This window comes from Sceloporus occidentalis, unplaced genomic scaffold (genome assembly GCF_023333645.1).
Source record: "Sceloporus occidentalis isolate IW3139 unplaced genomic scaffold, rSceOcc1.0.p SCAF_123, whole genome shotgun sequence".
Taxonomy (NCBI): Eukaryota; Metazoa; Chordata; class Lepidosauria; order Squamata; family Phrynosomatidae; genus Sceloporus; species Sceloporus occidentalis.
Window position 1 is genome coordinate 1,370,257 of NW_028317103.1, and position 144,179 is coordinate 1,514,435.

The 144,179-nt window shown below is 38.4% G+C and overlaps 1 protein-coding gene across 1 annotated transcript; it reads right to left on the reverse strand.

The window, feature by feature from the left end:
• Nucleotides 1-6,528: 6,528 nt before the first annotated feature.
• On the reverse strand, nt 6,529-68,910 carry LOC149282091 (KH domain-containing RNA-binding protein qki.L-like). Its single transcript, XM_089498632.1, has 7 exons — nt 68,769-68,910; nt 51,069-51,211; nt 33,042-33,158; nt 20,469-20,612; nt 11,807-11,894; nt 9,002-9,301; nt 6,529-6,554 (listed from the first exon to the last, which is right to left on the reverse strand). Exons 1-7 carry the CDS (start codon nt 68,908-68,910, stop codon nt 6,529-6,531), a joined length of 960 nt encoding a protein of 319 aa, XP_089354758.1.
• Nucleotides 68,911-144,179: the final 75,269 nt, after the last annotated feature.

The window sequence follows — 144,179 nt, forward strand, 5'->3', positions numbered from 1 at the left end:
GTTATGATACATACAGCATGAAACTACTAAGATTATAAAGAATAGACAAATGCAAATCATAATGGTTACATGTCAGCAACACTCCCATCTACCCAATCAAAAAACAAAAAACAAACATAATACTGTCAAAAGAAAAAAGTCTTAAAAAGACATTTAGTTGTAAAGAGTAACACTGAAAACCAAGGCATTCAAAAAATATTTCCCCCTTTTGTTTGAATGCTGACCCTTTTGTTTCTACTTTTGCAGGTTTGATGATATCAAATATAAATCTAGTGATTTTGTATTAACACAAAAGCTTAACATCTAAAATGTCCAGGCTCACACAGTCAACATGAAACTGGATCAAATACTGCCATTTATATATATATTTATTTTTCTTCTGTAAATGATAAAGTGTCATGATATTTGATCAAACTGCTTCCTTTAATAGGAGTAAAATCCTTGCATAAATAAAAAAAAAAAAAAAAAACAAGAACATAAGGACAAAATATATCAGGAAGACAAAGCTGGTGGCTGGGTGAAATTAAAGCTACCACTCTTAATACAAGGATGATAGTGTGTTGCATAGTAAATTTGTATCAATAAAAGGGATATCAATTGAGATCAACTGAGTGGTGCTTGAAAATGATCTGGACTTACTGTTGACCTTTAATAGGGAAGCCTTCAGACAGTACAGGGACTTAATTGTGGAAGAATGTGAAGTAGTTTAAATCACCAAACCTTTGCGAAGTTTATAAATCTAATAAGAATCTAATAAGATAAGATAAAGTGTTCTGGGCTCAGAAATATATATACATACACACACACACAATATATTTCTATATTATTTTGCTTATCTGTAGGGTTTTTAATCGCTGTAAATAAGGGGACTAGTGGGAATTTCCAAGGCTGTATTTGTCAGGAACATAAATGGCAGAGATCTGGTAACTTAAAGGTCAACTCATTATACATACTGTACTGGCCGACTGTATGCAATGACTTCATTGAACAGCTTGAAAACAAAATAGCTCATTCTAGAAAATGGCTTGGCAACATAATGCAGGCCTCCATTACTTATTACATTGCTAACCTAGCTATTAACAATAAGGCACTTTTTTCATTAGACTCTGTCCAATACTTAAACCAGGAAAATAAACACATTGACAAAAAGGCTGTTTTGGTCTTGACTACCACCAGAAAAGAAATCATTGAAATAAAGGGTTTGGGTTTCTTTGCTTGCTTTTTTTTTTTCTTTTAACACTTGGAAGTATAAAATGCTACATTTCCAAAAATATATTTTTTCTACACCAGCACCCTTGTATTGTAAAAGTATCTACTTTTTGTTCATTTTGCTCAATGCACTACACTTATCTACAACGTCATTACAATTATACAGCAAATAGGCAAGCATGGCTTTTACATCCTTAATGTAGTTTTCTATACAGGGAGGTCTACAAAACAAATATTTGAACAGTTTGCTCAGTAATGTGATACATAATGCATGTACCTTTTTCCAAAATACTCCTAAGAATCTGAGTATAATAGTTTAACCGCATTGCAACATATTCTTTTAATTGAGATTGCAACACTGAAATCCACCCAAAATACTTGCTATGTGGTTAATCAGTTAATCATGGCACCCTTTACCAATATAACAAAATTTGGCAGGCAATATCACAAGGAAAACAAGATTGCAACTTTAACCCTATGAGGGCACTGTAGTGACTTAATATGCATTTTCTTTTTTTCTTTCTTTTTTTTTGTTTTTAATAATCACTTCACCAGTGAAATCCCTGACCAGACAGGTTCATGCATGATGCATCACCACAACACAGTACATTCAGAGATAGCGTTTAACTTCACTATATGAAAAAAGTTTCTTAGGAGTCTCTCACAGTAACTGCCCCTGTCATCGGTAGTTGGCGATCAGCTTTTTTTCATGGGTACTGAAGGTGAGGCCTTTATACCGTTCGCTTGGTTGGGACAGTAAAAGATGATCCGTGCGGGAAAATCTTGACCTTATTGCTTTGCTATAATTCAGTGCAGGTACTAGAATCATTTTTACCCACCCATAGGGAATAAAATAAAGCTGAGTTGGAAGAATTTATTCTGTGTTAGATGGTAAGACGAACGGACAAGTGCCTCAGCTCGCTGCACTGAAGACAGACAAGCAGAGGTGATTACCAGTTAACTGATCAGCAGGCAGGCATGGTCAGGTCATCATTGGGTGAAGAGTTCAGAGGTCAGAAGGTCATAGGTTAGTTGCCGGTGGCGGCTGGGTGGTTAGAAACAAAACATTGAGAGAAAAAAAAAAAAAAGAAAGAAAAGATAGAGAAGATATTAGTTTCAGCTAGTGACTGCTTAATGACAACATGAAAAACTAATCACAGCTAATTAAAAAAAAAAAAAAAAAAAAAGCATGTTTAATACTGACATACTGATTGACATCATCTACACAATGCAACAAAATCATGACACAAAGTATCATGATTTGAATGTGTGAAAAGGGAGACCACACCCATAAAACTGGTTAACGAAGAAAAATGGAAAAACAAAACTAAGTGCTAATGGTTAGTAGCAGTCGGAAATTGTAGACAAGTTTCAGCTTGGATTTAAAAGAATTTCGAGACAGCCAGTGCACATAATCAGTATCTGACTGCTATTAAGCATTAGTACTCCTGAATGGTGCAAGCACTGAAGCATTTATTATTAATGATGTGATTATTATTAACTTGTTATTACAGGTAATGGATCTAAATATTTGAATATAAAAAAAAAAAGACTAAATATACACTGTGGGCCAAACAAGTTTCTTTTAAATGTTTTTATTGCTCATTTTCTATATACAAATACAATATCTTGGCCTTATAACACAAGGCAACACTAAATGCTGGTCTAGCACAGTAGGCATTATCATGTGAACCAGGAATGGCTAAAACATTTCTGCTACTGACAGCATTTCCACTTGAAAATACTAATTTGTACATGTATAGGACACTTATAAAATGCAGTTGTATGTAAACACTGTAAAAGTCCTGTATTTCATTTTAAAACTCTAGAAGTACATCAAAAAAGGACACACACTAATAAACTAATAAAAGTTTTTATAACTACACACAGGTCTCCTAGTTTCAATTCTAATACTCTGCAAATACAATAAAATCTGAAATTTCATATACATTCCTGCTTTATATTTATATTTCTTATGTTGTTTGTAAATACTATTTTCTCTCTCTCAAAAAAAAAAAGTTCTCAAGTGGAAAGTTAACATTTCCAGTGTTCATAAGTTTTTCCTTCCTCAATCACTTTTCTCCTTCACTAATCTTGGTCCACTTAACAGTAGTATGTAAGACTCAACAGTAATAATCTGAGGTTTGATTTTCTTTAATTTGTACTGTTGCCATTGTGACTAAAGCAGAGGAGATGAAAGTGAGAAGTATTCAGTGCAAATTCAGATTTGTGGCATTTTGTAAAATAAAATCCAGTAGCTTCACTGGTAATTTAGTCTAAAAAGACCAAAATATCTATAGCTTTGGTCAACTTCACACAGGGAAGGCCTATATAGTGGACTCATGCAAACTACCACTTTAACTCTTCCAATATATTAAAAATTACTATGGAACCTTGAATTACAAGTTATGTTCCCTAAAGTTCTTATTAAGAACCAGGAACTAAATAAATATGCACATGGTTCACAGTTCTGCTATTATATTTTACAGTCATAAGATATGCATGAATAAACCATAAGTAGTATGATTATATAATTATGCATACATCATAGTAGTATCTAACTGGATTAAACAATTATATCCAAGTGACTTTGTTAAATGTTTAACAAATTTAGTTGATGAGCATCAAGTGCCAAGCCATCGACTGTATTAACATACATGTGGTAATCCTCTGCAAAGTCTGTGGCTGAGACACAATTTAAAGTTCGTAAGAACAATTTCAGTCTTTTGTACAAACCAAATTGAATATTGGCTACAGATTAGATATATAGTAGATCTATATTTTATAGGTTCAATAGCAAATATGTTATGAAGAACAGGACTAATATATACACACACACACAGAGACATGTGTGTAAAATACTTCTATACCTTGTAGTGTAGAATTGATTTAACATGTACGTAATTTTGAAAAACACCCGATCATTTATAGCCCTAAAATATAAAAAAGTCTGTGAAGAGTTATACCATTAAAAAGTACTGGTGGCCCTTGTAGGCTGGGACCAGGGGCTGGAGGCCGGGACTGAGGGGATTCATTAATCTATAGTTTTAGGCTTTTTTGCCTCGCCCTCTCTTCCCTCTTTGTTCCTTTTCTTTCTTTCACTACCATGATTTTCATTGCTTGAGTTATCAGTTATAGAGCATTTTGCTAGCAGCTGTATACTGCCAGGCTTTCCGAGGACCAAATTTGCATTACCACGTGCACAGAATGATTGCATGGATCTCATTACATGATCCCACTTTCTTTCATGTTATTGTTGTATACTTGTGCAAGGTAGTCTCTCGAGTCGTATGCATTTTGCCAGCTGCAATATACGTGTTTCCGTATATGCTTGGAAATCATTTTATACACTAATAAAATACTACTTTAAAAAAAGTACTGGTGGCCCTAAACCATTTGTAACGTGTGGTGTTTTTTTGTTTGTTTTTTATAAATTGCAATGCTTATCTGATTAGTTACATACATGCAGATAGATTTAAAAGCTTGGATATAAGTTGAAATCTACAGGTTTGCTTCAGCCAAAACAGAGGCTGTTCTTTGAATCTTCCATTTTAAGCATTCATCTGTCTTTAGGAACACAACAGTAAGTTACATGCCAAAAAATAACAGCATCGGGTATCTCTAATCATACAGAGGTTGTATGGCAGATGCGGATAACTAATTTCTCAAGAGCTTCTATCATTGCTAGATTTGAATGACTTGGTGAACAAGCAATTAAATGGGAAGTTTCATTTTACTGATAACATGTTCTGTTTACGCATCTGTTCACTGCTTTGTGTGTATTTCTCTCTCATATATCTATATATAATTGCATTGTGCATTCTGTATTCTGTATTTAACATACAATTTTATAGTGAAACAAACCTACAGTGTTACTCTTTCAGTAGTATTTACTTTCACGAGGGCTGCTTCCTGACAATCAGAAATCACTGCTGGCTCTCAGCAGTCTCTAGAGGTGCTCATTTAGATGCTTCTGATGCACTCTCCTCTATTAGATGGATTAAAAATTGAACCAACGGCAACGCATCTGTGCCACTGCAATGCTAGCTTGCTAGACAGGCCAATACATCGGAAACAGATAGTGTTGGTAATCAAAATGGCCAGACGTATAAATGAAAATGATTTGCAAAAATAAACAAATTGTTTCCACTGCTTACAGACTGCTTTATACAGAACCTTTGGGGGGGAAAGAAAATTGCAGAATGAAACTTCTCCATTTATAGTTATTTGCTTTGTGGTGTATGATGCTTTAAACTAGCCTTCCAGCAGCTCATGAGAATACAAGTTACACCCACCTACTATATGGACATTGAAGACAAAGTACTCGACTGACTTTACTGCCGTATCACTAGAGCTACAAGTAATTAGCAAAATATTTCAGTGCCTTGACATTCATCATTTATCAATCTGCCCTGTACAATTTGGTGTAAGGTGTTGTAAAGTTATTTTACAGACAAAGAAATTCTTAAAACAAAACAAAAAAGACACATAACTAAACTAACCTCTGTCTGAGGTCACAATCCTTTGGTAAGGATGGACCCGCATATCATGCCTTCGAACTTTTGTAGCCACCGCACCTAGTTAAATTGCAATTACCAAGACAAAGTTAGAAAAAAAAAAATTACAGAACAAAAAAAAAAAATCAAAACACAAACTGACAACATATTAGATTTTCATAAAAAAATAGATATTACATGATGGTCTACTACAAAAGAAACATTTAAGAAAGCAACAAATTAAGGCACAGTAGTTTGCATCTTTGTTACATGAAATATGAATATGTGCAGGTATTCTATTAAACCTGGCATCAGCCTGTTTAACGCTGTCTACGTGGCACCTGCAATTTACTATACAGTCACTTAACAATGCAAAGGGATTTGTTTGAATGGCAAAATTTTTTGAAATATGTTAGACCCAAGCAAAGTTATGCTCTACTAGTTACATTCATTGGAGTAATTTTTTTAGCGGCAGTGGATCTGATTAATTTTCCCATTTTGTTACTATCTATATCTGTTACTTTTAAAGTCCAGTTTGCAATGTTCAATTGCTATTAAAAAAAAAATTATCCTTAAGTCAGAACAGAACCACATGAAGTGATTAGTAAAGCGTACACAAAACTTAGCAGTCAGTATTATACTACACACCCGCTCATAACTGCTACTGGTACACATTAGATCAAAGTGATCAACAAACTTGATTTTTTTTTAATGTGCAAATAAACATAAGTGCAAGTAAGCCACTGACTGCTAGGCAAATTTCTTTTGAAAAAGTTTTAAAACTCGGATCTGGTGAATGTTCAATTAAGACTTTCTTGAATTCTTAGCCTTTCGTAGGGAAAGCCATACCTAAAGACAGAAGGAAGGGAATTAAACATCGATTAGCTGATATTACTGCATCATTTAAAGTATAATAAGACCCAACACAATGTCACATACTGGTTTTATCTGTAATAATTTGAAAAGTGCATTCAGTCAAGATCAAATGACGGCCCGAATGCCCACTGTTGGGAAATGCCTCGTTCAAAGGTTATTAATACTGAATATAAATTGGTCCTTTAAGCTGTGGATGTAAATTTTATCCCTAATTGTACTGTTTACTTTGTTAAAGTATGCTTTAGTTTAAGAGCACTTTTGTCATGTAAACTAAGGATAAAAAAACCCTACCATAATTTGTGTAAATACCCGACGCACTTCTTCAGTTTCTCAAGAAACACGCATTTGAATCATCTATGATGCTGCATCACATGGATTCATACAAAGCCCAAGGTACATGTTTTACTACACATCTCTAGCTCCAATAACATTTGAACGAGTCATAAGATATCCACACACATCCATACATCCACGCATATCTATCGATATAAACACATGCACACAAATGATCAAAAAATTTTAATGTTGCTTGCAAAATTACTCAGCCACTGAGCTCCGAAAGCTCCTGGTTTTAAAGATTAAATATACTGACCAACCAAGGACATAGTTACTGAACCATTAGCCTCCACCTGTGAACCATTAAATTTGTTTTGAAAATGTTGGAAGATGTTTTGTGGATCAGATGGGATTTTTGCCCAACCTCTAAGAACCTTATTTATAACACCACCTGACTGAAGTATTATGAATATAAGGTACAAAACACAGCAAATTCAACTTTCGGCAGAATAAACATGCCAAATACAAGGCCAAAGTGAGTGTGACTTGAGAACAACGTTTCTAGAGTGGCCAACTCCATTTCCTGATCTTAACTCCTTAAAAATTAGGTGGTACTTTAAAATTGTGGAAAATTCCAACTAATATGAACATGGAAAAAATCTGCCAAGAATAGACTAAAATCACTAATGGAAAGTCAGATACATACTTACCAGAAAAAAATAAACAAACAGAAAAATGAGTGCAGAGGGGTTCAATAATTATGCAAGCAACTTAAGACTTCTTTCACAGCTAACAATGTTATCTTTCACAAATAAAATTTCAATGTTTTAAAATACTGTACGGCATAAAATGTAAATATATAAAATAATTTAAAGTGGTAATATGACAAAACTGTAATGGGCTTGAATGTTTTTTTTTTTTTGAATAGTTAAAAAAAATAAAATAAATAAAAATCAAGAACAGGTACAACTGCTAGCATGATATATACACATGCACTTTTATATGCGAGTGTATATATATATAAAAAATGCCATTGGGTATTATGTATAATACCCATCTTGTAAAGAATTGTAGAGATCATCCTGGTATTTTCTAAATTTGTATATAACATATAACTCCCAAAAAACACTGATATTAGCAAATAACACTTACACAATATAGCTCCACTCGGATGTGAACAAAGTCAGTGTGTCAAGGTGAAACAAGTTGGTGTACTGAGCTACAACAAAGTTTTTCCACATATAATATTGAGTGGAGCATGCCTTCTATTGGTATCAAGCAAACCCTTTCCATTTTTAATTCTGGATGGTTCATAGTGGCCATCTTGCCGATACATTTCATAAATTTTTTTTACATCTAATTCTGAACCAAGCTTCTTGGACTTAACACACTGACTTAGTTCAGTGCAAGAGTTATAAATGTGCATTAAACGCGTCATAATCAGCAACGCCATGTTTAAATCAGCGCATTTAAGACAGCTTCAGTGTTCATAGTGCATTACATGATATATGCACTACCATATTGAGTATGCCTTAGTAGAGTGCCAGATACTGGTCTTCCTTTACACTATATTGCTTTGTGGTATATAAGCAGTGGGACATTCTACCAAGAAAACGTTTTCAATGATTGCTATGCTATCACGTTTAGTTTGCAGATAAAGCCTTGATGCTGAAGCATTTGCCTGATGTTTACAACCAGTTGTCACATGCTGGAATGAAGACCATTGAGGACAATGTTGAACATGGAGTAGATCTGAAAAGGCAGAGTTTTGCTAGCAAATCATAAAAACCTTGGGTCTCATTAAATTTACAATAAGGAAATATATAATGGATGTTAAGGCACAAAGATTTTAGATTAAGTTTGAAATAAGTTTGGCAATTAAATGAATAAAGCAAGCCAATAATGTGTTTTGAAGGATTCACAAAATAAACCAAAGAATCCTCTAGGAAATCCATAAATTATGGTTTACTAGTACAGACTAAGACTACCTGATAAGCCTTCAAGCGTTAAGATATGTCACAAATTCATTTAACAAAAAAGGTAATAAATGTAGTTGTGAATTTCATTTGCATTTCTGGCTAACTAAACTTTGGAATTTAGGTTTTAAGGCACTGGAATTAGAAAGCTAATGAACGGAGTCTTACCTAACACCCCGCTTGTTTCAATGGGGTATTCAAGGATTGATGTAGCTGGGGCCAGTGTGTAAGGATATTCATAGGGTGTGTAGATCAAGCCTGCTTCAGGACCTTGAGAAACTAACGTAGCAGTTGGATGTGGAGATCCATTTGGCATGACAGCGGCTGTCTGTATTTGTCTGATCAAAGGCATTAAGGTAGGTCCAGCTGGCGTAGGTGTACGCAGGGCAGCTGGTGGCAATACAGGTGCAGGCCCAGTCATTATCCTTGGAGCCTGAGCTGTTGCTGCAAGAGAAAAGGCAAGGGCTGCTAGAGTAAGCAAAGAAAAATTAGGAGGAGGTGAAGAGGTATCAGTATGGAAGGAGGGAAGAGAGGAATGGATAGTGGAAAAGAAGTAGAAATAAGCAGAAAAGAAGGGGAAATAATTAGTTCATGCACAGTTAACACAGTGCCAAAGAACACCACCGAAATGTAAATTAGCAATTCCCAATAACCTGTGTGATTTTGTACAAACATGCATATAATCATACAACAGCCTGCAATAAGCCATCTCAAAAACTGCATTTGATTAAAATAGAAAAAGTGTTTGTTTTGTTATTAAAGTGTAAAAAAAAACAATAAATAAAAGCGGAAATTATAATAGCAAGAAGAAATGTTAAATTAGCCAGTGGCTGAGACAAAGGAAATCCAGATGGCCAGAAAAAAAGCATATATTGTGATAATCATAAAAGAATGTCATTACAAAAAATTAAGAAAAACATGCAATACTGTTACATGTAAAAATATAATAGATTAAACATACCCAAAAAGCATCATACATTAAACAAATAGTTTAATACAAAAGAATGTATTAATGGAGCTGTAATAACTAGACAAGCCCATATAGCACCAGATTGAATACAATACATTCTTTTCTAAAGCAAAAATAATTTAAGCCAGTAAACGCTAAACGCTCTTATGGCACAAAACAAACTATTAAGTTGAGAGATGAAACAACAAGGAGAACAAAACATGTATGTTTTATACAGGTGCAAGAACAATAACCTTGTAATGTGAGTGTGAATGCCCACCTTTAAGGCTACAAGGAATGCTAGCCAAAATGCACTGATTTGAGGTTTATTCACTAAACACAAGTTTGCATGTGAGCTTCAGGTTCAACAACTGACTTTTGCATTATGAAAGGCTAATCCTTCCATATTTGCCTGCAAAAACTGCTGAGTTGATCCTGCATATTACATAAAGGGACAGTTTACTGTTCCAAACAGCCCCACTATGTATATTAAAGTTCTTTGGGTACTGAAAATGTTTGCCCTTACACAATGTAGAAACTTCTGGTACCCTCCTATGTAGTGTGCCAATTAATGCAGGAAGACAATCCACTGAAATGTATGGGTACGCTTTCCGTGCATGGCAACAGACCCACCCACAACATTAACCAATACAGCGCTGGAGCAGACTGGCAGTAAGTATATTACATACTTTTCACCCCATCCTCCAGCTCGCCTCACCGACTGTCTTTCAGGAATTGCATCACGGATGGCGTCCCATTACCTAAAGCTCAACGTCTACAAGTTTGAGCTTATGGTAATCCTGCCATGCGCTCTGTCCACAATTCTTGACATATCTTACTGTTAACAACTCCACCATCCAACCAACAGGCCGACCAAGTCTCTCTGCCTTGGTGTCACACTTGACTCCGGTCTCTCACTTACCCATCACACCCAGTGCCTCATCAAACCCTACTGCATTAACCAGTAAAAACATCTCCCGAATTCCTCATAAAAAGTCTTCATAAAAAGTTAATTAACCCACCCCCTTGTGATATACTGTCTGGACTATTGCAACTTCCTAAATAACCAATATCCCCTTCTCCCGCCTTTCACTGCTCCAATCTATCCTCAACACTGCAGCTAGTGTCACTGTTTCTCATCTGCTGCTGTGTGGTGCCCATACCTTTCAGAACCAAATTCACAAAAAAAAAAAATAAAAAAAAAAATCACAAAACTTGTGACCCTGACCTACATGGCCCTCAACTACTCTGCACTCCCCTATCTCTACACCACTATACAAATAGTGGCCCTTAACCACCCTCTTTGTTCCTCTTATGGCTGGTGTCTCTTCTACAGTCATTACCTTTTCTCACTTTTGTATCAACTCAACTCATCCCCACCTGAGCAATCCTCTCCTAATGCTTCACCACCAACTAGATTGTAAACTTGCAAGAGCAGGGGCCTCTTCTCCTTTTGTACCAGCTTGTTACTGTGCGTGACTTCAAATTATCCCACGGACTGTACCAGCCCTACGGAAGCTGCTGGAGCTATAAAAACGTAGTGCAGGGAGATCCGTATCACAGAACACATTTTTCTGCACCGAAAATATCTTGGGGTGGACAAGCAGACAAATCCATGCGTCAGACTTCTGCAGAATCTGCCATGCATTTGACAGGAGGACAACAAATTTGGAGACCATAGCTATCATACGCATCTGAATTAATCTGAATCATCTTGATTAAATCATTCATAAATACGCAGGGCCAACTCAATTGAGTTGGCAAAAAAAAGCTACATAGTGCAGTGTTAAACTGCAAAACGTGCAAATTTCTGCTGTAGTGAATAAACCCTGTCATATGACACTAGACAGTCATGCATGTGACCATTGTAACATTCATTTTGCAACTGTGCTTTAGAATAAACCACAAACCGATATTTACATTTTAGGCATTTAGAGATTTTCTTAAAGTTAGTTAACGCAAGGAAACCGTACATTTGCTGCATGGAAATACCGGTACATCAGAAATTTGAACATTTTCCTTACGTGATTTTAAATTGGCATCCCTGTAGGTACCGTTAAGGATGGCCAGTTCCATCAGCTGCATTTTTTTTAAACTGTCTTCTCCTTCTGCCTGCAATTGGAAAAACATCTTAAAGTTACCATAAATATCATATTAAAACTCATTTAAGGCGTCATACACAATTTACACAGATTTGCATATATACATGTACACATCTGTTGTATACATTTACGCCAGTGATTAATTACTAAATTGATGCCTATTTTGAAAACACTGAAAGTTCGGCAACTGTGTCCGCGTGGGAGGAAGGCAGGAAGGCAATGCGTTTAATTTTATTTATGTTTAAACAAATGTTAGGTACTGTAAACCAGTGGTGTACCCCATCCATGTGTACCCCATCCATGTGGACCGGTTTGATTTTAAACCTCGTAAGCCCTTTGAAGTGTACATTATACATGGGTGTCACAAAAATCTGGAGACAAGGATAAGCAAACCAAGAGAACTACCCTGCTTCCATGCAGGTCATTTAAAAAGTTTACAAATACTAGCTGAAAATGCAAACCATTTCCTAATGATAACATTGTCAGTTTTTTATCTTGGCAAGTGATCAATATTATCTATTAAAGAAACAAAACATCAGTGGGTCCCTCTGGAGACAGACACTCTATTATTGTTTACCACAAGGCAGTATAAGGTTTTTCTAGAAGAATGGACCAATGTACAAAAATAAAAAATTACAAAAAGCTATTCCAAAAGTAGTTTGCACACATGGCATTTCTAAAATATGGTAATTTAGAAAGCAATACTAGTATCGGTATAAAAAAAAGGGATGAGTCTTTTAGAAATACAACTTTTCATTTTCACAGTAATATAAAGTGATGTATGGTAATTGTGTTTGCCATTGAAGACAATGTAATAAAAACTCAACTATGTATTCACCAAGCATGCAATTTTAAAAACATCTCCCTATCATAAAGTCAGCTTTGGCCACAGTGTGTGGGAGCAGAAGAGATTACCCGAGGACAATGAAATTGGCTTATACTGCCCTAGAACACGCACAGCCAGGCCTTGTAATTTTGTAGTTATAAAGAATTAATTTATGTAAACAAAAGCTGTGAAGTGGTACGAAAGGATAATGCAACACAGCAAAATACTTAGTGAAGCACAGATCAGTATATCGCCCTTGTGTACAACCAAGCTGTGCAGAAAGTTAACAAGTTTGATTTACAGATTTGATTTTGCTTTTAACCAGAAGATGGCACTATTGGTTCATTTTTATTTAAAGCAGACTGCATGCGTGCTGTGATGAATAATTCTAATTTTACTGGTGTCCAATTGGTCTATTTCAGAAGCACCAAGAGAAATGTTTTTCCAACACATTGGGGGCTGTATTAGTGCTCTATTTTTTCAATACAAAATTGGGCATTGCCTGTTGACTTGCCCTCTCTACAACAAATAGCTGATAAATTAGCCACACATATGCACCTTATCTATTCTAGCTTCATGCATTTTTGAAGGCACTTCAGGACGAAGCGAGAGGTTTGGCAAAGGAAGCAAAGTTGACGTCTTACAGTATTTATTACTACCTGTTTATTCTTTACAACAAAGCTCAGCCATTTGTATTAGAAGGAAGCTTCTTTAAGCAAACATCAATAAGGCCACTTAAAGTTGGATTTGCATTTCTTAGGATTAAGTTCAGGCAATTGACTCAAACCTTTTATCCTCTTACTTCAATGTTCCTCTTGTATTCCACACATAGAACATAAAAACATGTTTAAATGGCATATTTTAGGCTAGAACCTGTTCATATTTGTTGCCTGACTGATGCAATAGCATGACCAGGATGATGGGATTTGGGGAGGGTGGTCTTTTCTTCTGAAGAAAATCAGAATTCATAGTAGGGTGCAGAATGTCTTCCGCTCTTTATCGAGTACAGTTGTTGGACAATTGGGGAGACAGTCCTTTTAGCACCTGGAGAGATGTTATTCTATATATATTCACTTTTTTTTTTTCTAAAAAAATTGTAAATGCTAACCATCATAGGAGAATTTTGCCGACGTTGTCATCTGTACCAGTCAGATATAATGGCCCTGAGGGATCTGCACAAGTTACACATACCGGTTTCTTCTTACTCCCAACTAGGCCTCCTAAAAGATTGTCATGCATGGTAACAGCTGCAAAACCCCGGCCCAACCCTGTGAAATGCCTTTCCGACAGCACATGTTGTGGAATGCTTTTATCTAGCTGACAAAGAGAACCTTCAACTGCAATTCATTGCTCCCAAACATACCATGGGCCAGTTAAGTATGCTTTGCACATGAATGTTCCCTTTCACCTAAGAAAAAAAAAATCAATTCGTACTTTATAAAGAAGAAAAAAAACCCCAAAAAAACAGTATACCACAGATTCCTAGACACGTCTGTACCGAGTCAAATATGCAACTTCTGATATTGAATTGAACTTAACTTTCACAGATCTGCAATGTTTGGGTTTTTTTAGCCAATTTGTTCGCAGAATTCTGAGAGACTGTTTTGATTGTGAGATTACAATGATTTTTTTGTAACCTAGCATATACCCCGAAAACTGGCACGACTGTCAGGCAAGACGCTTTCCGTGGAAATACGAAACACTTTATACTGTGTTCAAACCCAGAAGGCATACCGAATAGGGAAACAGGATGTAGCCTGCCTAAGACTGTTCTTCCTGAGGCTTTTTATAGAAATTCAGAAGCTTACTAAACATCTATAAAACATCTACAAAAGACTTCTAGCAAATTACTAAAGGCACGATACTAGACGTAACTCGTTTCACTATCATATCCATCAGGAATGTTTACTGAAATATGTTAAAGATACAGCAACGCTAAAAACAAGCCATTGCACGAAAGCCGTAGCCTAAAGGGAGAAACCCCCAGTGCCATGGTTTTGTATGTCAACACATTTCACTTCTAGATCTGGTTTATATAGTTGAAGAATACGTCCACTTAAAAGGAAAATGTCACCCACCGTGCACTTTAAAGCTGAAAATGATCTATAATAATGTATTACTTTTTCTTTTTTGCCTGAGGGATTTATTGTAAATACAGCAATACACTAATGTGCAGCCACCTATAAGGGAGTTTAAACCAAGTGAAAGGGTGACAATGACTAGATCTTTAGAGGCACATTAAGACACACGCGATTTAATGTGGCATATTGTCCATTACTAGCAGTAGGCAGGGTGTAAGGCATGGTCAATCTTCTAGGACTGTTGCTTCCACACAGTCTAAAATTGCAGGGAAATCACTGCAGATTACTATTTTTTTTACAGGCCTTATGAGGAAAAAAACAAACAGTGAAGCACTGTTTTCTCAGTATCCTTTTTTAATGCCTTACCATGCTTTTTGCTTGCTTGCTAGCTGGACAGGCAAAGATAAATTAGTATCATTATTTCTCTGGAGCAACATAGCCTCCTTATCTTCTTCAGAGAACAGACTAGGTTCAAATGATATGCAAAGATGACTTCACTGTTTCACTTGACAAATTGGTGGGTCATAATGTTAAAGATACACTAGGGAAACATCTCCACATTATCTTTTTACATTGCCCATCACCTTATCTGACATTAACCTATTTAATCACAATTCAGTTTAACTGGCTTTTTTTCCCTTTTCAGAGGTTTTTACATTTTCTGCAAGAGAACAACAAATAAAAATGGAAACTATTTACCTTCTTAAGATTACGGCCTATAACATACAAAGCAACCAGGCAAATTGCTTTCAAATGGCGTATTTTACATAGACACACGCGCACATCTATGAATATTCATATTATGGAGAGCATGTTCACTAGGCCAAAGACTGACTGGCACAAAGTGGTGTTTATTTTAAAAACAATTGAATACCGTTACATTTTATTAACTAGTGGAGTTGACTAATCACCAGAGCGGGAAGCTCCCCCTCTTCTGACTTTGGACCTTGAGTGGCGCCTAGGATAAAGCTATTTAAAGTAGGGAAGACCTTAAACAACTTTGTTAATTGTATGTGGCTGTGTTGGAAATTGGCTTTCAGGTGGATTTATTGTTTGCTTTTGTTTTTCTTTTCTTCTTTCCAGTGTTGCCACAGCAATGGGTGTTTACCTCAAGATTTGGGGAGTCAGGATAGGTATGACAGGATATCGGAGGCTGGGGGTGAAACAAGGTACACATATATGTCAAGCCCTAGTAACCCTAAATCCAGCCCAATAATTTGCACGTTTCTCACACATCTACGATTACATAAATGTTTTACTACTTGTTAGTAAGGGTTGTTATTTTTCAGGTAAACATACATTTCATGTCAATGACAGCAATGTAAAGTGCAACCCAGAATTTTACGGGATGCATATGCTCAATGAAGAAAATACTCTACGCCTTGAACGGTACAGCAATGACGTGGTTAATCTATGTGCATCCCCCATACTGTGCTTAGCACATCACATCTACTGGTCAGGAACATGGTGTTGCTTAGCACAAAAACACCAGTTCTTTAGGCCATAACTGATTTTATGAAGATTAACCAAGCTTAAGTGATGTTCATCACTTAAGGCAATTTTATAAAGCACAGAGTCCATTTTCTCACATTGCAAGCTGCAGTTTAGCCAATGGACAAGTCGTCAGGTGAAGGTTTAGATTCCCTGAGAGTCAGCAACAGCATTGACTGGAAAACTGAATGCAAGACCTAACCATGCTTACTTGAGAGACATCTCAAATTATTTTACTTTTATTTACTTTGGGTTAAAATGCAGTGCAGTCCCATTGATTCAGCTTCATGGTAAGCAATATAAGCCAAGATAGATATTAGACAGAACTGGACAAACCTGGGGTACTTTTATTTAGCAGCCGGCTAAGCAATATACAGGCATGTAATGCAACTGAATCCCCACTATTGTTTAATGAATGGTATTCACGGGACATGCGCAAACATTCTTGCTTTGTTTTGTGTTGTTTTTAACAAAGCAGGTTTTAATATATTGATCTTTGAAGCATTCACATGCACAGCACTGTGGGGGGGGGGAGAAAATAGCATAATGTATTAAAACAAACAATGGAAGATATTGATGTTTAGCAAGTCTTACCTAGAAAAAGGCATATGCATCCTCTTCTTGTACACATTTCATTTTCTTTCACTTTTGGGGGATTTCATGCAAAGTCTTATTAAATGTACTTACTGTATTTGGATTAACCTAACAGCTTATTTGATTAAAAAAAATCTTGCTCTGCTTATAGTTCAGAAAAACATTTTAAAGATTTAATCAGACTTGCAAAATTGTTTCAAGGGAACACCTCTTGCTTTTAAAAAGTTCAGTCATTTGTGCGTAGCAGGCAGGCAGGCAGTTACAACACTATCAACGCAGTTCCACTCCAGCCAGGAGAGAATGCCAATCACTATATTCTTGGTCCTCAGATTGTGTATGACTAAAAGCAAGCCCGTTCTGATTCTTCATACTGCTGCTTGTACTGATGGGACGGGATACAATTAAAATAGTGAAAAGGAGTTTTGGAAGTTGTAAGCAATCTTAACGCACATCCTATCCACTAGATTGTAAGCTCATAAGCAGAGCCCTCTTCACTGGTTTCTGTAAATCAGATTGTTGTTATATATATCACCTGTTATGTCCCGTTTAACTATGCTGCGCAATGTGATGGCACTATATAAAATAAATATCACACAACCACACTCTGCAAAACCTTACCTAGCCATTAGCACCCCTGCAAATTATTCATAGCTCAAAAAAACCCAATATCTTCTTGGTATGGTATGATTCAAGTATGAACAGTCTCATGTGCTACATAAACATATGTGTAATCATGCTTTTCATGACAGTTTGTTGTTCGGATGATTAATAATCCACGTTACACTCATTTTAAATGCTTTATCACTTGTTCGCACACACATGTGCATGTGGGTCTATGACGAACAGTACAAAAACAATGTGGAAAACCCTTTTCTGTGTTATGTAAAAAAACATTTAAAAATATTTGACGCCTGGATGTTAGCATGGCTGAGAATATTGTTACTGTATGCTTGTCAGCTGATTTAACAATATATTAGCTGCCAGCATACAGAATAGAATTGAATCAGCTTTCTCGATGTAATACAGCGGTCCTTTAAGAACAAACATGTATACATGATTACATAAGGTCAGTGGATGTGCTGTATTGATATTGCCTCTGCTGCACACCTCATGGTATACAATGACAATTTTGTTTCCACCTAAACATACTTGTGGAAACATTGTACAACCTATGGTTGTATATTAAACCAAATATTATTCTAAATATGATAGGACGACAATGTAGTGTCAAAAAACTAAATCTATAAATCTAATTTTCATGGTTAGTTTCTGCTGATTTCCTAGATTTTTGCAGCAGAGCGCAAGACAGGGTTGCCACACATACTGCAGACCGGCAAATGAAAGTTATTATGTCAGCAATCAGTCTTGCAAGTAGCGTTGGGACACAAACAAATTAAGGTTTTCAAAAAGAATTGATGCATTTAATTTTATATATATATATATATATATATATATATATATATATATATATATATATATATATATACACATATATATATATATATATATATACACACACACACACATATACACACACACACACACACACATATATATATACACATTCAGCAACATTAAACTATACAATATATTTAGCTTTTTGCTAAATTGGGGTTTTACCATCATTACATGTTTTTAAAACCTTAGTGATGGAAGCCAGTAACATTTTGGGTTTGTAGGGTGAAGAGGTTTGGTTTAAGGTGTAGTCGATTTGGCACCTGAAGGCAATACAAAGAGTGAGCCTGTAGGCTAGTTTTTCTGTTAACCCTTTCACAGAATAATCAGCTTGTGCTTGGGGTATGCTTGAAAGTATGCTGCGGTGTTTTACGACCCAACTCTGTGTGGTAAAGAACCTGAGCTACAGACTTCCCTTCCCATGTGACACCAAATGTACGGTCTCCTAGATACAAAGGTGATTCCTATAAAAATAGCAATCTGAGAGAGACTGAATTTCCTAGACTTTCATTTTTTTTTATTTTTATTTTTTTATAAAGGGATTTTTAACATCTGGTGACTTTCACCGATTTTACTTTTTGTAGAGTGTTTATTTTTATATGTCCTTTACCATTATTTTGCATAAGCACTGTGACCATATTACTGTTACAGTTTTTTTCCCCCAATTCTGACATTACGTTAGCTAAATCGATTTTTTTCCCCCTCCAATTAGAGTAAGCCCAGGGGGTACCAAAGCCTCCTTAGGTATTTTTAAAAACCTTACAAAGAAGATGGTAGTGGCAGCAGCAAGTAAAGTTTAGGGGTTTACTTGTTTTATGACGTGTCAAGGGTATATACTGCTGTAAACCTATTATATACACACACATATATAATTGTATCCTGTGTTATAGTGGAATATATGTATTTTTTTAACAAATGTCCTATTACTTGAACTGGTCTACATTTTCAACAGGAAATCAAGAGAAAGCCAGCATTCACAAGATCTTAGAAAGTGACTAGGCTATTTAATTTGGTAAACAATTATATATAATTCAGTATGCAAACTAAAATATCCAAGTTGTTTATTTCCTGTGGAAAACCGATGCCGACGCATCCTGTTATATATTATAACCAGACAACCCAATCCTCTTCCCACACGCTTCCTCTTTGGGAGGACTTAAAACTGTGTCCTTAGTAAGAATAGCATTTGTATTGAAAGTTTTTCACCAGCAGCCAAATACTGTTTGTATGCAAAAAAAACAAAAAAAAACAAACCCCTAAAAAACTACTACACCACTAATGTAATGCTGTGCATTAGATGGGTCTAAAAACACTGGGCAAAAAATGCAACCTACCAGATGCTGTTAAACCATCACAAAGCTCAGTCAATATGTTAAATTTATATACGTCTCTGTCTATTTATATATACACACACTGTCTTCAGATGTGGAAAAAAGTTAGTCCGCTCAGAGAAAGTTTATAGATTTCTAGAAAGAGAGTCAAGAACAGTTAACTAAATTGTTATATATGCATTAAAAATACTATGCCATTAACCTAGATATTTTTGTAGCCCAAATCTTTTCAAATGCTCCTTCAGCCTAGTAACAATGCAGTTCAATCTTACAGTGTTGATACATTATTCTGAAGGTGTGTGAGCACTAATTTAACACTTCTACTATCTGAAATACCACAGCCTATATTGCTAGGATAGGAAAAATATATTTCCTCTTTTCCAATGCCCTGAAAAAGTTACGAAAAATGGTTAGCATATGTCACAGTCATATCAAATATGTATATCTGAATCCAATGTATGGTGTAGAATGTCTACATTTTAATATATGTGTGTGTGTTTTCAGGTAATTATGTATTAGCCATTTGCAGAGTTCCCCTTTAAACATTTTATTAAAAGCCAACTTGAACACAAATCCTAACTGCAACAGTCCCATGCAATTCAACGAGTATGATTATGTGCTTCCTGTCTGAAGGTTACATTTCATCTGCAATTGTTGTTAAAATGACGGTTTTACTAAGGCACCAAAGGAACCATTGCTGCTACTTTCCTATAATTCTGGAACTCAAGCTCCTAATACCTGGGGAGATGAGAAAGGTTTGATCCTAATGTTAATTATAACATCTATATAGAAAATTGTTCACTTACTGCTGGAACAAGTAATTTTTTTACTTCTTCCACTGCTCTCTTCAGCTTTACTTCTGCTCTGTTCTGTGCATCTTCTACAGTTATCAATACATGTAGGTCTTCATTAAGGTGCTCCCAGTTTGGCTTTCCTCTGTTTTGTTCCTCCTAGGCAAGAGAAAGTAATTATGAGTGCATTGCATTTTTTGTTCCAGAACGACTGGTTTAAAAAGGAACATTCCAAACAATTCAGAATAATTTCAAAATGTTAGCCTCGCAATAGGTAATGCCTATTAGATGCACTACCATTAAACAGCAGCAAGAATAAGGCATACAAGACATAGAAACACATGTCTGATAGCAGATAAGATGCAAAAGAAGATAACCATTCGTCCATCTAGTCTGCCCTTTTTTCCTAATATAAGGCCTCAAACCTTAATTTGTTCTTGATTGTGTTAGATTCAAGACATATTTCACTTTACAATAAGAATATCTCTGTTTCTAGAGAGAAGCTCCCATAGATTCATACGTGATTATGGCAATGTGCGCTATAGGATATGCGATTTGTATTGATTATTGATGTATTGATTATTGTGTAATTTAAGAATACTGTGTGCATTCAGCTCCTGTTTGGCAATTATTTCTGAAGTGAAGGCTCAAAGCAAACACCGCTTGGTCTTCTATTCAGGATAATCATATAGCTACCCCAAGCTTGGTTAAATTCCCCCAACTTTTAAATTTTAATCCACTATAAAACCACCATGAAAAACATTTGCTGCTTTTGTATGCTACCCTGTATTGTCAGAGGTTTGATATAATTACAAATTCAAGGTGAAGTTTGTGTCAAAATCTATACAATAAGTAGCAAAACCAGTTGCTACAATCCACCCCGGCTCTGCATGTACAATAACAATAAATGCTATATGTACGCCTGTAAATAAAATGACTACTCAAGTTTGCTAAAATGGTTAAATCAAAATTCCATGAACTTGTAATGCAACACACATGACTATCTAGAGGATCAACTCAAACCTTAGCCTTTTAAGCGCAATTGGTTTAATGTATTTAAATTTTCAAAAGTAACACCTCAGGTAATGGAACCAATAAAGAGGCGGTTCTTACCAAAATAAAAAAGTAGCAAGTATTCGCATGTTTCAAAGCTCATGTTATATTAAAACAAACACAGATAATCTGTTTAACCGAGCATTTTAGAGCCAAGGTTTCAAAGCAGGAGCTTGCATGAGACAATCAGAAGCGTACAATTCACAATACATTTAATGACAATTGCAAATAAGATTCAGTTGCACATAGGTAAATAAGTCATCCACATTCCCCTGATTAACAAGAGACAAGGAAGCAGCAGTGCTGCCTGAATGAACATATCCTGCACAAGGGACAGTAAATCAAGTAGCAAGGAAAGTAAAATTGAAAGTGTTTTTTTTATTTAGAGGTTGTTAGCCATTTTTAACAACCAGACATCTTAAGATCCTATGTAATATGTGTATATTATATACACACACACACACATATATATATATATATATATATAATATAAATATATATATAATATAAATATATATATACACACACACACATACATACACACACACTGCTATATTGGCTCATCATTTAAACATGTTGACAAGCTTGACACGTGTGTATATAAATATATATAGATTCCAAAACTAGTTACCGGCATTCTTTAAATAATTCCACGAAACGCCGTTTTTCTGGTCAACGTTTCAGTCTTTTTATTTATACACTTTCATGAGGACATGATATATAATATATATATAGGGGTAGTAAAAGTATTAAACACTCATCTACAGACACCAGACAAGCCAGCCAGCTTGTTTTTACCTCAGAAATCTCATGGTGCTGCCACAACCACAAGGCATTCTGGGTAGGCGCATGCAAATAACGTCAACAATTATCAAATTTGCCTCAATATCCACTTTTATACATGGATCCGTTGAAGGTAATTGCCTGCTGTACAAGACAGCCTTTAGACAAAACTTGGGAAGAGATATAGATATATATCTATATATAGATATAGATAGATATATATATATATATATATATATATATATATAATCTGATCATTGGAAAGATTCAGAAGTGCAGTACATTTCGTATGATGTTGAAGGGACTTTATACACAGATAACATATACTGAAACTTTGCTGCACACGGGGCAGAAGATAAAGTTGGACCTTGTAATATTTTACTAGCCTTAAATAAACCTTTCATATTTATGTGCTTAAAAGTAAAGGTTTAGCGAATCAGCATTATCCCTCAATTCCAATACCATTTATTGCCCAATAGTGAAGTGCATCATAAGATTGTATTAACAGGGAGATATTCAATTATTTATTACACATTTAGAACAAGATACAAGTTTAGAAAAAAATACAAGTAATTGCACAATAAAAGTGGATGAGTCGAAATGATGTGAAGTCTTGTCTGATTGCTGCTGTTCAAATACAAAAAGGTAACTGGTTTTCCCGCACAAACACTTGGCATCACAGCAGATTGCCCTAACCCCCTGCTGATCCAAGGCTTTAACTGTGCATTTATAGGTAGGGAAATTAGCAAAGACTTTTTGCGCCTACTGTGTGTCTAATGGCAAGAGTTCACACATACACTGTGTAGCTAAGAATGCTCACAATATATAAAAAAAAAAGGGCACATTTTAAAACAGTTTCCTGTTAATATGACATAAGGGCTTAAGTGCACCCCGAGGCACAATAATAAAAAAAATATATATATACATATATATCATATACACACACACACTTGTCCTTTATTTCTCTGTTTTACTATCTTTAAGTAGTCTAGCCAATTAGTTTCCGTGTTAAAAAAAAAAAACTCAATCATAGCAACTCTTATAAACTATTATCCAGCAGGATGCATCATCCCTCATGAGACTACATCAATTATGAAGTGTACTCTAGCATTGTTAAGACTGATACATGAAGATCCCTCGGAGATGTACTTAACCTACATCATCATACAGAAGGAGTTTTCAAAAGATAAAGAGGTTTGTGAAAGGCTACCTGCTGAAATATAGCAATTCTGTGCTCTGAATTGCCGCTAGTGAATTGTCTGTATGTGAAATCACTTGGTGATTAAATTACTTAGTATATTTAATATCTAGTAAGAAACAGCTCATATTTCCCAAATTACACTACATTATTAATTGGGGAACTTCACAGAAAATGCACATTGCATAAAATTGCATCTTCCAGCATTTAATATATTTTGGCATAAAAACTAGGAGGGGATGTAGTAAAAAGGCTTTAGGTAAATAAGCAAAAAAATAATTAAATCAAAAAGATGCATTACCGGAAGTAAAAGCATGTAGCAGAAGAACCATGATAAAATGTTCCTTTCCAAGAAGCCTATTTTAGGAAGACTTTTGTATTAATTACTGGAGTGACCTCACACACAAATATTTTAACGTGTAAAGTTTCTATGGGCAGCTGAAGCCACAAGCACTTAAGGCAGATGGTTCAACGGCAAGATGGCACCTACCGTACCAAACAGCTCCAGAACATGTCCCTTAAATGCACTTAATGGCAGACAGACTTTACCCTGAAATACAATATTACAGATACTTCAGAATTGGATGCGATAGTAAGGCCTGGAAGGGGGTTTAGGGGATGCTATTGGAGAGGAGGTGGTTTGGCAGGCTGGCACCTCAGTGTTCCTCTGTGCCACTTATTACTGTACAAGTGTGGCTGCCCATGGCTAAGTGTATTGCAAGCCCTTCTCTCTGTTCTTAAGTGCCATAAACACTAAGCTCGTGTCACATGAAACTCTTAATCTCGCTCTAGCAAAACATATCTGTACATGTGCTTGCCATTAATGCAATTTATTTTGCTTATAGAAGCCACTGCCAACCATATGCTGCCAAAACCAGGTTCCTTCAATTGGGAACAGTAACAAAGAGGAACCGTTAGTTTTCTTCAAATCTAAATTACTTTTTTATACTACCTATAGCAAATGCTTTGAAAGATAGTCAGTGCACCTGTTTTGAAGATATTTAAAAAAAAAAAATAAAACTAGTAGTCTTTTAAATATGGCACATTTATTATCTAATCTATGAGCTATCCTTAGGTTATCTCCCTTGTCACTCTACCATTCAAGGGGTTCCCTGAACTAACAGCAACAATGAACATTGACAAGGGGGGGGGGGGGCGATAAAACAGTTTTATCCTGTCTGAAAGCATGCTTTTTGATGAGAAAACTTTTTCCATGCTAAAAATTGTTACATCCCTATGAAGAAAAAGTGCAGACGGCTATCTTTAGAGGTACTTGGGGTAACTTAGTTCATATCTCAGTGAGACCATATATTTCTCAGAGTACATATGAAAGGAATCACATGTAAATAATCTGTGTAAAGCTCTTCTCCAGAAATGATCTAAATATCTACGTTTCCGCAATTCCAGAGTTAAATAATTTCCAAGATACGAATTGCAACTAAATCTTTAAGCTTGTATGAAAAACAGTGTACCGGCTACATTCCACATCAAAACAAAGTAGCTAATTAACAGCTATTCTAGCACCAGCCATTATCACTGAAACACACAATGCGGCTAAGTTCTCTCAGTGCCAGAGCACAGGAACAACAAAGGCTGGCTTATGTTTCAGGGTCACATTCATAAATTCAGTGCCTCAGCCAGCCATCTATAATTAAACACAAAGAAAATGCAGATTTAGTATACGCTTATGTGAACGCAGCTTCCTTTTTGTATAGATGATTGCTGTTCATTTTATGTTTTCAAGTAGCTGCAGTTTAGTTTTTTTTTTTGATTGAATAGCAATTAAACATGGTAACTGTCCAGATAAAAAACAATACTTGAGAACTTGAAATTGCAAGCAATCACAGCTACTTCATTTTGAATATACAAGCAGCTTATTATCAACCATTGTCTTTTACTTTGGTTCCAACAATTTCTGTGTCTACATTTAACCAGTGGTAGTGGAAGCAACGTAAATATTTCAGCCATTTTATGCGCTATGGTATGTGAATGTGTGTGGAAAGGGAGGGGGGGGGGCTTTTCTCCCCTTTTTTCCACCCATTCAAATGCATGGGAGATTCTTCAAAATCATATTTGAAGAGATGCGTTCCTAACAACTCCTGCTTAGAAATGCATACACACATAGTGCCTCCAGCCAGCTCCAGTACTGGGTATTGCAAAATATCCAGGGAGTCTAATGAGAGCCCCCAAGCAGTGCACATTTGGTGTACTAATTGATTTTAATAGGGACACATTCCAGCCAGTGATTGTAGGAACCCTGCAAAAAAACATATCAAAAGACTAATGCATTAACTTCCAATTTATCATAAAAATATATTTTTTTTAAAGTACATTTAAAAGTGCTGCATGGATCCCAAGAGTGTGGAAAGATGAAACTGAACAAGGAATAAAGTCCGGTAGGGATTTTTTTTTTTCTTTCAAGAAGCTTCTCTATCGTCCACTGAAGAAAGAAAGGAAAAAAAAAAAAAAAAAAAAAAAAAAAGTGGTGCAGAGGCAAGGCCACAGACAACAGAGTCCCTCATCTTCTGGGACAGTACTCCCCACAAGGGGAACATATTGTGCCTTTCTTCCCAAGCCAAAACAAGAGAGGGACTGATCTCCTACAGCTCTCCTAGAAAGGAGAACACACTGACGTAAGGGTAGTGGCCAAAAGGCACAACACTTGCTCCCATGAGTTCTTGGGAGCCCAGTTCCACACAAAAAAAAGAAAAAGCCCACAATCCCCCACCCCCCACAATATCAGATGCAAAATTTATCAGTTACACACATGCACAAAAGGTGCTCTGTCTGTTACACGTGTGAGTGCCGTTACTGAGGGCTGGTATTTGTGTGTGTATATATATATATATATATATATATATATATATATATATATATATATATATATATATATATATATATATATATATACACACACACATATACATATTAAAAAAAAAAAATCAATGTGCAGCGGCATATTGTGGTTAAGGTAAGGTACAATTGCGCCCCCCCCCCCCAATAAATCCCACTTGTTAGATGCATAAAAGCCTTAATTTACATGATAGTGAATATGTCCAAAAAATGCTCTGCGCATATACATACTGAATTGTATGTTTGATATTGATGCTGGCACTAAAGCAACTTAGTATTTCCAAAGAAACATCGCAGAAAGGAAATCTGTCTAAAATACATAAACCTGCCAGGCATGGAAACTTTTCTGTTAAAAAGCAGAGCAGATTGTTCTTACGGTTCTCATCTGCTGAGATACTATGCTGCTATGTAACTTCCTTTTCAGTTATTTTTGCATGTATTAACCATTTGTATGTATTTAAAAAAATTTCATTAATAATGCTTTTGCATATTTAATAAGCCATTCATTAAGGCAACGCAGAATGAGATATTTAGGTGAATTTCAAGGTAATGTGCAATGAACGAACACCTTGAAGTTCAACATCTAGGTCATATAAACAATGACAAAAACCTAAAAAAAAATTACCAATTCTGGTTCAATTAATTTATTAATCTTAAATAGGAAGATGTATGAAACTGAATATTGCTTTACAAAATTAGCAGATAAATACATGACAAATTTAGGTGTTTAACCTGCAGTTATTTTTTTCCATGACTATAAATATATTTAGAATCTAAACAGGAGATTTCAGTTTACAGTCTGTTGATGGCTAGGAAATGCCCACTGGTAATACACCCCACAACATGGTAGCCTGTTATGATGATGATCACTATGGAAGGGGGAGCTCAATAGCTGATGGAGGACCAACTGAATGCAATTAATCAACTATCCACAGACAAAATGATGGGTATAATTGCTGTGCTGTCCTACTGTGAGACAGTAAATGCTTCTAAATATGCCTAAAATGGCAATACAGGCACATGCATTCATTGAAATAAATACAATTTAAGCTGCCCTTTACGAATGCAAACATCTGTTGCCATCTTGGAGATGGTCAAAGGGCCTTCAAATAGGAGATTAAACAATTTAACAAATGTGCACCAAAATCCCCCCACCAAAATTATCCTCATGTATAAAAATCACTTTCTATTCACAACTGCAATCACAGCTTCTTTTATGCTATACAAAGACATCTGTGTAACATTTGAAACAATATAGCAGCTGCAAAAGCCTGCCACTGAGTTAAATATCTAACAAGTCAGCATTTTCACTTCCTCACTGAGGCATCTGCACACATTGTTACACAATATTAACACTTTTCTGAAATATTAACAAGTCGCAGACATCTTAACTGTGTAGTAAAAAGGGAGGAAAGTACAGACACCTACATACAGTAGTTGACAGACATTTTGATAAGGGTAAAATCGGTACGGCTACAGCCTGCTCCAAGGATTTCAAAGCGAAAGCATGAAAACTGATGTATAAGTTGAATGTACTTGAAAATCACATCCTTGGTTGTAAAAGTGTAGAAAGAAAATTGTGGTAGTATAAGCAAATGCACAATTCCTCTCTCCAATGTCAAAAGCAACTTGTGCAATAACAGTACCCAACTTGTGGGCCGGGGAACCCAGCTATACATCATATGGCAGCAAGAACCAAAATTGTTAACGACTTCTTGAACTTTAACGACAACACAAAAACTGTGGTTGTACAAAACAAAAAAGAAAAAAGGCAAAAACGCTCACTGAAACCTAATCAAGACTGCTTTTAAATAGTCTAATTAACAGCATCCAAGGATAAAATGGACTTTCCTCCGTTGTGGGCACGCAAAATTTATTTAATTAGACACAGGTAATTAAATGATTCAAAAAGATCTCCATTGTAATTGATTTTACAGGCCCACAGGTTAGCCAAGATAAGTTCATTGAACGTAAACAAAAAAACATCTATGTATTTTTGGGCCAAACTGTTTTCTCAGCAAAAAAACTAAAAAGCCCAATGATTTACACTTTAACAGTTAAAAACAGCCTGCTAAACAAAGTTCATGAGCAAAAGATGGAAGATATGTGGCGCTGCAATGTTTAAATAAAAAAAGGGGGAGACTTTATAATATAGAACCTTAATGGTTCTCTCATTTCTGTGGGGAAATTGGCATCCGGTTTTAAGTAAATCACTGTCAACACATGCAATATAATCAATATACTATAATACAGTAGCAGTTATGAGATCCAGTTAAAAGGCGTTCTGTAAAAGACGGGCATGAATGGACAGGGGGGAAAAAAAAATCATATCAAAGACCCCCCCACCTATACAACCAAGTGATTATTCTGGAAGGAAAACTATCCTGCTAGATAGTCTTGACCAATTGCAACCACCTAATTCATCAAAATGCAAACTATGCTTACCATATTTAATATAACCTCATATCTGTTAATTCAAGCTTGCAAATATTCACTTTTTTTGTACGAAGTGCTGTGGTACTTTATATCACCTTCTGATGGATATGTCAATCTAACACACATATCGGGGCCCAAGATTCTCTCAACTTGCTTTACATTGAGGAAGAAAAAAAATTCTCATCATTACCAATGAGCTTCATGTACCACTCAAAACATTTTACTCTGCATACATATGTTAGCAGCTACTGGAATCCATGTTTTCCTTTCCACATATCCCTATACATAGAAATAAAACACTAACATTGATATATACTAATTTCACAGCATTATAACGGTGACCACAATCTTTACAGTAAATATTCAATGGACATTTATCACAGAGTGCCAGAGGAAAGAGTGATACGCAGAACACCACTACCCATAAAACACCACAAAGGTTAATTCAAAGTCATGGCGTCAATATTTGAAGCTTTGTGAAATGTTTTTAATTATATTTCAGAAAACAGTGTTTCTGAAACTGGGTAGAAGCTGTAGCACTTTGAAGAAAAAAAGCCCCCCCCCCCAAAGAAAAAATGGCTAAATTGTCACAGTTGTTTCCTCGCACATCTGACATTTAAATGTCAGAAAAAAGCAAGATTACTTTGTGGAGTGCAGAAGATATTTGAGCCAGTAAGCAAGAGCTGAAATAGATGCTGTTCTGAGGGCATCCACAGCTGAACCACACACTGAGTACTGGCATTTTTGTTGACTTAAGGCTATGCACGCAGTCAGAGAATTAAGACGCTCCTCGTCTGTTTTTTAGGCCTTAAGATAAAATCACAACTTCAACAAGCAGCTTCAAACCAAATCACTTTCCTTTCTGCCGCTTCAAAACTGCTTCATAAGCTTGTATTACTTCTACTCCAACCTCCCTTTGATTGCCATTTGACTTACAGAATCCAGTATCCCATAACAGTAATATTTTACATAATACTAATTTATTAGTGAGGCTGAATAACTCACACTTAATATGTTTTGGGGTGCAAAACAAAACTAAAATGTATGCATACCAACTGCCTGGGAATGGAACTAATCATACAACTTTGCAACAAACTTAATTTTCACCCGGAAAAGGAGGCAAAAAATCTGGTTTGGGTTAAGATTTAAATAGAAAAAATAAAAAAAGTTTGTCATGTATTTCTAGCCCCTACTCCAAACAACTGTCCTGCGGGGGGCCGCTATGTATTCTACGTGTCAGTGTACAAGTAACAGAGGAGTTTAAACCCTGAATTAAGTCTCCAGTGATAATCTATTAATCGTTCTAATCAAACAAATAGAGAAAAAAAAACTGGCAATAAAAAAAATATATAAAATTTAAGTTAACCAAAGTTGCTGCAGTAAAAAATTTTTTTAAATGAAGAGTAGCGTGGCTTCAGATATTTCCATTTAATGGAGTGCCTTTTAATCACGATTAATTGAGAAATGTGCAAGTGCACAAGGTCACAAATGTTACCTGTGGACACGAAATTTTCTAAGCCTATAATTTAAATGAAAATGTCTAACATCCCTGATTGCCATTACACATGTACCACATGTAACTTATAACAAACAATATTCAGTACATAAAATGACAATTCATGACCTGCAAATTTGGTAAAGATGATTCCTTTATAGGCTAACTGAATCTAAGTCTCTTCTTAAGGCATATTATACCTAAACAAATACATGTTAAATACATTTTCATAAGCACAATCGATCCTAGAAAACACAATGTATGCATATAAATTGATAATGAAATTACATTTTGTTTTACCGAAATGACATAAAAATGCTTTTTTCCTTCAGTGTAGCACTAGGAGGAGAACATCCAGAACACTTACCTTGTTTAGAGCCAACATACTGCATTCCAGTATATTGGTAACAGCCTGAATGAAGCATGTCAAAACAGTAAAAATTGCTGCAATTAGTGCGACGTACTTAGCAACAGTACACCTCAAACATATCTAAATTATTTAAAAAAGTAGAGACATTACAGAATCAGGGCTCATCTTAAAACCAAGACACACATTTATACAGACATAGTCCAGCAGTAGAGTGCACAAATAATGTCTATATTACATTTTCCTAGCCCCTAAAACAATAGTATACTAATGTGGCTACTCTGTCCCCAACAGTGGCACTTTTATCTCGTGTAATACACCCTAATTCCCTCTAAATTGGAAGCTCGTTTGAGAAGAGTCCTCCTTCCAAGGGTCCAAAGGGTCCAGTTTCTGTAGGTCAAATTGTTATGCTATATACTACTTATCTCCCATCTACCAATTGTACAGTGCTAGGGAATATGACGGTGCTATTTAAGAACAATACTAACTGAGAACGCCAGGTAACAATCTGAGAGACTAGGGAAAAAATGCGCAGGTAACTGCTAAAACAGCATTCATAACCCACTAAGGGCAGAGCCGTTTTCATATTTTTTTGTACCATTCATGACAATGCAGTGTGTGTTTAGCTGTAATTTTCTTCTAATTTACTGATAAATTTACAAGATAAATGATATTTTTTCAGGATAGGAAATGTGTTTAAATACCATTATTTTGATTTCATCTAATTTACTAAAAATCTGGTCACATCGCACCCGTGTATGGGTTTGTCGGGTTGTTTGGGAGCTAGAAGGCCGCATTTGGGGCGTGTGCAATTCTGATTTTCAATTTGGCAATTTGACACCTAGTCATAAGCAACCCCCATATGTCGTATTTGGGACATCAATTTATCCCATCAAACCATATATTTATAGACAATGCTAGAGACCCTCTATGAATTATTTTGAATACCTTGTTAAAGGCAGCATGTCTCTTTCAAGTGGCGTTTTGAAACGGACTCAAACGGGACTTATTGTTTTATATAGCGCCATCATGTTCTTCAACGCTGTACAATGGGTAGACAGGACATAAGTAGTATATAACATAATAATTCAACTTACAGAAACAAAGGGTAAGGAGGGCCCTACTCAACTGAGCTTACAATTTAGAGGGAGTTTGGGTGTATTACACAAGAGGTAAAGGTGCCACTGCTAGGGACAAGTAATATTAGCATAAGTATTGCCTGACGGCAGGAGAGTACTAGGAATAGTGGGCCAAGTAAGGCAAGATGAAGGGCATCAACACGTAAGTTTGTAGACATCCCTAAAAAAAGTGGGCCTTGATGGGTTTTTCGGAGGCTTGAAGGCAAGGGGAAAAACAAATAGGCTGGAGGGGAGGAAATTCCAGAGCATAGGGCAGCCCTTGAAAAACCATGCAAGTCTGCATGTTAAAGCATCTTGCATTGAGAAAATATTTGTTTCTTTGGCCACATCCTGCAATAAAAGGTTATCTGTAACCTGGCCAGAACTGACCATAAACTTAGGGAAGCAGGAAGAGCACCCAAACAGGGCATCTTCAAAGAATGCTAGGAATCCTGTCCTGGGTGCCATAAAATCCTACAGGGGGCAGGCTCTAGGGCCAAATAGAGGGTGCATCATCTAACATTTGAGAAATATGGTTAACTTTCCATAACAGAACAGGGTGGGAGTGTATTTAGAGATAAAGGAGATTTAAGCAGGGGAACCACTATGAAGCGCTTCAACAGTAAGAGTCAAGATTTTGAAATTAAGCAGACAGGCAGTAAGGGGTAAGAAAACCGGTGGATGAGGAACATTTGTCTGGCAGCAGCATTAATGGTAGATTGTAGAGAGGTGAGAAGGGTCTGAGAGAGAGCAACTGTGATTTAGAGTTTTATGCAATACAAAATATCCATCTGCTGTTGCATGCTTTAACTAATTATCTTGAATTACGATCTCAATATTGATTCATAATGTAATATAAATACAAAAAAACAAGGATAGTGTAGCACACCAAGTTTAACATATGGAATCACAATGTGTCATACCAAAATACTCTAACAGGTGGTTTGTTCTATTGTATCAATGTAAGCTATCGTGGTTAATTATTGTAAAAATGTTTTGAATGTTAGTGTTACTGAACAAAAGCTCTAAATTACTGCAAAGATGCAGTAAATTAACAGAAAAAAAAAAAAAAATACCTAAATAGCTAACAAACCGATGGAAAAAAAAAAGTTGACAAAATGGTTTTAGAAAGAAAAAAAACAAACCCTCAAGATTAATTATTCCTGTAAGGGAAGAAAGCAAGTAACTTGCTGGTTATCTAAACCACCTACAAACAAAATAGTTGAAATAAGACCGGCATCATGAAAATCATAAAGAACATAAGTTATGTCACTTGGTAACATACCTTTTTTTTATCTCTCATTGAACCTTTCCCTCGGACCATAATCTTACACCCTGTCTCAGCTTCTAGCTGTTTCGCGGTTAGTCCTCTAGGCCCCAAAATGCGACCAACAAAGTTGAACTGCAAAAGAAAAGTTGAAATTCACATTAACACAATCCGCTAATTAAAAACCTTTCATATCAGGATAGAGAAAATATATAATGTGGAAACAGCGCCAATATGCAAAATAAAAACTAAAGCACCATATAATAATTACCTATATCTGTCATGAAAAACTTTACATGAGAGGATACATCTTATTGCACATGTTAAAGTGCGTAGCACTCAAGTTTTGCTTTAAATCAGGAAAATCTACACTTACAAAAGAGCAACTTGAAGTTCACCGTGTGGTCTTGCAAGTCAATTCCCATGGTAATCAACAAGCTCAATTTGCAATTGTTTAATTAAATTAGTAACTCTCTGAGTTGAAAATATTAGAGTTATAACAAAGAAAATATTAAGCAAAAGCAGCATAAATGTGTGTTCCGCAATATACATTGGATCTTGTATTAAGTTTGCTGGATATACAAATTTGATTACAGAAAGGTTGTGATTAAAATGAACTTGATATATACAAGATATTGCCTAATAAACTGCCTATTAAAGTTGTGAAAAGTGAAAAGGCACAAACTGTTATACATTATAATTTACTGTTAATTTATATGTGGAAACAGATTACTATGCATATTTCACTAATATAGCCAGGTGTTTGTTTATATAGCACCAACTTAATGCCTGTCATACGAAAGGCTTATGTTTAACAAGGTATCTCATGAATAAGAGAAAATGTAACTTCAATGAAAACACGAAGAGCACCCAAGCTGGGCATCTTGAGAGGATGTCAGATAGCCTGTCCTGGGTGCCATACAATCTTACAGGGGCCAAGCATTGGGGTCACAGAGTCTAGCATCTTTACAGTTATGTTCTCTTAAATATGGTTAGGTTTTCACAGTGGAATCATGACAATGGGGCATCTTGGTACCCGGTTGGTACCCGTGCGTTAACACATATATATACACACACACAATTATAATTGTTCAACCTACAAAGATTATTTCCTTTCCAAAGTATGCAAATTGAACTGTCACATAATACAATACACATAAAACCACACAAGAAAAGCAAGGATTATAGCAATGTCAGGGAGGCAGTGGCATATAGGGGTTAAAATGAATATCTGAGGCAGACTGGTATATAGGGGTGTAATAAGGCATATCTGGGGGGCAGGTTGGCATATAGGAGGGTATAAGGCATATGTGGGGGAACTGGGGGCAGGTTGGCAAGTAAAAGGAGATAGGAAATGCATTTCTCTCGATCATAGTTTTTATTAAATATGAAAAAATAGTTTACACGTGAATATTTATATAAGAAACTTTTTTCTTATAGGGTAGTCTTATATTCAGGCTCTCTTTTCCTAAATATTGAAATGTTGGGGGGGGGGGGGTTTGTCTAATAATCGAATATATATATATATATATATATATATATATATATTTCACACACACAATATATGAATGCATACAGTATATTACACAAAGGAAATAATCCCAGCAGGCTATTCCCTTCTGGCACAGGCAGGAAATGTCTGATTGCTGAAGAGCCAAAGTGTAAATCAACATTGAACAGAGTCAATCAAGCTGAGGTGAACACACAGATGTAGTTTTAAATTCCTAGTCACTCACAATGTCATGTCAAATCCCCAGTGTAACACAGGCTCTTGTGATCCACAGTTGACCTACACAACATACACTAAATAAGTAGATGCTACCACAGAATAATGAATTGGAAACATGCATAGGTAACCCGTATATCATTTTTCCTTTAGAGAGAAATAAAATCATTTTTGTCAGATACTTCGTTTCTAGATAAATTCTGAGGTAGTGCTTTTTACGGAATTTTTTTTTTAGGGATTTCAGAGACATTTGTGGCAAAATCTGGGTCAGGGAAAAAGCACACCGATAATGTTGGATAGTAATCTAAGGTAGCTTTAAAGTGAGAAACAAAAATGGGGGGGGGGATAGTGCCAAAGTGGGCAATAAGTTACAAATTTTCATTAAAATGGTCATTAAAACTAAAAAATAAGACACGCGGAGGCTTGAAAATTCTGGTAAATGTAAGTATTATATCTACAATCTACCGACTATAAATCAGAAGCAATATTACTATTTGTTACCCGGCTTTATAAAATAAATGTCAAAAAGGTACTACTTTAGTGTATCAAACGTTTTTTACGTCACAAGTAGAATAGCATACAGATAGGGTGACTGCGTTAAAGGCATTTTCAAGATTCTTTTTTAAAAATTGCATTTCTTTTTTTGGTTAATGCACACAGCAGTCAGCTGCAGAAGTAAACATAAGCCTTTGTATTAGGATCCATTGCATTTGCACAGCAATTGCAAATCTTAATCTGTATTGAATAATGTCTAAAACCGTTTCAGTCCTTCTGTTAGATGTGAATAATGTCGATTTAAAAAGGATTTAAAATGTTAACTAATCCCGGCATTATTTCAAATACGTTTTTATTTTTGGTTTCAAAGCCCCTGTGCACCTGTTCCCTGGAATCTGCATGTTATCAAGATCACAAGCATTCATCTGTTTTGGCTAGATTAGTCTTGTGTTGATAAGACAATCATTCAGAGCCTTTTGAACAGTCTGGAGTGACCTTTCGATTGCAGTGCCACATACATGAAACAGTTTTGTTTTTTTTAATCTTTTGGGGATTCGGCAATTATGTGCACCACAAATTATATACACATATGAAAAATATATTATATTTTGTGTATATAGCTATATTAGTTTGCTCTAGAGAATACAGAGTACATTTTCTCGACATTAAATTGGTCTATTGGAAAAGAGAATGCCAAACAATGTCACAGCACTCACAAAATTGTTTTTCTGCCCTACTGGTTTGAGAAGCAAAAGCAAGGTTCAACAACAGACTGCCAGCAACCATGACCTTTCTAATCAGAGTAAATTGAACTCATTATGGACTCCCAGACTAGTGACAAATGCCTCCGACTTCCACTTTCAACTTTTCCTTGAGAAGACTTCTAACACATGAGGAAATAAAAGGCTCTGTTATCTGCAGGCATTTAAATGTTAAAGAACGAAAACTACATTCATTTGCCTGACTTTGCTGGCAGGATCAAACAGTGCAGCATTGTCCAAAATATATGATTGATATTGAGTAGTGTGACCCAGGACAGTGGAGTTTTATGAGTACATGCATGCTCACAGATCTACAATTTTACATTGAACAAGGAGTTTATTCACACAAGGGAGATTTCTCAGAGTGTGTGTAAGAGATTCAGACTTTAAGCTTTCTGTTCACTCTTTCTTATGAAAGGCCATCATTGGCCTGTCTAACTATAAATTGAAAAAATCTGTTCTTGCTGCAGTATTCCACTGGGGTTGGACTTCCAAAATAACGATAAAAAAAAAATTTCAATAAGCAAATTTATGGTACTATCGTAGGACTACACCCACAGTATTAATATAAAGAGATACCCTATACTTTATATCCGATCCTCAGTCCTTGCTGATCACACCAAAATGTATAATTCAAGACAAGATATTAACTATAATTTGTGAATAAAAAAAAAATCTGTATATGATCAGTGTGCAGTACAATATATAAACCGGAGAATTATAGGAAATTTATCATGGCAGAATACAGTATTGATCAATTATCAGGGATTATTTACTGGCTTGTGGATTTAACACACACTATGATGCAAAAAGTGAAACATAGCACATTGTATTAATATCCTATATTCATCGAAATTGTAAAATGGATAGACAGAACATAAATCAAACATAACAGATGTGGGGGCCCTGCTCAAACGAGCTTAAAAACCAATGTGATTCTTAACATATTAAATAACGCTATTTTTTTCTTCTAACAGTGAATGTACAACAGAATTACAGAATTGAAACCTTATGCAATATTTCTATATTTTGCAGTCAATTATCCCTGCATACCTGGAGGCACTGCTGAGATTAACAATTTGTACTCCTCAAATTCCTCCTGACTGGAGTAGCTGGGCCATACGTTTAATTAGGACATACTTGAGGAGGCATCTGTTTTCACCAGGAGCTTCTTTGTTCTCAGCATAAAGAAAGCAAGATGGCTCTGACTGCATTTTGATTTTGAGTGCCATATACTAAGCTAAGATACAATACATATTTTTCATCCTAACATACCAAACAATATGTAATGAAGTCAAAGTACAACAGTGAAACAGTGCTCTCCCTTCCCTCTATTCACAAAAGGGACAGTTGACAGGACAGTCATGGTTGAGCTACTTCACTCACTAACCATGACCTTCTGCTGCAGGAAGAGCTTGGTTGGCCCTATATAATATACAGTGAAATTTCTTTAAAGGTTTCCTATTTTGTGATCTACGCATTAAACAGCCCTTCATGCTGGAGAAACCTGACAGTGTTGGCCATTTGTTAATGAATAAAATAAGATTTGTAGGGTCACAGATGAGTTTATTTATGCTTACTTTCCAGGGTGTTTACCATGGGGTCATTTTATTTGCATACACTCACTAAAATGGGGACGGGGTGGGGAGGCAGAAAAACAAGGAAAGGAAAACAACATCAAGGCTTCAGGTGCCTAGGCAGGAGAACTGACAGAGCAACGCTTACCACCTCTCCATTTCTTTACATAGGCTTTTTACTATGATAAAAACCAAATATTAGGAGCCCACTTACATCACCATTGCGTCACTGGCAGAAAATATGAGAGGTCCACAAAGGGATCGAGGCATACTGCACTGGGAAACGTTCAAACATTAAGCTAAAAATATTTTAGTGTAACTTTTTTGCAACCATCACCAATAGTTTTATGCATTTATTTTGTAATAGCATACAATAAATAAATGGTTTCTCTTTAATTCCGTACCCTGACTATGCTAATAAAAGCATTGTCTTTCTGAGCTAACTGTTGTCCTTTCAAACATCTGACCTTAACTGTCAGTAGGCTGAGCGATAAGCCCACCAGCTGCTGCTTTTCTCCCCAGAGCTACAATGCATTCTCTTCCTTTTTTAGGGCAGTGTACCCCAGCAACAAACAGCAGGGCTTATGGCAGCTGCTAGAATGTCACTGACCTATATATTTAGCTCTGAGCTCATGTATTGCCAGGCTTGGACTATGCCTGCTAATAATTCTTGTTTGCTCTACTCTGTCAACATGTCTGACTAAACTGATATAAATGAATGAGAATACAGAAAGAAAAAGAAGTCATCAATAAAGAAAAACAAACATTAACCACCCAATTCTCACGTGTGAAGCAGAAAAAGTTGTGTCCTCATTTGTTTATGTGTGCAGAGGGTTTAGCTATGTTTGCAAGCCCATGTGTCTATGTGCCTTACTCGCGGAGTGAGTATTGTTTCACTGATTTACAATACATCATTTAGGAAAATAACTTGTGTGCATGTTGCCATACTCTGAGCTTTAGTAAGAAAGACACTGTCCTCTGGCATCTAAGCCTAAAATGCAATACAATGTCAAACAGCACGCATCGCTTTTTCAGTGTGACTTTTGCAATTTTTTAACAAAGCACAAAATTAAGAAAACATTTTAGTCACTGTGGCATGCTTAAAGCATGATATATGACGCATAGAAGGACCACAAAGGCTAACTATTACACAACCCTTGTTTCTAGCGCAAAGGAGGTAGAAGAGATCATGCTCCCACGGACCATGTAACAGAACTCCTAAAGCACAGATCTTGCCCATTACATTATACACTGGGAACAATGTCACTTTCAATGTCCAGACTATTGCATACAGATTTGTGGAGAAAGAAGGGTGCCATTTTGGTATGTGTTCTGGCTCTGTTCTCATTGCCCAGTCTACTAGACAAACGCACCAACTCCTTATAATGTCTGTGGGAAACTGTAGAATGGCTAAGCGCAACACTCTCACCCAATGAATTCTGTTTCTCCATAGAGTTTCATTACCATTCTCACAAAAAAAATCAATAGAGTGGTGTCATGAGAGAGGGCTATATGCCTGGCTGAGATAATGGAGAGATTGGGAGTGTAAGTGTTAATGACACCAAATCCTTGGTTACCTGTTAATATGGTGGCAGAGGTTAACCCAAACAAAAGAATTGCAATATTATACACAAACCTTCATAATTAGACCCATACGATTAGGACTGAAACAACGAATCGATAAAATCGATAATCGATTATGAAAATCATTGTCAACGATTTTCATAATCAATTAGTTGAATCGATTTTTATCGATTTATAAAATTGTTTTTCAGAGCAAATGCTCTGAAAAACTCCCGTCCTTCTATAATCCGATCTCAAATAGAGATTGGATTATAACAGTAGAATTCAGACCCCCTGCAAAGCTGCAGGAGACCTGGATCCTCTCTGCCACCCGGTGAGGGTCTGTGCAAAACGCGCAGACATCCTCCGCTTCTCCACTCCTTCTCCCCTCCACTTCCGCCGGGGCTTCTATTACTGAACCCGGCGTCATGTGACCTTCCTGTGCGGCTTCCATCATGGAAGCCCCAACGGAAGCGGAAGGGAGAAGTGGCTGTCTGCTCGATGTGCGCAACCTCCCTACTTCCCTTCACTTCTACCTTCCCCACCAGGGGTGAATATAGCAGTAGAAGAAAAACGGAGCAAGTAAGCACCCCTGGGTAAGGTAAGCATGGAGTATTATCTTTTTTTTTTTGCTTATTTGCCCTGTATTTTTTGTTGATATATTAACCCCTGGTGGGGCAGGTAGAATTTTTTCGGGATCTATTATGTCTTTGCATTCTTTGTGTTTTTTATTTTTTGATTGCTGTAATATATGATTTATTGTTTGTATTGTCCATATATTTATATATATTTATATTGTATTGTGTATCTTTTTTTCTATATTCATTAAAGCATATATTTTATGTCTATTTTAGCGCTGTCAGTTTTTTTTATATCAGTGGGCACAGTGGCATAGAGGGGCTATGAGGCATATCAGGGGGCACAGTGGGGATATAGGAGGTGTAAGGCATATCAGGGGGCACAGTGGCATATAGGGGGGGTATAAGGCATATCTGGGCACAGTGGCATATTGAGGTAAAGGGCATATCAGTGACATTGGGTATAAGGCATATAGGGGGCTATAAGGCATATCGGGGCACAGTGGCATATAGGGGGGTATAAGGCATATCGGGGCACAGTGGCATATCGGGGGTGTAAGGCATATCAGGGGGCATGGTGGCATATAGGGGGTATAAGGCATATTGGGGCACAGTGGCATATCAGGAGGGCACAGTGGCATATAGAGGGCTATAAGGCATATCGGGGCACAGTGGCATATCAGGGGACAGAGTGGCATGTCAGTGGCATATAGGAGGTATAAGGAATATTGAGGGGCACAGTGGCATCTCTGGTACATAGGAGGTATAAGGCATATATGGGGCAGAGTTGCAAGCTTGGGGTGAGATGTGCATAACTGGGGGGGCAGGTTGGCAAATAAAAGAAAATATGAACAAGAGCCATTTTTCTCATAGTTTTTATTAAATAGGATAAAATATACTTTACATGAATATTTACTAGTAAAACTTTTTTGGTATTAAAACTTAGAGAAATAGTTGTTTGGGTTCCTTTAAAATATAGCTTTATTATTATGTCCCTTACAAAACAATTACCTTGTTGGGAGATTCAGATGGTAAAGTTCTCTATGAAGTTGTTAAATAGAAAATCTCTATCATTATACAAAACCCATATTCTATAGATAGACCACAGAGGCCAGACCCCTGTGTGTTACCTGGGATAATCAGGTACATACAGAAAGGTTTGGCCTGACAGTTTATGGTCCACTCAGCACACCTCCATTTTGTTCTTATCACATTCTTCATATTTATGTGAATATCTGGACGGCAAATAGGAGACACAAGAAGGTCTACCCATCATAACAGCAACACCCCTCCTTGGGCACGTTTGGTATCCACCAAAAGGATCAAACCTCGGTATTCTGAATATGTATTTATAGTGGACCTTCTAACAAGATACATATTCCATAATTGATTTTATGTTACTGTCCTCTGGATAACCCACCTCAGAGCAGATGTCCCAGTGCATTTTTGACACCCTCACTGGCAATATCTGCTCATTTAATTTATGGCCATGCTTGGTATTAACACTTTGCTAAGGACTGATTAAAGAATATCCCATATGCCTATGGATCAAAAACTACAAAATATATACACAGCGAGCTTAATGCTTAACAAGCGGTGTTCGGAAAGTCAATATCAAGACTGACAATGGAAGCCTCAAGGTCTGTAGAGGAAGGAAGTTTACTAAAACAAAATATAATCAGGTTTTTTTTTCCCCCAATACTAACCTGCATCACTGTATACAGCACTGCATGTAAGGCTTAATGAAAATTTCCCCCCATGGGACACTCCCTTTAAAAACCAGACATTTTCTATATGAAATGCACCAGAAATGAAGACATCTGCAGAGAATTGTCCTTGCTTTTGAAATTTTGAAAAGAAAGCACATAGGCAGCCGGTGAAGAGACTGACAGAGGGGAGAGGTGTTAGAAAAGTGATGAGAGAGGAAGATAAGTCTGGCAGCCGCATTCATGGTGGATTGCAGAGGGACAAGATGGGTATGAGGGAGACCAGCTAAGACATGGTTACAGTAATCGAGGCTGGAGATGAGGGCATGGACAAGAGCCTTAGTGGCATTATGTGTTAAGGTCAAGGCGGCGGGTTTTTTTTGTTTGTTTTTTTTAGACTGATTGAACATGGGGAGTGAACGACAGTCTAGGAAGACAGCAGTTGAATAAAAAAAAGTCAATTTATATGTGACCTCAGTATTCTACATTCGCTTACAAGGTCCATAAATTAAATGGCCTACACAGCAGGTAAACAGTTTCTGTGATTAAATATGCACACCCAAGTCATTTGCACATGATGTCTGTGTTAAGCACTGAACCCGTCATTGAATTCCTTTGGATTTTCCCATTAATTTGCAGCTGCAAGAAGCAAAAACCGTTGCAATTTTAACCAAACAAGATGTAGTGTTTGCTTCTTAGAGACAAGGCATTTGCTTTTTTCTCAAATATATTTATGTACCTATAGCATGAAACACCAGCGCCACAACAAATGACCTAAAGATTTTTGCCAGGTATGGTTTGATGAAGATTTAATATGAAACAGTAGATTGAAGACAAAGTCCAAAGAGAAAACAAGGAAACATTTGCAGCAGGAAATGACAAAAATTAGTGATAAGCACGTAAGTGGACACAAAATTAAAGCGGCCATCATTCTCAACTCAAGATCTGGTGCTGAGCTTTGCAACACCTAGCATCGGCAGAGTTATGATATGAGAAACATGGTTAAATTCCCATAACAGAAGATGTCTGCTGACAGTGTGACCCCCAGAAGGATACGAGACATGACTGGAGGGATTTAAACAGGGCCTAAGAAATAACAATGGGTAACATAGTTATCATGTAGATATGGGGTGTTTGGTACCTGTACAGTTGCAACAAGCATAGAGGAAGTGATCACCCCACTGTTCTAATACAAGGTACCATAACAAAATGTGTTAAAATGTCACAAGAGCTCATTAACACTGCCCAGACAGAGCTACACACTAGCATTTCCCATGCAACACCAAATGGCTGGACTTCAGAGACAAAAAGGAAGGAGAATTCCTATAAGAATTTCAACTATCGAACATCTTTCACAAGGGACTTGTAACATCTGGAGATTCCAACAGATTATTTTACTTTAGTTTTATGCGAGATGTGTGTCTTTTCCATCTGTTTATTGTTACTGTTTTCTATTGTACGTCGTCTTACCATTTCATTAACCGTTACCATTCTGTTACCATTTTAAACAGATTAATTTTATATTGAATCAGTTCTATCTTTGATCTCTAAATGTGAACGTATAGCTTTCAAAGATAGCCAGAGAGTTATCAAGTTTTCTAATTTGGGAAGTTTTACCTTTTTTGACTAACTTGGATTTTATATGGGTTTAAGCAGCTCAGGGGGTTACCAAAGCCTCAAGTACTTTTAAAGATTTTAAACAGAACTTGGTTGCAGAGAATAACGTGTTGGGGTTGTGGGGTGAACAGTTTTGGGGGTAAGGTATAGTTGCTTTGGGCCCTGTGCGAAGAGCTGCTAGTTTTACCATTAACCCTTTTATACCCATCCTTAAAATCAGGTGCAAGACAGCGGGTGGTTCCTGTTGCTGTTGTGTTTAAGGAGCTTGCGTAACATCTCTCTGAACTCAACTTCTGGCACTGAACTGCAGGATACACTGAATTCAGCATTTTTTTGCCACACAGATGACCACTTATACCAAGCCATATCAGAAAGTAAACAAGGAAAAAATTCAACATACCTAATACAACGATACCATGAGACTATTTGCTCAAGTATAAATATGCTTTATTGCATAATTCCAGGCAGTGACAGGAAACTGAACGGTCCGATTCTTTTTCTTTGTACCCTTTGTGACCAAGGCAGTTTTAACACTTAGCTACAATCTTAATTTCTTTCATTTAGTGAACCCACACAAGCTGTACACTCACTGGCAATTGAACAGATGTACCTAATATCTAATCAGCCAATGACATGGCAACAACTCAATTCATTTAGGCATGTAGACGTGGTCAAGACAACTTGCTGAAGATCAAAATTTGATTATTTTACTAATCACATTGTTCTCATGAGGCTCTGGACATTTTTTGTTTATTTTTTTTTTTAAGGCCACGTATAAACTAGGTTGTGTATAAACCATCAAGACTGGAATAAACTAAGAAGTTGAAATAAAATACCTTAACTTCAAATGCTTCAAAAAGAATCACAAACCTGCTTTAATCACAGGAAGTGTATGCAGTTTTACAAGTGTGCTTAGAATGTGAATTCTTAACTGATGGCTACAAAATATAAAGGCAAAGAAAACCAAATTTACATTGTGGTCATGTTATTTACACACAGGAATAAATGCAGTGGTTATGCATTTTCTGGACACCGACATAACTATTGCTTGTCTACAAGCCCTGAACATCTGAAGGTCTTCCACCTGTGCCATCCTATCACAAAACGTGTGTCCACTCCAGCCATCATATACACTTTAATCCATATGAAATAGAGTAGTCCCGTTATATTTTCATTTTGCAAATGCTTGCAGTATCCTACTATATGCTGCAGCATCCTATTTGCCTCTTTCCCTGCCTCCGCAGCTGTTTGGCTTGAAGGAGATGCATACATTGGGGGAGGGTCTAGGGAGACCCCCCTATGCACAGAAGACACTTGTTGATTTTTAATGGAAGTGCTTTCCTGCAACTAATTAAGCATTAATGTTGGCATGTCAGAGTGAGTGTTGTGCTACAGCTGTGGAGCTACACTTCCAAATACCGTAGTTGCTCGATTATAAGACGACCCCCCAAAATCAAAATATTAATTTAGGAAAAAAACAAAAAGCCTGAATATAAGACTACCCTATAGGAAAAACGTTTTACTAGTAAATATTAATGTAAACTATTTTTTCGTATTTAATAAAAGCTATGATTGAGAAAAACATTTTTTATTTCCTTTTATTTGCCAACCTGCCCCCCCCCAGTTATGCACATCTGCCCCCAGAAATGTCTTTTACCCTCCTATATGCCCCTCTGCCCCATGATATGCCTTTTAACCCCTATATGCCCCTCTGCCCCATGATATGCCTTATACCCCTATATGCCACTCTGGCATATAGGGGGTTAAAAGGCATATCATGGGGCTGAGTGGCATATAGGGGTTAAAAGGCATATCATGGGGCTGAGTGGCATATAGGGGGTTAAAATGCATTTCTGGAGATATATATATATATAAAACTGCTAACAGCAATCACACTCCTATCAAGCCAAGGCAGCCAGTACATGCTGGAACCTGGGGATGATAGTAGTGTGATTACAGCCTCCCTATGCCATGCTACCATCACCATCCCCCTTACACATCCATGCTATCACACACACTCATTCAAACATTTAAATACTCATTCATTCCATTAATCACACATACTTCACACATTAATCACAAAAACCCTCCCCCACCCCCTTACCTGAACTGCAGATCTCCCACTCGCAGACTTCTGCAGGGGCCCAGCAGTGCGAGCAACTTCTCTGGCCCTGCCCCCAGAGGAAGGAGGGGGGAGGCAGAGTTATGTGAGGACTGTGCTAACTTCCTGTTCTCCTGCAGCTAGTAGGAGCGATGCTGCTCGCGACCAAAGCCCGGTAAGCAGCCTGGCCACAGCAGAATGAGGTCTGATTAGTTGCACTTGCTCTGGAAAAAACCTTGTCTTATAATCGAGCAAATACGGTATATATTGATAAATGAAAGTACTTTAACCCCTTAACGACCAGTGACAGGCCAGGCATCACTTTCTTCGCTTAAACTGATTTGCTGTAAATGTTGTAACATTTTTTAAAAAAGTATCCAGTGATGTCACCATCAAGGGAACCATCCAGTTCCAGCAAAATATAAAAAGTCCAAAAATAATAAATATAAAAAGGTTTATTACTCGACTTGGGAAGAGTTAAAATACTAGCATTTGAAATACCCAAGTGGTGTCTACTTTAAAAATAAAAAAATGAATGTTTTGATGGCACAGACTGACCAAAATGGGGAAAAGAGCACTCTTCCCAAATGTGGCCTTTTAGCCCCCAAACCCATGCATGGGTGGCATCACTGTACTCGGGAGATGTTGCTCAACACATATCGGAATGTCGTTTGACAGTGACATATACCAGGAGTGGTAAATTTCTACCTGAAGTACAACATGTGTGAAGAAAATAAGAGTATTTGAAATACCAAAATGTATGGTTTGATGAGGTAAATTAAGTTGGCCGGCTTTAAAGATACCTTAAATAGCACATGCAGCAGAATTAGCAAAATGCTACTTGTACTTTATTTAGCAGGTTTTTTCTTTAGCTTAAGGAGCGTTAAAGATTTTTAAAATAAAAGTGAGAAAAGGTGGATTTTTTTCAATTTTGCATCTTTTTTTTTTTTTAGAAAATTAGATATGATCAAAGTAGTATATGAAGAAAGCTGCTCTTATCCTGAAAAAAACCCAATATATAACTTGTGTAGGTACATTAAATGGGAGAGAAGAAAATTACAGCTAAACACGAGCACTGCAAAAGTGTTAAAACAGCCTTGGACACAAAGGGTACAAAAAAAACAACAGCCTGGTCCTTAAAGGGTTAATAAAGATTAATAAAGAGGCAGAATAGGACACAGGCACAAATAAATACATTAAAACTTTTCTAGTTAAGACAAAAAAGGTTTTATAACAAATGTATTTAAAAATAGTTTATCATCCTTGGTGTTTACGGCTTTGCTTTTGTTTTGGTCGATTTGCATCGAGAGAATAAAGATAAGAAAAACGGCAAGAGGAGATTAAATGAGGCCTAAGCAATAATACAATATTTGGTACGTTAGCATACCTAGGAACTTCCAGTCTCTGGCTACCTGGAGCCCTTCTGTCTCTGGTGGGCCGATATCATCTGTAAGCAGGGCCCATTGTCAATGGTGAGTGGGGCTAACATTGTCATTGGCGAAGTAGACAACATTGTGTGTGTGTGGGGGGGGTGTCTAAACAACTCGTGCTACACATTTCTACCCGTGGACCAGAGAATGCCTATATGTATGCTTATATGTTGGTAATGACAAACAGCAAGTTACATTCTTAAATTTCAGGCCAGAGTCTGCGGTCAAGTTTTACGACTTGACTCATTAAGAGAAGTAGAACGTGTCTGGTATACATGCGCCACACGAGATGCGACACAAAATGGTGAGCTCCTAGAGACAAACAAAAGTGAATGTTCTTCTTGTTACTTGTATATTTTTAGAAGCACTGAGACCAACCATTTTGCACGGATGGCTTTTAGGGAAAGTATGTTTTTATAAAATCATGGTTTCATTTTTTCCAATTTAGACATTAAAAAACCTTTTAGTAAAAAAATATGTATATTCTATAATTTGAGTGGTTTAGAACTTACCAAACCTTCCTTAGGTATATTTAAAACCTTAAATAGAACATGGGGCCTACAGCCTGTCTGGTTTTCCCATTCATTTATGTTCTACCTAAGCATTCTTCAGACGATTAATTGAACATTTAGTTTTGAAAAAAATATATCACAGTGCTGGGTACAAAAATACAGGAATTAATGACATACAGAAAATAAAGGTTACAAATCTGTAAAACCGTCCACAAAACAAAACAGGAGAACACACAAAACTCTTACATACAATTACTGATATACGCATTTTTGTGGGAGATTCAGTTGTTCTCCATGAAGTTGTTAAATAGAAAATCTCTCATTATACAAAACCCATATTGTATAGATCGACCATAGAGGCCAGACCCCCTGGGTGTTACCTGGGAGAATCACAGATTTGGCCAGACAGTTTATGGCCCACTCAAATTAGACCACTTCAATATATGCACTTCATAGCACACCTCCATATTTTTATCATAGTCATATTTTTCAGATTATCTGGGGATAATCCTGCCTGCAATCCCCATAACTCATAGCAGAGCACATCTCTTTGGGCATGTTTGTAATCTACAAAACGGATGAAACCTGGATATTCTAAATATGTATTTATACTAGACCTTCTAACAATACATACACATTCTTCATATTTGATATGTTGCTGTCACCATGGCATGAAACCATACAAAAAAAAAACTATTGGCTTATGTACTACACGCTGCTATGAACACCAGGCAGGAAACATCGGCGTTTATTCGCTTAAGAGTTGATCAGAGAGCCGCAGTTTCAACAAACTGCAATGAGCTACTGCAGAAAGAAGAGCTTGCTAGCATTGGCACTCTTCAAATCACAGCTCTACTTTAGGTGAATAAACTCCATTAAGTGCTATTCCATAGTCCAATAACTTTAATCAATGCAATATATTTATGTAACAGTGAGAGCCTCAGTCCAAACATGTATTCACAGCATACCACGCATCAAAAAAAATAGGCATTAATGGTTAAATACAACTAATTTTCTTGTGTCTAACCACCCGGTGTTGCTTCTAACACCTGGAAATGAAAAAAACTTCTGTAACTTACTATAAGATCTTTTGAATGTTTGCATGTTAAAAAGCTTTCAGAAGGACAATTAAGCTTCACTTTTGTTGAACTAAACTTTAAAAAAAAAAAATAACGGGTAAACCGTATGTGCAGGCTGATCGCTAATGCCCTTTAAGATAGCCAGATAGCCCAAGGTATTAGATGTCATAATTAGCGAGTTCCTGAATTTGACTTGTTGCTTTACAACCATAGTTACACATTAATCCATGATCCAGGTCATTATATTGTTACACACACACGATATATGTGTGCATAAAACGTGGAAATGCGTCATCCATGTCAACATACTTAGGCATGGGTGAAATTTCCACATTTAACACACACAGCGTATTGTATTGTATGCAATATGCACACACAGCGTATTGTATGTATGCAATATGCATTCACACCATTGTTTAATCAGACAGAAAGACCAAGAAAAAAAAATATGGAAAAAAGTTCGATTATCCGCCCCCCCCCCCGGTATCCATGCTACAGTGGGATGTAGTAAAAGAAAAGCCACCATCTGGCTGCTGCTATCGAATTTAATTTGTACCTCAAATATCTTAAAGATGCATGCACCGACTTACACGAAGTCCATACTAAACAAGCTCATTTAAGCTTCTCGGCAACTATTCTAAACCCTCTCTAAATTAGTTTACCTCTAGCTAGAGGGTTAAGAACCGATCCAAGCTAAAAGCCATCACTCACACCAAGATGGAGGTTATAAAGGTGAATTGGGTGGGTCTATGCGCTACACTCAGCATCTCTATACCATCCATCATTTGGTATAGCCGGAGAGGGACACCTTTGTATAAAGAGTACAGTCAACAGATGGGGCTTTTACAAGGTTTCAAGTAACTTTGTGATGATAGCTATTGATTTAAACAAGTAAAGCACTTGAATAGTGAATTTGATTTGCACAATTTAGAGATAGTCTGCTTATCCATATTTAATATTTTAGGACTGTAACACATACAATCATAGCCAAACATTTTGAGCTCCAAGTGGGAAGATGGGAGGGATTGTGCCAGCCTACCATATCAAGGTGGCAGGAATCAGACCCAGAAACACTCTGAAGGGCAGCTGGGAAGAGGGGTTCAAGGAGGGTCCACTTAGTAACCAGGGCCGGCCCGACAATGGAGCCGAGTGGGACAACCGCTCCAGGCGGCACTTTGCCGCCCCAAGCCTTTTTTTTTTTTTTTTTAAAGCGAAAAGAGAGAGAAAGGGGCGCCGAGTGGTTTTCGCTTACCAAGCTGTCAGTACCCGCTCGGCGGCCCTCTCTCTCTCCTCTGCGGCGAGTCTTCCTGTTCGGTCTCGGTGCCGGCTTGTAATGCTGAGTGCCGGAAGATTTCCGGCGCTCAGCATTACAAGCCGGCACCGAGACCGAACAGGGAGACTCGCCGCAGGACAGCTGAAAGGTAAGTACAAGGGGGGGCGGCGGCAGGGACGGAGGGAGAGGAAGGGTAGATAATGGGGGGGGCGGCATTTTAAAATTCGCCCCAGGCGGCATTGTCTTGGGCCGGCCCTGTTAGTAACAATAAAGGAGTTGTGAATAAAACACTCCAGCCACCGTATGCAATACATAGAATAGACAAGTCATACCTTTCATTTTACTTTTTATGCAACAATGCATGTAAGGAATCATTAGTTTGTACTACACCCCCCAGCTCCTTGCTCTATTATAAGACCCTCCACATTTTGCATGGGTGTTCCTTAGATTTCACAGTGGAATGTTCATGCAGTACATACATTGTTCACTATAGCTGCATGTTGCCTTTGCTAGCAGTACATAAAAAACATCTTATGTGAAGTTAGAGTATTGTTGCAGTTGCTTGCATTAAGTTGTTTGATACTGATTGCAGCATATGCATTTACACGATTAAGTCACTCCTGCTTAGCATGTGATGCCATTGAAGCTTCCAGGTTGAAATCAACAGAGAAGCCATCAAATAGCATTCACAGCATTCTAGAATTCAAGATTAGCCCGTCTCGCGCAGTATTGATTCCTATAAGCAGAAATAATGATTTAAATGGAAAGTACAGAAATGTATTAAAATAAAAAATGTAAAAAAGGACCCATTGAGGGCCCTTTTTTCCTCTTGCATTTTGTTTATAACCAATACGCCAAACGACACATACACACAATGTTAAGACTCCAGAGCTGAACTATTACATTAGAGTCTAAAAATGGAAACGGCACAGGAGAAACTTATTTCATGCTTGGAAAATCCAATCCCAAATCTACTTCGGTGACTAGGGTTTAAATGGACATATCGCAAGGATGCAGTTTTGCTGCCTCTAATATAATAATATTTGTCACTGTCAAGAGCAGCCTGTAACCTTTAGCTGTTGGGTTTAGAGATTGCTGTCCTGTGTCTGTCTTTTACCTTTCCTCATTTACGAATCTTTACTGCCGCCGATAAGAAACTTCATTCAAAACGTGCATTTGTTCCAGCAACTACTGCTACGATGTCTGTGTAACACTCAAATCATTCAGCAAGCAGGTTTAGTGAGTGGCAATCTCAATAATTATAAGCAATAAAGTTGTGCCTGTTTATGGACTGCAATGTAAAAGTTACTTTCACGTCTGCTTAGGGATTTACAGTGGTAATAACAGGTTACCAACATAATTGATTTAAACTTTCTTTTGGGAGACTTTTGGAATATTGAAAAATAATGCATGATGGCACTATGTATACATAGTTCTTATAGGAAGGGGGGAATTGAAATAATGTAATAAGTGCAATGTACCCGCAGCTTGACTGAATACATGCAAACCATTTGCTATCGTAGAAGCACAGTTAAAAATCAAAAGGCATATCTGCAAGTATAATCAGACAATACATATGTAATTTTATCAAATAATCAAATAAAAGCTGTATGCATAAAAGACTTACGTCTGGGTATTCTTTTACAGGCACATAAAGTTTTTCTTGCAATTGTACAATAGGTCCAATTCCATCAGGAAGTTCAGCACTTCTTTTTTCATTGCTACCATTCATCGTGTCATTGTACATGTCTTTTCGTACTCTGCTTATTTCTGTTGGAAAAAAGAAGTGTATAAGTTGGTTGCCTACCACGCTGCCTGAGAATTATTACTGTTACAAAGAAAGCAAAATATGAGTGCCAAGTAAAATTGAGGGAGATTGTCGGGGGTAAATTGGACTGCTTCAAAGATGTCCCAAATGGCACATGGGGACAGAATGACCAGTTTTGGGGAAAAAGTGGTTTTGAAATAATATGCTACTTGTACTTATTGCCAACTAACTTGCAAAATCAAAACATGAAAACATTGGGTATTTCCAGGAAAAATAGGACAGCCTATTTAGCGTTTTGTAGAGGAGCAAAAGATTTTTCCGATAAAAGAAAGGTGTTTTTCTCCAAATTTTCACCACAGTAAATTAGTTGATCTGCTCAAAATAATGATTTAAAGAAAGCCCTACTTGTCATGAAAAAATATATAACTTGTGTGGATACACGAGAGAGAAGAAAATTACGGCGAAATACGAAGGGGTAAAAGCTCAGACTAGAAGGGCCTGTTCTTATCTGCTGTTTATATATATATTTTATTTTTTTTTCCGTGGTGTTGCTGGATTCCTCGATGTCAAGGCACGGCAGCAACACCAGCTGAGCGAAGAAAGAAATTGTTGATTGCTTTCTACGCTCTCCTAACCCCATGACGTGCCAGGCACGTCAACTGTCATTAAGGCGGTGTGCATTTATATTACACAAAAATGTGCAGGATAAATGATTACATACTTGCAGATATATGCAAAAATATGTCAAAGTTGCCTTTAAAGTTACTACCCTTAACACAGTTCTATTTCTTCTCACATACAGGACCAAAGATGAGGAAAAGTGCTGCTGCAAGCAAAGAACCTAGGACATAGGCTTGAGTTTTCTGCCCTAGACTCTAGTTTTACATAATCAGCTGGTTGATTTAAAAAATGATATCCAAATCCCTAGCAATGAGGAGATTACTCTGGATTAAAGTTTTGTGCACCCTTGCGATTATAAGAGCCTTAACATTACTACAGCTCTTCTGCATCCGCAAGATTATAATCAGTCTACATGCGAAGACTACAGTAGCCTCGGTAATGCCTTTATTCATTTTGCATTGTGCGAATAGTGGAAACAAACTAAATCCTCAGGAAATAGATATTTGTGTATTATAAGTGGCACCATAAAGCACTCATGGGGGGTGCCACATAGGATAGGGCTGCCCCCGGGGCTGTCCAAAATTGTTCAGAAATAATTAGTTAGACCTGAATTGGATATTTTTCACTAAATTCTTGTATATATTGAGTACATCTGTTAGTTACCAAAGGTGTTTTTAAAATGTTAAAAACTTGTTGGTGGCAGCAAGTTTAGGGTTTGTGAGGTGACCAGGTCTGCGCTGAGGGGTATCTTATTTGGGCTCTGCGAGGGAAGCCCTGCAGGTTCACTATGGTGGTACAAGCTCTATGGGCCTGGAGGAATCCATACCGAAGTAAAACAATATGCATGGATGGTTATAAATGGTTATCTCAAAAAAGAAAAATCTTATTTTTACCCACATACAAAAACAAAACTTTTGTAAATGTAAAGCAAGTATTTGCCATTCTGTTTAACTTAACAGTCCTTAACAGGTATAAAAGGAGAAAAAAAAAAATATTAACAGTGGACTTAAATTTGTAATTTCATTTTCTTAAGTTTAATCAAACTGTACTATAAGTCTGCATACTAGATGTAAATGTGTTTGAAAGGCTGGGTAAAAGTGTGCAGTGAAGCTATGACCAACCAGTCATTTACATAATACATTATATGTATGTTTGAAATATATGTATAAACACATTTTTAGGAGGTGTGGTTAGATGTATTGTAGTATGACTCATGATCTGCTGATGGCTATTTATGTAACCAAGAGCTTTTATAATAATAACATTTAACAAGGTTACATTGTGGCTTTTAGGGAAACGAAGCCCTATGATGCACTTATACCCACAGTTAACAGCTAAAAGAAGAAAATCCGCAATGGAGATCAAATGAGTTACACTGCCCTAATGTACTCTCAAGTGAGATTTTGTCGACACATGACCAGGTCAACAGTTTTGCTGCTCCAAATCCCAGTATATTATACACACACACATATACATATACACATACATATATACACACACTGATCTCTGCAATATATAAAACATATATTGTGGTCAACAGTTGACAAGCTTAAAATGATACAGATAGGGCAAACAAATTACAGCAGACCAATTTTTTATAGTACTATTCTTTAGACCTTTGTAAGAGTGGTTTAAAGAGAAGGGTAAGCGTTTGTTAGTGTTGTCGGTAATTTAGTTTCACCTTTGAGTATTTATAAAACATATGGCTCTGAAATTAGAATGTAGTTTATTTGATAATGTAATAAACAAATTATACAAAGTCTCAAAACAGTCTGCTATTCCTTGCCATGGCTTTTCAACTTTTCTATTTCCCTCCCCCCAATCGACACAGTAAAAAGAATGACCTTGAAAACGGGAGGCCTTATATCAGCAGATAAAAAGGTATATTACATTGCACCATTCAGCAAGGCTTGCCCATGTTTTGAAAACGGTTAATGGGGTTCCAGAATTAAGTAAATAAGTTAAAACTGGGAGCTATATGAAGCAAGTGTGGTGCTTTACCAAAATGCACTATTAAATTAGAAACAAATAACATTTTACAAGAATGCAGTCAAGTATACATTTAAATTAGCAATGGAGTAAATGAACAGAGTATAAGTGAATCTCCTGCAAGCCAAGGAGCTGGCATTGGGAAACTGTGCAAATGAATAAAGATAAAAAAATTAAGGCATCCTTCATTTTTTTTCTCTACATTTCAAGATTTTTCCCAGATAATATAGCTTAAACAACGCCTGTTAAGCTTATACTTTGGGTATGCACTGTTGAAGAGTTAAGTAGTCACAAACCAAATGGCAATAGCAAATGCCATAATGCAAAAAAAAAAAAAAAAAAAAAAAAAAGACCCCCCAAATAACCACATACTGTCAACTTAAAAAGTGGCAGACTTTGTTTATTCCATGTCTGACAGAGCCATTTTAATTCAGAAGCAACTAAAATATTTGGTGCATTCTTACAAACTCAAATTTACATTCAACATTTGTTGAGATCTATGAATGCAAATTTATTAGAATCATTATGATCGCTCAACTTGCTCTGCTGATGCCACAGATATGCAAAGCTGAATTTCAGTGTCCATCTGTTTTCACTTTGTGCATCACTAGTCATCTAAATCCACAGTCAAGATCAGTCACACACACGAGCACACACAAATATAACAATTATGCTACAACTGCAGCACATCAAAAGGAGGAAGGAGGGAGGGGGAAGGAAGAAAAGCAGGTTGCTGTTGTGTGACTCATTGGTTCAGATTGAAAATATGTGCACATCTTCAATTAATTTAATCTGCCAGAACAACAAGATAATAAAGCCAATTCAATATTTATGAAAACATGCATGTCTCTTTCTGTACATGCGGCACGGTTTCACAGGGGAGGCAAAGCTGACTGAACTCATCATTTCCTACACAGACTAATCTGTAGAAACAGAATCTGCTAACTCTACAGAACTCCAATCCATTTAATAAATTGACAACACATGAAATGACAGTGGCCTGGTCTTACTCAAATCCTCCGATGTTAACAAAAAAACCCCCAAACCTCTATTGGTTACAGTGTATATTAATTCAATATGTCGTTCAAGGAAAAGAAAACATGCAACATATGAAAAGCCCTGCATCCTGTTACAAGTTGCTAATGTCCCCAACACCCAGGCTACCGAAAAATGCATAATAAAAGATTTTAATTGACACTGAAGAGACTGCTCTCCTCCTCTATAGTCTGTCTATTCTTGCCACTGATTGGCTATTTGAAGCAATCAGTAGCAGAACAGAGATCCCCTGAAATCAACTGAAGACTTCATCCATGCACATGCTGACTGGAGTAGAACATCTCATATGAAGAGTGATCTCATGGAGGGCATTTATATATTCTGCTAATTACACATTTAAAATGGAATTCAATAGTTTTGATGTCTTAACATATAATAAAGCAGGCATATACCAGCTACATGTTGACAGACATTATGCTGTTGTACAGCATAGACTTTGACTCTTCGAAGACACATTGTGTGCATGACAGTACTGTTAAAAAACCAGAGGCAGTACCATCGCTGGGGGAAGGATATGGAAAACTAAAGCAAACACATAACTACCTTTAGCTAAATCCATTGGCCACTCAATGTCCAACAGACCGCCATTGACTTAAATTCCGTTACTTAAAAAAAACCAGGTGTTAAAATACCATCACTTTCGCTTTCAAGTATTAGAGTTTCAACCTATTTAATTTGCCTACATTTATGCCAAACTACCTTGTGCAACTAAATAGAAAGACTGTATTAAAATCATCAAGAAAGGCATCCTAAAGTTAATGGGGGAAAGGACTTTATTAGCGCAGCAATAGGGTAACAGCTGTTTTGAACAAGAAAAGTCCCCCAAATATTACAAGGTTTATATACTTAATCACAGACTGGTTAGATATTTTAAAAGTAATAGAACCGCATCTAACTACAGAGGAACAACTCAGGGTCGTGCTGAGGCAGGTGCTTAAGTATGACTGGCCCGGTTGACGAAATGTTAGTGTATGGTGTTAGAGTGAGTAGGTGTAAGCAAGTTATTTAGGGAAGGGCGTATTTAGATATCTATTTAGGACTGTGTGTGCCGACTATATACATACACACACACACACACACACACACAGAGTACTGTAAAATTATAATGCCTTCAAAAATAGACATGTTGGTTAATTTTTATCATTTAACAGAATGCAAAATGAGCAAACAGAACAAATGAATTGATGCTATTTTGAAGGAAAGGGTGGTCACACCAAATATTGACTTGATTTAGTTTTATTTTTCTTCTTTTCGCTCACTTTGCATTTTGTTAACATGTCTGTTTTAAAGTATTCTTACTTTACAGAGTTTTTTTTACACCTGTCAAAAAAAAAACCAAACAAAAAAAACCCTGGGAGTTCACTGGACAGCGGGTCACCATCCCCTTGAGATCATTACGTCGGAGACAGCATTTTGTAAGGGAGCTTAAATTAAAATGTGGAAAATAGCCAAAGAAAACAGTTAAAGGCTAAAAACTTAATTTGCCACAGTAAATGCATTCCTCCATGTACATTCATTAGTCTTCTCACATCCATCATACTGTTGCAATACTTAACAGCTGGCTGATGTTAATTTTAATGCATTCCTCCCAGACAGGTAAATTAAAGACTAGAGGTTTCCTTCCCCTCCATACATATAATCAAATGCAATTACTACAGCTTTAACAATTCTTTCTTCACTCACATTCTACCGCTAAGCATAATGATGAAAATATAAACAAATAAGTATGCACAGCAGGCTGATCGACACATCAACATTAATTAACAAATGTATTAATGTAGACTGACACTCACAGGTGTGTACAAAGAACTCATTTTACTGAAGATGCTGTGGATGTCAAAAGCTATAGCTGGTATTTTATACTAAAAGCGCATGATGTACAAGTTACATGTTTTAGGCTTACATCGTTAACATGACCCTAGAATCACAATTTTTATAATTACACATACATATATATATACCCCCACATACACATACAGATCACCTTATGTGCTACAGAATTTTTTCTAGAGTTTCGAGTTTTATATTATAATAGATATATAAAAATAGCTGGGGCTGGAAATAATTAATGGAAGTAATGGAAATAATATTACTATATAACAATCCAAAGTGACCCCAATTCTAATGTACCACACAGCAGATTGTGGCGAGTCCAAGGGTCAACTTTAGATTGTACGCTCTTTTGAGCACCTGTTTCTGTGAGTCAAATTGTTCTGGATGAGCGTGTGATAAATAAAAAGTTACCCCAATCAGCATGAACAAATTCAAAACTAACTAATACACGTCATCTACCATGGGCATACGCGTACCTGGTTCTTCCAAAGCTCTTGTACTCATTATATTGGATGGTACATTGGTAGAAAATTGCATCGGGCACCCAAATGTGAAACTATATGCATTTGCATATTATCAGACTTTCTATGATACTGCACAGCATTATATAAACAAACATATCATATGTGTTATGTATCGACTAACACCTTATGTAAAGCACCTTTTATAAGGATGCCTAATTACATATAACACCCAATCTCAAGATATAAATCTATATTTGTGCAAACATTAAACTTCAGTATGAACAGATGAAACACTAACACCTGTTTAATACTCATGGGTGCCCAGAGTCTGTTACTTCCTTTTTGGCAGGTTGATGTTGAAGCTTCTGGGCAGCTGATGCATAATGCTGTATTGTTAAACAAGCTAAAAATAACAATGAAACACAATGGATCAATCACTGCCCCTGGGGGACTTCCTCCTCTTATGTTTCATTGTGTGAATAGATGCATCCCGACAACTGCATCATTTGGAGACCAGCCCTGTTATATATGTATGTATGTATATGTTAAATATGTATGCATCTATAGCTATATCTATATATCAACAGAAAGATGCCACATGTGCAGAATCGGGTTTCTCCAACATATACAATTGTTAAGGTTTTGTCTGGTATGAGTGATAGGCCTCCTGCATCAAGTTGGAGTAGCTAATATCTGAATGAATGTGGTGTCTGCCGGAGAATGATGCTGCAGTTAGCAGTGAAAAATGTCTTCCTTACAATGCTTGTGCAGCAGGCCATGGAGTGAAGCACATTTTTATAATAAAGGTGATGAATTTAATCGCAAACTGGCAGCCAAATGGAAATTGCAGACCTTGATACTGGAAGAAAATTGCCTATAAAGCAACTCTTGAGAGAGCAGGCTTTAAATTTATCCACCCATTTCGACATTGAGGAGAACAAAGAAACTGTAGGATATTTTGGTCTACTTAGTTCAGATGAATGGCCTTTTACTGTTTTTTTTTCTTCTCCGATTCAAAGTATCAGTATAGAATCTAGGTACGTCATTGAGGTTAATTATTCACTAACCACTAGTCATTCTTTTAAAAAGTGAAATTCTTCTGCAAACATGTTAAAAATATTTGCATTATTTCTCAAAAGTGTAACCATACTATAGTTTTCCCCATAAAGAGCAAAATGCAGGTTTATTATTAGAAAACATTTTATATTTTGGCAATTAAGGTAAACCACTAAGCCTGGTTATAGTTTCCTATTATTGAATGCTATCTCGAAGGAGCGTGTTGTGGCGAAAAAAATAGAATGCAGAGACCTTAAGCGTCAAAAAAAAAAGTGCATATAATATTAATTTAATAGTCAGGTTGTGCTGTATATCTAAATAAATTGGTGGAAGGGCCTATTGGTAAAACAAGCCTAACAAGAAGGTGTAGCACATCAATCCTCAATGGCAATAAAGCTTTTATTTAACACAAGAAATCTGATCAATCACTACCCATCTGCATAACCAAGGAGTAACTACAAAGATCAAAACAGTAAACTAATGAAGAATAGTATCTGGAATTAATTCAGGAACATATTACACAGAAGAACAAACATGCCCCATGATTTCCACAAAACCTGTATTGGCCAGAAGATAGAGTGTGGCGTATAATCGGGGTTCAGCGCAATTCGTATTGCCGGCACCGAGCAGGTTCTTTTTTATTTTTATTTATTTTTTTTTTTATTTACCCCTGCTGCAGAGGACCTGGATCCTCCTCTCTGGCACCCGGTGGACGTCTGCGCAATGCTCGTAGACAACAACCGCTGCCAGCACTTCCACCAGGGCTTCTATAACTGACATAACCTTCCGGTGCTCTACCATAGAAGCCCCAGCGGAAGTACCAGCAGTGGCAGAGGTTGTCTACCCGCTAGACACCAGGGAGTCTGGGGATGCATTGGTAAGTCTGGGGGGGGGGGCACAGAGTGGCACTGTTTTACCATTCCACTAATGTGAATTTTTTCTTTAACAATTCATTTTCCTTCAAAATAGCACCAAACTTTAAAGGGTGCGGCCTGTAATCAAGCTAATACGGTATATTTTAGCTGATCAGCGCATTTACACATTGTGCATTTCTGCAATACATAACAATTCTTTAGAGATAAGCATGTACAATGCTTAAAAAAAAATAAAAAAAAAAATAAAAAAATAACTTACTCAATTCAGATATGCAATTTCTCTCACTTTGAACCAGTTCATTTATGATTGCCAACTCCTTTTATAAGAAATACTACATTTCCAACAGGCACTCAATATATCATTTGAGAGACTATTACTGTTTAGTCGTGGGCACACAGTAAAATCTACAGTTTGGCAGTAGATAAAGAACCTATTCAAAGAGTAAACCGGTAAAAAGAGTGTTATCCTTCCTAATGCATATGCACACCCAAAATGTATCAACAGGCAATATACTGAAATCTGGATTGCACCCATCCCCCAAAAAAGTCACACAAGCAAAAAAATTGCAAGCAATCAAGAGCCTTGCTGTACCTTACATAACTACCTGTGCCAGGGAAAAATAAAGGCTTACTGCCACACAAAAAAATGTTTTAATTTGTGTCAGTCAATATAATTACCGGTAATACCCGTTTCAATTTGGCAGAACTCCAGAGATTTAGACTATAGAAGTTTTCAGATTTGCTGGTAAATAAAAATAAAAAAACACTTCCTAGCAGCTGCAGGTAAGCAAGACAATGCCAAAAGCCAAAATGTAAACATGTAGACAATTTTTCTTTTTTTTTTCTTTTTACACACTACACAGAAGCACTTGCTTCAGACTGCCACTTATCACTGATTAGGGAACAGATAAAACAGAGCCAGGCATTTATGAGTAAACTAAATTTTGATACCTTGCAAAGAAAAGTGGACTAGCAAACTAATATCATCAAAGTATAAAATGTCATTTAATTGTTTGCACAGCGAACAGCAGCAGTAAAGATTAGATAATATTTTACCAGTGTTAATTCTTATTGCCGGGAAATGATATAACTGGGATAGTGTGTCAAAAATAAGGCACAGACATACCCTGTGCTTGCGTGAGCAAAATGAATATATATATATATATATATATATATATATATGCAACATTAGGAAACAAGGAATGTTGTCAGTGCCCCTATGGATCCATATGCAGTGACCAATTTCAGAGACCATCAACGGTGCTATTTTCCCCTTGAAGGTTATGAAAGTGGGGAACAAAATGAAGTGTAACCTTGAATTGCAGTATTCTGTTCCAAACCGCCAACAAAATATAAACCGTTAACAGGCATTTTATATATTTATATTGCATCTATTTACATAGCACTTCACATATTCACTGGGATATAAAATGCTGAAATTAAGACAAACCAGTAATGTAAAGAGGACCTATGCTTACAATCTAGTACAGTGATTGCAAACTTTTTTGGGTGTGGGTGCCAAAAAAACCAAGCTGCAGATGTCAAAGTGCCAACACTCCATGTGGGTGCCTACCCCTGTTGTAGTGCAATGTTTTCACCTTGCATACACACAGCTTTGCAGATATCTTTCCAAAATAAACTCTGATTCTGTTGAGGGATAATTGCAGTTTGAATGTTCTGCATTATGTTTAACGCTTTGCTTATTTCTTAAAGAAAAGGGCAGTGGCAGCAGCACATGGGTTCAACCTGAGAAGCCACCAACCTGTACCTTTCCATCCTGTTTATATATGTATATACTTTTTGATTAAACATGGTGTACAAGGTGTTTGGCAGTTTCTCAGATGGAACTCATGACTTGCTGATGCCACTATCCCTTTTCTCCCCATCTCTCATTATCTCATCCATCTGTCCACCCCCCCCTCTCATTACCTCTCCATTATAGCTTCATGTACATATCATCTATCCTCTTTTTCCCCATTGCTTATCTTTCTTAACAGGGTCCTACAGACCTCTATTTCAGTGTCCCAACACAGCACACATGGCTCAGCGCTGGCATTTGACATATGCCGACACTCGGTATAAATGGCCAGCACATTTATTGAAGGAGCAGCAAAACAGGTCTGTATAAGCAGGCCTTGTGCTCCCTTTATTTTGGGTAAAAATAAATAAATAAATATTTGGTTAGCCGGCATCCTGGCCACATTCCACAACGGAGCCATGCATGTGCCAACACACATGCCATAGGTTCACCACTATTTGTCTAGACGGAGTGGGGCACAGGAGAAACATAAGGCAAGATATAGTATATATATATATATATATATATATATATATATATATATATATATATATATATATATATATATATATATATATATTATTTTTTTTTATTTTATAGTAAACTGTTGAAAGGTCAACTTGGAGTTTTAAAGGCAATGCACAGAAATTACCAAATGCTTCTCCTGTAGGTAATTTAGCCAGGGAGGGTGCAAAGCGTTTGGGGGATTCTACAGTCCCCAAGAATTTGCAAAATGGGGCACATGAACACTCCAGCCATCATATGTGCTTTTATTCTCCTTTAAGGAGATTTATTGCAAGCTAACATCATGCTATGAAGGTTAGGCCAGCTTTGCAATGTTCTCCATAGTGTATAACCGATAGCCAATTTAAATGATGTCTGCTTGTAAAATAATGCAACTTGCTTCAAAGAGTGCAAAGTTTTCATTGGTGAGCGGGATCAACAAGAACGTTGTGTGAGATGCCAAATAATGGCTTCTTTGGTATAGACATTTTTTTCTAAGACGAGACCAAGGGCTGGTTAAGGTTTGAGTTTTTACAACAGCAAAAACAAGCAGACTAGATGGGCCAAAGAGATTATACTTAACACAAATGACCAGATAGGAATTCTGACATATGTAGCACATACACCCATGTCCCCAGCAAATGTTGCATGCAAACATAAAAGTGTGTGTTTTTGATTCTCATTTCACTATAACAGTTGGGGAAGTAAAAGAAAAAATAGTCTGTTCTAATTACAAACATTTGGCTTAGAACCAAATTTATATTTCTAGCTCAAAACACACAGACGTTTAATATGCACTTTTGATAATATAACTTCTGGATGAAGTAATTAAGATTAGTGTGTGTGTGTGTGTATTATATACAGTGTATATATTTTACATAATTACACACTATTAAAATACTTTAGAACTTTGGTCTATTACGACAGAGCAACTCATTACTAAAATAGATAAAAGCAGCTAATGAAGTATAATGGATTACACCATGTGCGACGTTTCTGGAAAGATACACACTAGACAACACCTTCGCAAACATTGTACATCGACATCTGTAGACATACAGCTTCCAAGTAGCGTGTATCTACTGTCCATCTGGCAGTTAAATCTGTTAAAGTCACTAAAATTTGCGAAGTGTAAAAAGAAGAGTGTCTTTCCCATTCAGGCATGCAGAGGACTGCAGCTCTTCCTCAATTACCCTGCCTCTAACCGAAATATCAGCTGCCACCATGAAACTCTTTAGCCTTAACTGCGGGAAGTAGTGACCACCTACTTCAGAGCCTGTCCCCCTTCAATTTATCATAGTCAGCCTTGTTCCTGACACTCTTCAGGGCTGCCTGAATGATAAATTGCTGTGTTATTCACCCTATGTTAATCTGAGGCTGACGCAATTATACCATATACACTGAAGACTCGTAGCAGTATTAACACAGCAATATCAGGCTTCTGTGGTTCACATTAAACCTCCCGTTTGGAACCAACCACTTTCCTCATGAATAGTTATGAAGAGTCTACAGTCAGTAAATCAATAGGTAGTTGGTTTATGCACCCCATTATCTAAATAACTCCTGTTGTCCTTCAGTTCTCTAGGAGTCTCGCTTGAACAGTAAGGAGAAATTAGAAATAGTGGCCTTAAAAGGAAAACGCTAGCGAAATGTACGGTAATTCAAATTTTTTTCCCCTATGCCTATGATGCAACGTTTAAGTGTTATCTATAAAAAATGGCTTTTTAGTGGGAGAGCAGAACCCAAAATGGTAGGTAGCAATTTGGTTCTCTTTTCACGACATGAGCATTACTAATTCTTTAGTGCAGGGGCCCTTAAATGGTTAACAATATATAAACTGGAAACATCCATCTATAAGCAATTGTACTTATAGTATGGAGAAACACACACACTTGTCATTGCGGCCATTTCTAAAAGATTCCAAATGCAGACCTCTAAAGGGTTATATGTCTTTTAAAATACAAGTTATTTTACTAACTTTTCTTTAATTTTTATAAATACTAGCAATAAATGTATTCCCCCCAAATGGATTGTATTACAATATACGGAGATTAATTCATAACAGGATTCTTACCCAACATGGAGAACCGTTTTAAAATTTTGATATACATTTGCTCAGTGACTATGGGGAGAACTAATTTGGCTTAATAGACCCATTTTTCTAGAAACAGACCTTTAGGATTTTAATGTCTAATTAGTAGGGCCTCTCGTAATGCGCCTGCTTAAATTTGTCATCGACTCAACTAATCACAGCATAACACCACTGAATCTGATGCTATATGAAAAAATAAAAATGCTGCTGTGACGTGTTGATATTTGTTGAGACTTGGAAGTTTTACCAAAACCCCCAAAAATTATATTCATTGGCATTCCACTTGTGCATTTTACTACCAGTATTGCACAAAGCCAATTTAAACATATTTCCCCAAGTACAAACACTAGTAAATATGATAAAGTGTAACTAGTAGTCTATCTTAATTGAACCTAATAGCTTTAATTATTTTTTTTTTCTAAATTGGCTGCATAGAGGTTTGCTTTGATCAGATTTCACAACTTAAAACAGCATGGATTGTGATCTGGTAAAGTCGGCTGTAGGTCCTAGCTGCTGAACCGCAAGCTATTTTTTGTAACAATTTAGTGATTTTTTTTCAATTCATTGAATCAGGCCCAAAGTATCCGAGGGTGAGACAGCAATTTAAAGTGTAATGAAATAGCAAGATGGCAGCTGAAAAAAACAGAATTGTCACCCCCGACACATACGTGTAGGCCGGTTTTGCTGGATTCATTTCATAGAGAAGCTATACAGTTCGTCCAGACTCCGGTATAATTCAACTGCTGTTATTTGTTTTTACAGTTGCCGGTGTCCTACCCTTGCCCCTCTTCATTTAGAGAGAGCGAGAACACCAAGGATTTTTCCCAAAGAGATTATATTTTAGGTTAGCGTATTAGTGGTACAGAATAGCTTGGTGTTTTAGTCTGAATTTTAGACTTTTATAAATAAAATTAAAAAAAAAAAAAAAAAAAAACCTTTACAAAAAAAGAGCACTTATATGGGCTAAACATCCCGAGTTAGATAATTAGGATTAATGTAATTATCTACACACGTGTTATTTTATATCATACAAACACAAAGCTTTAAGTACTAATAGAAAATGGTGTGGTCGTGCAAAAGTATTTTTTTTTTGAGGCACCCAAAAAAAATTTAAAAATTAAAGATTAATAAAAATAAAGTACAAAATGCAGATTTTAAAGTAATTTCAACATGTCTAGCTGCAGGAGAAATATATAAATTAAACAAAGCAATTCAGAGTTTACATTAAGAGGATTTGTGATCTAAAACCAAAGTGCAAACCTTCTGCCCCAACATATTACAAAACAGACAATTGTAGGAAAGACTGTATTACAAACCCCGGAAAAGACCCTCTTCCTTCTATGTTTTCTCAAAGCTGATAAAAGAAATCCAACTTCCTGATCCTTGTCCGCTTTACACATCCTTATAAATGAACTAAAGCAAACGGGTGCACGGCCCAGACATCTGTTTAACAAGTTAAATCTTTTGTTTATGTCCTATGTGAAATTTAAAGGGTGCATTATATAATAAATGCTATAGTTGAGGTTTAAGTAGAAATATGTAAAGTAAAACCAGATTATACTTTGGCACAAACAGAAAAACCTTTTGTAAGTTAACTGCTACATGCGAAGGTAGATTGTTGCCTACAAACAGTTTATACACTATGTGCCGATTGATTTCAGAGCAGCGCTGTCTTTGAAGATATCAAATTTAAAAAAGGTAGTTGCTAGAGAATACCAGATTCAGATCAATGTTAATATTGGTTTTGACAAGAGTAGATAAATGGTTAATTTTGAAAAGTGCTCAATTAAACTTGAAAAGTATGCCACTGGCTCATTCTAATCTTCAGAAAATGCCAAATATTTAAGCACTTCGCATTGAAAGTGGTTTTGGCACTCTACAATATCACACTTCAAAAGCACTGGCTATTATGTGAAAACATTTGTGATAGTGGAGTGTAACATACCAGTTGCCAGACATCTCAGTCTGATGCAAAATGCCAGTTAAGGCACAAGATCGTGTTAAGTTTTAATGAAGGCGACTTCCAAGAAAGAGAAAAAAAAATAAATTTAATTTTTTAGGTCTGGCTTGTAAAAAGTGAATGTCATACAAGTATATGTACAAGAAGATCTAGTCACTGTAACCAGTGTTTGACTTAGCGATATCTCATCAAAGGAAACATACAGAATACCAACATTAAGGCGTTAAAACATTAATGAGCAGATGGCCACCATTTATTTTATAAAATTCTATAAAAAAAAACTACCCTCCTGGGTTGTCATGGGGTGCAAGAAGTCACATCCTTAACAGGATAGCAAGGTAGAATCAAAATTTTCACTTTCACAAGATTAAGTTCCCAGAATATCCAATTTAGTAGGCTACAACTTAAAGTTTATTTTTTCTTTTTTTTTTTTAAATCATTCCGAAGATATCCAAACACATTTTAATTCCATAACAAACTAAGAATTGAAAACACTACATACATTCTTGTAAAGTATTTATGTTTTAAAGTTAACAGAAAAAGGAGAAAAAGTGATTTTAGTGCAACAAAACATTGTACTTAAAGTGAATATATTAAAAAACTGCCCAAACAGATTTGTTCATTGTGTTCATGTTTTAATGGAAAAGGCTTTTTTGCCTTTTCCATTAAAACATGAACACAATGAACAAATCTGTTTGGGCAGTTTTGTTGCACTAAAATCACTTTTTCTCCTTTTTCTGTTAACTTTAAAACAAATACTTTACAAGAATTTATGTGGTGTTTTCTAGTGTGGATGACCAAGGCCTCTACAAGGATACCAGTGGAAGACTAATAAGAATTGGAGTAAGATCTCACTACGCCTTGCTTTTCCTTTCTTAAAGACACTATTCCCCTCTAACAGAACAAAGTACTGGCGCCCCTTAGTGGCACAGTCTCTCAAAGCATTGAAGTTCAACTGTTCATGTGTTTTTTTTGGGGGGGGGGGTTTTCTATTTCCTCCAGCCTGTTGTTGGACATTCTTGAAAGTTTTAAGCTCCCCCCCTCCCTTTACACATGCAAATTCCTCCAGCCAAAGCTCAACACGAAAACAGGAAGAGCAACCAAGCCCTTTAACAGACTAAACCCCGTGGCATCAAGTTACTTGGGTTAAAGCCTACAGCTGATCCCTCAACTCTAAAGGATGAGGAAGGGTTGATATCATATGCTTAACTCAGTTGAGCACAGACAGCCTGTCCTTTAAACAAAGGGCACAAAGGTTTACCACTGTAAGAGTATACAGAATTAAAAAAGACATGCAATACAATGTACTAGTGTGTCAGGGGCAACTGCATTTACAAATAACCTTGGCCTTACAACATCCCATTCCTGGGACCAAATAGCTTTTGCACATGCAGGCCAGGTGTTAAAATCTACTTGAGAGGATTATAAGCAATTGTGTTATTTCTAAAAACAACGCAAGGATGATAACATTTACACAAACAGGCATAAATTACAATCAATTTCTGATACAAGCGTGGGAAAATATACACCTTAATTCTTAATTAGGCATTCATTCACCTAATGCAATCTCATTTTTTTAATTTATATACATTGCTTTTATTTATGTTAGTTACACAGCAATCTCATCATTTGACAAGCATTTCTTTACTATATGTAACCGATTCTGTCTAATCCCATATTAACACGACGTTATTTCAATATACACCATGCTGGGTGCATTGCGAACACACACACACATTTTCTGAAACGAATAGCATAGTGGATAGTGGCTAAATTCTTTTCCTGGCCACATTTCTTTTGAAGCATTTGCAAAACAAATATTTGCATTTAGCGGGTCAACAGCTGCGAAAACTACATTACATTCCAGAACACTTCAAAAGAAAAGGGAAAAAAAAAACCTGATTCACATAGAATAAATCTTAAGTACCTAAAAGTTTACCGCACAGTATGCGTGATAAAAACTAGAGGGTAAGGCCTAAAAAAAAAAAAAAAAATTGTTTATCACAAGAAAAATGTATTTTCCATTATGACAGTATAGTCAAAATTCTAGTCTAACCTCTTATTTCAATAAGAAAAATGGAGCAAATATATTTTATTTCCTGTGTATGTTATTGCAAAGATAACCCCCAACAACAGAATATCACTGCATGTTCATTCTGATCAACCAAAACAGGACAAGTGGTAGACTATTCGATCAGTTCCTCACCAGAAAACAAGGATTTTCCAAGCTTAAATTTAAACAAGAGAATAGCTACAGCAAATGTAATATTTCCTTTAACCAATACCAGACAAAGCTAGAGTACTCCTGTTTTTCGGCTGTAATATATATAATATATATATACGCACACACACACACACAATATATATGTATGTATATTATATACACACACATCTAATTGGTCTAATTTTATTTAAGTCACTCAAAAAAAAAGTTATCATTCCATTTTCAAAGAAACAAGGAATGTTTAATAAACACATTAAAGCTCAAACACAAAATGTTCAAACAATATTTATATGCAACACCGAGTGTGGACTTCCAATTTCTCAACTCATTCATGTACTATGAGAATACATAAACACACTCCTTATTACATACCTTGTATATGCTGGCCTTGTAATTATAGCCATACTTATGGTAAACAGATGGAAACTGTATCATACAGGCATTTTAAATACAGAAGTTACAGGCCTCTGTGATTACAAATATTTAACCCTTCCAAAAGAAGCCAGTAAACGCATAAGGCAAAAGCCTAGGGTCACTAAACATACACGATCTAGTCCCTGCAGGGGCCGACTTATTGTTATAACAAATCCTACACTCAATTTGGAGAAAGGAAAGAGTAAAAAGCACACACACAAAAAAGGTTTATGTAGTCACGTAGACTTATTAAAATCAAAAGGTTCATTTTTTTTTGCCAGCTAATGCCCTTCTACTTCCCTCTTGCATCACAAGCTTTTTGGTAACCAAAAGATAAAGCCACATTCCAGCAGGTCACATGGCCAGCACCCAGGCAGACAGTACGGGGGGGGGGTTCTGGGAAACCGCTACCACCCACCAATAACTTTTTTTTCCTCCCCAAAGGGAAAGTAAAAATCACTTAAGCTTTGTGGAATTTATAGAAGGAATAAGAGTACAGATAGCAGACACCAATATCCCTGGGGAGCAAGGCCCTTGTAACTATCTTTGCCCACCGCGTATCACTGTTAAAGAGCGCTGCCAGTATAGGTTGGCTTCACGTAACTCGCTTTAATCAAATAGCATTAAGTAACTTATATACACACTATAGACAAGCATATATACGTTAAAGTACCTTCATCCAGAAGCCTCTCCAGGTGATTAAATATCCCACAGAAGTTGGGCAGGCTGCTCATGAGCTTCTTATCGTTCATTAATTGCATTAGGTAGTCTGGGGTCGGCTTCGGTTTCTCCTTTGTTTCCATTTCCCCAACCATCATCCAATCTTTTAAGTAAAAAATGGTGACGGAAAAAAAGGACAAATATCTAAAAAAAAAAAATCTATATAAAAATAATCAACAAGAGCCTTGAGGTTCTGACGTTAAACGACAGCTACTTTTTGTTCTTAAAATATATATATGTACTAAAAAAACATGAAAACGTGGGGGGGAAACGCCAAATGGAAAAAAGCCGCACTTCTTATTCCGCACCCAGGGTGTCCTGGCACATGTATATTAACCAAATCTAAGGGATCTGTGCCTCCGCGTGTATAGCAAACGTGAAGCGTAGATATTATGTATCACTTCTCTTCAACAACAAACACAGATCTCGCTTCTCGGATAAAAACACGTCTCTTTTGATTGACGATCCTGGCGCTGGAAAAAAAAAAAAGATAAAAAGTATTTACAGTACGGCAAACCCAGGGCTTCAAAGCAAGCGAGAAACAATGTGTATAATATATATATTGTATATTTTATATATATCATCGCCCCTCTTATTTCTAATTTAGTCGGTCACTCATCACCCCTCTTACCAGGTCTGTGCCGTGGAGCAGAGTAGACGGGGCTGGAGCAAAGCTGGCTGCTTAACTGGACGCCTCCTCCTCTATGTCTCTTTCGCCTTTTTTTTTTTTTCTGCACCCACCCCCCTGACCCTGGTTTCCTGTCAGTGCTGCAGCGCAAATCCTTTCCCCGCTCACAGTGGTGTTTTTTTTTTTGTTTTTTTTCTCCCCCTCTACTCTCTGCCTTTCCCCTGTGGAAATGAATACACTATTGTAGTGAAGCTATATCGGCTACTGCGGCCACGACGTGTACGCATAAAAGAGCTGTGTGCCAGCGCAACCCGTTTCTCCCTCTAGAGGAGTTCGCTTCAGTTCAGGCGCAAGCAAAGAGAGGAAGAGGTGGAGGGGCGGAGAAGCGGAGGGGATAGGAGGAAAGAGGGGGAGGGAAAGGAGGTGGAGTTACTTAGTGGAAAGGGGGAGACGATGGTGATGGTAACCGTTGTCGAGGGAGGCAGGGAGGGAGGAATTTCTTCTTTTTTTTTTTGCTTTGCCGTATATATGTATTTTCTTAGTGGTGGGGGAGAACACACACAACTGTTTAAATAAAATACCTCATGCCCAGGAGAGAGATGGGTTTTAGATACGTGTGATTATTTCACGCTAATTGCGCTTTTGGTGGGAGAAAAAAAACCCAGTCAAAGCAATATTCTTTAATCGCGTTTATTTTAAGGCTCGGTAGTTGGGTAAACTCATTCGGATATGTTTGATACTTTGTCTATTGCGGTGCAAGAAAGATTATCTCTGCAGTAGAATGTCCAATCAACACAGGCTGAACTTTGTCAGTGTTGGTAATGGTTTTAATGTGTCCCTGTTTATTTTGTTGTTTTTTTTTTGTTGAATATATGAATTATAGGGAAATGCCATTGCCTCTGAACATTGTGTGCTGACAGACACTGTTTTTCCTCTTTTGTGACTTTGTGTTTGCATCTCAAGTGTTGACCGAAGATAAAGATAAAGCATCCCCCCCCCTGATTATGTAATGTGTGTGACATATAAATAAACTACACTCTTTACTCTTCAAATGTTTCATTTGCATGTGTCACTCTATGAACAAAAAAAATGACTATTTATTTAACGGTACCATGTGATTTATGTTCCAATACAATTTTATCTTATTTCATTGCATGTATTGTAACCCCCTTAATTGCTACGTTACATTATTTTTATAGCGCCAGCAGATTCTGTGGCCCTGTTACAAAAGGATACAGTGAAAATAGGGCCTTGGTTTTGAAAGCTTACAATATATTATAGTATAACTTTGAATTCTGTGGCATCTTAGCCAGAAATATGGAAGATGTTTAGCTACCATGAAGTACAATATACAATTAATCCTGTGGCAAAACAGGCACATGATGAACTATGATAGATCCTGCAGACCAAGTTCTCCCCTGGCCAAGGTTCATTGGTGTGTAATAAATTGTAAGTTCACGAGAGCGGGTGCCTTTTGTCCATCTCTACCAGTATGTCTCAATGAGTATTAATTTTATTGACAGCTTTTTATATTGTCAATTTTAATGTTATTGTTAACTTTCCCTCTATTGTAATATTGCTGGTGCTTTATAGATAATATGTAATTTGGCCAAGTTGGAGAGTGTCTGCATGTCCTAGCGTGCCAGCTGTAGGTCAACCACCATTAGCACAATTAGCAGAATTATTGAGTACTATTTTAATGCAGTTTTTTGCAGCAACATTTGTATGCAGTGCTTTCTTCCATGGACACTATGACCTCACAATTTGTAACCCTTCAATGCCAATAATGATACAATATCCTCTTTATATGCTGGCAAAATAGCGTATTAGTCTGGTCTCTACAAACTCACTACTGTATTCTATGTAGGCCTGAATGTTATCTCCAATTCCACATGGAGGTCTCCTATTCTTTGGAGCTACAATAATGTCAGTGACCAAGGAAAATACTGTGCGTTTAGTAGACATAATCTCTATCTACTTTCTAACAGGTTCCCTCTTTCGTATACAAACCTTTGGTGTTTCTTTTGGGGCTTGGGATCACAGCAAAATGTGACAAGTAGCAAAAAATGCACTATAACTGGTTGACTCATTATCAAATTATAGTTATTATATATATATATATATATATATATACAGTGAAGGAAAAAATGATTTGATCCTCTGCTGATTGTGTACGTTTGCCCAAAGACATGATCAGTCTATAATTTTAATGGTAGATGTTTTTGAACAGTGAGAGACAGAATAATGCATTTCAAATAAGTTATAAATTGATTTATGTATCTTGTTCTTATTACCGGAGCTTTGCAAGGTTAGGCGTTACTAGCCTAATGGAAGACTTGCTGTCCAGTACATAAATTCAAAGAGTGTGACAAAACAAAGTATTGAGAGAAGACAAATTGAAATATTAGGTAAGATGACTCTTCCCCCGAGCTTACAATCTTGAGGGGGTATTTTTATGTAGAACAGCGGCAAAAAATATAGGAACTATTTTTTTCCTAACCCTGTTTTTGTTTTCATATATTTAAAGTTTTGGTCATATCTCCCCTTTTTCTTCTAACTTGATGCTCCATCATCATATAATAGATATAGTATAGTATTTTTTATAGTATATAACAAAACAATTTTTTTTTAACAAAGTATTGAAAAATTACATTAAATAGTTGACAAATAATATTAAAATGCTTATTCATTTAATAATTAAATTAGTAAAAGCCTTTACTTAGTAAAAGCACAAAATCATTTAATATCCTGATAAATTAATGCATTAAAGTATTGATTAATCAAGTAAATTAAAATGAAATTGTTAAATACATTGATAATAAAAAATAAAAAATAATTTTGTGTTTATTAAATAAAGATGCTAAATGCATTAGTACATTATTAACATAAAGGGAGCAACCTGAACGTAGCCCAGTCTCCTGAGCCAGTACATGAACACATGTAGATTAATAAACAGTAGTCAATACGAAAAAAAAACACTGAAAATTGATATAAAGGTAGTCATTTCTACTAAAACAAATCCTGTATTAGAGACATGACATTAACAGTAAGCAACTTTTGGTTGGATATGGAGCTATGGATAGAAGCGCTTTCAGCTGTTAGGCACCTCTGCTGCCCCAGTCAATTTATTTTCTCCCCCACTTATGCCTTTCCCCATGTCCTACAAAACCCTTGGCTCTAGGAATTTATTTCTTGTTGCCGTGGTGGCCAGGGGTTTGTCGAGCCCTGATGTAGAATAATTCATATTTGGAAATGAGGAGGGGACAATTTAATCAAATAAATGAATGGAATCTGGTTGCATCCTAGTCGTAATGACAGTCCTTAATATTAATATATCTGGGTCAGATGTAGTTTTCATCCAGTAGCCAACTCTTGCTAATTTTTCCACTAACCTATTCCAATGCACAATGCATGGGTCAATCAGTCAGATGAGATATGAAATCCCACCATTTTAACTATGACTAGTCTTCAACTTCTAGGCGCTCTTTCACTCAAACAGCCACAGCAAAACAGCTCATCAGGAGGTACGAATATGCCCTTTAAAATCAACATACACTCACTGGCCACTTTATTAGGTACACCTTGTTAGTACCGGGTTGGACCCCCTTTTGCCTTCATTCTTCATGGCATACTTTCTACAAGGTGCTGGAAACCTTCCTCAGAGACTTTGGTCCATATGGACATGATGACATCACGAAGTTGCTGCAGATTTGTCGGCTGCACATCCATGATGTGAATCTTCCACCACATCCCAAAGGTGCTCTATTGCATTGAGATCTGGTGACTGTGGAGGCCATTGGGGCACAGTGAACTCATTGTCATGTTCAAGAAACCAGTTGGAGATGATATTTATCAGAAGATGGGTATACTGTGGTCACAAAGAATGGACTTGGTCAGCAACAATACTCAGGTATGCTGTCGCGTTTAAGCAATGCTCAGTTGGCACTAAGGAGCCCAAAGTGTGACAGGAAAATTTCCCCCACACCATTACACCACCAGCCTGAACCATTGATGCAAGGCAGGATAGATCCCTGCTTTCATGTTGTTTATGCCAAAGTCCGACCCTGCCATCTGAATGTGGCAGCTAGAATCGAGACTCATCAGACCAGGCATTGTTCTTCCCGCCTTCCATTGTCCACTTCTGGACAATGTGTGAGCCTGTGTGAATTGTAGCCTCAGTTTCCTGTTGTTAGCTGACAGGAGTGGCACCCGGTGTGGTCTTCTTCTGCTGTAGTTCATCTGCTTCAAGGTTCAACGTGTTGTGCGTTCAGAGATGGAATTATACATACCTTGGTTGTAACGAGTGGTTATTTGAGTTACTGTTGCCTTTCTGTCATCTTGAACCAGTCTGCCCATTCTCCTCTGACCTCTGACATCAACAAGGCATTTTCGTCCACACAACTGCTGCTCACTGGATATTTTCTCTTTTTTGGATCATTCTCTTTAAACCCTAGAGATGGTTGTGCGTGAGAATCCCAGTAGATCAGCAGTTTCTGAAATACTCAGACCAGCCCGTCTAGCACCAACAACCATGCCATGTTCAAAGTCAATCAAATCTCCGTTCTTCCCCATTCTGACGCTTGGTTTGAACTTCAGCAAGTCGTCTTGATCACATCTACATGCCTAAATACATTGAGTTGCTGCCATGAGATTGGCTGATTAGCTAATTGTGTTAACAAGCAATTGAAAAGGTGTACCTAATAAAGTCGCCAGTTAGTGTATATATACTACTCCATAAAAATTACCTCAGAACCAGTTTAAACCAGCTCTAAATAGATTATTGCACAATAACTTTTCCTAATAACTACATATTTAAATACACAAGATGCAGTGCGTACAGTATATATCTTTTTTTTTATATGAAATAAATTAAAATAAAGTTTCATTTCAGCAGGGCCCTACTCACCTTTTGTCTGTAAGGCTAAATTGTTATACAAGGCACTACTTGTTATGTCCTGTTTGCTAGACTTGGTTCCTCCACTCTTTTTGTTTTGCTTGGGATTTGGCATGGGCTTTCTTATGTAAAATAATGGCCCAAGGTTGCCCAGTCTTCTGTCCTGCCAAAAACAAGGATCATTGCAAAGGAGCATTTGTACCACGGGCTTCTCAGAATTGAAAATGTTGGGTCACTACCAGGAACAGTCTTTTGTATTTTATTTGCAATTCTAGATATCGCCAACTTGGCATCTAGGTTTTTTTACACCCTGACTGATTCCTTTCTGTGTTTATTTTATGTAATGTCTATGCAGTAACTTTTGGAAATATGTAGTTTTGTAGGATAAATGTTTTTGTATGAGCCAAAATGCTCCTTACACAATAACCTATGCTACAAAATCCAAAATTATTTTAACCCCTTAAGGGCCAGGGTTTTTTTTCTATTTGTTGTACCCTTTGGGACCAAGACTTTTGTGGTGATCGTGGTTAGATGTAATTTTCTCCTCACCCATTTAGTGAACCCATACAAGTTATATATTGGTTTTTTTCAGGACAAGAAGGGCTTTCTTCAGCTACCCTTTTTCTGACTATATCATCTAATTTCCTATAAAAAAAATTGATAAAACATTGAAAAAAAACAGTTTATTTGAAAAATCTTTTAGTCATCTAAAATAGCTATTGAAAAAATACCCAATGTTTTTATGTTTTTGGGGGTTTTTTCTGGAAGTTATTGGGCAATAAATACAAGTAGCATTTTGCTATTTCAAAACCAATTTTTTCTAAATCTGGTCATTCTACCCATGTGCTATTTCGGGTATCTTTAAAGCCGGCCAATGCAATTTACCCCATCATAACTAGACACCTCATTGTTTTTCAAATGCTGGTATTTGGTATAACCCTTTCCATGCACCCTTTGTCAAACTTTGTGGTAGTAATTTATTTTCACACAAAATGCGCTTCAAGTATGGATTTACAGCTTCTGGTGTATGTCACTTTCAAACAAGACCCCCATATTTGTTCAGCAACATCTCCCAAGTACAGTGATATCCCCCTTTGCATGGGTTTGTCGGGTTGTTTGGGAGGTAAAATGCCACATTTAGGAAGTGTGCATTTTTTAACTTGGAACTTTAGCATCTGGTCCTCTTGCCTCCATGTCCTAATAGGGTCATCTTTAAAGCCGGCTAATTTAATTTACCCCATCAAACCATATCTTTTTGAAAACTAGACACCCCAGGGTATTTCAAATGACGGTATTTTAACCATTTCCATACACTAATTTTACCACCAGCCATTGTCAAAATTTGTGGTAGTTTTTTATTTTTTATAACACAGATTGTACTTCAGGTATGAACTTAACAGCTCCTGGTATATGCCACTGTCACACAACACCCCAATATGTGTTCAGCAATATCTTCATCTGCCTATGCCTTATCTTTGAACCCCGCCACCCCAATTTACCCCATCAAACCATTCATTTTTTTAAATTAGACATATTTGAAATGCTTTTATTTTAACTCTTTCCATGTCAAGATTTTTGGGAAGATACAGCACTAATTTTAGCACTTCCTCATAATAATAAACTATTTTTTAATTTTATTAATTTTATTCTTTTTGGACTTTTTTTTTTTTTTTACATTTTGCTGGAACTGGATGGTTCCTCTGATGGTGCCATGACTGCATAATTATTTTTAAATGTTACATTTATTTTTAGGTTTTTTTAGCTATTTTTATTTTTTTCCATATTTTTTTTTATTACTTTTTTAATATTTTACTAATCACATTGTGATTAGAAAGCTGGGCTGGAGACCCTCTGGCGAACTTTCCCAACTTTTTTTTTTTTTAAGGACGCGCCACCATGAGTGGCAAAATCTCTCGCAGTCACAGCATGTCCTGGGGTGGATGTTCTGTGTCGCTGACAGCGTTTAAGCAAAGAAACCAATCATAGATCACTTTCTAAGCTTGTTTAATGAAATGATGTGCCAGGCACGTCATTGGTCGTTACCTGACTGTTTTTGTCTGACGTGCCTGGCCTGTCTTTGGGCGTTAAGGGGTTAATTTGAGGTAGTTGCCCTCACTGGGGCTCCTTTAAATATTTAGTAATTTTTAGGGTTATATTTTCAAATTTTGTGTCCCCCTTTCCTCACTATGATATCCATTCTTGCTGATCATTCTGCAGCAATGCATTCCTGTGTACTGTACTGTACAGTGCTGTGTAAATGGTTTTCCCCTTCCTGATTTCTTCTATATTTGTCACACTTAAATGTTTCAGATCATCAAACTAATTTTAATATCAGACAAAGATAACCCAAGTAAACACAAAATGCAGTTTTTAAATGACGATTTCATATAGAAGAATAAAAGCTACCCAAATCTAACTGGCCCTGTGTGAAAAAAGTAATTGTCTTCTTGATAATTGGATGAGAGCCATTTTGTACAAATGGAGAGAACTTAGAACAGGGGTAAACCTTTCCAGGAGTGGCCGACTATTCAAATTTCTAGAGTGCATCGATGACTTATCCAGGATGTCACAAAAGAACCCAAACTAACATGTAAAGAGCTGCAAGTCTTTGGGACTATGCAAAAATGGTATCCATGGGAGAGTTGCAAGTTGAAAACCACTGCTGACCAAAAAAAGAACACAATGGGATGTCTAACATTTGCCAAAAACATCTTTTGGAATAATATTTTGAGAAATGATTAGTCAGAGAGGGAACTTAATAAAAACCATCATACCAATAGTCTAACACAGTAGTGGTAGTGTAAAGGTCTGGGGTCACTTTGCTGCTTCAGGACCTAAGCGACTTGCCATTATTGATGGAACCACGAATGCTGCTCTCTACCAGGAAATTAGGAAGGGGAATGCCATCTGTTTGTGACCTAAAGCTGAAGCCCAGTTGGGTTATGTAGCAGAACAATCAGTGGCTCAAAAGAAACAAAATTTGAAGTGTCCTAGTCTTAAGTTGAATTCAATTGAGATGCTGTGGCATGACCTTATTAGGCAAGTTCATGCATGCAAACTCTGAAATAAACAATTATGCCAAGAAGAGTGGGCCAAAATTCATCCACATCGATGTAAAAGACTAATTGCCAGTTACTGCAAACATTTGATTGCAGTTGTTGCCGGCAAGACAACCAGTTGCTATATTTAGGGGGGGGCAATTACTTTTTCACATGGGTGATATAGGTTTTGATTAACGCTTTACCTTCAGTAAATAAAACGATCACTTAAAATCTGCATTTTGTGTTTACTCACATTGTTTTTGTCTTATATTAAGTAGTAGGGTGATCTGAAATACTTAAATGTGACAAATAAGCAAAAATAGGTGAAATCAGCAGAGATGCAAATACTTTTTACAGCACTGTACACCGATTAGCCATAACATTATCACCACCTGCCTAATATTGGGTACGTCCTTCATTTGTCACCAAAACAGCCCTGACCCGTTGAGGCATGGAGTCCACTAGACCTCTGATGGTGTGCTGTGGTATCTGGCACCAAGACGTTAGCAGCAAATCCTTTATGTCAAAGTTGCAAGGTGGGGCCTCCATGATTCGGATTTGTTTGTCCAGTACATCCCACAGATGCTCGATTTGATTGAGATCTGAGAAATTTGGAGGCCAAGTCAACACCTTGAATTAATTGTTGTGTTCCTCCAACCGTTCCTAAAGCATTTTTGCTTTGTGGCAGGGCACATTAGCCTGCTTAAAGAGGCCAATGCCATCAGGAAATACCGTGTCCATGAAAGGGTGTACATTGTCTGTAACAGTGCTTAGGTAGGTGGTACGTGTCAAAGTAACATCCACATGAATGACAAGACCCAAGGTTTCCCAGCAAAACATTGCCTAATGCATCACACTGCCTCACCAGCTTGCCTCTTTTCCTGTAGCGCATCCTGGTGCCGTGTGTTCTCCAGGTAAGCGATATAGACACATGCGGCCATCCAGGTAAAAGAAAATGTGATTCATCAGACCACACCACCTTTTTCCATTGCTCCGTGGGCCAGTTTATATGCTCACGTGCCCATTGTAGGCACTTTCGGCAGTGGACAGGGGTCAGCATGCGCACTATGACTGGTTTGTGGCTATGCATCCTCAAGAGCAACAAACGGTGATGAACTATGTGTTCTGAAACCTTTCGATCAGAACGAGCATTAATTTATTTTCAGCAATTTTATTTACAATATTTTGTCTGTTAGATTTCACCAGATGGGCCAGCCTTCGCTCCCCCACACATGCATCAATGAGACTTGGCCACCCATGACCTCGTCGCCGGTTCACCGCTTTTCATTCCTTGAACCACGCTTGATAGATACTGACCACTGCAGACCAGTAGCACCCCACAATAGCTGCAGTTTTGGAGATGCCCTGACCCAGTCATCTAGCCATCACAATTTGGCCCTTGTCAAAGTCACTCAGATCCTGCTTCTAACAGATCAACTTTGAGGATAAAATGTTCACTTTCTGCCTAATATATACCACCCACTGACAGATGCCATAATAACAAGATTATTAGTTTTATTCACATCACCTGTCAGTGGTCATAATGTTATGGCTTACCGGTGTACGTGTGATGAAAATGTGGGGGATCATCAGAGACTGTAGTTTACATTGTAAACTGTTTTTACAGGGGGAATTATAATTAGCAGCACTTGGGCCAAGAGAAGGAAGAGACTAATTTCCTACCAGAAAATTAAACATTGCCCCAAGGCCAGATCACTTGTGATTCCCAGAGACTCTATATTGAGATTTCCCAAATATATTGATATCCCCTTACCTATTTAGGTAGGGGTAAGGGATTGTTTCGAGAAGTAGGGGGCCTGTTATTAAATCTTGGGAAGATTGTGGTGTGCATACCTCTGTAATTCATACACTAGTGTAGGAAATTATGACCCTTACAAGGTATGTTCTGTAGGGAATGTGTGGCAGTTAAAGTATATTAATAATTACATTAGGCTACTGCAACAGTTTACAGCATTGAAATATTCTATACATAATGACTAATAACACAATCATATAACAAACTATAACAATATCAATTAACAAAATGCAAGTTTTGTCTATGAGGATGAAGTTTATCTGGGCTCTTTCTGTAGAACTCGGCACTCATGATAAATGCTTGAATAATCATTTTTTTAGAAGAAGTATGCACCCAGTAAGGTCATTCCTCAGAGAGTCTAGGGAATGTCTATCCTAAAACTGTGTCCCCCAAAGATTGTCTTTCGTTACAAGATACACTTGTTTTTTATCAACGGGTCTGGCCATCCACTCCTTTCTCTTAATTCTGGTTCCAGCATAAAGGTGTGTGGGGGGAACTTTTATTAGCATATCCTTCATTCAGGTTCCAAGAGCAAGAAAGGTGAGTTTCTACTAATACATACTAGAGAAGTCCATATCTAATGAAGGCTTTGACGTGAAGCTTCATTTATTGTACATGAGATGTTTTAAAATGCAAATTACCTTTATTAATTGTAAATCATCTAAAAAGTATTTCTTACAGTAAGCTTCTGCAAGCCTAGCTGCAACACTTGTGGGTCATGACATGGGTCATCCCCATACTGTAGCAGATGTTTACATATACTATATTGCTGACTGTTTATATCCAGCATCATGAATATCTCAACATCGACATAGAAGCAATTACAATCTCCTGGAAGTTTTGTGAGAATATGGGTTTCTTTTTAACCCATTCACTAGGGCTTTCTTTTGAAATCATAGTATTTTTTTTTTTAAATGTCCCCTGACTACAGTAACACTCCACACATATAGTTATTATGTCTAGAGGGCCACAAGCATCCCTTACATCACCATATAGTATACTTGTTTTAATACTACTGGATTAAGGGGTTCAAGGGTTATAGGGTAATAGGATTCAGGACCGCTTTAAAAAAATATTATTATTATACTGTACAATATGGACATCACTAAGCTCCCTGTATAGATTGTTTCTTTAAATTATTTGTTATTTTTTTAATTTTTTTTATTTACATTTGATAAGTATTTATACTTTTTATACATTTTATTTCTCACTCTCTTCCCTCTTACCTCTCCTGCATTGATCAAACTGTGATGTCATTAGACAGCCTGGTCTCCTTTGCAGAGACAGGGTGCAAAAATCTATGTATGTAGTGGTGCATCCTTTGTGACACCTTGCCTAACCTGTACCTTTATGTCAATAGGGTAGACAATGGGTTAAGTATAAGCAAAAAGGGGCGTGGTCAGCATTGGTGAAAGATGGCTGCTTGATTCAGCAGCTCTGTGTACCCTTGTGTTTTAATCTTTGTTCTGGGTGACTAATCATGCCATGGGCACGTCAACTAAAGCTGCCTCTACCCCTAAGTCTCAAGGGAATCAACATAAAAACGCTCTTACCTTGGTTCAAAGCTTTTTCTACAGGCCACAGGGCCAAGACTCCCGGGATTCATCCAAAAAGATGGCGTATGTTCCCGCCAGTCCCCTCAGCATGGTCTCTGAAGATTCTTACCTCAATCATCTTGTGTGGGAAGCTATCAAAAACCTGCCAACGAGAGGTGATTTAATTTCAGTTATTGAACAAGCGACCCCAAGCTTTGTTTACATAGTTTACATAATTTATTTAAATTAACATTTACTAGTAAAACTTTTTTCCTATAGGGTCGTCTTATATTAAGGCTTTTTCTTTTTTTCCTAAATTAATATTGAGAGTTTGGGGGGGGTCATCTTATAATCAGGGTCGTCTTATAATCAAGCAAATACAGTATTTAACACAAACCTTGCCCATTTTTCTCCTGCTAATTTGTTTCCGAAAACACCATAGACTTATTATCAATTACATTTGGTATGGAAAGACTCCTAGATAATGTGGTAGGTCTCTACCTACCACATCCCCCCAATGTTATTGCATGGCTTGCTAAATCTCAAATCTACTCCGCGTTCCCAAAACACCCAACAATTTCACATACCGTATGTTAGCTCTCACACCGCCATCTAGTCAAATTCTTTCTTTATCACCAAATCTACCATTTTGTCTCTCTGTTCAAATCACCCCCCCAAGTGAAAAGACATTGAACTCCTTTTAAGCAAAATTTTCGTACTTCACTTAATCATTCTTCACTATTATTATAATACTCAATAAATCTAAGTACTCAAGATCTGCTGGGCTCACAGGCACGCTAGACATCATGTATTTTTTGCTCCCTCTTCCTTTGGGTACAGCCTCGGTAGCATACAGGTCCGGGTAACGACCTTTCTCATTGCTTCTTTTTTTTTATATTTATCTAAGTAACAGTAACTTTTGTTTATATCTTTGTGATAGAAAGTTGGGTCTTGGTTATTATGTTGTTGATTGTAAACTGCGCTTTGTATTATTATAATATGCCTATTCTCCACATGTCAATGTGACATTCTTTCTCGCTGCTAAGTGTAAACCAGTGGACATAGTTGTGCTGCAATCTTATATATTCGATATTATATATTCTATACAATGTTTTTACACTTTATGCAATAAAGGACAAATTGATTAAGTATAAGTTAACAATACTTACTTGTACTGACACCAACACAATCTTATCTGTATGTTGGAATTTTCATTTCTATTATCCAAAAATTCAGAAACTGCAACTTTCTACAGTCTCCCTACACAAAAGTCTGAATAAATCTTTCACACAGGCCAATTGTTTCAGAAAAAACATCTATTCAGACAGAATGCTACACCCACTTGTTGAGTAATTCTGTTCACTAACACGACTCCTGTGTGAACATTTTAAAATTATGTTTCTATATATATACACGGTATATATATATATATATATATATATATATATATATATATATATATCTTGGCTGTTAAATAACCACTTATCATGTGATGCTCAGCTAGCATACTGCATACTGGAAGAATACTGCCAATGGCAAGATGAGCATTATGGGATTAGTAGTCCTAAAGCACCTGGTGAAAAGTAGACCTCATGTTAAGAGATTTTTTTTCATTTGATTCCAAACAGACCCAGAAATACAGAATACAGAAAATCATATATGGAAGGCTTAAGTGAGTGATGGCAGGTAAAACTTCTGGAAACCTTAATTTTAACCGCTAGAGTTCCAGATCTGTAGCAAGCAAACTAGATTCAGGAGACTCACTATATATATCTTCCACCTAGCAGTGGTGTGCATTCTCTATTAATCGATTGTGAAAAATACTTTTCTGTAGTGTAGTGGGTCTCCCCATTACCCATCAACCTGCTGGAAAAAATGGTTGATCCCTGCTTACATGCGCCATAAGTGCCCACCCCCTATAAAAAGTAAAATAAAAGAATAGAGATATGAATATACTTTTTGTCATATCACTTGTCCTTATTAACTATATTATCTATTTTATATATAATGAACAGGATGATGTATTCATATTTGCCATCAAATTCTATGTTTCTGTAAGGACTTACCTGAACAAGCTGTCATGGTTTATGCATTATAGGTACTGTTTATTTAATTACTCATTACCTAATGTGATCACTCCCTATTTAAACCTCATTAGGGAGGGGATCTGGGCACTTCAACTGTGTTAACAAATGTGCTGTGTGAGTACCTTATTGCTACAGGTGATCCAAGGAAGGGCCCCACTGCTCAGACTGGAGCAATGTATACTAAGAATATGTCTGCTTAACGAGCTCCTTTACCTGAATGACGGTCCCTGCATCTACTCCTCTGTTTCTGACCTGGATTTCTTTAAGGATTCTCCTTTTGCCTACCTCTCATTGCACAGCACTGATGGATTCCCTGTATACATACCTCTGGACTCTATCCCAGTTTATTCTCCATTTCTGCTGCACCTTACCGAAGGATTCCCCTTTATCAGACCGATTCACGTTTACTCAAATATATCTGATTGCCTACCGATTTGGATCCTTTTGATGCCGTTCACCCCTTCAGCTTGAAGAGACTTCTGCTACTTACCTACTCCTTTGGATCTCCAGCCAACTGCTCTGTTTGTCCAGCCTCATAGCTGCTCTCCAACTCGCTTGCAATATTGCACTACAGCCCTTCTTAGAGACATCTACCAGGACTCTCCCTCCCACTATCCTTGGGTATTATTTTCCTTTGGGCTCACAACCTGGACTTTTCTTCTTTATTATAAGCCATATGTTACTAAATGTAACAGAGGCTATTGCTAAATCTGCTTGCTGATCAAGTATAAATAAACTGCATTTTAATTAATTGAATATTCACTGCTCTGTGATTCTGTTACCAGTGTGGATTGCTAAAAGGATATCACACAAGCGCAGGAATGTCCCTTGGCGAACCACATCTTTGATGGCTTCACTTAAGAGTAGGCCCCATCTAGGCCTAACTTGCAGTAGATGGCCACATCACTAACTCATGTTGCATGTGCAGGCTAAATGACATTAAGCCTGTTCCTGGATCCCACCTCTTTCTGACCTCAGGTGAGACCGGAAGTAGAGTATTTAAACCTTCTGTCAGTATTCTAATACTGCCCTTGGTTGGTTTTCCTTCTGTAATGCACCAGTGAACTGTCTCTCCAAGCTTGTTGCTTTGACCCGGTTTGCTTTTGTACTGCTTCTTGATTCATGATTTGGCTCTGATATTATTGGTACTGGTTCTGACCCAGATTGTTCCTCAACCGTCTCTTGATTGTTCTCCTGTTACAGCACTGGTTATGAACTGGCTTGTCCTAATTCTGCTTCTGTTTGCAGTTTGGCTGCAACATCCACGAAGATGCACAACACAAGGAAATATTTTGGATGAAATATGCAACAATATATAGATAAGTGACCAGAGTGCAGACCATCACTTCCCATTTAAAATCTTTCACACTGCTGCTCCCACTGGATCCCCCTAGATAGTGACTTTTTCAGGTGGGCATTGCTGGCCATAGAACTGTATGGAGGCGCCGGGCTATCTGGTAGTTGATGGCATTATACCCCCGATCTAATTATGTTTGTGTGTATAAATATTGGTTTAGTTTCCAATAAACCTAATTGTTTGCACCCTATACTATGTCTTGACTAGTGCTTGAGTGATCAGAAGGGGTTATTCCCCTGAGCAATTGCGCTTTCAGTGGCAAGGAAGATCTCTACTGGGGTTTTTTTTTTTTTTTTTTTTTTTTTTTTTTTTTTTTTTTTCCCCAGCCTATGTAACTATGTACTGTGGAGCTATTCAGTTAGAGTACGGGTCTCCATCACAGCATGGTATATGTATGCAGACAAAGAATCACACACTTGTCCTTCTCATTCTTTCCCCTGCAGTTATTGACAATGTTCCTCTGTATTCTTTTGGCCCATCCACTTCCAAGGTCTGTCTGTTTTCTAAGTTTAAGTTACAACAAACCATTGAATAGTGTCATCTGTATGTTTGAGAATATAATTGTATGTGGTTGTCAGCTGTTCTACAGCTTCAGTCCATTATGTGGTGCATAAAGTCTTACGCTATTTATATACATTCATGAACTATTTTTTCATTTTATTTCTTCATCTAATTTTACTGTAACTTACAGCAGATATATGGGGTATATTTATTTTGGCCATGAAGACATGCTGTCACAAACATCATGGATCCCACTGCGATCATCAGTTCAGTTGAAATTTAGTGGCATATTTGTTTGGGGCTGCCTCTTAGAAGCACCACTGAAGCATATCGAGGCTGTCCTGAGGCAGTGCAGCCTCCGTAGCATAAATAGGCCCGTTCTGGAGGTTTCCCTTATAACCAGCCAGGGGGACTGCTGCCCGGGGCCAGGGTCTAGTTGGCCTAGGCCAGAATACATTATTGGGTAAGATAGCATCCACCTAGGATTCAAACCCTCCTCTGTCAATGTTCCAAAAATGAGTACCAACAATACCATGAAAACACCCAATAGTGCTTTAAAAAAAATAAATGTACAACTTGTACAAACCTTCCCAAAAAGTAGAGTAATTTTTGCAATGAAAAAGATCTAGTGTAAATCTGTATAGGGAAACACAGGATATAATAAAAATGAATAAACTCAGAAAAGTGGCTCCAAAACTAATTTGGAGCAGGGTAAATATATTTTAGAAGGACCTTTAAATAAATGCCCAGTGAAGACAACGAATAAAGTAATAAAATGTAATGAAATACAAGGGTATTCGGGCAATCCAGAAAAAGTCAGATGTTGGAACAAGCGACAAAGATTGCATTGAATGCATCCATGAACTTGCGCTGTCTGAGTGTTCAGCTGTTCAGGTCCTGGGAAACTTTAGCACAGAGGCAAGGTTCCAATATCCTAAGGGAACAAAGTGCCAACAAACCACCAATGCCTTTCATCTCAAGAAGCTTTCCTCAGGGTGGCAAAAACAACTGTTGAAGACGTTTTAATAGATGGGTAATATAACCCTTTCATGATCAATAACTAATGACCCTTGACATAATAAACATAATAAAGACTTAAAAAAAAAAAAAAAAAAAAAAATAAAGACTAACCTTGCACTCAATCTCATATATACTTTATTCAAACCATAAAATAATTTGCAATATGTTCATATTAAAAATAAACATTCTTGAAATCATAAAATATACTCTAAAGGTTAATTAATTACAATAAAATACATGATTATTAAAATCAATATATAATATTGGGACACCCCTTATTATTGAATTTAGGTGTTTCAGTCACACCCATTGCTAACAGGTGGATAAAACCAAGCACATCGGCATGCCATCTTCAGAGATAAACACAGGAAATAGAATGGTTCATACTGAAGAGCTCAGTGACTTTACATTACATTTATTTATAAAGCGCCAGCAGATTTCATAGTGCTGTTATAATCAGTTGGATAATTAAAAGTCACACGAAACTGGTACAAAAGGAGAAGCGTGCCCTGCTCTCACAAGCTTACAATCTAGCAGGTGGTTGAGGGGTTAGTGAAACAATAAGAGAGGACAGTTTGGATGGGGATGAGTTGATTGGGTCCAGATGATCTGTTGAAGTTGTTGATAGTTCAGATGGCTTGATTATGATAATGGCTGAGAGTACAGTGCCTTGCAAATGTATTCACCCCCTTGGCATTTTTCCTATTTTGTTTTTAAAAAGGATTTATTGTCTCTCAGAAGGGCTGTAGTGCAATATTGCACTTTGAAGATGCAAAATATATTTTATTGTGAAAGAAACAAGAAATAAGACAAAAAAACAGAAAACCTGAGCGAGCATAGCTATTCCCCCCCCTCCGAAGTCAATACTTTGTAGAGCCACCTTTTGCAGCAGTTACATAACCTTGCCACATCTAGCCACTGGCCCATTATTCAAGGCAAATTTGCTCCAGCTCCTTCAAGTTGGATGAGTTCTGCTGGTGTACAGCAATCTTTAGTCATACTACATATTCTCTATTGGATTGAGGTCTGGCCTTTGACTAGTCCATTCCAAGACATTTACATGTTTCCCCTTAAACTACTTGAGTGTTGCTTTAGCAGTATGCTTAGGGTCATTGTACTGCAGGAATGTGACAAATCTCTGGAAGATTGAAACAAGTTTCCCTCAAGTATTCCCCTGTATTTAGCACCCGCTGTCATTCCTTAAATCTTGACCAGTTTTCCAGTCCTTGCCGATGGTGTTCTCAGGATGAGGAAAGGTGTTGGGTTTGTGCCAGACATAGTGTTTTCCTTTATGGTCAAAAAGCTAAATTTTAGTCTCATTTGACTAGAGTACCTTTTTTCATGTTTGTCTCCCACATGCCTTTTGGTGAACAGGAAAGGTGTTTGCTTATTTTTTTTCTTTGAGCAATAGCTTTTTTTCTGGCAACTCTTCTGTAAAGCCCAGCTATCTGGCGTGTACGGCTTAAAGTCGTCCTATGGACAGATACACCAATTTTCACTGTGGAGCTTTGCAGATCCTTCAGAGTTGTCTTTGATCTCTTTGTTGCCTGAATAATGTCAACCTTTGAGTTTTGGTGGGTGGCCCTCTCTTGACAGCTTTGTTGTGGTGCCATATTCTTTCCTTTTCTTAATAATGGATTTAAGGGTGCTCTGTGGGATGTTCAAAATTTCAGATATGTTTTTGTAACCCAACCCTGATATGTACTTCTCCACAACTTTGTCTCTGACCTGTTTGCAGAGCTATTTAGTTTTCATGATGCCGCTTGCTTGGAGGTGCCCCTTGCTCAGTGATGTTGCAGACTCCTTCTAGAACAGGTGTGTGTATATACTGAGATCATGTGAAAGATCATGTGACACAGGTGGACTTTATTTAATGAATTATGTGACTTCTGAAGGTAATTGGTTTCACCAGATTTTATTTAGGGGCTTCATAGCTAAAGGGGTGAATACATATGCATCCACCACATTTCTCCTTTTTTTATTTTTTAGATTTTTTTTTTTAAGTTAATTTCTTCATCTTACTTAACCAATTTGGGTTATTTTGTGTATGTCTGTTTACATGCAATCCAAATAAAATCCATTTTAATTACAGGTTACAATGCATAGGAAAAAATGGCAAGAGGAGTGAATACCTTTACAAGGCACTGTATTAGGAACAACGCTTCTTGAAAAATGTGGGTTTTCACATAGCTTTTGAAAGTTGGGAACGACAGAGAAAGTCTGATGGAATAGGGAAGGGAATTCCACAGGAGAGGTGCAGCACGGGTGAAATCCTGACTGTACCATGTGGGAGTGGGAAGAGGTAGTGACAGTAGAAGAGAAACGCAACTCATGAGAGGAATGAAGAGGGCAGTTAGGGGTGTATTTGGATAGGAGGGTAGATATATAAGAGGGTGCAAAGTTGTTCTCTGTAGGTCAGAGTCAGAAGCTTACATTTGATTATGAAGGGTATGAGAAGCCAATGAAGTGGTTGGCATAGTTGAGCAGCAGATGATGAATGGTGGCAGAGAAAGATTAATCTAGCTGCAGTGTTGCGGGAGAGGGGGAGACCAGTTTGTAGGGAGTTGCAATAGTACAGATGGAATATCACAAGGGAGTGAATTAGTAGTTTGGTTGTTTCTTGTCAGGAATGGGCAGATTTGGGAGATGTTTTTAAGGTGAAGGCAGCAGGATTTGGTGAGGGACTGGATGTGAGGAATGAAAGTGAATACAGGAATACGAGAAAAAAGGAGAGATTAACAATGGTTAGGGTTGGGGTAAGGACGCTAGAGAGGGATGGTGGGAGATGTGAAGTTGAGGGGACAGGTGGTGAGGTGGGAGGATGAGAGGACCTCAACAGTAGGTGTGAAATATGGCAGTGTCATAGGATGCCACCACAAGTCAGTTCATGAAATTTCTGCCCTGGTCCCTGTAGGTGCTATTATTGTGAAGTAGAAATGTCTAGTAGTAGCAACAGTTCAGTCACAAAGTGGAAGACCATGCACACTTGCAGAGCATGGCTGCCGAGTATCACTCACTACACAGTTCCAAACTGCCTCTGGAAGCAACATTAACACAAGCACTATGTGTCAGGAGCTTTGTGAAATGGCGTTTCCATGTTAATACTATAGCATGCAAATACATTTTAGACAATTATATTCCAACATTGTGGAAACTGTTTGGGAAAGCCCTTTTCTATTCCAGCATGACTGTATCCCTGTGTACAGAGCAAGGTCCATAAAGACATGGTTGGATGAGTTTGGTGTTAACTGTGTGTGAACTTGACAGGTCCACACACAGCCCTGACCTCAACCTCATGGAACACTTTTTGAAAGCACTGGAATGGATGGCCTGACCTCACAGATGGACACATCTACTGGATGAATGGGCAAATAAAAAAAAAAACCATATTGATGTATTTAGAATGTGTGTCATAAAAGTTGATGTATTGGTAATACTTTTGTTCATTTAGTGTATATCCTAAATCATTATAGATTACCAATAATATTTAAAAAAATATATAATTAACAATATAAATATTTAAATATACTGTAGAATATGTATAAGTTAATATAATAATGAATGAACAATTAAGAAATTTATAGAAAACCTTGAATATCAAAACAGAAAGGGTTTAAAGTACTCAACTTGTAGATCCAGTAGGCTTCTATTTGTTGAAGCATACAAGTCCTCTCCCTGCTCTTTTTTCAAAATGATAAAATCACGTCATCACCTATCAATTTAAAATTAAGTACTCCACACTTAGGTATTAAAATGCACAGGGACAGTATGATCCATATTTTTTGTCTGGATGAGACACAAATGTTCAAGTATTTGCACTTTAAGGGGTTTTGTAGTGTCTCCTACATATTAGACACCACATCCGCAAAAAATGATATGCCTTACACCACTCCAGCCGACTTCTGGCGTCATACATAGTTATCTTCAGCTTGTGTGCAGCTGTTCAGCCATGGAAACTCATTTCATAAAGCTTACAACGCACCGTGCTTGTGTCAGGGTCCACCCTGCCAGCCTGGACTATGCAATAGTTATTTGAACGCTTGTCTACCTGCAGCCACTAGTGGCCACCCTTCCCAATCAGGAGCACCCCTATCCAATTACTTGGGACAGTTTAGCCCTGCCCTTTTATACCTGCTCTGCCCTTCAGTCTGGGCCTTTGCATTGTTTGGCTTGGGTCCCTGTTAGTCTGCTTGCAGCTAAAGATCTGTTTACTTGTTCGGATTTCCTGTGTATGACCTTGGACACGTTCTTAATCCTGATTTGTGTACCAGACCCCGGCATGTCCCAGACTTACCTACCTTCCAAACCTGAGGGCTTCCAAGCCGTGTGCCCTGTCCTATCTACGGTTCCCCTGGCCTTGCTACAGTTCCTCTGCCTGAAGGCTTAATGCCATGTGCCCTGCCAGTGGGCTTCCTGCCATCTGCCCTGCCAGTGGGCTTTCTGTCGTGTGCCCTGCCAGTGGGTCTCCAGGCCTGTCCGGCAAGACTTCCCAGTCCATGTAATACGTGATACGTGAAAAACTGTATCCTGTCTATGCTTTATTCAACTGTATATACCAGTCCTGTTCCTGATCAGCCAGCTTTCATCAATACAATCTATTCTTGTATACCAGCCCGGTGTGAGACTGTTATCTCTTGTCTTTACTTACCTGTCTGTCAATATGCATCTTGGAATACAGACAGAGCTTCATATATCCCCTGCAATTGGGCTCATACCCAACCTGCTGGCCCGGGTCCTGACAGCTTGTTTGATTTGTGCACTAGGATTCGTACAAATTTGCCAATTCATATGACTGTGCGAAAATGAGGGGACCCAACGAAACAAACAAAAACAAAGCTGTCTAGTGGTCCGGCCTACGTATTGTAGACTACATGTATATTGTAATACATAGATGACGTTGTGGCAGTGACATGTTAAATTTCTTTATTTTATATTGGTGATTGGTGATATAATAATTTTTGACTGACTCTTTGCAAAGTACACATTGATCACATCTATAGTACCCTGGTCCAAGGTTAAAGGGATCATGTGTGGTTTGTTTTTTCATTTTGTGTGTGTGTGAATTATTTTTTCTTCCCTAAGTTAGGGTCTACTGAAAATATTATTTGCTGCCTATCTGATAAATTGGGCCCGAGGACAGGACAGTTGCCAATTTTTGGAAAAAAATGTTTCTAATTTCCCAATGTTGTTTATTATAGTAAAATAATGCTGGGGTGTAAGATTGGAGCCTGTTTATCATAGACTTCTACATCGGTGCAATTGCGCCTTAGTCATTGAAATTGACTTTGGCATGTTGCGCAACCATGGGGAAGGCTGATCTATCCATTGACATCTACTGAATTGAAGTAAGTTTTGGCCTTTGTTGTATTGTTTTCTATGAAGATTTTTTGATCTAGAAAATTGATTTTGTGTGGGCACCATGCATCACAGTTGATGTAACTATAGACGTGGTTAATGCATATCTTGCAAAGAGTCCATTGAGAATGATCAGAAAATCATCTCTTTCTCCTCCACAAAGATGGGATGCCTACATAAAATAAAGTAATTTTAAACATGTCAACCCCACAATGTCATCTGTTACAATTTACATGTGGTCTACATGATGGACTAACCATCAGACAGCTAAACATCTGGAAAGGGAGGGCACCTCATAAAAGATCTAGGCAAAATGGAGATTTCATTAATTAACTAAAAACATTAACTCCTTTTGGAATGACAAGGGTTTTGAACTACATAATTTCCTTTAACATTTCCCGAATACCTCATATCTTTCTCCTCACCATCTCACACTAATTCCTAAATTCTATTTCTCTCATTTCATTTTCACTCTAATACACAAAATTATGAGTTGATATAGATAAGAATGAGATCTACAGATGTGTTTTGTAGGTGATCTACACCTTATATACTCTGATAATCGATTGTCATCATCTATATAACACAATACACAACACAAACATCTGGGAAACTCCCCTCATACCCCCTTTAAATCAAACAAAACATTTCTGCCTTTTAGCAAATTTATTTGTAGCGACTTTCACTAGCCTCTAAATTACTCTCAAGTGGCAGCAGATCTCCTGTCAACCGCAGAAAAAGTAAGTGTACACTCACTTTAACCTATCCTTTATTTCATGGTCCATTTGTTGTTCTTATGAATAATCCATGGGGGACAAGTTATTATGAGGAAACTAGTTTATATTTCAGCAATCATTGTATTCTGCCCTTCCTGTTGAGCACAGCACCTATAACATACACACGTTTACCAGTAAGTTTAAGTACTAATTAATCACTATAACCTATATACCACCAAGTTTCTGAGAAATTCAGCTTAATGCAAATTCCCACTTCCTATTTATGACACTGAAACACTGTTAACCGTATAACATTTACCCTCAGACCCCTAGTTTGTTGCAATACATACCTCTGATTGCAGAGGAAACGCAAATCAACTCCAATCCACAGTAAGTCACCTGTTTCTTATTCCTGCACTACACATTTTTTACAGTTACTATTTATGGCTCTTCAGACTCCACAGTGCAATCAGAATACCCAAGTCATAGCTACCATGGTTACCGTCTATTAGCCCACAGATCCTGCAACGCAATCTTAAGTATATTGATTGTGAACAATGTAAAACTTTTATAAGGTTGTTGTGTGTTTACAACCTATACATACAAATGTCATAAGTGTACTTATACTTTTAAGCTGCTTCATAACCAAATTGTATAATGTATTGACTGACTCATATGATTATCTGTAACAAAAACGTATCCATATTAATATAGATACATTTTTGTCTCATTGGTCTTTCCTCTATGTTCTTTATTTCTACTCTACTTTTACTCTACTGCACAATGTGTGTCCATTGGATACCACTTTGTGACTTTGAGTTTTTGTTACTCCTGGATACTTCCACTATACAATAATAGCACTTGCAGTGGACCAGGTCATATCTAACAGGGCAGAATTTACGCAAACTAATTTATGGCAAAGGTGATATTGTATGACAGTGCCACCTTTAACGTCACTGAGCTCTTTAGTATGGCCCATTCTACTGCCAGTGTTTGTCCATGGTGATGGCATGTCTATGTGCTTGATTTTATACATATTTTGTCTCTGTCAAATTGTTATGTTATATTGTACGGCGCTATGGAATTTGATGGTGCTATACAAAACAATAATAATAATCTGTTAGGAATGGTTGTGGCTGAAAAAAACACACGGTCATTTGGAGGGGTGTCCACATACTTCATGTAGAGTATAGCTGTAACAATGTTACCCAATAACCATGAAGAGTGTAATCACTGATGTTAGCCCTATTACAATGTGAAATTCACATTAGAAAATAGATCAACATGATCATAGTTAGTAATAACAATCATATGTAGGTACAAAAGTAAATAGTATATGTGTAGTAAAATAGTAAATCAAAGGCTGATACACAACTTATCAGTGATGTATCCTCACCTAGCCCGACTAGTCCTAGGATGGCATAACCAGAGGGGAGTCAGTCCCCTTGATACAAAACTGGGAGGAGGGGGATTACCCTCATAGGCAGTCAAGCCCCCCTGGTATCCCATTGCAAAATGAGACCATTACAAAAGAGATCTTTGACCTTCCCAACTGGCCTGTTTATGCTATGGAGGCTGTGCCAGCGGCACTTCTTTAAGACATGGTGCCCCGGGATATGATGTCGTATCCTAATGCTCTCTCTATATATAAAGGTTTTGGACAGCTTTTATTGTACTTGGGAAACTGACAACTATGGGTGCTTCCCTAGGTCAGGCCTAGGATGGCCCCAAAGGTAAGTACACCACTGCATCTTCCACAGTACTAACGATCTATATATAAATATATGACCACCACAAGCACAGTTAGACATCCATTCTCACACACGTACACATCCATGCTCACAAAAAGTACACATCCATCGTCACACACACACACAAGTACACATCCATGCTCTCACACACATAAGTACACATCCATGCTCACACACAAGCACGTACACATCCATTCTCACACACGCATGTACAAATCAATGCTCTCTCACACACACATACATCCATGCTCACATCCATACTCACACACACACATATACTCTCACACACACAAATCCACATCCATGCTCACACACACACACGTACAAATTCATGCTCACACATGCAAGTACACATTCATGCTCACACATGCAAGTACACATTCATGCTCACACATGCAAGTACACATTCATGCTCACACATGCAAGTACACATTCATGCTCACACATGCAAGTACACATTCATGCTCACACATGCAAGTACACATTCATGCTCACACATGCAAGTACATGCTTACAAGTATACATCCATGCTCACGCACACACACACAAGTATGCATCCATGTGTACACACACAATTACACATCAATGCTCACATACATACATACATATATACAAACACATAAACATACATCTCACCTCTCTGCCTCATCGATTACCTCTCACCGCTCCTGCAGCTTTCTCTCCAGCTGCTCACACACTGTTCAAGCAGCCTCAGTTTCACCGTGGAGTCACGTGACATGCGGTCCAGGCCGGAAGGGCCCATTCTAGACAATTTTGGAGGAGACAGGAACAAGGGGTCCCAGGGGTCACACCGGGCCCCCAAGAGGCAGCTGCGACCCCTATAGTTATGCCAGTGCTACTGTTCCATGTTTTAAAATGAAAAGGGAGGCAAGAGACGGTTTAGAACTTGTTATGCAGCCAATAATTGCAGCTGCAGTCATGGCACCAATACAATCAAAAATTGTACAAAAGGTCACTAGACTCTGCATCTACAACTAGTCCATCTGTTCTTTTTTCCTGCCTCCACAGCTGGGTTAAAGAGTGACTTAAACTGCAATAAAAACAGCAAGGGTGATCTCATTATTAAAATGTCTTTAGCGATGAGTTATCAAGTAGAAATATTATATAGATATACTTGTACTCTACCAGATGAGAGAGATGTCCGATAGCCTATGTTTTTTGTTTGTTTTTTTTAATATTTCTGGGTCACTGTTAAAAAGAAAATATGATACACTTACTAATTTAGATAACCTTTTCAATATAAAGTACTGAAGGGTATAGGGAAGGTGAAGGTGGGTAAGGTTCAATAATGGGATAAATAATACTAGAGTAAAAAAAACCTAAAGAAAATCTCTGAAACAGGATGTATTGCTTTTTTGAGATGTTTGATCAATTATGTATTAATATTTATTATTTTTGATTTACAATATCTATATTTTATTATTTTTTTGGGGGGAAAAAAGAAAAAATTATTAATTGCTGCTATAACTGTACTGTGTTTTTTGGTGAATTTAGCTCAAGCTTAACTTAGCGTAATATGTAATGTTTTGTCAATTATATTCTTTTCCCAGAGCAAAAAAGCCTTTCAGAGCTATTGGCTAACCAGTAATATCTGGCACAATAACATCATTCTGAAGCAGTTCTAAAATGTTTCAGAAATCCTCTTACAATTAGCCTTCTCTGAAGAATGACCACTGTTGATCCCACATGTATACAATGAAATAAGGAAATAGGAACATGCAATGGTCAGCCTACTCTTGCTGCTATGTGTGCACATACCCTTACTTTTTTGTGGTCTTTGACACACAAATGGTTACAACAATCTAAACCTTGACATTATTTGCATTAAAATATACAGCAATGTGTAAAATTAGCGGTCTGTCTTCCTGTAGCACATGTGAAAAGAGTGGGACTTATACTGAGCAGGCAATGTGATGCTGTAGACTGCTTATCAATCCCAACTTATGTCACAAGAAACCCACCAAGCAGTGTTGTGTAAAGAAGAATGCCTAACTGTTATGCTTTAGCATATTTTTTGGGAACACCAAATGTGGAAAAGTAATTACTAGAGGAAAATATTTATGTGAACCATATTTCTAACCTCTTCATGAGTTGAGTTTTATCCATCATGACCAAATGTTTTTTTGCAGTTATTACTATAGGTTTTTCATGTACCCACAAATTTATATACAGTTTTCTGAAGTACAGATAGCAAAAAGGCCTATGTGTATATTTCATAAATGAGTATGATGGTAAAAAAATAGGAAAACAACACACTTGTTTTTGCAGTTTCACTTATGTGGTTATGTGGATAGCTCTGGTTGGTAGTGTAGACTTCCCCTGTTGCTTCCAGTGGTTACACTTTAGAATGTGATTTTGGTATTGCGAGGTCCTTATTTAGATTACTGTGCAGTATTGTAGGAATCTTATTTAGAGAGGCACACCGCCAGCAGCTACTATTATGTCTCAATGTCTTATCATGGATGATTCATTTCCAGACAATAAGCTGTCTGTTATGAGCATTACTTCTTTAAGGAGAACCAAGTCCCCTCTTTCGGTTTATTTAATGTATATCATTAAAGGTTACATTTTAACCGTTAGGTTTCTTGTTCTTGCCCTCTTTTTTTTCTATATGTGAGCTGCAGAGGTAGTCTCTCATCTTTTGAATGGGACATAAGGATTTTACTTTGTTTCTGATGAAAAATCTAATTTTTGTTCAACAACACCCCCTGAGTGGACAAATACCCTGCATCAGTGGCGTCGCCAGGGGGGGGCCAGAGGGGGCCATGGCCCCCCCTACATTATGCTGTGCCCCCCAGTGTGCCTCCCCAATTGAAACGCTATACCATTGACCCGGTGTGCCGGAACACTAAGCTCCAAATGCAGCCGATGCGGCTGACAGTTTCAAAGCGGCTGTAAAACCGCCCCCGCTGGCTGCTTAATGGATTGCCGGCATGCCAATCACTGACTGAGGCTCTTCGCCCCGCCCCTTTGAAGGGGGCGGGCTCTTACGGAACAGTTGCTTGTCACTGCCTGACAGGGAGAAGAGCATGAGGGAGAAGAGCAGTCTGCTGTGTTACAGTGGAAGAATGAAGGCCAGCAAAAAAAGTATTTTATTTTAAATAAATAGTGGAGGTGACAGAAGGAGGGACATTAACAAGGGGGGGCTGCATTGGGAAAATTTAAATAATACAAAAAGATGGTGGCTGGGGACATAATTACACATCAGGGTGGTTAGAAGGATGTCACATATATCAATACACAAACAGGGGGGGGTTAATACACATGGGTATGGGGGCCATTATATTAACCAGTACAAGGGGTTGGTGCATCAATACACAAGGGAGGGGGGCTGGCTGGAGGCATCAAATAAATCAATACACAAGGGAGGGACGGCTGGCTGGGTGGGGGCATCAAATAAATCAATACACAAGGGGGGGGCTGGCTGGGGGCATCAAATAAATCAATACACAAGGGTGTATTGCAAAAATGCACAAAGGGGGGTGGCTGGGGGGGCACAAATACACAAGGGTCAATACACACAAACAGCAAAGCAATGTGGAAGGCATTTTATATGGTTATCCCATCCTGATGTGGGGGTCCGTGTGGCAGCAGAGCCTGTCCTGGTGTATGTGTTTGGGTGTCAGTGTGGCAGAGCCTGTCCTGATATGAGTTTGGTCATCTGTTTCCTGGCACTTTACTTGCTGTAGAGGGTTAAATAGAACTTTGTAATTTTTATTTATCCAGATTTTGTGGTCACTTCAGAGGACACAACTTTCTAGGCCTAGAAATCAAGAGGGAAAGTAAAGGTTTTGTGTTATTTCAATGTGAATATATTATTAAAAGTTAGATGTTGGTTCAGAGTTTGTGAAACTCAATTCTTGATTACAGTATACAGGACGCTATTCCCCTTTGGTTTCACAGGCCTTCACAGACCAAGTGGTACTCAGCTTAGTTATATGCAGCTGTATGCATTTTGTTATCTGTGATGAGGTGTTCATTTGGTGACGCAGTGCTAAGATGGTTGTGATGCATTAATGGCTAAAAGTTTTGTTGAAGTTTCCATTATGTCTAATCAACTTAATTTATTTGGGCCTTTTAACTTTTTTGATTTCTGGGATTTTAATAATGTGATAAAAAAGAATGATTTATAGTTGTTTGGATGTCAAATAGTGTGTCAAATTCTGTTGATCTGTATCTGCTATGTTTCCATACATTATTTATGTATACCTGCAAATACAGTTTTGTTTTTTTTCATCTCATTCAGTTGCATGTGCTGTTTCCATGTGTTGTTTATTTGATCTATACCTGAACTACAGGGTGTAAGTAAAAGAGCGGTATGGTTTAGGAAATGAGGGGACAAAGGGACTCTGGGGATGATTACAGGGGAGAGGACCTCTCAATGTCACGGTGCAGTCAGAAGGATGGAACACTGCACTGACTCTCACTGATCTGCAGTCAGTGTGGCAAATATATTGGCAGCAGGGTCTAATATTAATATATATTGGCTGCAGGGGCTAATATTAATATATATCGGAAGCTGGGACTAATATTTATATATATCGGCAGCAGGGGCTAATATTAATATATATTGGCTGCAGGGCCTATTATCAATAATATTGGCTGCAGGGGCTAATATTTATATATATTGGCTGCAGGGACTAATAATATATATCGGCAGTAGAGGCTAATATTAATATATGTTGGCAGCAGGGTATAATTTCTATGTATATCAGCAGCAGGGTATAATATAAGTATGTATCCGCAGCAGGGGCTAATATTAATATATATCCGCAGCAGGGGTTAATATTAATATATATATCGGAAGCAGGGTGTAATATTTCTATATATCTGCAGCAGGGTCTAATATTTATATATATATATTGTCAGCAGGGGCTAATATTAAAGAATGAAAAATAACTGTCACTTTAGCTGTTATTTTGAAATCATATTTTAATCACAGTCTTTACTTCAAAGAGATAAGTACATATTATGTAGTTAAAAATGCACGTCTAACGTGTGTGTGTGTATATGTATATATACATATACACTATATATATATATATATATATATATATATATATATATGTGTATATATATAGTGTATATGTACCGTTTTATAATTGGCCCCCCTACTTTGGTCCCGTGCCCCCCATGTGCCCCCCCCCTAAATATGAAAGCTGGAGACACCACTGCCCTGCATGCATAGGTTCTTTAACTTTATAAGGAAGCAGAATATTCCATTAATTGATATGCTATTTTTTTTTTAAATGTTGCTGCTTGTTACTGTACTATTTGTTCTCATTTTTGTGTTTATTTGACACTTTGCTAAACCTTTGACTTATTCCAGTGGCTTTTTATCATAGTTAACTGCAAATCTTAAAACTACCCAGTTTTCCTGTGCACTTAGGGCTGAACACCTGAGGTGTAACGGTATCTGCACTAAAGATACTACCGTATTTGCTCAATTATAAAACGACCCAGATTATAAAACAATCCCTCAAAATTTTAATATTAATTTAGGAAAAAATAAAATAGTACCCTATAGGAACATTTACTAGTAAATATGAATTCACGTGTAAACTATTTTGTTAAAAACTATGATTGAGAAAAATTTATTTTTTTATTTCCTTTTATTTGCCAGCCTGCCTCCTGTTATGCACATCTGATCACAGTTATGCACATCTGCCCCAGGCTTGCCAATCTGGCTCCCTTAAATGCCATTCTGCCCCCAGATATGCCTTATACCCCCTATATGCCACTCTGCCCCCCCGATATGCTGTTCTGGCTCCCAGATATGCCTTATACCACTCTGCCCCCTAGAAATGCCTTATACCCTTATGCCATTCTGCGCCCAGATACTCTTTATATCCCCCTATATTCTGCCCCCTCCCACTTACCAATGCATCCCTGGACTTGTCCCCCGTGCTCCAGACTTACTGCTGTCTAGTGGGGGCAGCTGGTGAATGTCTGCCCTATTCTCCGGGGCTTTTATGACAGAGCACCGGAAGGTCATGTCATGCCGGCGCTCTGTCATAGACGCCCCAGCGGATGTGCTGGGCAGACCTTCACCCGCTGCCAGAGCGGAGGATCCTCCTCTCTGTCAGCCGGTGAACAGCTGCACGATGCGCGCAGACAACCACCACTTCTGCCCGGCACTTCCGTTGGGGCTTCTATGATGGAGCACCGGAAGGTCATGTCATGCAGTCCTCGGTCATAGAAGCTCCGGAGGAAGGTTTCCAGAGAGGAGCGCTCCGGGGGATCTGGATCTTAGTCTTATAGTCAGACCTCTATTTGAGGTCCGATTATAAGATGACCTTGAATATAAGACGAGATATTTGCTCTGAAAAAAACCTTGTCTTATATTTGAGGAAATATGTTATATGGACAAAAGCATTGGAACACCTCACCATTACACCAAAAGGGAATTTTATGACATTGCATTCTAAATACATAAATATGTATGTACTCAAGACTCTCTGAGAGCCAAATGTTTAAGGCCAGAATTGCTTAATATGACCATATGTTTTAAAGAAATATTTAACAAATGTACTGTATACAACACAGACAGCTTACCTACGATCAAGGTTTTACAGTCATTCAAAATGTAAACTCGACACCTCAAGAGGTACTAGGGTTAAATAAAATAGTGTATCAGACAACTATGGTAAACAAGTTAAATGTACAAAATGGATTATTATTAAATGGGAATATCTGGTTCCCTGAGGCAGCCACTGTACAAATTGAATAGTTGTCAAAAAAAATAAAATGCTTTTTTTAACAGTTTTTATTTAATTGTCTTGAAAAACGTTAGACACATCTTTGCATAATAAAAATCTCTAAAGAAATCTGTCTATTTAACATAGATTTTATTTTTTTGTGTTTTCTATTCTATTGTTTTTAACACATTGCTAACATGTCCAAATATTTGTTTTTTGGTCTATGTTTCATATTGAGCTTGCAAAGTACATATTCGTTTCTTATATTTGTGAAATGTCCAGGATAAGCATGTTACTGAAATAGTCTTGTAATGCTACACTAGTACACTGTACGAAGGGAAAAGCATGACCAAGGAAATAATTTTGTTTTAGAATCGGCCATGGATTTTTATGCTACGAATGTAACAAAACTAATATGCTTGAAGACTCTAAAAACATGAAGTACCATAAACATCCTAATACACAAAAGTACACACAATCTGTGGTCTACTGATAGCTAACGGTTATTATCGACAAAAGTCTGCAACTGCTTAAAGAGTATGGAACACATTCTCAAAGCAGTGCTGTACATTCCACAGTAAATTCATTCCAATAAAAAGCTCTTTTCTGCCCAAGGCAGCTGTTTGTCTGCAAAGGATTCCACTCCTACTTTCTGCCTCCAACATTCTTAACTAAATTTATGTAATCATCCATTGGCTAATGTAACAGAGGCCCCTTGTCTATAGGCTTATATGAATCATTGGTTATATTCTAGAATCTGCAGAATTTCGGTCTGTTTGGCATGTAAATATTATTCAGTTAGCTTGGTTGACATTTAGTACATTTAGTAGTGTCATGTCCAGCGTTTTGATGTCATGTCCAGTTATATCCTTAGTATTTTGGGACACTTCTTGGCACAAAATATTCTGTTTGAATTGTGTATGTTTGACCTTATTATTTAAAAGTTGTTTATTTCCAAAATACTAAGGATATAACTGGCAAAGCACACTTGCACACTTTCACGACTAAATGGCTCTATGGTAAAGCTGATGCAGGATGATGAAAGGTTGCTCTTGTTTTTAGGAAAGCAGGATAAAGGACTTTTGGTGCAACGTGGTAAAAGTTATATAGTTAGCATACCAACAAATGGACTGTTCATGTGCACAAAAGGCATCTAATGAACCTTTTTTCCTTTTCTTAATTATAAGTCTTAAATTATAATCATTTAGAATAAACTGGAATATTGCAATGTCTAGGTAAAGACATTGCCTCAATATTTACAAAATATATTTTAGATGTTTTTACATACCTGTTCATTAAAGAACTGAATTACAGTATAATATGTTTTTGCAGAGACAGACAAGCCTGCAGAACATTTCAAACAAGAGGAGCATTATATATAGGTCGATTCAGCTTTAGTCTAGTGTTTGTTTGGCTGATGAACATCATTTTCTAAATCTTTGCCCAGATGAGATTAGAACAAACTAAAAAAATTTAGGTTAGCATCTGGCTCCGTAAAATATTGTGGTGGTCAATGAGGTTGCCAGGGAGACACCCAGTTTAAATACTGAAAAGTGCTTCTTTTGAGCAAGGACATACTCAACCAACATCAACCAAAGAAGATCATGTAGTGCTAAGTTGTTGCCATGGAGGCAGCCATTGATAATAGAAAGTGTAAAGATAAAGGTTTTACTATCAGTCTTTGTGAAACGTTTAAATGTCTCTCAGGAACTAACCTAATGCAGAAATTTGTTTATTATAGTTTGTTCACAGACATTTGTTTATAATAGTTTGTTCAGTATTCCTATCCAAACAATAATTCTCTGCTGTGTTCTGTTAGAAAAGCTACTAACATGAATGAGAAAGTAGTTCATTTTTTAATACACTTTGTACTCTTTTCTTACAGTTTTTTGGCTGTCATTCAGTAGTGATGATATTTAGGTTTATTGAATATTGCATGAGCGCTGCAAATCTGTGAGCATTTAGTATGCAGCAAACAAAAATTCATAATTGTAGGATGTTTAATAGTGTTAGACATTTTATTTATGGTTACATATTGATGGTTAATCAATCCATATTATTTATATACCAAACATTAAGATGTTAAATAACCATCCATGAATTATTCATATCATCTTACAGAACTAAAATACTCAGTCAATATGTACCCATCAGTGGCATTATAACACAACAAATAGTCGGTATTTGTTGCAAAAGTATGCTGGAATTTAACTAGGATTGACCTAGCTGAGAGCTAGTTATTATTTTATTATATACTTATGTTTGCATACAACTTGTGCCCTGATTTATTAATTTAATTAATGGCAGTCGTTAAAGAGAATCTGTCACTTTTCAGAATCAAATATTTCATAGTTCAGTTTACTGACTAAAGTTTTAAATAAAATGTTTATTTGTATGATTTTCAGTTCAATTAAGGTATTCTACAATACTGATCTCTTTTGGTTGGTGGGTAAAAAGAAAGAGTATATTAAATCAGAAAACTATTGATGCCACCTTCTGTCACAAATCTGAGCTTCCTGAGATAGCCCTTACAATTGAACCTATCTTTCCATAACCATCCTACTGTATAAAATAAAGCTTAAAAATAGCTAGTGTGAAAAAATGCAGTTTTGATATTGGTTACCTTTTCTGCTAAATTAATTAATTTTGTGTCACGTGTATTAATTATATGATAGAAACCTTTATAAATTTTACAAACTATCCAACTTGGATAACCAACTGGTTCTAAAACAAGTATGCATAGCAACTTTGATTTACCGTAATGGTTCATATTACTCATATTCACTATTACAGTGCTGGTAGTGCTTTTGGTAGTGTTGGCACCGGTGGTGGTTGTAATGGCACTGGTAGTGGTTTTATTCCACCTGACTACAACCTACGAAAACTTGAATCACTCCATCTCACAGACATTTCCAAAATGATTGCTGAATCGTGAAAAATGAACATGTATCACTTTGGAACAGTACACAAGTGGCTACATTGGTGGACACAACCAAGAGTACTGCTGAAGCACTGCCTTGGCCATGCAGCTTGTGCACAACTCCCTTTTTTTGGCTTGCCAAAATAAACTATTTATACGGCACACATTATTTTTATGTTGTCCAACATCCAAGTTAAACCCAAATCACAGTTTTTCAGGAACTAAAACACACTGCATCCAGGCACAGTCCAATGCCTTATTTTGTCACAAATATTTATTTAATGATTTCTTTTTTGTGTTGTCCAAAACAGGTCTTACTGGTAGTGTAAATGTCCAAATTAAACCCAATTCACGAACAGTATTTCAAGAACTAACACATGTTGCATGCATGCACAGTGCAATGCCTAATTTAATCAGCAATATTTATTTAACCCCTTAACGACCTTTGCCGGTTCAGGACCGTCATGGAAAAACGGTTGCTTTACGACCTTTGACGGTCCTGAACCGTCAAAAAATTAAATAAGCTTAGAAAGTGATCAACGATCACTTTCTTCGCTTAAACGGCATTACTGTAATGCCTCGATGTCGAGGCATTCAGCAAGGCCGAGATCGGCATCGGGGGCCATGTCTGGCCCCTCCCCGGGGCGTCAACAGCCGCCATACATTGTATGGCGGCGGACGCCCGTTTTAAAAGCGTTTTAAATGCCTCGATCAGGAGGCATCCAGCGACACCAAACACTTACCTCTGGATGGGCTGTGACCGCTCCGGAGAGCGGTCACAGCCGCAGCTGCCGGTGATCTTCGCCATCAGCAAGATGGCGGCGGCCCGGGAAAAAAAACAATAAAAATGAAAGAGTTCGCTAGACGGTCTCCAGACCCTCTAGAGAACTCTGGCTCCACTTGCAGGTTGAATACAGGTACTGCACTCAACCATGCAAGTCAATGGAGCACAGCTTTCTAATCACAATGTGATTAGTAAAATATTAAAAAAATAATAAAAAAAAAAAAAAATGGGAAAAAAAAAAATGTGCTAACATTTAAAAATAATTATGCAGTGATGTCACTAGATGAACCATCCAGTACCAGCAAAATGTGTAAAAAATATAAAAAAAAGTATTAAAAAAATAAAATAAAAAAATAAAGTTCATTATTTTGAGCAAGTGCTAAGATTTCTCAAAAATATCAACAAAGAGTTAAAATAAAAGCACTTCAAATACCCAAGGGGTGTCTAATATAAAAAAAAAATGGCTGATGGGGTAAATTGGAGTGGCCGAGCTCAAAGATAGGGCATAGGTACAGACTGACCAAAATGGAGAAAAAAAGCGCACTTCCCAAATGTGGCATTTTAAATCTCAAACAACACGACAAACCCATGCATGTCGGGTATCACTGCACTCAGGAGATGTTCCTGAACACACATTGGGGGGTTGTTTGACAGTGGCATATACCAGGACCTGTATATCTATAACTAAAGTACAATTTGTGTGAAAAAAAAAAAAAAATTACTATTACAAAGTTTAACAAAGTGTAGTTGTATAATTGGTGCATGGAAAGGGTTAAAATAACAGCTTTGGAATACCCTGGGGTGTCTAGTTTTCAAAAATATATGGTTTGAATGGGTTAAATTGAGTTAACCGGCTTCAAAGATGTTCCAAAGAGGAGATGGAGGCAGACTGACCAGATTTGTTAAAAAAGATTTGGAAATCATAAAACGCTGCTTGTACTTATTGCCCTATAACTTACAAAAAACAGCAAAAAAACATAAAAACATTGGGTATTTCTAAACTCAGGACAAGTAGTAGAATCTATTTAGCTAGTTTTTTTACTTGCTTTTTTAGGTGAGTAAAAGATTTTTCAAATAAAAGTCATAAAATTTTTTTTTTTTCAATTTTTCACCATGTTTTTTTAATTTTTTTATAGTAAATAAGATGATACGATCAAAATGGTATCTGAAGAAAGCCCATCTTGTCCTGAAAAAAACAATATATAACTTATGTGGGTACACTAAATGGGTGAGGAGAAAATTACAGCTGAACACAAGCACCACAAAAGTATTAAAACAGCCTCGGTCCCACAGGGTACAAAAAGAAAAAACGAGCCCGGTCCTTAAGGGGTTAATCATTTATTTTTTTGTGTTGTCCAAAAATAACAGGTTCTGCTCATAGTAAACTGCTCATAGTAAACTGTAAACAACTGTAACCTTTTCACCTTGTACAGCGCTGCAGAATCAGTCGGCGCTTTAGAAATAAAGAATAATAATAATAATAATAACTTAATAGGAATAAGAAGCAATACTTGAAGAATTGGCTCCTAAGCTGATTTTCAAATGGAAAGAAAACAATTACTACAAAAAACTCTTCTGCTGCAGTCCAAGTAGATTATTATTTAGGTTTTATCTTTTATTTTTATAGAGCCAACAATTTACGCAGCACTTCATACAATACATATATTCAAGGGGTATGACAAGACTAGAAAGACAAACCGATACATTAGGTGGAGAAAGCCCTGCTTTCAAGCTTACAATCTTGGGTTAGATAAACAAAATGAACTATACAGCTTCTCCAATCCACCACTAAATTTTCTGCACTACACGATTTGATAGATTCAGCTGAGATTAAGGCTAATCTACCATATGGCCACTAATACTGTTACTCACTCTCCTAACTCCCATGATGCTGTAGCTGCTACTGACAAGTTAAAATGGCAGGAGCATGCTTTTATGCCTCTTGCAAATGCCGACTGGGCAGAATTAAAGTAGGGAAAAAACTCACATGCTGTTGGATCCATCAATCACAGCGACAATCATCAATGAGTCCATCCTCCCAATTGTTTTGGCCACCTCTACCTATAACTCATTTATCACTTTTTCATTAGCTTTTGTAGTTGAGTAAAATCATTTTTAAGTCAGAAAAAGTCCTTTTTTTACTAAATGTTTACCATATTTTATATTTTTTTACAGTAAACTATATGATCAAAATAACGGTATCTACAGAAAGCCATTCTTGTCCAGAAACAAAAAACAATATGTAACTACTGGGTACAGTAAATGAGAAAGAAGAAAATTACAGCTAAACATGAGTACTGCAGAAATGTTAAAACAGTTGTTACAAAGGGTGCAAAAAAAAATTGTACGGTATATAATAACCTTGTGCATTTGGATTTGTACAAAGTTTTTAAAAAAAATTGCCTGTTTCATGCGTCTATACAAATCCCCAATAAAGAGAGCGATTCCCAATGAAACTAGCACAAACGAGTGCTGACATTTCTTTATGATTCATTGCCACTACCATTGCAACCCATGTTGGCGCTCCTTGGTGAAGAAGGGACTGTGTAAGGTACATGTCAATGACTCATAGGAAGAAGTAGCCAAAAAAAACTAGAGGTGGTCTCATTGATGGTTATTCCTGTGAGTTATGGGTCCAACAACCTATATGAATTTTCCCTTACCTTTCTCTTTACTCTGGCCAATCAGCATATTTTTAAAAATTCAAAATATAACGCAATTTACAGAAAATGTGCTGGCATAAATGTGCAGATATCTGGCAATCCTACAAACACAGAGGAGAGCCGAAGTAAACATGTAAACAAATAATAAATAACATATAAACTAGAATAGAGTCCATCGTATATATCGGGTCGGGGGCTGTCCGAGTCTGGATGTTTTTAAGTTCTTGATTTTCAAGAAGAGTCAGATGAGTAGAAGGTGGAGACACTCATGTTCGTTAGGTCAGTCGGGTCTTGTCTGAGTAATTCTGTTATGTACCAGGTTGTGTCTTGGAATGTGTGTTTAACTCGCGTGCTTGTTTAGATGGGGAGTAAGTTAATGTGTGGTAGCCAGGTGTGGACCAATCAGCATTTTCAAGGCAATGGGACATGTACCGTATTGGCTCGATTATAGGGCGCACCCTTAAAGTTTGGTGCTATTTTAAAGAAAAATTAAATTTAAAAGAAAAATTACACATTGGTGAAATGGTAAAACAGTATTTTATCTAATGAACAGGAATACATGTATTTTAAAATTTTTGGTATCTATTATGCAGTTAGTCAGAATATGTTACATACAAACAGAAATTTGGAAAACCAATAACCATTTTAAGGTCCCCGTTAATTCATAATGCACCTTACTTATAGATATTCTTGTCTGGCCCCCTGATATGCAACTCTGCCCCCCAGATATGCTTTAGATGCCACTCTGCCCCTTAGAAATGCCACTCTGCCCCCTAGATATGCTTTATGTCCCCTAGAAATGCTTTATCCACTCTGATATGCCACTCTGCTCCTTAAATAGGCCACCCCCCCAGACTTACCAATGCACCCCCAGATTCCCTAGTATCTAGCAGGGCCAGCCGGTGGAAATCCGCGCGATGCACGCAGAAAACCTCTGCTGACAGCACTTCTGCGCGCATCCCTGCACTAAACCCTGACTATAGGCCACACTCCCATTTTAAAGACTTAAAGTGGGGGGAAAGTGCGGCCTATATTCGGGCAAATAAAGTATTAAATATTCCATATTTGCTTGATTATAAGACGACCCTGATTATAAGACGACCCCCTAAAATTTGGAAATTAATTTAGAAAGAAAAAGCCTGAATATAAGACTACCCTGTAAGAAAAAAGTTTTATTAGTAAATATTAATTCACATGTAACTGTTTTTTAATAAAAACTATAACTGAGAAAAATGCATTTTTTGTTTTTATTTCCTTTTATTTGCCAACCTGACCCCCAGTTATGCACATCTGCCCCACAGCTTGCTATTCTGCCCCCCAGATATACCTTATACCTCCCTATATGCCACCCTCCCCCCCCAATATGCCTTATACTCCCTATATGCCACTCTGCCTCCCTAATATGCCACTCTGCCACCAGATATGCCTTATACCCCCTATATGCCCCCCCCCCCCGACTTACCGATGCATCCTTAGACTTGTCTCCTGTGCGCCAGACTCTTTGGTGTCAAATGGGGGCAGCTGGCGGACGTCTGCACAATCGCACAAGACTTTTTTTTTAATAAATGGATACATGGGATTCTCAATCAAAGGTTAAAAAGTTTAAAATAAATAAAAGTAAAACCAAAAGTGTGTTAACAGTTAGATCAATTGACTGAAAAAACTGTCCACAGTAGCAGGTGCACGAGGAAAGCAAAAGGCTGTCATATCCCGGCGCTCAGCAGTGAGGCCTTGCTCTCCCACCACAGGACTTCAGCAGGGTAAGTGAACTACAAAGTGGGGGCAGGGTAGATAGTGAGAAATGGGGGATATATATATATATATATATACATACATATAGGGGAGATATAATAAGGAGGAGAAAGAAAGGTGGCAGTTCCCATGTCTGTAATCTGGGTGCTGAGGCAAGTCCTATGTACAATCCGGGTGCTGAGCAAGTTGTTTAGATGTAACTTGGGTGCTGAGGCAAGTCCTGTGAATTCAATCTGGGTGCTGCTGCAAGTCCTATGAGTGAATTCTGGTTGCTGAGCAAGTCCTGTGCATGGAACCTGGGTGCTATGATAAGTCCTATGAGGGCAATCTGGGTGCTAGGCAAGTCAAGTGGATGCAACCTGCGTGCTGGGGCAAGTCCTGTGAGCGCAATCTGGGTGCTGGGGCAAGTCCTGCGAGCGCAATCTGGTTGCTGGGGCAAGTCCTGCGAGCGAGATCTGGGTGCTGGGGCAAGTCCTGCAAGCGCAATCTGGGTGCTGGGGCAAGTCCTGCGAGCACAATCTGGGTGCTGGGGCAAGTCCTGCGAGCTAAATCTGGGTGCTGGGGCAAATCCTGTGAGCGCAATCTGGGTGCTGGGGCAAATCCTGTGAGCGCAATCTGGGTGCTGGGGAAAGTCCTGTGAGCACAAGCTGGTCTAAAAATTGGGTGCGTCTTATACAGCGGCAGAAATGTGTTGAGGGAGAACTCGGGTAGGGGGAGTCCTGTGAGCGGAATCTAACTGCTGACTTCATTTTGTAGTCCCTTTAATGTAGTTCTCCTACGACTTCTCCTCTACAATTAAATGATGTGGTTACATTCACATACCGTATTTCCCCATGTATAAGACGCACCTTTTTTAGAAACATTTGAGGTCTAAAAATTGGGTGCGTCTTGTAAAGTGGTGGTAGATTTTTTTTTAAAAACATTTTTTACTGGAAAGGGGACCTGCTGCCTACCTGTTTTGCTCAGCAGCGTCTCTTGATCCGTTGTGGCGACACAGAAACCCAGTGGAGTCGCGTGAATGCATATCGCATCACATGACTCCGCTCAGTTGATGTTCCTGCTCGACTAAGGCAGAGGGAAACAGTGCCCCCATGGAAGTCTGCGAGTGGCACCAGAATATCTGCAGTTCAGGTAAGGTGGGGGAGTAAATGAATGAATGTGTGTGTTAGCATGGATCCGTGTGTAGGGGGCACAGGGAGGGCGCACAGGGAGGCTGAAAGTGATGTGCATGTACTGGCTGCCTGAGCATGATTGCTACAATTGCTAGCACCTAACATCAATCACACTAATATCATGCCCAGGCAGCCAGTACTATAACTTTATGTAATACCGTATCTGCTCGACTATAAGACGACCCTGATTATAAGACAACACCCCAAAATCTGAATATTGATTTAGGAAAAAATGAAACAGCCTGAATATAAGACGACCCTATAGCAAAAAAGTTTTACCAGTAAATGTTAATTCATGTAAACTATTTTTTTTAATAAAAGCTATGATTGAGAAAAATATTTTGTTTTTATTTCCTTTTATTTTCCAACCTGCCCCCCAGTTATGCACATCTGCCCCCAGGCTTGCCACTCTGCCCCAGAAATGTCTTATACCACCTATATGCCACTGTGCCCAATGATATGCCTTTTAACCCTCTAAATGCCACTATGCCCGATTATATGCCTTTTAACCAGTTAGCATCATACCGGATATGGCATCATTGTCACATATTGGGTTAACAGGTTTTCTCCCATACTACAGCACTTATGGGGTTAACAGAATGACACACCTCTCAACTCAGGTATAACTAGGTATACAACCAGCGGCCCTCCAGCTGCTGCAGGACTACATCTCCCATCCTCCTCAACCAGCCCCTTAGCTGAATTATGGGAGGTGTAGTCCTACAGCAGCTGGAGGGCCGCAGGTTGGACGCCCCTGCTCTATATGCCGCTATACCCCATGATATGCCTTTTGACCCCTTATGTGCCACTCTGCCTCCAAAATTGCCTTATACCCCTATATGTCACTCTGGCATTTAAGCGGTTTTAAAGGCATATAGGGAGGTAGAAGGCATTTCAGGCATCTCCTGAGGAAGCCAGTTGTCTGGTGAAACGCGTTGAGAGAGAGGCATATATTGGGAGGCTCTTGCTGCTGGACGGTGGGCTTCCCTGTGCCTGGTTTTATGCTGATTACTTTGTACACGCTTTTATACATTTCATCTGTTGTAAGTGCAATACTTTACCTTACCCACTTAACCAAGCGATACTGTGTCATTGCTGCTGTGTTTTTATATTTTCCAGCTACGAAGAATTAAAGAATATTTTATGATGAGCTCATTTATGTCCTTGGAAATGTGAGTGCATTACTTACCTGCAACACTGCTAAGCCCCTATTTGCATACGGAGTTACATTATGTTTTTGTCAAATATCTCTTTTTCCCTATATGGATGTGCGCCCCATTTGGAGGAGTTGTACAGATTATTAAGTGTTGGAGGAACGCTTATTTGGGTGCTGCTGCCTAATTAGGGAAAGTATTATTTATTAATTTACACCAGTGGTGTGTGTTTGCTTTTCTTGTGTTTGTGCAATGTGTTCAGGGTTTTCATTTAGAATTTATTTCCCGTCCTCATTAACCTTTGCCCCCTCGCCCTATCCGTATGGCCGGGGACATGCTACCATTAGTGCATGTGAAACTAGTGTCCCTGCGGGACAAGCGTGCGACCCGAGTGAGTGTTAAAGGCGAATGTGTATCAAATTGTATGCTCCTCGTAGGTCTAGTTTAGTAAAAACCTTGGAAGCCTTGAGCCTATCAAACAATTCAAATCAGCAGAAGAGGGTAGGTATATCCTCTATAGTCAATCATGTCCCCAACCATCATATTCATGCCTCTTATGATCATCATCATCATATTTCTCTCCACCATACCCTTTATCACCCCGTATTGCCTCAAACAGAGGTCTGACTGTGAGACTATGATCCAGATCCCCCGCAGCGCAGCCGGAAGAAGGTGCCGTTAGCAGCTGGGGTTGTCTGCGTCCATCGCGCAGACCATCCCTGGCTGTCAGAGAGGAGAGTTCCTAGCACCGTTTTAACCCCCTTTATGCCACTCTGCGTCCAGAAATGCCTTTTTAACCCTCTATACGCCACTCTGCCTCCTGAAATGCCTTCTACCTCCCTATATGCCTTTAAACCGCTTAAATGCCAGAGTGACATATAGGGGTATAAGGCAATTTTGGAGGCAGAGTGGCACATAGGGGGTCAAAAGGCATATCATGGGGTATAGCGGCATATAGAGCAGGGGCGTCCAACCTGCGGCCCTCCAGCTGCTGTAGGACTACACCTCCCATAATTCAGCTAAGGGGCTGGTTGAGGAGGATGGGAGATGTAGTCCTGCAGCAGCTGGAGGGCCGCTGGTTGTATACCTAGTTATACCTGAGTTGAGAGGTGTGTCATTCTGTTAACCCCATAAGTGCTGTAGTATGGGAGAAAACCTGTTAACCCAATATGTGAGAATGATGCCATATCCGGTATGATGCTAACTGACAGAAGTGCATTGAATCATGGGAGATATGTGCTGATTGAGGTTGAAGACCAGCCCCGGATGAGGCAGCCTACTGGGAAGTTTCTCGGTACCCTGGTAGGCCAGCAATGTGATTAACCACGGGCCCGCACAGTTTCAGTTAGGGTGGCACATTGTTGAACTATTGTTTGATTGTCATCGTAAAATGAACAATGAACTGCTGTTTGTCATAGTAAAATATTTCATTATCTTAATGAATTATGCATACTGAATGAACTAAAAATGGTATCAAAAGAAAGCTCTATCTGTCCTTGAAAAAACAATATATAAGTTGTGTGCATGCTCGAAAAATTAAAAAGGAGAATCAGGTTAAGGAAACAGTGTAAAAATGTAAAGGAGGATTTAAGCTTTATTGATAAGAAAAGCTAAAAAAATAGATTTCAGCCAGAGATATTATTCAAAGTGTTCGCATTTCTGATTATACACACACAATATAAAATATTTAAGTGCTCCTCAAACGTAAAACTACACTGTCCCTACTGGCACACACAGCCTACCAATAAATAGTCAAATCGAAGCCTACCCTATAAAACATGCAAATCTACCATGTTTAATCACGATTTTAACATTATCACTTCTCTTTCACTAGCAGTACAATTTATGAATGCATATGAAAATGTCCAGCAACTAAAATCAGAATAAGAAAATTCACATACTCATGCTACACTGCATGTTGCTATATATTTGTATCCAAACGAATTAAAACACAATTCATGTATTTGTAATTAGTTCCAGTGAAATGGAAACCATGGAGTTCGTAAACTATGCAGTAAATAAGCACAGTTTTTTTTTTACCAGCATTAAGAAATGTCTTTCAGAGCTTGGTACAGGATAGCTCATTCTGATTGGTTAATGATGATCTCATGCCCATGTCAATTACATTCAGTGCAGACAGCTCATTTACATCTAAAAGTGGCAGAACATTGAGAGATTCAATCAACTGAAAATCCATGCTTCAAATGACCATGATTCATGCTAAGTTATTTCCTACAAGCAGACTAACAATTCAGACAGTGTTTTCAATTAAATATTTCAAACTTCTCCTTCTGGTGCAGTCCATCCTAACACAATGAATGGAACTGTCAGTAAAAGTTTGTTTTTTTTGTCAGTTCTTAGCGCATACTGCTACCATCAATATAACCGTGAATCCATATGAAGCACTGGACAAAAGCCACATATATATTTTATCAGTTGGGTAGACAATACATGAGCATGTGATCAAATAAAGCCCTGTTGTTTTATATGGCAACTGGCACTGCTTCATCCTAAACATAGCCACATTTTTCTAAAGGTTGATATCTCATAGACCCGTGTGAAAAGCGACAAATCTGCACTACTACTACTATACAGGTATTCCATTATAAAAAAGTTTAATTGTATTTATCTTATTTACTATTACCGTATTGGCTCGGATATAGGCCGCCCCTGTATATAGGCCGCCCCTGTATATAGGCCGCCCCCTAAAAGTTTGGTGCTTTTTTAAAGAAAAAGTTTTTTTCTTTAAAAAAGCACCAAAAAAACATGCTGCCACTCTGTCTCCCCCCCCGAGATATGCTGCCAACCCGTACCCCCCCCGAGATATGCTGCCACTGTCCTCCTCCCCCCTCGAGATATGCTGCCACTGTCCTCCCCCGACTTACCAGAGGAGACTCCCGGGTGTCTTGCGGGGCTGGCAGGCGACATCTACGCAATACGCGTACACAACTTCCGGCACCGGAAGTTGTGTACGCGTATTGCGTAGATGTCCCCCGCTGGCCCCGCAAGACACCCGGGAGTCTCCTCTGGTAAGTCTTGGGGGCAGACCATCCGCACGATGCGCTTAGACAACCTCCCGTGCCGGCACCCCCCCCCCGTGGAAAGTGCTGGCAGGGGAGGCTGTCTGAGCGTATCGGGGAGTAGGATGTAGGTCCCCTGCACCGCTGCGGGGATCTGTATCCTAACCCTGCCCGGCGCCCGGGACTGCATGTCCTGGGCGTCGGGCGCTAGACCCCGAATATAGGCCGCACCCCCACTTTAAAGACTTAAAGTGGGGGAAAAAAGTGCGGCCTATATTCGAGCCAATACGGTATTACAATCAAGCATTTCTATTAGTGATGTTCATCCCAAACAGGATAGATACTATCACCACTGGCAATATGCCCTCCATCATTCACCTGCATTTGTACACAAAAGAAAATAACCCATAAAGATGCCATAAAACACCCTCTGCTTATACTAATAACAGAAAGCCCCCCTGGAACAAACCAGTCGAGGTAAGGGAGGATGGAATCCGTACTCTATGGTTTTACCTAACTTCTGCTACAGTTTGCATCTATTCACAAAGCATTCATTCAAAGGCATTGAAAAGACAAACAAAGGGGAAAGAGGCAACTGAGAATAATTTGGCCCTGGAAGATGACCAGATTGGTAAAGACAATCCTAGCTAAAATGAGAAATTATTGTAAGGATGAACCTAAAACCCATTTTGAAGTCATGCCACATAACATGTTGAAGTCAAACATACTAACAGCATTAGAAAGCAAAGCTCCTGCTGAACCACATACATTTTTATTTCTTTGTTCTGTCTCTTGACAATATTGTCACACTTTGAGCTAAGGAAAGGTAGTCAGTGTGCGGTAACCTATGATAGAAAAGAAAACTCCACTACCTATTGCGAGATAAATTGGCAACCATGCTGGAATGAAATCCTGCCCCAGGGTTCAAGGACCCTTCCACCCAATAAAAATGCATTCTTACCTATACTTTCTTACTGTCCTCACATTTATTTAACCCCTTAAGGATAGAGGGCAACAGTGCCAGAGCACACTCAACAGTGCCAGATTTATTTAGTTTTATAAAGTTTTGTGCCCATATGGCCCAGAAACGATACCAGAAGGCACTGTGCAAGGACATTTTCCCTTTAAAATACCCCTTAAACCCCACCAAAAAAAGCACAGGAAAAAAAGGTGTTATTCAATACAATTCAAGAGCTTTTTTTGTTCTTCCACATATGCATTCAGAAAAAAGAATGGAGAAACTGCTGCACGGTTTATGTTGTCTAAAGTAACTATTTTGGATTTAAAAGACAGCTTCATATGATGTTATAGCCTCGACTTCCGGGCTAGGCTTAATCCCTCATTAACCCCACACAATTAAATATGGATAGGGAAAGTCACGCCAAAACCTGAAACAATAAACATAGGTGTGTTAAAAAAAGGACAATAATTCAAAACACAAACATGTAACTATAAACAATAAACACACAAACCTTGCCAAGTAATCCAGGTACCAGAGCCAAATGCCACTTAAGTAAAGGGACATACCTGGATGCCCCACCCCAACCTGAGGTTCCCAGCACTGAAGCCAAGAACCTCCCAGTTGTTACCAGCAATTCTCTTACCACCACATTAACCCCCTGGATACCTGGCAAGCTGCCAACCCACAGACTGTGACAAATACCACAAACCCAAAGCTAGAATACAATATAAAGGGAGGAAGGGTGGGGTACGTAAGCCAGGTAAGCTAACCACAAAATGGTTCCCAAGCCAGGGGAAACAGACACTTATATAAACTACCCCCAACTCCACCCCCTAAGTACCCACCAAAAGCCTACCCCTCCTCTGCAAAACAGTCAGGGCCCACTATATCCCATGCTGGCAACCTGTGGGCATCATTCCCCCATTCCAGTGACTTCCATGCGTCTTTAAAATTGTTACATTCAGATTCGTACAAAGTTAGCAAAGAGCACTGGATTTTTGTTTGCATTTCATTGTTTTTTTCACTTTCCTGCAGCTCTCATTTTTCTCTTGACTCTTCTTGTACTTCTGTCTTCTCTCTTATTTCTTCTGAGCCTTCGGGCACACTCTCTCTACCAATTCGAGGAACAAAAGAGAGGGTGTGTCTGGAGGCTCCACCCTTTTTGCAAAGGTTTATCAGGAGGCCGGATTAATGAAGACAGATTTGTGGAGAAAGAGAAGCATTTCTACACCTCTTATTCTTTGCAATTCTCTCTGCATTATTCTGGCCTCTCAGTGCCTTTATCTGCATGATTATGCTATGCACTATTTAAAGCACTATGCCAATTGTTGTTGCTTTAAAAATAAGATTAGAATAATGACAATGAAAGCCTTTAGCCACAGATTTGCAGTGATAACATATAATATGCATGTTTGTCTATACTTGGATAGTTATATGACTACTTAGTAAAATACAATTCACACACATAATACAGGTGATATCAGAGAAATCTAATTTAATGAAATAAAGAATACATATCGTCTCTCTTTTTTTATGCAGATTATTAGATTCTTTAATTCTATAAACAAAAATAGGTAGGTATTCCTTATTCAAAGCATTAAATGTTACAGATGTTGCATAATTAAACAGAACATTACACTGCCTATCTGTGTGGCCATGCGCAGAACATAGCCAAGATTGAGTCTGAGATTGCATTGACCAGAACAAGAAGAATGACCCCCTAGAGACAATAGGGTTTGTATTCTACTTAGCATCATCTTTTCATTTCTTTGTACCCGTATTTAATTCACATGTAGATTAAGGAAATCTGGGTCTTAGTAAATACTCCTTTTTTATATTGTGGTCTAAAAGGTAATTGAAGAATCTAAATATTTATGAGGATTTTTTTCCCCGGTTTATGATGCTATCTTTTTGAATGTTGAGGAATTACATTAATGAATGCATGCCTGCGCACACAGAAACCGAGCAAGAAAAAAAAAAAAGCACACACAAAGCGTTGTCAGCTCTAATGTCGGCACTTACCAAACAGTTCCCATGAAAAAAAAGACAGGAAAAAGAGATTTAAAATCTGTTGCCAAGACAAAAATAAATTGTACAGCTGAGCTCAGGAGAAAGAACAAAGTAGGATTTTTTCTGCTATAAAGCTGTTTCTACTTTAGAATGTCTAAACTGAATATAAAATAATGCAAGTTATCTTAACAAAGAATGCCACACTGAATGCATATTTCCTTTTACTATATTGTATAGAATGGGTGTCACAAATCTCTTTAAGGAAATAATCAATATTTAAAGACCCACATTGCAAATCATGCCTAGAGAAGACATCATAAAGTGATTTTATTTGTATACTTTTAACACAATTTTATATGTCATCTAGTTAGCATAATGAGAGAATACTCCAACTATGAGATAGGGCAGGACCAAGTCAGTTATTGAAAAGCTCTCATTCATGAATAAAAAAATTTTTTGTCCTACCTCAGAGCCCAGTTATTACTCTGTATCTTGTGTAAGACCACAGAGGGGTAACATACAATAGAAGTTAGGACTGGGGTATGATATGGTTCCCGAGGACTTCAAAGGAGTCTTAGGACACAACCCTGCTCACTGTCCACGGAATAACTATAGTCATTGCATTGATTCATTCTTTTTTGTTAGTCCCACTAACTAATCAGCACAGGAATTTGTGCACATGTACAATGATATGCATTAGACATGAGCTAATGGGCCAACAATGATTTGGCCAATTTTATTTTTTCCGGTAAGGAATTAGGTTCCCTATCCATTCGGTTTGTTCGAAAATCAAGCGGGCATTTTTTAATTTTGGAATTACATTTGTTGCCCAGTGCCCACGTTGACTCTCATTTACTCACACACTCACATTCTCGTTCACTTTCATGCTCATCTTTCATGCTCTCTAAATATTTCCCTACTTTCTCTGCCGACCACTTCTACTTCTTCCACCACTTCTGTGTCTTCTTGTTCTCTCCTCTACCTTCTATCTTTTCTCCTTTATCTTTATTTTTTATCTTCGTCCGCATCTCCGCAGACATAACCTGGCCAAAATGGCGGTGCTTTTGGTGAACCTAAGGTGAACGCCTGCCAAAATTGCGTGCGTTCACTGACATTCGCTCCCCCGACTGGAGGATCAAAGATATGGTTGTTACATATCCTGTTTTATGGCAGCAGCTTGGAAGGGTGTTGGCCTGACACATAAGTCTACCTCTTTTACAAGTATCTTACATTAGCTGGAAGATCAGCTATTTGATGCTAAAATGTGACTCTGTTGGGATTGTGTATTTTAAAGCATCATAGAATATATTAAATACATTTATAGATATATTGAAGAGATCATAAATAATATGTAGCAATTTAAACAGAATAGTTTCAATATAATACAGGAGAATTTGGAAGTATGCAGCAATTGTATATTTGAAATTGCTATTAAGGGAGAGTAATTTGGAAAATTATATTGCCATATGCTACAAATGATTATCTATTTTTCACTGTTAATGGAAATGGCTTTACTGCTTTTTTTAGTTACTCTAGTTTAGTAGGGCAGTCTTCAAAGGCATTATCTTGTGGACAACTGTCCCTTTTCTGCCTTATCAGCTATGGAAAGATTATAGTGGCAGCTGAAAATTGCCAGTGACAGCAACTCAGGTCCTTATCGTACTGTAGTGTATCTTACCACAGTGTTTCAGATATAGTATACCTTTACTGATAGAAGAACATTAGCAAAATACAAGACGCTTATCAGGAATAACTGAATAAAAACAGTGTGTTTCAGTACAGACATAACATAGCAAGGCAGTAGAAAAGTAAAATTAGCTCTTGTACAATGTAAATTTATATATATATATATATATATATTTATATATATATATATATATATATATACATATACACATACATACAAAAGCATAAGAAAAACCCTTAAAAACATTTGAGTATTTCTAAACTCAGGACAAACATTAGAATCTATTTAGCTTTTGTAGATGAGTAAAAGAATTTTTCAAATGAGTCACTTTTTTTTTACAATTTCACCCTTTTTTGAATACATTATGTGATTTAATGAAAATAATGGAATCTAAAGAAGACTGTTCTTGTCCTGAAAAGAATATATAATTTGTCTTTATATTTCAATTATTATATTTTCTCACTAAAGAAGAAAATTACAGCTAAACACAAACACTGCTGAAATCTTAAAACATTAAGCCATTGTCACAAGGGTCACAAAGGGGTTAAAGAAAAAAATTGACTGACATGATTTAGGGACAAAATAAATAAAGGCTCCAGGCACTCAAGGGTTCCAGCTCAGACAGATTTATTAAAGGAAGATAGCAACAACCTTTCGACCTCACAATGAGGTCTTTATCAACATGATTTAGGGACATTCAACTCCCATCATCTTTAGCCATAATGATGAAGGTAATATGAGTTGTAGCTCTCAAAAATGGGTCAACCAGGGGTGCAAAATGTTAGCATACTTGTGGATGTGTATTTTCTATGTTGGGTTTGTTTTCTTAGCATAATTATGGGGATATCCTAAAACATTTAATGTGAAAATGGGTTGATGTAGCCAAATGTGCAAACAAGTACCCAAACATTAACTAATCGCCTTAACTCCTTGATGAAAATTGATGGTCCGGGCACGTCACGCAAAAATATTCAGTTAACGACAATTGCAGTGCCAGGACCATCATGGCTTTATACAGGTGTAGAAATCGATCTACGTTTGCTTGATGTTGAGGCATCAGGGGTCATGTCTGGCTGCTCCTCGCGGCGTCAACGTCCTCCTTGCCCCCCCCTTTTAAAAGAGGCATTCAGCAACACTGAACACCCACCCCAGGATGCACTGTGACCACTTTGGAGAGAGGTCACAAACGCCACTGAAAAAGATTCTGCCACTCGCAAGACGGTGGTTCGTCCTTTAAAAAAATTAAAAAGTTGCCAAAGTTTCCAAGAGGGTCTCTCCAGACCCTCCTGAAAACTCTGGCCCCCCTTGCAGGTTGAATACAGGTACTGCATTCAACCATGCAAGTCAATGGAGCCAAGCTTTCTAGTCACAATGTGATTAGTAAAATAAATTAAAAAAAATAAAAGAAAAAAAATCAAAAAAGTAACTTGAAAAAATAATTCTCCACTGATGTCAACATCAGGGGAACCTTCCAGTTCCAAAAAATGTAAAAAAAATATATACAATTATTTTTATGAGGTCCTAAATTTAGCTCCATATCTTCAAACCATTCTCGCATGGAAAGAGTTAAAATACTGGCATGTCGACTGCCCATGGGGTGTCTACTTTTTTAAAAAAAAATTATGATTTGATGGGGTAAATTGAATTGGCCGGGTTCAACATTGTCCCAATTAACACAGGGGGCAGGATGACCACATGTCAAATTTCAAATTTGAAAAATGCACATATCCGAAATGTGGCCTTTTAGCCCCCCAAACAATCCGACAAACCCATGCATGGGGGTATCACTGTACTCAGGAGATGTTGCTAAACACATATTGGGATGTTGTGTGACATATACCAGGAGCTGTAAATTCATACCTAAAGTACAACATGTGTGGGAAAAATACACACAAAAAATTCTACTGCAAACTTTGACAAAGGCTGGTGGTAAAATGTGTGCATGCAAAGAGTTAAAATACCAGCATTTGAAATACCCTGGGGTGATTAAAAAAAAGGTTTTATTGGCCACATTGAATTGGCCAGGCTCAAAGATGTACCAAATAGGGCATGGGCATAGGATCATCATATGTCAAAGTTCAACATTGAAAAAATGTGTAAGTCCCCAAATGTGGCCCTTTTGCCCCCAAACAGCCAGGCAAACCCATGCATGGGTGGTATCACTGTACTTGGGAGATGTTGCTGAACACATTTTGGGGTGTTGTGTGACAGAGCTGTAAATATATACCAGGAGCTGTAAAAGTATACCTAAAGTTCCCACGTGTGTGGGAAAAATACACACATAAAAAAATACTACTGACTAAGGCTGGTGGTGAAATGTGTGCATGGAAGGAGTTAAAATACCATCACTTGAAATACCCTGGTGTGTCTAGTTTTCAAAAATATTTTTATTGGGTACATTGAATTGGCCAGGCTCAAAGATGTACCAAAGGTGCATGCCCCAAATGTAGCCCTTTTACCCCCAAACAGCTAGGCAAACCAATGCATGAGTGGTATAACTGTACTTGGGAGATGTTACACATATTGGGGTGTTGTGTGACAGCGACATATACCAGGACCAGTAAATTCATACCTGAAGTGTGTAAAAAATGACTACCACAAAGTTTGACAAAGACTAGTGGTAGAATTAGTGCATGGAAAAAGTTAAAAATACTAGCATTTGAAATACCTTGGAGTGTTTAGTCTTCAAAAATATATGGTTTGATGGGGTAGATTGCATTGGCCAGCTTCAAAGACACCCGAAATAGCACATGGGACAGAGTTACCAGATTTGGAAAAAATGGTTTTGAAATAGCAAAACGCTACTTGTACTTATTGCCCTATAACATGCAGAAAAAATCAGAAAAAAACAAAACATAAAAACATTGGGTATTTCTAAACTCAGGAAAAAAAAATCTATTTAGCAGGTTTTTTTCATTAGTTTTTATAGATGAGTAAAAGATTTTTCAAGTAAAAAAACGTTATTTTTTTATTAATTTTCCACCATATTTTACACATTTTTTTTAATAGTAAATGATATGACACAATCAAAATAATGACAACTAAAGAAAGCCCTTCTTGTCCTGATAAAAACAATAAATAACTTGTGTGGGTTCAGTAAATGGGAAAGAAGAAAATTACAGTTAGACTAGAGCACTCAGTAGCGTACCTAGCGGGGGGCGCGGTCCGCACCGGGTGCCACTCATCAGGGGGGTGCCAACTTGCCGGCACCCGGCATCCCTCCAGAGATGGACAGTAATGTCCGCCGCTGGAGGAGCAGGCTCGCAAGGGAGCGGTATCTGAGGTTTTTAACAAACCCCTGGCTCCCTTGAGTGATTTTAAGCCGGTTCAAAGATCTCCCTTGAACACGGCTTAAAATCACTCAAGGGAGCCGGAGGTCTGTTAAAGACCTCCGATACCGCTCCCTTGCGATCTGCGCGGCAACAGCTGCTGTGCGCCAGGGTTTGTTGCCAGATCCCGGCGCACAACACTGAAGCCGCGCCCACCGCTGTCCGTGCCCTCTGAACCGGAAGAAGACAGAAGAACTGAAGAAGAGGAGCGAAGAGGAGGAAAAGGAGCTGTAAGGAGAAAAGAGGAAAGGTAGGAAAGCATGAGAGTGACAGTGAGAGTGGATTAGTGTATGTGTGGATTAGTGTATGTGTGGATTGGTATATGTGTGGACTGGTACATGTGTGGATTGGTATATGTGTGGATTGGTGTATGTGTGGATTGGTATGTGTGTGGATTGGTGTATGTGTGGATTGGTGTATGTGTGGATTGGTATATGTGTGGATTGGTAAGTGTGTGAGAGTGATGGGTGTTATGCTGTACCATTTCCAATGTATTTTTCATTATATAATTATGCTCTAGTACATCATAACTCCCATCACTCTATACTGTTCCATACAGTGGCAGAGCTGGGAGACAGAGGCCTTGCACCCCCACCGCAGGACTCCTGAAAGGTAAGTGAACTTCAAAGAGGGTAGATAGTTAGCAGGGGGTAGATAAGGGAGAAGGGAGTGAGACGGGGGATAGGGGGTAGATAAGGAGAAGGGAGTGAGAAGGGGTAGATAGGGCAATCATACTTCTATCATGCGAAGTCTGCGAGTACATCCTGGAATCTGGGTATGCCTCGGCATGATAGGAATGTGATTGCTGTTAACAATCATATATATATATATATATATATATATATATATATATATATATATATATATATATTGTTATTTAATTGTTTTGTCCTATTTTGGTGTGTTACTTACTGTAAATAAAAGTGTTAGATTTTTTTTATGGTGTGGGGGGGGGGTCATATTCGGTTTCGGCCTGGTAAATGCTGCATTTTCGGTTTCAGTCCAGAATTCGTTTCGGTGCATTCCTAAGACAGACAATGAAGTGGTAGGCCTACACCACATCAATGTTTGGCTTAGTATATAGTGATAGGAGTTATGCTGCACTATTGTCAATGTCTGGCTCAATGTATAGTGATAGGGATTACGCTGTACCACCGTCAATGTGTGCCTCAGTATATAGTGATAGGTGTTATGCTGTACAACCGTCAATGTCTGCCTCAGTATATAGTGATAAGTGTTATGCTGTACCACCGTCAATTTCTGCCTCAGTATATAGTGATAAGTGTTATGCTGTACCACCGTCAATGTCTGCCTCAGTATATAATGATAACAGTAATGCTGTACCACCTTCAGTGTCTGCGCCAGTATATAATGGTAGAAACTATGCAGTTTTAAAGTGTGTGTGTGTGGGGGGGTGCCACATATAGGATCCGCCCCAGGTGCCAAATACTCTAGGTACGCCCCTGAGAGCACTGCAGAAATGTAAAAACACCCATTGTCATGAAGGGTACAAAAAATAAAACCAGCCATTGTTACGAAGGGGTTAAAACTTTGCACAACCTAACTTTTTAACTTCCCAAGCTTTTTCTAGAAGTTTCATAGAGTTTGGTCTCCCACTAGGCAAATGAGTGACATAAGGATTCCCATTTACATCAGCTTATCTACAACACTGAAAAAATCTCTGGGTTGATATAAAAATGAAAACATGGAGTGTAGTGAGACTGTCACTTAGATAAAAAACAGCAATCTATAACACGTAATAGGTGCACAATACAAACACCATCTATCAACCAAAAATTACAAAGAAGAAAGAAAACACATACCTCAAAGTGTATAAAAACTAATAATTGATGAGAAATATAAATACAATACTGTATAAAAAATTTATAATTATATAGAAATGTTCTAAAAGTGGAGATAGTGTGAAAGGTAATTCTGAAGTTCAAAGTGAGATGGGAAGATTTTTTTTTTAAATTAAATAAATAACAAAATGTGTATTTAAATAAATCACTAAATTAATGTGTAACTGGATGTGCAAGTAGCTGTATATGTTGCTCTTCAAATGAAGTTATATCAGCTTATAAATAAAACAAAGGAAACAACATAGTGTGTACTGATAAAATCATTCTGTATTGCATTTCAATTGTAGCAACTTACAGGATCATCAGTGGTAGCAGGTGCATCATATATGTTCTTTAACCCCTTAAGGACCGGGCTCATTTTTCGTTTTGTACCCTGTGGGACCTAGGCTGTTTTGACACTTTTGTGGTGCTTGTGTTCAGCTGTAATTTTCTCATCACCCGTTTAGTGTACCCACATAAGTTATATATTGTTTTTTTCAGGACAAGATGGGATTTCTTCAGATACCATTATCATCTTATTTACTATAAAAAAAAAAAAAAACATGGTGAAAAATTGAAAAAAAACCACATTTTATGACTTTTATTTGAAAAATCTTTTACTCACCTAAAAAAGCAAGTAAAAAAACTAGCTAAATAGATTCTACTACTTGTCCTGAGTTTAGAAATACCCAATGTTTTTATGTTTTTTTGCTGTTTTTTGTAAGTTATAGGGCAATAAATACAAGCAGCGTTTTATGATTTCCAAATCTTTTTTAACAAATCTGGTCAGTCTGCCTCCATCTCCTCTTTGGAACATCTTTGAAGCCGGTTAACTCAATTTAACCCTGTCAGACCATATATTTTTGAAAACTAGACACCCCAGGGTATTCCAAATGCTGTTATTTTAACCCTTTCCATGCACCAATTATAGAACTACACTTTGTCAAACTTTGTAATAGTAATTTTTTTTATTTTTTTTTTCACACAAATTGTACTTTAGTTATAGATATACAGGTTCTGGTATATGTCACTGTCAAACAACCCCCCAATGTGTGTTCAGGAACATCTCCTGAGTGCAGTGATACCCGACATCGGGTTGTTTGAGATTTAAAATGCCACATTTGGGAAGTGCGCTTTTTTTCTCCATTTTGTTCAGTCTGTACCTATGCCCTATCTTTGAGCTCGGCTACTCCAATTTACCCCATCAGCCTTTTTTTTATATATTAGACACCCCTTGGGTATTTGAAGTGCTTTTATTTTAACTCTTTGAGATTTTTGAGAAATTTTAGCACTTGCTCAAAATAATAAACTTTATTTTTTTATTTTATTTTATTTTTTTAATACTTAGATTTTTTTTACACATTTTGCTGGTACTGGATGGTTCATCAAGTGACATCACTGCATAATTATTTTGAAATGTTAGCACATTTTTTTTTATTTATTTTTTTTCCATTTTTTTTATTTTTTATTTTTTTTTTGAATATTTTACTAATCACATAGTGATTAGAAAGCTGGGTTCCATTGACTTGCTTGGTTGAATGCAGTACCTGTATTCAACCTGCAAGTGGAGCCAGAGTTCTCTAGAGGGTCTGGAGACCGTCTAGCGAACTCTTTCGTCTTTATTATTTTTTTTCCCGGGCCGCCGCCATCTTGTTGATGGCGAAGATTACCGGCAGCTGCGGCTGTGACCGCTCTCCGGAGCAGTCACAGCCCATCCAAAGGTAAGTGTTTGGTGTCGCTGGATGCCTCCTGATCGAGGCATTCCAGCGACACCATTTAAGTGTCGTTGATCGCCTCCTAAACGCTTTTAAAACGGGCGTCCGCCGCCATACAATGTATGGCGGCTGTTGACGCCCCGGGGAGGGGCCAGACATGGCCCCTGATGCCGATCTCGGCGTTACTGAATGCCTCGACATCGAGGCATTACAGTAACGCCGTTTAAGCTTATTTAATTTTTTGACGGTTCAGGACCGTCAAAGGTCATTTAGTGACCTTCCTGTCATGACGGTCCTGAACTGGCAAAGGTCGCGAAGGGGCTAGGGAGCGTTCCGTCTCTACGTGCTTCTGATCAATTGTCCATATAGCACTCAGTACACCGCCCTGTAGTGTTATTTAACTTTAACATTTTTTTTTCTTCTCATCTCCCTTTGAACTTCATAATCACATTTCACACTATCTCCACTTACTGATAACATTTCTATATTATTATAATTTTTTTATACACCATTGTATTTATATTTTTTATCAAGTATTAGTTTTTTAATACACTTTCACATCAGCAGTTTCATGCCTTTGAGAGACATACTAACTCATAAGTTTTGAAGTGTGTGTTTTCCCTCTTCTTTGTAGAAGAAAACAAAAAAAAAAATTCTTAAAATACCGCTGCTGAGTAGAGTTTAATAAGACAGCTTCTTCTTGGCATCTGTTAGCCTTGGGAGAAGATGGATACTCGTCCATGGGGAATGTTCATTTAATTGTACAATTGTAAAGCCCCAAACATGAGTGCAAGTCAACTGCACTTGCTACATTGGCAAGAGGGTGGCAGCTGTGGCTTTGAGCTTCTGTTTTATTTTTCCTTTGCACTTGTCTTTTATCACCTGTCACAAGCTGGGCGGCTACTCCATGACTGACAACTGGATGATACTAGAGAAGACTGGATGGTACAGACAGGACTGGATGGTTCAGATATGAATGAGAGAAGACAGGGCTGGCAGGAGCCACTCTGACACTGGACTGGACAGGGCACTTGGCTGGAAGCCCCATGGCAGAGCACTTGAGTGGTAACAACATTGCTGAAGAAAGAGATAACAGGAGAAACTAGAATCCTGCCACCAGAAAGGCTGCTTATTAGTCATGAGCTGAGGTGTACCTGTACTGAGCAGAACTTGTCTACGCGAATTGCGTAGAGCGCTACACGCTGCCCGGACTAAGCACCGGGGACTCAGAAGCACCGGTAAGTTGGGGGGAAAGATCCAGGTCCCCTGCATCTGAGTCCCCGGTGCTTATTCCAGGCAGCGTGTAGGGCTCTACGCGATTCGCGTAGACAACTTCCCCTGCAGCGGAACTTGTCTACGCGAATCGGGTAGAGCTCTACACGCTGCCCAGACTAAGCACCGGGGACTCAGATGCACCGGTAAGTTGGGGGGGGGGCATAACACAGGAGGATCCAGGTCCCCTGCATCGCTGCAGGGGAACTGGATCTTAGTCTCATAGTCAGACATATTTGAGGTCTGATTATAAGACGACCCCGATTATAAGACGAGGGGTATTTTTCAGAGCATTTGCTCTGGAAAAAACCTCGTCTTATAATCGAGCAAATACGGTATTACAAATGGAAAATTTGGTAATTTCTGTGAACAAATAAAGAGAAACTTTAAAAAAAAAAAAAAAAAGCTCCAAAACAAACACTAAGGAGAAGATTGCCAGGTTACAAAAATGGTTTTAAGATATATAAGTGTAAGAAATTAACATAAACCAGGAATGATTAAACAAAAACGAATTACATAAGTTATTTGGAATTATTATTTCTGATGACTTAAAGGTAAGCAAAACAATGCAATAAAGCTAGGGATGCACTAAAATGAAAATTCTGGACTGAACATTTAGCATTCACTTGCCAAAACCGAAAATAGCCCCCCCACCTTAAAAAACAAAACACACTTTTACTAAAAGCAAGTAACACACCAAAATTAGACAAAAAAAATCAATAACAATATTAATATTAATATATATATTAAATATATATGATTGCTAACAGCAATCACACTCCTATCATGCAGGGGAATACCCAGATTCCAGCATGTACTGGCTGACTTGGCATGATAGGAGTGTGATTGCTATTAACAATTATCTATATATATATATATTAATATTGTTATTGTATTTTTCTGTCCAATCTTGGTGTGTTACTTACTTTTAATAAAAGTGTGGTTAACACACCAAAATTGGACAAATAAAATAAATAACTATATTAATATATATATATATAATTGTTATCAGCAATCACACTCCTATCATGCACATGCAACCAGTACATGCTGGAACCAGATACCGTTTTTGCTCGATTTTAAGACGAGGTTTTTTCCAGAGCAAATGCTCTGAAAAATCCCCCTCGTCTTATAATCGGGGTCGTCTTATAATCAGGCCTCAACTAGATCTGACTATGAGACAAAGATCCAGATCCCCCGCAGCGATGCAGGGGACCTGGATCCTCCTGTCCCCCCACTTACCTGTACCTCTGAGTCCCCGGGGCTTGGTCCGGGCAGTGTGTAGAGCTCTACGCGATTCGCGTACACAACTCCCGCTGCAGCCGGGAGGAGGTGTGTCCATCGCGCAGACCTTCCCCGGCTGTCAGAGATCAGATCTAACCACACCTCTTCCTGGCTGCAGCAGAACTTGTCTACGCGAATTGCGTAGAGCTCTACACGCTGCATGGACTAAGCACCGGGGACTCAGAAGCACCGGTAAGTTGGGGGGAAGGATCCAGGTCCCCTGCATCTGAGTCCCCGGTGCTTAGTCCGGGCAGCGTGTAGAGCTCTACGCGATTCGCGTAGACAACTTCCCCTGCAGCGGAACTTGTCTACGCGAATCGGGTAGAGCTCTACACGCTGCCCAGACTAAGCACCGGAGACTCAGATGCACCGGTAAGTTGGGGGGGGGGCATAACACAGGAGGATCCAGGTCCCCTGCATCGCTACGGGGGATCTGGATCTTAGTCTCATAGTCAGACCTATTTGAGGTCCGATTATAAGACGACCCCGATTATAAGACGAGGGTTTAGCAGCGGGGGTTGTCTGCGTCCATCGCGCAGACCTTCCCCGGCTGTCAGAGATCAGAGCTAACCGCACCTCCTCCCGGCTGCAGCGGAAGTTTTCTACGTGAATCGCGTAGAGCTCTACACGCTGCCCGGACTACGCACCGGGGACTCAGAAGCACCGGTAAGTTTGGAGGAGGGATGGAGTGTTAAATGGGGGGCATAAGGCATTTCTGGAGGCAGAGTGCTCTGTGAAATGCCTTTTAACCCCCTTAATGCCACTCTTCCTCCAGAAATGCCTTTTAACCCTCTATACACCACTCTGCCTCCTGAAATGCTTTATACCTCCCTTTATGCCGTAAAATGCCTTTTAACCCCCTAAATGCCCGAGTGGCATATAGGTGTATAAGGCAATTCTGTAGGCAGAGTGGCACATAGGGGGTCAAAAGGCATATCATGGGGCACAGTGGCATTTAGAGGGTTAAAAGGCATATCATGGGGCACAGTGGCATATAGGGGTATAAGGCATTTCTGGGGCAGAGTGGCAAGCCAGGGGGCAGATGTGCATAACTGGGGGGGGCAGGTGACTCCGCTAGGTTCCCATCTCCAGAAGGATATTGAAACATTGCAAAGAGTTCAGAGGAGGCAAGTGGTTTGCAGGATAAAAATCATTAGGAAAAACTAAGGGATCTTAGTATGTATAGCTTCGAGGAAAGATGAGAGTGAGTAAACACAACAGAAGCATTTCATACTTAAAGAGATTTTACAAAGTACAGGAGACAAGCTTATTTGAAAGGAAAATTAATGTTAGAATGTGAGGTAATTGTCTAAAACTAGAGGCTCAGAGGATTTACTGAGAGCATAGTAGATAAATGTTAATTCCCTTACATCAGGAAAAATGGTCAGACTAGATGGGACGTAAGGTTTTTTACCGTCAAATTTTATGTTTCTGTTACAGGGTCACCGTACCCAAGGCTAGGTACCCCTGTTTGAGGGCTGAGGAATCACCAGTCAGTCCCTCATACGGATAGCACTCAGCTATCCACGGATCATCCAGACCACCATTCGTAGTAAACCAAGAAGAACTATTTTATTTACAAACACACAGAACTTATATACAATCTCAATGCAATGTGTACCGAACCCAACCCCCACTCCCATCAGCCACATCCCATCACAAATCCCATCAGTATACAGGGGATGTATCAGGTGAGGGGATTACAGAATACAATGGGTTCCCCCACCTGTGTTATCCCCCCCTGTAGTGCGGGTGCCGTCTGGGCAGACAGGGCTGTGTTGGCTGATTAAGAGCCCCAGCCAGATTATAGGATCGTCTCTTTGAAGGCTGGGGCTGAATCCACATCAGTCTCTGGGCCGGTTACACAATAAACACAATATAATATATTACACAGTATACAGAACCGGACACAAAAGTGCTCCGTGACCCGGCTAAACTTCATATGACATATGAGCCAGCTAGCCTGGCCCTGTCACAGATCTCCCCCTTGACCAACGGTCCGGCAGACCAGGCAGATCCACACGGGTCTGCTGCAGGCTGTCCGAGTGGACAAAGTTCAAAGGTGCAGGCCTTAGTTCATGGCCCCCTTTGTCAGAATCATCCATTGAAGGTGGGCCAGGGCCCTGGTTGCCCAAAAGGATAGTCAGTAGTCCTCTGTGAATTGGAGGACGGTCCCAGCTCAGCCGGGGGCACATGGCTATCCCCCTCACCGGGGTAACAGGGGCACGTGGAGACTCTTGCTCCCTAGTCTTGGGAACTGAGTCTGGGGCAGCTGCCAGGCCAGGGTGGTTGCATGGAAGGAAAACCCTGCTGATCGGGCCGGGGGCACTCGGGGAACCAGGGAAACACGTAGAGGTAGTAAGCGAGGCCTCTACCGGGACACTGGAGCGACCTAGGGGACAGGAACAGGTGCCCTTACAGGGTTATTGGGCGAGCTAAGCAGCTCTGCGGGGTACTCAGGGGACCCAGGGGAATACTCCGGGGCAGGGACAGGTGCCAATACTGGACCACCGGGAGGGTTAAGCAGACCCTCGATCTTCCTCTCTGGGACAGGTGCCTCTGCCTGGGCACGGGGAGAGTCAGTGGAACACTCTGGGACAGTGACCTGGGCTTCTAGGAGGACACTTGGGGAACCAGGGATCACTTCGGAGAACACAGGGATAGGAACCAGGGCCTGCGCCAGGCTACTGAGAGGACCCAGGGAACTCGGCAGCCCCTCTGGCGTCCTCGCTAGGTTAGGGAATGGTGCCTCTACCGGGTCACCGGGGACATCATAGGGAACCTCTGGGGCAGTGACCCGGGCTTCTTCCAGGACACTTAGGAAATCAGGGGGACAGTCTGGGGCACTGGCTTCTACGGGCATAGCTAGGGGTTTGGTGAGGGGGATTATGCCACTTACTCGGGAGGTGGGGACAGTCATCTCTTCTGCCGGGGTAGAGCAGCCAGGGTTGTTGGTGAGGACTTGGGTCGGAGCTTTTGGCTTCCTCCTCCGCTTCTTCTTGCTGGCGAGGACATCGGTTCTTCTCGCCAGGGCAGGGGCCGCGGAGTAGGTGAAGAGGACCTCGGTCCCACTCCTGCAAGTTGTAGTATCATGCTCCCAGTCTCCTTGTAACTCCTGAAGCTCCACTCTCCGCAGCAATTCTTTATAGTCCCTCTCGAGCTGCCATTCCTCTTGGACCAGGCAATCCATAACAGCCTCCAGCTCGGGGGGAATAGCATAAACCAGGACTTCTGCACTGTTGTCCCAGATTGTATCCCTGCGGTACTGGCAGGGGCTTCCGAAGGACGAGTCAAATTGGAAGGCATCATATATCAGTCCTGGGTCGACGGGGCTATACAGCATCAGAGGGTCGCTGTGGTCTTCACCTGCTAACTGCTGGGAGAATCCCTGGTAGCGGCTCTGGAGGTCGAGCTCTGCATATATGAGACCTCTCAATTCTTCTTCCCACTCCGGCAACGGGTTCTCCCCCAGGAGTGGAACTCGTAGATCCCACATTGTCCAGTACTGTGCCCAGTATGATTCAAAGTGGGGATGGGAGAAATCATCCCTCCAGTCTGCAGGCGCAGACTCTAACTGCCATTGCTGGTGTTCCAGCTCACACACCTCGGCTGTAACCCGGTCTGTCTCACCCTCTGGTTCTCGGAAGGGTTGGATATCCTGGTATGATATTTTGGTGGTCTGTTCCCCTAGTCTGGGAGATACAGACCCACTCTGGCTCAGTTCCTGGTGACACATTTCAATCACCGCCGTCACTTGCTCCGATGTAGCCCCTCCTGGGTACAGGGATAAGTGCCATAGAATGTTCTTTTGTAGAGCACTCAGTCCGAGGACAAGGCTCTCCTCTGGGGCATCCTGGTGCCGGTCCATCTCTCTGCAGTCCGCTATCAGAGTAGCCTTTCCTTTGCTACAAACCTCCAGGAGCTCTCTTGGTGTCTCTCGTCTGCAATCCCAGTTGGTGGTTTGGATTTCACCCAAGTCGTGGGATTCATCCCACCGCTGCCAACCAATGTTACAGGGTCACCGTACCCAAGGCTGGGTACCCCTGTTTGAGGGCTGAGGAATCACCAGTCAGTCCCTCATACGGATAGCACTCAGCTATCCACGGATCATCCAGACCACCATTCGTAGTAAACCAAGAAGAACTATTTTATTTACAAACATACAGAACTTATATACAATCTCAATGCAATGTGTACCGAACCCAACCCCCACTCCCATCAGCCACATCCCATCAAAAATCCCATCAGTATACAGGGGATGTATCAGGTGAGGGGATTACAGAATACAATGGGTTCCCCCACCTGTGTTATCCCCCCCTGTAGTGCGGGTGCCGTCTGGGCAGACAGGGCTGTGTTGGCTGATTAAGAGCCCCAGCCAGATTATAGGATCGTCTCTTTGAAGGCTGGGGCTGAATCCACATCAGTCTCTGGGCCGGTTACACAATAAACACAATATAATATATTACCGGGTCACAGTATACAGAACCGGACACAAAAGTGCTCCGTGACCCGGCTAAACTTCATATGACATATGAGCCAGCTAGCCTGGCCCTGTCACAGTTTCTATGTAAATTCAGTCCTGCACCAAGTGGCTGGATGTGTCTGTCTGCCAGTGCCTACCCAGGCCCTACCCAAGCCCTTTTGTATTCCAGCACAACTGTACCCCAGTGCACAAAGCAAGGACTATAAAGACAGGGTTGGATGAGTTTGGTGTGAAAGAACTTGACTGGCCCACACAGAGCCTTGACCTCAACTACATCAAACATCAGACCTTCTTCTCCAACATCAGTGACTGTCCTGTTAGCAGTTATAGATGCAAAGGGGGGACACCAACTACAAATTAATGACTATGTATTTAGAATGCAATGGCATAATGGTCCCTGTTGGTGTAATGGTCAGGTGTCCCAATACTTTTGTCCATATAGTGTAGATTCAACTGCTCTACATATAGTTTCTATATACACAATAATATATAGAGTCTTCTAAGGCTAACTTGGACTATGATTTCCAGGTACCTCATTTAGAAGCAGATTATTCCTCTACAAATGTAAAATTATATTTGGCCCAAATAAAAAATGTCTTGAGATCTTTCTCAATATAAAAAAATATCATAAGAAACAAATTCCTTTACCATACATAGTTACTATGCTATCAATTTTTTTTCAAAGATTATAAAGGAGGTTCCAAGAAGTGAATACTGATGAATTTATACAGCAATGGATCTTCACTACTGCAAATAATTGCAAGAATAATTTTAAAATCAGCCTAGTAGGACAACTAATTCAGTTTTCCTAAATTTAAATGGCCTTGCCCAGCAAATTAAATTGCTTGTTTTCCAGTTTTACCCAACTTTCAATCATTTAAATGCAGTTCAATAACAACCATAATAAAATGTATTGATGAATTTGTAGTCTAGAAAAACAGCCTGTGTAATTTATATATTTATGTTATTGATATCATTTTTCATCATGCCAATGAACTGTGATTTTATTGCCTCACCCCTCATGAGGGATACATTGTATATATATATATATATTGTGACAAAAAGGCCGGTACAGTAGTGGATGGGCGGTATATACGCCCTACTCTGGCTAATTTTGTGTGTCCTTATGTGTAAAATTAAAGTCCCAGGGAAAGATGTTGTTTGACTACAAACTGCATTACTGGCAGTTTGCAAAACATGGTAAGGGTCCCTGGGGCGGAGCATCTGGAAGAGCAGGGTGGGCCAGTGTTCCAACAGCACTAATTGCTGTATTGATCCAATCCAGAGTCTGCATTCTGGACAGGAGCTCCACAGGTGTGGACTAAGTAGCAGCTCACCTGTGGTTGATTAATTAGCAGGCAGAGGGTAAAAGGAACTGAGCCTGATTCAGAGAGAGAGGCCATTGTTATTCCAGCTGGGAGAGCTGAGGAACTGAGGAGTGGTTTCTCTCTGAAAAGCCATTTTTTATGGAAACTTATGACTTGTTGGAAGGTGAATGTTTGGAGCTGTTTTTTACTAAGTCAGTGCTCAAGCAAAGACTGTTAGCCTGTGCTGCTTATAACTGCTGTTGTTTCTTCATGTAAAATAAACATTGAAACTGAGCTGGATGTATCCTGGGCTTCATTTACCCTAGAAGACTGTGGTAACAACCAAGATCCTTGAAAAATCCCAAGGAAAAGGGAGGCCTGTCGCATATGGTGGAGATTGCGGGCATCCACGTAAGTCTGTGGGTAGAAGCCATTTACAGCTCACCATGGAGGAAGTTATTAAAGCACTGATCCAGTCTACTTCTGCACAGCAGGAAGCTAATAGGAGAGCTGCAGAAAATAGTGCAGCCCTACAGCAGCTGGTGCTGGCTCAAGCAGAGAATGCTATGATAATGGCCAAAGCACAGAAGGAAAGCACTGATACCTTGGTACAGCATATTGTTATGACACAAGCTGAGGCATTCAGAGTGACCTGTGAGGAACAGCAAACCGCTACCCATGCGCTACAGCAGGAGATTCACGCTTTGTCTGAAAAGCTGAACTGGGACTCTGAAGGGACCTATCAAGGACCCAAGGTGATTCGGGCAAGTCACTATCTTCAAAAGATGACTGCAGTAGATGACACTGAGGCATATCTTCTGGCTTTTGAACGCACAGCAGCGAGAGAAGGATGGCCGGCAGCTGAGTGGGCAAGTATACTGGCACCGTTCCTGAGTGGAGAACCCCAGAAGGCCTACTATGACTTGGAGCCAGTACAGGCCAGTGACTACAGCAAGTTGAAGGATGAAATCCTGGCAAGGCTTGGAGTAACTTCAGCAGTACGTGCACAAAGGTTCCATTCATGGTCATATTCCTCTGACAAAGCTGCAAGATCCCAAATGTTTGACCTAATACATCTGGCCAGGAAGTGGTTACAGCCGGAGGTCAACTCAGCTAATCACATTGTGGAACTCTTAGTAATGGACCGTTTTTTGCGGGGCTTGCCTCCCACTCTGCGTAGATGGGTTAGTCAAAGTGACCCTCAGACAGCAGACCAATTAATTGCTTTGGTGGAGAGGTATGTAACTGCAGGAGAACTTGCACGTCCTGTTTCAACTGAGCAATCCCGCAATCAGAAGATCCAAGATCCTGGGAAAGCTGGTAAGACTGTTCATGATTTAAGGGGTACTGAAGAACGGCAGGTATATGCACAAGACACCAGAGACGCTATTCCAGGAGTCAGAGCCGCGTTCAGACATAACAAACCTGGGAAAAGAACTAATTGGGGATATGACTATGTTATCAAATGTTATAAATGTAACGAGGTTGGTCATACAGCCAAGGACTGCCCACTCAACGACGAACGTATGGAATGCAATATGGGGGAAAATCCATGTTCTCTTTATCAATGTGTTGGTTCTGCTAATAATGATAATTCTCATTGGTGTTATGTGAATGTAAATGGGAAAATATCTAGAGCACTGCTAGATTCAGGGAGCATGGTCACTTTAGTAGCCGAGTCGATAATACCTGAGGTAGAAACAGATCATGTACATAAAATGGGAATTATCTGTGTACACGGTGACAAGCGAGAATATCCCACTGCTGAGGTGCAAATTGAAACTGAGTATGGTAATATAAAATATAGAGTAGGTGTAATGCCCAGTTTAGCACATGATGTGGTGATTGGACGAGACTTCCCCAACTTTCTCCAGCTGTGGGGATCCACAGAAAACTCAGGCCATGCCTCATTAGGAAGCAGTCAAACTGGTGAAGGGTCTGTGTTTCCCTTTTCTGATGTTGATTTGGAAGACGATCTGGATGACATGAGACAAAATAAATGTAAAGCTTTCCACCCTTTACCTGTGTTAGTAGGGGATAATACTGTTGGAAACAGAGAGGAGGCTGGTACTAGCACAGAGAAGGAGGATGATTTCCCAGAGTTAGGGATCAGTCCGGTTAATTTTAAATGTGCTCAATGGGAAGATCCTACATTAGTTGCTGCTAGAAATAATATTCAAGTCACAAATGGAGTTGTTAATCAGCCAGAAAACAGATTGCCCAATCCCTACTTTGAAGTAATCAATGATATGATATATAGAGTAGAAAGAAAGGGTGTAGATACCACTAAACAGTTATTAGTTCCCCAGGCTTTCCGAAAAATTGTACTTAGTCTTGGACATAGCCACATTTTGGGTGGACACCTGGGAGTAGAAAAAACACGAGAGAGAATTCCTAGACGATTTTACTGGCCTGGGGTATTTGCTGCAGTAACAAACTATTGTTCCTCTTGTCCTGAGTGCCAACTCAGAGCCCCTTTCAAGGCTTTTCGTAGCCCACTGATACCTCTACCTATAATTGACATACCCTTTGAAAGGATTGCTATGGACTTAGTGGGGCCATTGGTTAAATCAGCTAGGGGACACCAATATATTTTGGTTGTTATGGACTATGCAACTCGTTATCCGGAAGCAGTTCCCCTACGTAATATGTCTGCAAAGTATATAGCAAAAGAGCTCATGTTAATGTTTAGTAGAGTGGGTATTCCTAAAGAGATACTAACGGATCAAGGAACCCCGTTTATGTCCAAAGTCATGAAAGAGTTGTGCAAATTCCTTCAAGTGAAGCATATTAGGACCTCAGTTTACCATCCCCAGACTGACGGTTTAGTCGAGAGGTTTAATAAAACACTAAAAAGTATGCTACGGAAAGTGGTAGACACTGATGGCAAAAATTGGGACTTTTTGTTACCATACCTAATGTTCTCCATTAGGGAAGTTCCCCAATCCTCCACTGGCTTCTCACCCTTTGAGTTATTATATGGGAGACATCCTCGTGGATTGTTAGACATAGCTAAAGAGACATGGGAGCAGGAAACCACACCTTACCGAAGTGTGATTGAGCATATAGCACAGATGCAGGACCGAATAGCAGCCGTCATGCCTGTAGTCAGAGAACATATGCAGAAAGCTCAGGAAGCACAGAAAAATTGCTATAATCGTAACTCTAGGATCAGGGTATTCCAACCTGGGGACAGAGTACTAGTGTTGGTTCCTACAGTGGAGAATAAGTTTCTTGCAACTTGGCATGGCCCCTATGAGATCATTGAAAAGGTGGGAGAGGTTAACTATAAAGTAAGGCAGCCAGGTAGGAGAAAACCTGAGCAGCTCTATCATATCAATTTGTTATAACCTTGGAGGTGGAAAAAATGTTAAAGCTGGGGGTAATTGAAGAATCACATAGTGAATGGAACAGTCCTATTGTGCTGGTTCCAAAACCTGACGGCACTATAAGATTCTGTAATGATTATCGTAAGTTAAATTGCATTTCAAAATTTGACACATATCCGATGCCTCGCGTTGATGAATTGATAGAAAGGCTGGGGAAGGCTCGTTACCTGACGACCCTAGATTTAACAAAAGGATACTGGCAGGTCCCACTCACTGAACAGGCAAAGGAAAAAACTGCTTTTTCAACACCAAATGGTCTTTTTCAATATACTGTATTACCATTTGGGTTACATGGGGCCCCTGCCACTTTTCAGAGGATGATGGATAAGATTCTAAGGCCTCACGTCCGTTATGCTGCAGCATACCTCGATGATGTTGTTATCCATAGTACAGACTGGGAATCTCATCTCCCTAAAGTTCAAGCTGTACTTAATTCTATTCGCTCTGCTGGCTTAACTGCCAATCCTGCCAAGTGCACTATTGGCCTTGAAGAGGCAAAGTACTTGGGCTATTCGATAGGGAGAGGGTTGGTTAAGCCTCAGTTGGCAAAAGTGGAATCTATACAAAACTGGCCTCGACCACTCACAAAAAAGCAAGTGAGGGCATTTTTAGGGTTAACTAGTTATTATAGAAGGTTCATTCGTGATTTTGCTACTATTGCAGCCCCTTTAACTGATCTTACAAAAGCAAGATCCCCGGTTTCTGTTAAGTGGTCTCCAGAAGCTGATCAAGCTTTCCATACTTTAAAAGGAGCTCTCTGTGCTCAGCCGGTCTTGGTAACTCCAGACTTTTCTAGAGAATTTATGGTACAAACTGATGCTTCTGAGGTTGGCTTGGGGGCTGTCCTTTCCCAAGAGTACCAAGGTGAAGAACATCCTGTTTTTTATTTGAGCAGAAAACTAAACCCACAAGAAAAGAATTACTCCATAGTAGAGAAGGAGTGTCTGGCAATTAAGTGGGCTTTAGAGGCTCTTAGGTACTATCTTCTGGGGAGGAAATTTAGATTAATTACCGACCATGCTCCTCTAACATGGATGTCTCAAAATAAAGAAACAAATGCAAGGGTAACCAGGTGGTTCCTCAGTTTACAACCCTTCAATTTTACCGTGGAACACAGAGCAGGTCTTAAACAAGGGAATGCGGACGGGCTCTCCAGGGTACACTCCTTGATATCCATGGTCGCTCACCCCTGTAGGAATGAGCTGGGGGGGAGGATATGTGACAAAAAGGCCGGTACAGTAGTGGATGGGCGGTATATACGCCCTACTCTGGCTAATTTTGTGTGTCCTTATGTGTAAAATTAAAGTCCCAGGGAAAGATGTTGTTTGACTACAAACTGCATTACTGGCAGTTTGCAAAACATGGTAAGGGTCCCTGGGGCGGAGCATCTGGAAGAGCAGGGTGGGCCAGTGTTCCAACAGCACTAATTGCTGTATTGATCCAATCCAGAGTCTGCATTCTGGACAGGAGCTCCACAGGTGTGGACTAAGTAGCAGCTCACCTGTGGTTGATTAATTAGCAGGCAGAGGGTAAAAGGAACTGAGCCTGATTCAGAGAGAGAGGCCATTGTTATTCCAGCTGGGAGAGCTGAGGAACTGAGGAGTGGTTTCTCTCTGAAAAGCCATTTTTTATGGAAACTTATGACTTGTTGGAAGGTGAATGTTTGGAGCTGTTTTTTACTAAGTCAGTGCTCAAGCAAAGACTGTTAGCCTGTGCTGCTTATAACTGCTGTTGTTTCTTCATGTAAAATAAACATTGAAACTGAGCTGGATGTATCCTGGGCTTCATTTACCCTAGAAGACTGTGGTAACAACCAAGATCCTTGAAAAATCCCAAGGAAAAGGGAGGCCTGTCGCAATATATATATATATACATACACACACATATACAGTATATATAGAGGAGGACTGCCTCAGCATATAAATATATCCCTTTCCCATTCATTATGTTTCTATGAGTTTATATATTGATTCAATAAATGCATTCTTTTTTCATACTACTTTGTTTTCTGGAAGTCTAATTTAGTAAGTAGTTGAACCAAATTTAATTAATTGAAAAGGCATCGCTTATGTCCATTGCTAAACTGACACTGCATTTTCAGTGACGTGCCATATATAACCAGCTTGAATGCTAATTTATACTTTGGTTTGATCTTTGACCAATATCTTGTTATGTTTGTGTTCATGCTTTTAACATTAAGTAACAGATAGAATTTACGACAAGAATTATATGGGAGAAATTAACTCACATTCGTTTTCATGCAAAATAAACAAGAAGTAGCAGTTTATTACTGTTGCTGCGTGTCACCATTTTAATTTTAGTCAGAGGTTTAATTGAAATTGTGTTCCGCTCTGAATGAAAGCACCTGATTTTTCTTGATTTTGTAGAACTATTGAACACCAGGGAGCAAATGAAGAAGTGAACACTATACAGATGACAATGTTCAGCATAATTTTCAAAAAAATCATTCATGCTTCCTAAATTATCAGAATTGAATTTGTTTGCATTAATGCAACACACATACATTTTGGTACATCTGAGGCTTACTGTAATTACTTGATTTCATTTCGGTATCTTTTTAAAGCCACAAGCGGAATTAATTTGTCTTCTGTTTTTCTTTCTTTTTTCACCTTTTTTGTAGCTTTATTTTTTATTTTAAGGCCTGTTCAGCGTGACATCAAACTACAAACAGGCTTCTTATTATGTAGTAACATTCTGGGACAGAGTAAATTATACAGGTGTTCATTTAGAGCTGCAGCACTTGCCTCAAGGATTTCAGGATATGTATATTTCATATGCATGAGATTTGAACAGAATACATATTCCATATAAGAAATTTTGAAATATATTACTGCAATGAAAAATGCTTCTGGTTTAAAGCTCTTTCAAAGGTAAAAACAAACAGCTGCAGATGTGTTGTCAATCACGCTCTGGCAACAAGCTATTGGAACCTTGTCTATATGGGAGTCAGGGGGGGACACTTGCCCCACCCCCCAAAATTCAAAAAGGCCCACTGCAATAGAAACAGGGGAAGGAGAAACAGTAGGCAATTTAGAGTAGCTTAACTAGACATAGAGGCAAAAAACACCGGCTAGCCAGCAAAACATTTTTTTATTCCATACACCCCTTGCTGTCAGAGTGGTTTGATCTGCTCGCTTCCTCTCCTCTAGCTGGTCTCACCCCCTTGGCTCTGGTAGCTGCTTCTTCCTCAAAGAAACAGAGACTCTGTCTGGGCAGAGACACAAAGTAGTTTTATTTCAAATATGTATGGTAGCTAGGGTTAGTTAATACTCCAGTTCCCATGACTCTCATCCAGCCTGGAATGTTAAGCATCATGAGAAGTGAGTACCCAACAACTGGAATACCATGGGTTAGTTTTTATGTCATTATGGGATGGTACTGCAGTTGTTGTGGAATGCACATCACATGATTCTTAGATATCCATTTGTTTAATTGAACATCAGCACAAATATAATAACAGCACTTTGAGTGCCAAATGTTACCACAACTTTTGTTGACTTTTTTACCTTAATATTCAGCAGCCATATTGCTGATGTAACTTCATGGGAATTGTAGTTACAGACTGGGGTTTTAGTGGCCTACACTACATATTAACATTTTGTTGTTGACTGAAGCTCCCATGATGTACATTCAGCCATTACTGGCTGAACACCATAAGAAGTGTAGACTTGGGTAGCTGTGGCTAATCTTTACCACCCCAGCTATTGTAAACTAAATTTCCCATGTTGCACAGGTACATGTTGGTCTGTTAGCTACTACTACTACCATGGTCATATTATTTTTCCTATAATGGGTAACTAACATTTTCCTCTCGTGAGCAAACAAAGGTAGGCAATGGGCATTAGGTAAGGCCGTATTTGGGCAGATGAGGGCAAAGGTAGGTGGGGACATTCTGCGGATGTCCATGCTTATGTATGGTGAGTGCCAGTAATGACTTACCTTTTAGAAGCAATGTTCAGCCATGTTTATATGCTGTTTAATTGGAACAATTTTCAGCACTTCTATTTGTTTTCAACCTCTTTTAGGCCCAGCAGTACCACATCATGCAATCGACAAAGTAACCTTATAGAAAGACCATGACTCCAGGAGCATCACTGGTGAGAACATTAAAGGGACAGTTTAAAGTCCCTGACAGTCTCATCAAAGAGGAATGCATATTAACCCATTCAGTCCCCTATTGGCATACCTGTATGTCCTTAAAATCCATTTAGCAAATACCTTTAGGATGTACAGATACGTCCTGACTTTCTTGCAGTTTGCAGTCTTTCCTTTGACAGCCTGGATTCCCATCTGTCAGCAGAAACCAGCATTGCTGGCTTTCTGCTGCCCCGATCTCTTGTAACAGCTGCCAACACGAGCGCTGGAAAGCTGTTACATTTAAACTGCCCGATCGCGCGATCAGGCATTCTCTTCCGGGTTGTGTCACTGCTGACATCACCAAGAAGCTCATCAGAGGACAGGATATCCCCTGCAGGGTCTGTCTAGACCCTGCAGGGATATCCTATTGCTCCTCCTACGCACTGATGATGGACACTTTGATCCCCATGCAAGTCTATGGAGACTTGCATGGAGATAACAGTGTGACCGGTGCAGGGGGACCATGTTTCTCACTCTTCTCACAAACTGAAAAAATAAACAAAACAAAATAAAAGTTAAGGTTAAAGTGTGTTAAAGGCATATCATGGGACAGAGTGGCATATAAAGGGGTATAAGTCATTTCTGTAGGCAGAGTGGCATACAGGGGGTTAAACTAACATGATAGCACAATCAGTAATCTGTACAATTTAAGGTTTAGGTTAATAATAACTAACTGAAAATAAATTGGTGTGTACAACAATTAAGAGAGACCAATCCTGAAATGGAATGCACTAATTTAGTCAAATTGAATACTGATTAAATAAATTATCCCAGTGAGACATCTATACAAACATAACATTTTAAAGTCAACAAGTAAAATGTAAATGGGTTATAGAGATGAGAAAAAGACCTGTGTATAAATGATATGAAAAAAACGATTTGGAATATATAATCAATTTATTTCCATTCATATTTGGATTTTAACAGAACTTTGTGCATGGCAAAATAACACAATGCGTTCATGTACACTCTGTATAGTCTAGATTTCTGATATAAACTTGAGTAACTGAATTCTTAAGCCAAATCCAATTGCATCTGAATTCACATTGTTCTTCAAACCGCTAGCAGCAGGCTGGCAAAGTGTGGGCTACTAGGTTATGCTGCTCTGATTTACAGCTTTTGGGTCATTATCTAAAGCTTTTTTGGTTTTACTTGAAATTCTACATATAGCAAAAAAATGCTCATACTAAGAAGGAATTTAAGCAGGGAAGGACTGGGTCCTTTTGGCCCAAAGGAGGGGAGCAGGTAAAACCAAGTGGCCCCATCTGCCTCTTGCCAAAATGCACCAGCAAACATATTTGCACACACTTACACAATATACACAGACACTAACACACACATACTTACACTAATATGGAATTACACACATGGGCGTAGGAACCCTGAAAAGTCTGGGGGGTAGCATTTTTCCCCATCAGATACCCCTTTCTTTCTCCCCATCAGATACATCTTTCCTCACCATCCCCTACCCCATCTCTTTTTTTGCAAACAAGTACAATAATATTTAACTTGAAACTGGTAAAAATAATGTACGTTTAATACATTAAATATAGGAAAAAAACAGCTAATCTTTGTAACAAAAACAATTTTTAAATATTGAAAAACTGGACCCTAGGCATGCATTTCCTTGGGCCCCCCTCCACGCTCCCTAGCATGCGATCACTCCCTTCGCTCCCACACCCAAAAAAATATTTGCCACACTGACTGCAGATTAGGGGTTGACTGTGAGAGTCAGTGCAGTCTTCCCTCCTTCTGACCCTACTGTGACTTTGAGAGATCCTCTCCCCCATAACCATCCCCAGAGTCCCTTTGTCCCTTCATTTACTAAGCCACACCTCTCTTTTCCCTCCTCTCTGTAGTTGAGGTATAACAATGCATGTAAACAGCACTTGCATGTATAGATCTACTGCATAAGGGATACAAACCCTATATTTGCAGGGGTACATAATGTATGGAAACATACCATAGCAGGTATAGATCAACAGAATAACACACAAACCCAGCTTTGCATATATATAGATCAATTGAAAATCACATGTGAACTCAGAATTGAATGTATAGATCAAATAAACAGAACAGATACAAATCCTGTATTCACAGGTATACAATAACAGTGTATGGAAACATTGCATAGCAGGTATAGATCAACAGAATAACACACAAACCAAGATTTGCAGGTATAGATCAAATAAACAACAGCACTGCAAGTTTAAATCAAGTGAATAAGACATACAAACCCTGTATTTGCAAGTATACATAAATAATGTATGGAAGCATAGCATAACAGATACAGATCAACAGAATAACACAAAAAAACCCTAGCTTTGCAGGTATAAATCAACTGGAAATCACATGTAAAATCAGCATTAAAGGTATAGATAAACCCCCTAAATTACAGTCATAGATCACAGGTTGAACATCCCAAAGGCCAGCCCTGGCGTCCACATTCCTCACATAGAACCTTACCAGGACCCAGATTACACAAACAGATTACACTCTAGAGTGTGGCAACTTTGTCCCCAAACAGCGCACCCTCTACCATCTTTGTCTTATAAACACCCTGTCTGTGCCATCTTGGTCACCAAGGCTCAAATCCCCCGCTTCCTATGCCCATGCTTACACAAATCACACTGACACACACTAACACATGTAAGCATGTTAATGCTAACATGCACACATTCACATTTGTGCAAGCACAGACACTTGCACAGATTCCCTTTAACACACACTTACACATACAAAATCATGCTAGCACACACATTAACATATTCTTACTCTAACCTACATACACCCATACAAATTAGGCCAAACACAGTACTAAAGACTGATAATTATTGAATATGGTTTTGTATGTATAATAATGTGTGCTGATATTTTATCTCCTTTTTTATAAATGATGTCCAAATAATGCCTCTTTAGTAGCTTTTTCTACTATCAATAAATATCATAAAATTGCTGCTTCTTGGATATTTGGCTTAATAAATACCTGGTTGCATTTCAACTGGTGGTTGTTTTCAGAGGAGAGCTGGCAACAATCAGCATC

Coding starts and splice junctions, on each gene's coding strand:
- LOC149282091 (XM_089498632.1), bottom strand. CDS start 68,910: ATGGTTGGGGAAATGGAAACAAAGGAGAAACCGAAGCCGACCCCAGAC. Junction 33,159..51,068: donor CTGTAAAAGAATACCCAGAC/GTAAGTCTTTTA, acceptor TTTCTTTTGCAG/TTCAACTTTGTTGGTCGCAT. Junction 6,555..9,001: donor TGAAACAAGCGGGGTGTTAG/GTAAGACTCCGT, acceptor TTCTGTCTTTAG/GTATGGCTTTCCCTACGAAA.